The sequence below is a fragment of the Bos grunniens genome, chromosome 8 (genome assembly GCF_055505025.1).
Source record: "Bos grunniens cultivar Pamir isolate PY7600 chromosome 8, Bosgru_T2T1.0, whole genome shotgun sequence".
NCBI lineage: Eukaryota > Metazoa > Chordata > Mammalia > Artiodactyla > Bovidae > Bos > Bos grunniens.
The window spans coordinates 38,379,914-38,524,092 of record NC_141172.1 but is presented as its reverse complement, the minus strand read 5'-3'; the positions used below and the strand labels follow the sequence as shown (position 1 = coordinate 38,524,092).

Below are 144,179 nucleotides of genomic sequence, written 5' to 3'. Positions count from 1 at the left end.
ACTCTGCCTTACCAGGGGTCTCCTGCCTTTCTCTTCATTTGACAACCCTAATCCTGGTGCTGCTGCTGCTGCTACGTCACTTCAGTCGTCTCCGACTCTGTGCGACCCCATAGACGGCAGCCCACCAGGCTCCCCCGTCCCTGGGATTGTCCAGGCAAGAACACTGGAGTGGGTTGCCATTTCCTTCTCCAATGAGTGAAAGTGAAAAGTGAAAGTGAAGTCGCCCAGTCGTGTCTGACTCTTCATGACCCCATGGACTGCAGCCTACCAGGCTCCTCCGTCCATTGGATTTTCCAGGCAAGAATAATACTGGAGTGGGTTGCCACTGCCTTCTCCTCTGGAGCAGCCTGGCAGGTTCCATGTACATACCACCTCTAGGCAGGCACGGTGGCCCTCAGGGCTGCCACCTCAGAGCTCCTGGAATTGAGAGGAGCCTTCCACACACACAAAGCAAACCCTACCAGAGAATATGTTGTATTCCTTCTGCCCAAAGGATCTTGGAGAGGCAAAGCTGTGGTCACCACAGAGAGCAAATGAATTAATCCCAGTAGGTGATCCTCACGGCAAATGACAAGGAGGGCTGAAACTACACAATGTGCTACAGGGTACTTTTAAAATAAAATTAGGACAAAAGAAAGAGAAATATATAAATGTATATCTATCAATATAAAAATGGACTTACAGGGGTGCTGCAGGATCACTCTAAAGATAAAGAATCCCAAGGGTGAGATTTCAGACTGCTGAAGAAACTCCAACAATCCAGCCATCCATGTGCACCAGAGAAAAGCTCCTGTCCTAGACTTGACCCTGCTTTTGCCAGATTTCCTGGTTTTGAGGGTGAAGTAAAGCACAGACTCTCTCCTTTGATGACCAAACTACTGCTACCCCGAGACCCTGTGTGGAAGAGCGAGGGGAGCAGACCTGAGGAGCCTGAGGGCTGCAGCTCTGCTCACTGTCTGCAGAGTTCCCAGTCCTTGGGAAGGGGGAGGGAGTTCTCTCCAAGACCTGCATGTCCCCCAGGAGTGCTGGAATGGGCCCCCCATTCAGGAAAGGACAGCAGTACCGTCAGGTGGTATTAGAGGTTCACTGGTCAAACATGGACTGGTGGCCATGTCCTTTCTTCCTGCTGCTCTGAGAGATCAGAGGGCTTCCTTAAGGGAACTAACTGAGAACAGCGTTGAATATTAGTAAGTATGGCCAGGCATTCAGGGGTTAGGTGAACTTGCATACATAATTCATCAGTCCTCCCCAGTTATACATTTAAAATTGACTGACTTCTTTTATGTTAGACTACCATGTACACTCTCCATTTTAAAAATCTTACTTATAGTTCAGGGCCTATAGGCTTCAGCTAACTTTGGGTCAGTCAGGCGACTATGGGGAGATGGCCTCATTGTACAGCAGCTTCTGCTTGGAGGGCCCAGGCTCTGCCAAGGAGATTTTCCCAGGAACCTCTTTAAACCCAGACCCTGTGAAACAAGCTTGCAAAATATGGCCCAGGCTCTGACAGATCTGCAACTGTGAAAGTCAAGAAAGGAATAATAAACTGAAGCAAGACAGCTGGAGATTTTTATTACATTTAGTGACACAAATCTTCCCAAAGTAATCTGAACCCTAATGTATCACAAGATTATTCATATTATTATATATTCCAAAAGCAAAATCCTGCTGCAATCCTGGCCCTAACATGACTCCTCAAAACTGAAATAACTCCTTGAGAAACAAAAAGATAAAATAGGAATGACTTAAATGATGGAGTTAGCAGATCAGAAAGTAAGCAAAAGGCAGATTGATTTGTTAAAGGTAACAAAAAGACTCTAAATAAGAATGGGCATTTAAGATCTTACTCCTAAATTGAGTTAAGGAGCTATGCTCAAACCATTAAAAAAAAAAAACTGAACAAGTGTTACAGTGTATACCTAAACAATAACTGCTACGGAATACCGACTCATTAGAACTGATTTCCTTCAGCTGCTTATGGCCTTCCCAAGCGGCCCTTTTCTGAGAACTGTACCATAGTCTTAATGTAATATAGTATTTTTTTTATTACTGATGACTAACTAGACCTCAAAATAATAAATTGACAACTATAGTTTCAGACACACTGAGAACACACAAGCAGGTGTAATTTACGCATATCTCTCTTTTCCAAGGGTGAAGTGTTTGTTGTTGCTTCCCAGTGGCTCAGTGGGTAAAGAATACATCTGCAATACAGGAGATGCAGGAGGCGTGGGTTCAATCCCTGGGTCAGAAAGATCCCATAGAGGAAGGCATAGCAACCCACTTCAGTATTCTTACCTAGAGAATCCCATGGACAGAGGAGCCTGGCAGGCTATAGTCCATAGGGTGGCAAAGAGTCAGACACGACTTAAGTGACTGAGCATGCATGCATGCATACTTTTACTAGGCTGAAATTCTGAGAAGGGGATAAATGAATTTAGTTTTATTTCTGCTTTTGGACTTTTTTCTCCTTTAATTTTTAATTTCATTTTCCTAATTTTCATAATGAACAAATTCCTGTGGTCCTAATGAGAGAAGAAAACTTGATTTTCATTGAATCTTGTAAAAGTTGAAAGGGTTTTGGGACATGGGAGAGGAAAACACTCAGATTACAGTATGATGGGAATACAAAGCTTTCTGCTTTCAGGCCCTCTCTTCTCTGGGTCTGCAGACCCACAAAGATAAACCTCTACTTCAGTTCATCTCCATCCTCTTCTTGCTCCTCAAGTTGGGTAAGCATTTCATAAAGGTTTTTGCAGTCATTTCTGCCAAAGCAGAAATGTAATTTAGTGTAGCTCTTTCAAAGAAATATTTGAAGGAGGTTATTTTCCTCTTATAAATTTATTAAGAATTGCTAGAAAAAAAGGAGGGGTAGGTGACAGAAAAGTGAAAGTGAAGTCACTCAGTCATGTCCAACTATTTGTGACTCCATGGACTGTAGCCTACCAGGCTCCTCTGTCCATGGAATTTTCCAAGAATACTGGAGTGGGTTGCCATTTCCTTCTCCAGGGACCTTCCCAACCCAAGGATTGAACCGGGGTCTCCTGCATTGCAGGCAGACCCTTTACCATCTGAGCTACCAGGGAAGCCAGGTAACAGAAGGAGTAGTTTAAAATACAATCTAAAGAAAGTAGCCTCATCTTATAAATGTATCCTAGAAACTAAACCTTTAAAGCAAGACTTGAATTCTCCAAAAACAATGCTCCCTCTTCCAAGGTTTTCAGGATCTTATGTTAATAAATAAATGAAGCCTAATGCTAAAAAGCAAACAACCACACACACATACACAGAAAATGGATTTACCAAACATGGAAAATCAGAATGATAGTCTTTTTTTCTGGAGGATATATCAGATTATTCCTCTAAATAGCAGCTTCCTCGAGCTCATGGAAAATGTAAGAGGAAAGGGAAGGAATGGGGAAAGGACAGGACGGGAAGTCAAGAGAAGGGAAACAGAGGTGGGGGAGAGCTGAGGGCAAGAGGGGAGAAGGGAAAAAGGAGGAAGGAGGGGGGAAAAAAAGAACATTTCAAGAACATATCCACTGCCAAAAATAAGGAACATCTGAAAAGGCATCTTGACATTTTCATCAGAATTTTAAGAAGTGCTTTCCAAATGGAAAAGAACCTGCCACCCAACTATTGCTACTTTCTATTTCAAGCTCAAAACAAACATACAAACTGAAACACAAATAGTCCAGCTTGACAAGAAAACATGAGCCCCAAACACTTTAATCAGTGACTCTTACCTGGTTACAAGAGACTGGGTACAGGTTTGATTTAAAGGGGGTCAGACACTGGTGGTTTGATACACAGAACAAAAACGGTTGTTCAGTTGGCTCATTCAGTGAGCTCTTCATGATACTCCTGCAGCTTTCATTCAGTCTCCCCTGTGAAATGTGAAGACACTTGACACACTCTATGTGGCACTAAGAAGAAGGCAATCAACCAACACAAGCAAGGAGAAGAAAATGACTTCACTCAATCCCAACCTTGCTGTGCAGCCTCTTCTCCCACACTCCCAGAATGAGGTGATATTAGGTTAGCAAGACAAATACCTGTGTGACCTTGGGCAAGTTACCTGGGCTCTTTCTAGAATATCAGGATGATGACAAGCAGAGTATCTACTTCTTAGTGTTATTCTGAATAATATAGTCCTTAGTAGTGTAGTGAAGTTGCTTAGTTGTGTCCGACTCTTTGTGACCCCATGGACTGTAGCCTACCAGGCTCCTCCATCCATGGGATTTTCCAAGCAAGAGTACTGGAGTGGGCTGCCATTTCCTTCTCCAAGTATAGTCCTTGGCATATAGTGGATGTGTAGAAACTGCTAGATGTTAATGAGCAGAACTGTTAAATATGCCCAAATTAATTCTATTCCATGGAACAATTATTTTTGAGCGTGGAGGGGGCCAGTATAAAATCTGAGGGTGTTCCAAATCCCCCCATCCTCAAAGCTCTTGCAGCCTACTGTGGAGATTCTTAGTCCTAAAATGTGTATTACCCCTGAAGAACCTTATAAAGAAAACTGATGCCAGGCACCACCCACAGAGATTCCAGCTAAGTGGTCTGGAGTCGGGCCTGGGCATCAGCATTTTTCAAAGCCCCCAGATGACTCTATTGCTCACTAAGGACTGCCAACCCAGAAATCTGCCATGGGATTTGTGTGCAAGGCCACTGCCTGTGTGGTCTGTTAGACTCTGACAGGACCAGGAGCCCCTGGAATGAAGGGAAGTGTGTTGTTTTCTGTTGTGTGAATCCCCACAAGCCATCAAATGAAAAATCCCTTTGAAGTTGGTGACCAAATCAGAGAGGGCGGGCCCCCAAGGTTGGAGCCTGGCATCTGTAGGCTGGTTTGTTTTGTTGCTTTGATTGTAACAGAGGTGAAAGGACCCTTGTGGGAGGAAGTAAAGTGGGTCCTGCCTGCCAGCAGAGAGGGTGAGGTTAGAAGAAGCCATTCCAGCCATACCATTTAGAGCTGGAGGCCTAACGAACTATGACAGAATCAGAAAGCAGCATTTTAATTCACTGTTGTCCCTTCCTCACCCACTTTTCTTGGTTTATTTCCTTTTTGCTCTGTAATTTTAGAGAGCTCTTTGTGCTGCAATTCTTATCTGTGTCTGAGGACTCCAGGGCCTGAGTTCCTTGCCCTCCTTTGAGTTGGGATCATTGTAAGTGGACTGGCTCCTGCTTCAGGCCGGCCATAGTGGTGGCAGCTGGGATCATGGGAGCCACTCACAGGGATGGGACACTCGGCAGGCAGAGTTGGTACCATTGCTCAGTCTCCCCTCCAGCCCTCTGTCTCCTTCTTGGGAGAGTTTTCATAAGGAAAACAAACCAATAAATCACAATACAAGGCTGAAGGAAACCTATTTCCTAAGACAGAATTTACTAATTCTTTTCTTACCTTCTCTTTATCCCCTCACATCAGGGTCCACATACTAGCTAGTTCAGGGCTTTAGGTAACTTGATGTTAGCATGATGAAATTCAACACAATTTGACATTTGGTAATTACATGGGCCATGTTTCCTAAGTGGTAATTATGTGGGTTGTCTTCTGTATAAATGCCTAGATGACTATTTTAGAAATGGGAGATTAAGTGGACCAGAAGCCATCTTTAATCTACCAAGCAGAACGTTCTAAGGCAAAGCCTACAAAAATGGGAAATTACCAAGCTGTCCTCACATTCCTCTGTGCCAAAGGCAGGGAGTCCTGGCCAGCTCTAGGCAAGGCAACATGTGCCTTCAAGCATGAATGCCCATAAATCAGAATTTTAGGAGCCTGATGACAGTGAAACCCTAGCATGTCATCCCACACATCTTTATTTTTTAAAAAGATCTGTAATTATCTTGATCTTGCTAGACTGAAGGACTACATGATACAACACCATAGGACCCTCTGGGGGATGCTCAAAGGCAATGTCCACCAACTCTGCTTGGGTTCCACTATCTTTTTCTCCAGGGTTCTCCTATTACAAGCTCCAGGTCTGGAGGACAATGGAATTTAATGGGTAAAAGCATGGTCACTGAAGCCATATCCCTTGGGTTCAGATCACAGCTAAGGTCATTCACTAGCCATGTTACCCTGAGCAAGGCATTTAACATCTCCTTGCCCCAGTTTCCCTACCTGTAAAATGGTACTGGTGATAGTACCTACTTCTTAAGGGCTGTTGTGATCATGGAATAGCAACTCACTTAATACAACTGAAGTATTTAGGTCAGTTCCTGGCACTTAGGAAGCACTTAATAAGGAAAAACTATTCTTATGCTGGGCCTGGGTAGGAAGGGAAAGAAGAAAAAATGTGAAAAATGATGACAGCCCACAAAAATGACCAACTTCTTACCACACAACTGACTTTGAGGATTGCCTCATCACTTGAATTTCAACAGTCACTCACAGAAAATATTTACTGAGCACCAACCACAGCGGAAGGTCATCTAACGCAAGGGTGGTGACAGAGTGGTAGAGGAAGGCGGGCTCCTGCTCAGGGCACACACCTGGCAGGTGCAGTTGAGTTCACCCAAGTTAAATGGGACCCCACTGTAACTCTGGCTATAAAGTAGTGGGTCAGAAAACAAGAGTCCCTGGCCCAAGGAAGGTGTCACTCAAGTAGAAGGGGCAGACTTTTAAGCAATCGGCCCAAAGAAATAGAACAACAATGAGAGAAAACTGCAGGAGGCTACAAAGGTGTGCCTCAGAGGGGGAGGGGGTGCCATGGAAAGCCATGAGACCTGAAAGGCAAATAGAAGTGAGCCAAAGTCAGGAAGAAGTAGTCTAGACGAGAGCGTGTGCAAAGGGCCCATAGCAGGAAAGAGCTCGTGTCTGAGGAGCTGGAAGCGGGACCATTAGGTAAGGAGTGGGGAGCGAGAATAAAGAGGAGATAAGACTGCTGGCGGCCCCGCACACATGCTGTCTCACGACACTGTGAGGGGAGAACGTAGTTCTGCTCTCCTCCTGGACTCCTGTTCACCACATTTTCCAGGTGCTTTGTACTGAAAGCAGGAAACTGGAATTGTTTTAGCACATCAAGAAGAAGCACTTAAGCTGCTTACTTACATAGGACAGCAGCTTAAAAATATTTCTGTTCATGTGCACGGTATTTCTTCAGAGGGTAGCCTGGTCTGTCGAGGATATTCTTTATTTCAGAGATGGATTCTTCCTATAACACAAACAAATCCAGCAACTGCATTACTCATAATGTAATATAGGTCAATGATATTGCATGCGTAGTTTTGCATTTAGGAGATCTATGAATCCCGTGTATGCCATATATATTGTGTTCATGATACATGTATATATGTAGATACTATTTTTTTCCCTCTCTCCCTTTCTTTTTCTTCCCTCTTCCCTCCCACTTTCCCTCCCTCCTCCCTTTCTTTCTTCCTCTTTTACATTTTAAAGGGATTCCCCTACTTGAAAAGATTTGGAATTAACAAAGCAAAACAAATGACTCTGCAGACAGGCAATAAAATAATTCACCACCCAGGTAATTAGGGTAACAAATATTCATTTATAAGTATGATCCTATAAATCTAGGATATGTCAGCATTTAAATAAGTCAAGATGACCAATTCAACTACATGTTATAATTAAACCCAACTAAGGGGTGCACTGTCAACCTTCCATCTGAATTGGTTTAAACTGGTGACAGGCCACAGCTAATGGCTGTACACCTGCTGTAGAGGAGTACTGAGTATATCTGTCTATGGATCGGAAACACTCCCCTCAACCCCAGAAAAGTCCAATAGTCAAAAACACCTGATTAACTTTGAGGAAAACTTTCTTCCTTGTTGTGGGCTCACATAGACCACACATGTTCCCAGATTCTTCCCTGCACTGGGATTCCTGCCCAGAGTGGAAGTGAATGTGCTCCAGGCAAACACTGTCTTCTCTAAGTCCTCTCACATGACCATGCTCCCCCTCACTTCAGGACCTCTGCCTGATGCACCCTGTGCTCCGAAGTATTAATAGCTGCTACTCATCGCTCAGACTGCAGCTCCACTGTCTCTTCCTCAGGAAAGCCTGCCCTGAGTGCCAAACAAGTCAAGCACTCCCTTTCATACGCTCTCAGGATACCATGTACCTCCTTGGTGAGCATCACAATTTTATACTTGTTTCTGCAGTTACCTGATTAATGTCTATCTCCCCTGCTAGACTGTGAGACCCAGTTCCTATATTATTTTGTCAGCAAAGATGTCATTTCATCAGAAGTCCTGACCTTGTTTAGGTGTTGCTGAGCTCTGTGGGATGTCAGAAGACTGCAGACCCTTTCATGGATCTTCTTCCATGTGGACTGGAACCCGGGGTGGGGCCTGCTCAACAGAGTAAACAGGGTGGAGTATCATGTAGCTGATAAAAGGATACTTATAACTTAGAAGTGAGAAAAAAGCAGCAATATACAAAAGTGTGCACAGTGTAGTTTCAATGTCTTTATTAAACCTACACCTAAGAAAAGCACCAGGAATAAAAACAGCCAAGATGTTAAAAATGGTCTGTGTCTGGGGTGTATTCCTTTTCTTCTCTGTACTTTACTATTTTAGATATTTCTCCAAAGAACAAACCCTGCTTTTATATTTTTAAAATGTAATCCAAAAATTTTTAATACAAAATTTAATCCCTACTGTTTCCACCATAAGGATCTTATTTTATGTTATTTCCTTTAGGCCCTCCAGACATAAATTTAACCACAGGTCTTAACAGTGTCTTCTGGTTACTCAAACATGAAGCATTTTCTCCCTTTCACAGGCACTTTCCAGGACTTTTCCCTTGGATAGAATGTAAGGGAACTCACAACCCCCACCCCACTTGTGTGAGTCCATACCACCCATCAGAGCTCAGTTCAGTTATTGATTTCTCAGGAAAAGTCCCTTCCTGTAGAGGAGGTCAGCTTCCCCGTTTCATGCACTTAAGAGCCAATTCATCCCTCATTCATAGCACTTTCCCCAGTAGATATTTTGTCATTATTTGGTTAATGTCTGTCTTTCCTCCTAGGATGAAATTGGGAGTGAGACTCCTAGGCTAATAGCTCATCTCAGGGCTCTGTGGGTCCCGTATGAACACCATATGGGAATTTACTACAGATTACTTGAATGATGAATTCATTCATTCATTTTTGGGAGGCGAATGAGTGCTAATTCTTAAACTGAGGCAGAATTTGCAATGTGATTATGAAAAGCACACTGAAAAGATATTGTGTTTAAGTGCCAAAAATTTTGCAATTTGGATAAAATCATTCTCTTTAATTAATATATAATGAACACTGGAAATGACAGAGACATGTGGGAATCAATCCAGTTGTTACACCACCACACTAATGATTCCCTCTGCAGTTGCCCCTCCGCTCTGTCTGGGATCCATACCCAGGCCACCCATCCTGGCTCCATGTAATGAGCATAAACCCTCTGGTTTCCAGGAAGACAAGACTAAGAGAATGACTGATGTACACAAATCCATTACCAACCCAGGAAAGTGACTCACAGCAAATGAAAGCACCACCTATAGCACTGACCATACTTAAAGGCAAGGCACATCATTCCTATAGTCCTCTAAGAGTTTTTAAGATGAAGGAATAGAAATATTTAGAAGCTATAAATGAAGCTAGCATTTAAAAATAAGCACCAGCTGGACACTGTAAATGCTTTTTCATTGGTCTTGAGTAACCAGTACCAGAATGATCCCTATACTTGTTACTATATGCATTCAGCACTAAATTTGAAGATCTCTGAGAATGATGAGTCAATAGGCAAGGGTAGTGCTATGCCTTGATTATAGCCTTCTCCTAGTGCAGTGGGAAGAATGAGGATAGGGGTTGAAGGGATGTGCCACTATCCAGTCACTGGAGCTAGGAAACAGGCTCAAGAGTGTTCCTCCCACGTTTAGGACTACCATTTCACCCACAGCTAGTTAAAAGGGTTTTCCATTTCCTCCCTTAAAACCCTGGGCTGATTCTCACTCCAAAACTCACCTTCCAACTCATCCCTGCAAACTTGGCCCTTGCTGATTTCAGTATTGTCAGCAGAAACTCAAAAGGTACTTCTCGTGTGCTTCTATGGTCTGAGCAGGAGGAGACTGGCCCCAGTGGCTCACACAAAAAGAATAGTGAAGGAGGCAGAGGCTAAGCACTGGGAGCGAAACCAAGACCCATACGGTTGACTCCCAGGAATCCCTGAGCATGTCTTACAAAACAGAAGATAAGGAAATTGCTTGTTAAAAATCCCTCTGTTTCCAACCTGCCTTTATTGATTAAGCTTGCTTTAGTTTTTTTGTTGTTGTTGTTCTTTTTCCCTTCCTTAATTGCATACCCTCCAAGCTTCACATAGCCTACGAAATATATCACAAGACTCCTTAACATCCCTACAGATAAAGCCTCTGACATTATGGGTCACTATAGTAATCACTGCAGATGGTGACTGCCGCCATGAAATTAAAAGACGCTTACTCCTTGGAAAAAAAGTTATGACCAACCTAGATAGCATATTCAAAAGCAGAGACATTACTCTGCCAACAAAGGTCAATCTAGTCAAGGCTATGGTTTTTCCAGTGATCATGTATGGATGCAAGAGTTGGACTGTGAAGAAAGCTGAGTGCTGAAGAATTGATGCTTTTGAACTGTGGTGTTGGAGAAGACTCTTGAGAGTCCCTTGCACTGCAAGGAGATCCAACCAGTCCATTCTAAAGGAGATCAGCCCTGGGATTTCTTTGGAAGGAATGATGCTAAAGCTGAAACTCCAGTACTTTGGCCACCTCATGCGAAGAGTTGACTCATTGGAAAAGACTCTGATGTTGGGAGGGATTGGGGGCAGGAGGAGAAGGGGACAACAGAGGATGAGATGGCTGGAGGACGTCACCGACTCGATGGACGTGAGTCTGAGTGAACTCTGGGAGTTGGTGATGGACAGGGAGGCCTGGCATGCTGCGATTCATGGGGTTGCAAAGAGTCGGACACGACTGAGCGACTGAACTGAACTGATAGTAATGGTGGGCTTAAGTTATTCTCCAAGAACATGGAGTTGGATCCTGTTTGATTCAAGCTGGCTAAGACTGGTTGGGATCACTGATCCTAAAACTGTGTCCGCACAGACATCTGATGAATAATTCTTTTACATCAGAGGGCCAAAAACTCCACCCTCACATCATGCCAGGCACCTCCACTTTTGAACACACACCCTATGAAGAAGCATGTAACCTAGATATGCCTGGGTAAAGCACTGATTACTTCACCTTTTCTCAACCTCCAATGGCATTTCCTTGACCTCCAACCACCTTTCCTCATGCCTAAGACCTCATTGCTTCTTTATCCTATAAATATCTCCGCCCCATGCCTTCAGGGAAGTGGATCTGAGACTTGTTCTCCCATCTCCTTACTTGACTGCCTTGTGAATAAATACTTTTCTGCTACAAACCTCAGCACCCCCACGTTGGGCTTGCTGTACACAGAGCAAACGAATCTGGAAAAAAACCCAGTGTTTAGGGCTACCTCTGTGATCACATTAAGGTCAATGGGGAATGGATTCTTCACCAAGAATACAAAGGGATATCCTTTACTCAGAACAGCTGTCTTAAAAATATTATTTTCAGTGCCACTTCCCTGGAGGTTAAGGTGACAAACTATCCTGGTTGGCCCAGAACCGAGAGGTTTCCCAGAATGCAGGACTTTCAGGGTTAAAGCCAGGATGGTCTTAGGCAAACCAGATGACCTTTGTGTGATTATGCTATGTTTTCCCTGATCAAGGCCTTATTTACAAATTCACAGTCTGATTAGATCCAAATTTAACAGTTTAGAGTGACTTTGGACGCACAGAATTTGCTGACTCATCAGAGATAAGTGATTGATAAGAGATAAGTGATTGTCATCATTCTACAGTTCAACTGTGCTAATTCCTGTCACTGACTTGCAAAAGCTGCCACTTGCCATTTCCTCCTCCAGGGCAACTTCCCAACCCAGGGATCGAACTCGTGTCTCTTACGTCTCCTGCATTTGCAGGTGGGTTCTTCACCACTAGCACTACCTGGGAAGCCCCACTGCCTTCCAACGGAGCCCCAGTTCCTTAGCTTGGTTTCCACAGCCCCCCTCTGACTATCAGCCTTGGCACCCACTCATCCCTCAGGCTGCTCTAACTTCTAGAAGCTGATAGCACTCCTTGCCTTCTCACCTTCCATTCCTCTCCTCCATTAACTATCATAATCCAATCCCCTCCCCTCCAGCCCTCATGAAAATGCCACCTCCTCCATGAAATATTCCAGAATACCATCCTTCTCCTTTATACTCTGATAGCATTTTGTCTGTACTTTTCTCAAAATTCTGCCCTGTAGAAAGTTCTCTGTGTACATTAAAAAAAAAAAAAAATTCTCTGCTAGGTTGGAAGTTCTCAGAGATGAGAAGAAATGTCTTAAATGTTAACATTTCCATCTGAGGCCTAACAGGTCGACTATCTGTTTTCCTTCTGAGGCATTATATTTTTCCCGTGTCAGCAAATATTTATTAAATGTCTACTAAGTACCATGAATTAGTAACTGATTCTTCATGTGTCTTTTTTTTTTTTTTTTGGCCACATCACACAACATGCAGGATCTTAAATTTCCCAACCAGGGACTGTGATTGAACCCATGCCCCCAGCAGTGGAAACTCAAAGTCTTAAGCCCTGGACCACCAGGAATGTCTCCAACTGTATTATTTAGATGGAAATTATTCTCAAAACTTAATGCAGAGTAAAACAGACTGGCCTACCCTTCATTCAAACCAACTATCTTGAAAATATTATCTTTGCTGCTACTTCCTTGGAGCTATGACCAACTGTCCTGGTTTGCCTGGGACCAAGAAGTTTCCCAGAATGCGTGACTGTCATGGTTAAAATCAGGACAGTCTGGGGCAAAACTAGATAGTTAATCACATTAGTAGGGAATGCAGATTGGAAAATAAAGGTTCCTGTTCTCAATCTCTGGTCTGCCCTCCAGACACATGCAATCAAGGTTTGGTGTGTGTGTGATGATGATATAAATAAGCCAATAAACCATGTCTAGAAAAATAGAAAGAAACTATACCCACATATTGGAGAAAGCAATGGCACCCCACTCCAGTACTCTTGCCTGGAAAATCCCATGGACGGAGGAGCCTGGTAGGCTGCAGTCCATGGGGTAGCTAAGAGTCAGACACGACTGAGCAACTTCACTTTCACTTTTTACTTTCATGCATTGGAGAAGGAAATGGCAACCCACTCCAGTATTCTTGCCTGGAGAATCCCAGGGACAGGGGAGCCTGGTGGGCTGCCGTCTATGGGGTTGCAGAGTCGGACACGACTGAAGTGACTTAGCGGCAGCATACCTACGTATTAATCATGCTTGTCTTTGGGTGGTAGGACTGATAGGTTATTTTTTTTCACTTCTTTTCATTTTTCTATAATTTCCAAACTTTCTATAGTGAGTTCTTTTATACTAGTGAAATCAAAAGCTGGGGTTCTAATATTCAGTTCAGTTCAGTCGCTCAGTCGTGTTCGACTCTTTGCAATCCCATGAACCGCAGCACGCCAGGCCTCCCTGTCCATCACCAACTCCCAGAGTTTACCCAAACTCATGTCCATTGAGTCAGTGATGCCATCCAACCATCTCATCCTATGTCGTCCCCTTCACCTCCTGCCTTCAATCTTTCCCAACATCAGGGTCTTTTCAAATGAGTCAGCTCTTTGCATCAGGTGGCCAAAGTATTGGAGTTTCAGCTTCAACATCACTCCTTCCAATGAACACCCAGGACTGATCTCCTTTAGGATGGACTTGTTGGATCTCCTTGCAGTCCAAGGGACTCTCAAGAGTCTTCTCCAACACCACAGTTCAAAAGCGTCAATTCTTCTGTGCTCAGCTTTCCTTATAGTCCAACTCTCACATCCATACACAACCACTGGAAAAACCATAGCCTTGACTAGACAGACCTTTGTTGGCAAAGTAATGTCTCTGCTTTTTAATATGCTGTCTAGGTTGGTCATTGGAGAAGGCAATGGCAACCCACTCCAGTACTCTTGCCTGGAAAATCCCATGGATGGAGGAGCCTGGTAGGCTGCAGTCCAAGGGGTCGCTAAGAGTTGGACACGACTGAGCAACTTCACTCTCACTTTTCACTTTCCTGCATTGGAGAAGGAAATGGCAACCCACTCCAGTGTTCTTGCATGGAGAATCCCAGGGACGGGGGAGCCTTGTGGGCTGCCATCTATGGGGTCGCACAGAGTCGAACACAACTGAAGTGACTTAACAGCATGTTGGTCATAACTTTCCTTCCAAGCTGTAAGCGTCTTTTAATTTCATGGCTGCAATCACCATCCACAGTGATTTGGGGGCCCCAAAAAATAAAGTCAGCCACTGTTTCTACTGCTTCCCCATCCATTTGCCATGAAGTGATAGGACTGGATGCCTTGATCTTAGTTTTCTGAATGCTGAGCTTTAAGCCAACTTTTAATGACAGATAATAATGAAGAAATAAATAGTATCTATGCCAACTGAGCTGCCTATCCCATTTTCAACAAACATTCTGAGATATGCTTTCCAGAGGTAAGAGAAAAATCTCAATTCTTACTTCTGGGATTATTTTTCAAGGAATAATAATCTTTCATGTCAAGCTGCCCCTAAGGAAGCAAACTGATAAAATGACCTGACTTTTATTCCTGTCAGACCACAGGTCACTCTTCTAGCAAAGAGATGGGTGCTGGCTGCTGACCTTTCTCGGAGAAGGGGCTGATCCAGAAGAGGGCTGGGAGATCTGGAGTTCTGGGAGGTGTCAAATGAAGTTTCCTGGTGAAAATCAGCATCCCCTTGGTTACTGTAACTGGGCGAGGGCTTTCCAAACTTACTTGAATCTAAAGATGATGGTGATTCATTCCTTAAAACAATCCGTTCATCTGGCTCTTTGATAACCTGAGTGACAATGTGCATTCATCTTTAGTTATAGCTTTTGCTTTTGTTTGCTTAATTTAGAGCTGGGGGTTGGGTGGGACAAGGAAGAGAACCGGGGGCAAGAAGACAGAATACCTGCCTCCAGGATCTCCTGCAAATACAAGAGGAGTGGGAGCAGAGAAGACTAGAGACAAAATGCTCAGGAGTCAAGGGCAAGGAAAGATAACCAAATTCGTTTGGTATATATTAACGAGCCAAAATAAACTCCTGCTCTGAATTTTGATTTGTGAGGACTAGGGATTATTGCGTTGGGAAAGAAAAAATTTTAGACAAAATATTTAAAGGCTATGTCAAAGGAAACTGAGAGTACTTCATTTTCTTTGTGTATGTCCATTGTCATGCTGTAACAGGGAAGCTTGCACCTTCACCTGAACAAGCCAATCAGACTTTAAGAACAAGTGATTGACCACCTCTCTATATTCAATTCGAGAAAAAGTAATGAAAATTACTACTGATAAAGTAGGTATTGAACCTACATACACTTTCACTAGTGACTCATCCTACAAATGAAAGGAGTTTATATGAGGGGAAAAAACCAACTAAAGCAAAGAAACTCAAGTTAAACTACAGCAATTTCACAAGCAACATGAGCTAGAAATGTATTTTCAACTGCTCATGGGAGAAAGTACAATAATTGACATTATATAGCTGGTAATAAATCATTTTACAAATGCTACTTCTAAAATTACCTTCACGTTAGCTCCAAGGCTGTCAAGAGAAGACACTAGAAGAAAGAGGAACAGGTGTTTCAATGACTCATTATTACCAGTTACTCCTAAAACTGCTATTACATTTATTGCACAGCAGTACAAAAACATTACACAATGAATGAATTATTAGAGAACTTAAATGATCCCTTGTAAATCATACCATCACTTTTAATTCTCCCTGAAGTCACAGAAATTCTATGAGTTTTTTTCTGTCCTCTTGAGGTAAACAATAATGTTATATTAATGGCAGCACATATGGATATAGGAAGGGTAAAAGTGAGTCTAATGTGAAGCAACAAGTTCAGTAGCCCTTGGGCAGCTTGGAAAACACATTTGCCCAGATGTCCACAGCCTAAAAGAAAACCATGTGGCTTAATATAAAATTCAAAGCCTCTGCCTCTTTGGCATTCCCTTTATATTAGGTTTACATAAAATCCTATTTACACAGAAACTCTGAGTATACTTGTCCGAGACAGACAAAAACGAATACATGAGAGCTTGAAAAAAACAACACAGCGAAAGTGAAAATCATTATGATTACATTAAGTAGATCTAATACCAGAGAATGATAAGAATTACTAGAAGTAATAAATACACAGACAAAACCAAGACTAAATGAGATTGTTCCAGATTGAAAATAAAATACTTTTGAAATGAGTATTTGCAAGGCTATGCTAAGACCACCATGGCTTCCCTCAGCTGGCTGGGACTGAGGCAGCGACAAGGGACTGCTGATTCCCCTATGCCACTGGCAATAAGAAGGAAGATATAAAAAGGGATTTTTTTTAAACATGTGAATTGTCATATTCTCTGAGCATGGATGTATGTGTGTGGCCATCTTGTCCCAAAAGCTCTCTTCTACCACACTCCCAGCTGAGCAGGGAATCAGTAGTGCTAAAAAGGCCCTTTTTAGCTATAGCCACAAACTTGCCCTTTTGCCTAGGAACCCCCTTGCTACTGATCCCAGGGGGCTTGCCCTTGTTCCCTTGCTTCTCAAAGTGTTGTCCATGGACCAGCAGCATCGGTATCACCTGGAAGCTTGTTAGATAAGGATTCCAGGTCCCACCTCAGCCCTATGGAATCAGAATCTGCAGTTTAACGAGACACCCAGGTGATTCTAATGCACATTGAAGTTTGAGAAGCACTGCTTTATTCTACCTTAGGCCCGGATGAATGAGCTGACAGGTGACCTAAGGAAAGGTCTGGCTTGGAAGCTACAGGGATTCCAAGGATCTGAGCCCAGAGGTCTGAACGTCTTCTCTAAATGTAGGTGTGCCAAAAACTTGATGTGTGACCTGTACACACTCTGTAACCTCTCTGGAACCTTAGTTCTCCACCTGCCAGGATTAAGAAGAGACAAAGGCCGAGACAATGTGATACATGACCCTGTTGTTATTTAGCTAGCATTAAGCCCAGCTGTCCTCCCCAGGAAAGGACATTTTCTGTTGCTTGATTTCACGGTAATGGGGAAGACAGTGCTGTATTTATGGGCTACATGGGTGATTTTCAATCTAAATATCAGAGAAGATGAAGCATTTTCTGCCTCAAATTCTGTCACCTGTCTTTGACTTGTTGCTATAGAACAGTCACCGTCATCCAAGAGAATACTGGCTTGAGTTATCACAAGAGACTTTTAAGAGACTTCCCCTTAAAAGTAGAAACCTTTCAGGCTAAGATAGGAAACTTGTTGTCAGGGATGGTATAAGTCCAGGTCAGGAGAATGGGCCATGACCTTCCCTTTCTAGCCTAAGAATTAATTCAGGAATGGTTGAAATTCACTGCCATGACATTCAGTACTGACACAGGTTCATGTATTTCACTCATAAAGTTCAGTTCAGTCACTTAGTCCAACGCTTGCAACCACAAGAACTACAGCATGCTAGGCTTCCCTGTCCATTACCAACACCAGGAGCTTGCTCAAACTCATGTCCAATGAGTCGGTGATGCCATCCAACCATCTTACCCTCTGTCGTCCTCTTCTCCTCCTGCCTTCAACCCTTCTCATCATCAGGGTCTTTTCCAATGAGTCAGTTCTTCACATCAGGTGGCAAAAGGATTGGAGCTTCAGCATCAGTCCTTCCAATGAATATCCAGGGCTGATTTCCTTTAGAATTGATTGGTTTGATCTCCCTGCTGTCCAAGGGACTCTCAAGAGTCTTCTCCAACACCACAGTTCAAAAGCATCAATTCTTTGGTGCTCAGCTTTCCTTATGGTCCAACTCTCACATCCATACATGACTACTGGAAAAACCATAGCTTTAACTAGACAATCTTTGTCAGCAAAATATGTCTCTACTTTTTAATATGCTGTCTAGGTTTGTCATAGCTTTTCTTCCAAGGAACAAGTGTCTTTTAACTTCATGGCTGTAATTACCATCTGCAGTGATTTTGGAGCCCAGAAAAGAAAATATGTCACTGTTTCCATTGTTTCCCCATCTATTTGCCATCAAGTGATGGGATTGGATGCCCTGATCTTAGTTTTCTGAATGTTGAGCTTTAAGCCAACTTTTTCACTCTCCTCTTTCACTTTCATCAAGAGGCTCTTTAGTTCCTCTTAACTTTCTGCCATAAGGGTGGTGTCATCTGCATATCTGAGATTATTGATATTTCTCCCAACAATCTTGATTCCAGCTTGTGCTTCTTCCAGCCCAGTATTTCACATGATGTACTCTGAATATAAATTAACAAGTAGGGTGACAATTTACAGCTTTGACGTACTCCCTTCCCAATTTGGAACCAGTCCATTGTTTCATGTACGGTTCTAACAGTTGCTTCTTGACGGGCATAACAGATTTCTCAGGAGGCAGGTCAGGTGGTCTGGTATTCTCATCTCTTGAAGAATTTTCCACAGTTTGTTGTAATCCACACAAAGGCTTTGCAGTAGTCAATGAAGCAGAGGTAGATGTTTTTCTGGAATTCTCTTGCTTTTTCTATGATCCAACAGATGCTGGCAATTTAATCTCTGGTTCCTCTGCCTTTTATAAATCCTGCTTGAATATCTGGAAGTTCTCGATTCATGTACTGTTGAAGCCTGGCTTGGAGATTTTTGAGCATTACTTTGCTAGCGTGTGAGATGAGTGCAATTGTGTGGTAGTTTAAACATTCTTTGGCACTGCCTTTCTTGGGATTGGAATGAAAACCGACATTTTCCCGTCCTGTGGCCACTGCTGAGTTTTCCAAATTTGCTAGCTATTGAGTGCAGCACTTTCAAAGCATCATCTTTTAGGATTTGAAATAGCTCAGCTGGAATTCCATCACCTCCACTGGCTTTGTTCATAGTGATGCTACTGAAGGCCCACTTGACTTTGCACTCTAGGATGTCTGGCTCTAGGTGAATGATCACATCATTGTGGTTATCTGAGTCATTAAGATCTTTTTGCTTAGTTCTTCTGTGTATTTGCCATCTCTTCTTAATATCTTCTGCTTCTGTTAAATCCATACCATTTCTGTTCTTTATTGTGTCCATCTTTGTATGAAATGCTCCCTTGGTATCTCTGATTTTCTTGAAGAGATCTTTAGTCTTTCCCATTCTATTGTTTTCCTCTATTTCTTTGCATTGATCACTGAGGAAGGCTTTCTTATCTCTCCTTGCTATTCTTTGGAACTCTGCATTCAGATGGGTATATCTTTCCTTTTCTCCTTTGCCTTTAGCTTCTCTTCTTTTCATAGATATCTGTAAGGCCTCCTCATTTTGTCTTTTTGTAATTCTTCTTGGGGATGGTTTTGATCGCTGCTTCCTGTACAATGTTACAAACCTCCATCCATAGTGCTTCAGCACTCTATCAGATCTAATCTTTTGAATCTATTTGTCACGTCCACTGTATAATCCTAAGGGATTTGATTTAGGTCATACTGAGTGGTCTAGTGGTTTTCACTACTTTCTTCAATATAAGTCTGAATTTGGCAATAAGGAGTTCATGGTCTGAGCCACAGTCAGCTCCTGGCCTTGTTTTTGCTGACTGTATAGAGCTTCTCCATCTTCAGCTGCAAAGAATCAATCTGATTTCTGTATTGACCATTTGGTGATGTCCATGTGTAGAGTCGTCTCTTGTGTTGTTGGAAGAGAGTGTTTGCTATGACCAGTGCATTCTCTTGTTGTAACTGTTAGCCTTTGCCTTGCTTCATTTCCTACTCCAAAACCAAACTTGCTTGCTACTTGCCTGTTACAGGTATCTCTTCCTGCTTTTGCATTCCAGTCCCCTATGATGAAAAGGATATCTGTTTTGGTGTTAGTCTAGAAGGTCTTGTAGGTCTTCATAGAACCGTTCAACTCCAGCTTCTTTGGCATTAGTGGTTGGGGCATAGGCATGGATTACTGTGATACTGAATGGTTTGCCTTGGAAATGAACAGACCACCAAGGGGATGTCTTAACCCAGCAATTCTTGATATATGATCCAGGGCCTCCCCATGGGTCCCCAAGACCTTTTAGGAACTCTGCAAGGTCAAAACTATTCTCCTAATAGTAAAACATACTCTGTCTTTTTCATTCTCATTCTCTTATGACTATATAACAGAGTTCTCCAAAAGCTATATGATATGTCATGATGACACCACTCTGATGGCTAATGTGTGCTGTATATTCTTGTGTTTTTAAATTCCTCAAGTTTAATGTCTAATGCTAATTGTTGATAGATATCATTCACATACAGAAAAGCTCAGTGTGGCTCTCAATAATACTTAGCACAAAAGGGTCCTGGAATCTAAATGTCTGAGATCCCCTGCCTTAACCTCACTGTTTCAGAGAGAACTGGCTCTCCTCCTTGCTGACATGCAATCTTGTAAAGAAGTGTTGCCTCTCCTGATCTCCATCAATTCTCTGCTGTATCCTATCCTGAAAAATGGCGAGTCTTATTTGTTAGCTATCTGTGGTGCCTTTTCAAGGAGATCCCACCAAGACAAGATGTTCTCTGCTTTTCCAACAGCCACAGCCAGAACACACTCAATGGTGACACTCCTTGGGGGAAGTCTCCCCAGTTCCTCCTAGGGAAACTCTGAAACAGAAGGCATCTCTGCTAATGACTCTGCTCGTGGGAAACCCCTCTCTGGAAACTCCCAGTGACAGGGCACCCGAGAATTAGGCCCTGAGTTTCCAGACAAACGTGTGATTCCTCAGAATGAAAGAAGACTTAGAGGTAGGATGCATTCTTTCCCATGGGTAAACTACACAGGAGGAACAAGAAAATCGAATACCTCTTCTCACTGGAAATGGAAAGTTTGAAAAGTTAGGTTTTCTTCTAGACTTCTGGGAATGATGCTGTGAACTGTTCTCACCAAAGGGCTTTGCACTGTCCACCTGAAAGGAAAGGAATGAGACCTGAACCCACTGTAGCTTGTATTACTCTCTCCTCATTCCCTGTAATACCTTTCTCCCCTTCAATCACAGTCATGCAGGTGAGAAAAGAGAAGGTTGGGAACAGATTAAATCACAGCCTCCAAGTATATAAAATGTTATAACCAACAGGGAAACCTGTTTGTCCCTACTTTCACTGAGGTTAGAACACAAAGATATGGGATATGGGCTAATATGACACAGATCATATTCTAACCACTGGTAAGGCCAGTAAAGAGCAAGTAGAGTTTGTTTAATCTTCTTTTAAAACAGGATATCTTCACATTCCTAAACACTTCAGAGTACTTCAGGCAGTACTGGCCTAGGTGGGGTCCTCCCTGAAGACAAGGAATTTTCACAATGTGATCTTTCAGCCTTCCACATCCCCCTTCAGTCTGAGTGTCAATATCCTTGTAAAAAAGAATAGCGGAGACTGTATTATTTTAGTTAAGGTGACCACATTTTCCTACATTCAACAACGTGATCTGCTAACAGGTCAAAATACTTGAAATAGAGACTCTTCCAGAATGTCTATGACATACAGTTGCTTAATTTTCTTTGTAAAAAACCTTGTTTTTTATTTTTTTAATGTCAAGAAGTCATGTTATACTATTATTCTTCATTCTACTTCAAGAAATAATTTTACTAGAATTTACAATCTTGACAACATCAGGTCCTCTACATTTTAATTTTTCTACTTAAACATCAGATATCATCAGGAAATCTGGCTAAATAAAAGAGTTAATATCTATAAGCCCTTAGGAAAGAGCTTGGCACATAGTAAAGACTGTATATGAATTTGTTAAATAAAAGTATCATGTAAATTTTAATTCCCTAAGAAAACTTCCAACATTTTAAGGTTATTTAGTTCATAATGGTGTACACTAAAGTTGTGTATTTTATTAAAATATATGTCAAATGGAATAAATCAGACCCAATATACTCAATTTAACTATATTTGTATGAAACTATGTTTACAGTGCTAGATTTTGCCAGACACTTTTATAGGTTACCTGAAGAAAACAGCTATCCTGTATTTTCTAGCCAAACAACATCTCTGTTCTACCTGCAAACCAATGCTATAACCAGTCATCTAAAAAGCACCTTGACTTTGGGATTTACCATGCTTCATTTCTGTGTCTAATATACAAACATCACACAGGTAATCCTGAATCAAATTATCAACTTGACAATAATATCAATCGTTAACATTCTGGAGAATAAGTCATGAACTACAATGTGGAACAGAGTTCATGAAAAACAGGAACTATATTCATTGAAAAGTTGCAGGATATAAAATTAACACACAGAAATCCCTTGCATTCCTATACACTAACAATGAAAGAACAGAAAGAGAAATTAAGGAAACAATTCCATTCACCATTGCAATGAAAAGAATAAAATATGTAGGAATAGATCTACCTAAAGAAATAAAAGACCTATATATAGAAAACTATAAAACACTGATGAAAGAAATCAAAGATGACACAAATAGATGGAGAAATATACCATGTTCGTGGATCAGAAGAATCAATATAGTGAAAATGAGTATACTATCCAAAGCAACCTATAGATTCAATGCAATCCCTATCAAGCTACCAACAGTGTTTTTCAGAGAACTAGAACAAATAATTTCACAATTTGTATGGAAATGCAAAAAACCTCATATAGACAAAGTAATCTTGAGAAAGAAGAATGGAACTGGAGCAATCAACCTGCCTGACTTCAGACTATACTGTCTGCCTGTAGACTATACTACAAAGCTACAGTCATCAAGACAGTATGGTACTGGCACAAAGACAGAAAAATAGATCAATGGAACAAAATAGAAAGCCCAGAGATAAATCCATGCACCTATGGATACCTTATCTTTGACAAAGGAGGCAAGAATATACAATGGAGAAAAGACAATCTCTTTAACAAGTGGTGCTGGGAAAACTGGTCAACCACCCATAAAAGAATGAAACTAGTTCACTTTCTAACACCATACACAAAAATAAACTCAAAATGGATTAAAGATCTAAATGTAAGATCAGAAACTATAAAACTCCTAGAGGAAAACATAGGCAAAACACTCCGACATAAATCACAGCAGGATCCTCTATGACCCATCTCCCAGAGCAACGGAAATAAAAGCAAAAATAAACATATGGGACCTAATTAAACTTAAAGGCTTTTGCACAACAAAGGAAACTATAAGCAAGGTGAAAAGACAGCCTTCAGAACAAGAGAAAATAATAGCAAACGAAGCAACTGACAAAGAATTAATCTCAAATATATACAAGCAGCTCCTGCAGCTCAATTCCACAAAAATAAATGACCCTATCAAAATATGTTCCAAAGAATTAAACAGAAATTTCTCCAGAGAAGACATACAGATGGTTAACAAACACATGAAAAGATGCTCAACATCACTCATTATCAGAGAAATGCAAATCAAAACCACTATGAGGTACCATCTCACGCCGGTCAGAATGGCTACTATCAAAAAGTCTGCAAACAATGCTGCAGAGAGCAAGGAAAAAAGAAAATCCTCTTACACTGTTGGTGGGAATGCAAACTAGTACAGCCACTATGGAGAAGTGTGGAGATTCCTTAAAAAACTGGAAATAGAACTGCCATATGACCCAGCAATCCCACTGCTGGGGCATACACACTGAGTAAACCAGAATTGAAAGAGACACATGTACCTCAATGTTCATTGCAGCACTGTTTACAATAGCCAGGGCATGGAAGCAACCTAGATGTCCACTGGCAGACGAATGGATAAGAAAGCTGTGGTACATATACACAATGCAATATTACTCAGCTATTAAAAAGAATGCATTTGAATCAGTCCTAATGAGGTGGATGAAACTGGAGTCTATTATACAGAGTGAAGTAAGCCAGAAAGAAAAACACCAATACAGTATACTAACATATATATATGGAATTTAGAAAGAAGGTAACAATAACCCTATATGCGAGACAGCAAAAGAAACACAGATGTACTGAACAGTGTTTTGGACTCTGTGGGAGAGGGCAAGGGAGGGATGATATGGGAGAATGGCATTGAAACATGTAAAATATCATATGTGAAATGAATCGCCAGTCCAGGTTTGATGCATGATACAGGGTGCTCGGGGCTGATGCACTGAGATGACCCAGAGGGATGGGATGGGGAGGGAGGAGAGAGCGGGGTTCAGGATGGGGAACACATGTACACTCATGGCGGATTCAAGTCAATGTATGGCAAAACCAATACAATATTGTAAAGTAAAATAAATTAATTAATTTAAAAAAAGAAAAAGAAAAACATCAGTACAATATATTAACACATATATATGGAATTTAGAAAGATGGTAACGATGACCCTATATGCAAGATAGCAAACGAGACAGATGTAAAGAAAAGACTTTTGGACTCTGTGGGAGAAGGCAAGGGTGGGATGATTTGAGAGAATAGCACTGAAACATGTATATTATCATATGTGAAATAGATAGCCAGTCTAGGTTCTATGCATAATATAGGGTGCTCAGGGCTGGTGCACTGGGATGACCCTGAGGGGTAGGATGGGGAGGGAGGCAGGACGGGGGTTCAGGATGGGGAACACATGTACACCTACAGCTGATTCATGTCAATGTATGGCAAAAACCACTACAATATTGTGAAGTAATTAGCCTCCAATTAAAATAAATAAATCAAAAAAAGAAAAATAGGAACTAATACTAGAAGTGTTTTTAACATGATAAAAACATATGTAACTGTAAAGAAATGAATCTGTATATACAGTATAAGTACAACTTTGTGGGAAAAAATAAGGCCTTATGAATATCAAAAAAAGTCAAAAGAAAATGTATCAAATTAAACAATGATTTTATTATTCTAGTGAACCTATGGGTAATTTTTTTTCTTGAACTTTTCTGTATTTTCCTTTACTTTTATAGTAGTCAAAAAAAAGACTATGAAAACAAGTGTGGTTAAATTTGCCCACTACTTCCTGATGGCTAAATCTAATATAACTTTAATTAAGGACTTTTGACTATGGCATATCATTGCTTCTTCCTGCAGCCATATGTTTCCTACTTTTAAAGTGCGGCCTGGTGAATTCTCTAATGGTCCAGTGGTAAAGAATCCGCCCTGCAGTGCAGGGGACACAGGTTTGATTCCTGGTCAGGGAACTAAGATCCCACATGCCATGGAGCAACTAAGCCCGTGCACTGCAGCTAGAGAGTCCATGCACCACAGTGAAAAGATCCCTCATGACTCAACAAAGAGCTCGCATGCCACAACCAAGACTGGAGGCAGCCAAATAAATAAATATATATTTTAAAAAGCTGGCCACTGAACAATGATCTTACTATGAAAACTCAAGTAGTTTTCTTAAAACTGACGAGGCTTTAGTTTCAGATTTGTACAGAGAATGTGCCAGTCTTTGATATGAATCTTCTACTACTGTCAGTTCATTGATCTTCCTGGATAGTGGCAGGTTGTCCTATGCAGATAACACTATTAATAATTAAATTTATTTTTAATTCTAAAATTAAAAATAGGGATAGTAGACATTTACTCAGCAAGTCCTCTGTACAAGACATCTTTATAGGAGTTTCCTGACAATAACTCTAGGAAATGAACATAATTTAATCATAATTATTATTAAATTTGAATTTCCTCTATTTATTTACTTACACATCTGTTATCATGGTCCAACCTTCCTTTATTCCACCCTCATTCACACCCTACCATTCCAAAGGACTCTGAAAAATAATTTTAGGCTCACGTGTCTTACTACAAACGGAGGTTTGCTTTCTCCAGGTATTTTGAAAGTATATCCAAGGTTCAGCTGAGCTGGTTGGTCCTGGAAGAAACGCCTGGTGCAATACGGAGAGAGTGGCCGGGACTGCATGCCTGGGGGCACTCTGTCGAGATTACTCTCCCTTGGTTTCATCTTTACACAACTCAAGGGGAATTTTGGTCCATTTGGTGTACATAAAGGCCTTTGTGACTTACGTCTTTCTTCCTGAAACCCAAAGAAGAGACAATATTTTTAAAGAAAGCTCAACCAGAATATAACTGTATTTAACTGAACTAAGGTAGAAGATTTAACATCTCAGATTTATAAAACGTGAACTCAGGGAAGGGCATTTAAAAATTTTTCTTCAGGTCAGCTTAGTATCACTAGTAGATTTAAGCTACTAACAGTGAGATTTGTGATTTCCCTGGTTGCCCAGTGGTTGAGAATCCAGCTGCCAATGCAGGGGACATGGGTTTGACCCCTGGTCCAGGAAGATCCCACATGCTACGAAACAACTAAGCCCATGTGCAACTACTGAGCCCAGATGCCCCAGAGCCCATGCTCTACAGCAAGAGAAGCCACCACAATGAGAATCCGACATGTACCAACCAAGACTCAGTGCAGCCAAAATGTAATAAAATTTTTTTTTACAAAATTAATGAAATTTAAACAGTGAGTTTTACGCAATCCCTATCAAGCTACCAACAGTATTCTTCACAGAGCTAGAACAAATAATTTCACAATTTGTATGGAAATACAAAAAACCTCGAATAGCCAAAGCGATCTTGAGAAAGAAGAATGGAACTGGAGGAATCAACCTACCTGACTTCAGGCTCTACTACAAAGCCACAGTTATCAAGACAGTATGGTACTGGCACAAAGACAGAAATATTGATCAATGGAATAAAATAGAAAGCCCAGAGATAAATCCACGCACATATGGACACCTTATCTTCGACAAAGGAGGCAAGAATATACAATGGATTAAAGACAATCTCTTTAACAAGTGGTGCTGGGAAATCTGGTCAACCACTTGTAAAAGAATGAAACTGGACCACTTTCTAACACCATACACAAAAATAAACTCAAAATGGATTAAAGATCTAAACGTAAGACCAGAAACTATAAAACTCCTAGAGGAGAACATAGGCAAAACACTCTCCGACATACATCACAGCAGGATCCTCTATGACCCACCTCCCAGAATATTGGAAATAAAAGCAAAAATAAACAAATGGGACCTAATTAACCTTAAAAGCTTCTGCACATCAAAGGAAACTATTAGCAAGGTGAAAAGACAGCCTTCAGAATGGGAGAAAATAATAGCAAATGAAGCAACCGACAAACAACTAATCTCAAAAATATACAAGCAACTCCTACAGCTCAACTCCAGAAAAATAAACGACCCAATCAAAAAATGGGCCAAAGAACTAAATAGACATTTCTCCAAAAAAGACATACAGATGGCTAACAAACACATGAAAAGATGCTCAACATCACTCATTATCAGAGAAATGCAAATCAAAACCACTATGAGGTACCATTTCACACCAGTCAGAATGGCTGCGATCCAAAAGTCTACAAATAATAAATGCTGGAGAGGGTGTGGAGAAAAGGGAACCCTCTTACACTGTTGGTGGGAATGCAAACTAGTACAGCCACTATGGAGAACAGTGTGGAGATTCCTTAAAAAACTGGAAATAGAACTGCCTTATGATCCAGCAACCCCACTGCTGGGCATACACACTGAGGAAACCAGAAGGGAAAGAGACATGTGTACCCCAATGTTCATCGCAGCACTGTTTATAATAGCCAAGACATGGAAGCAACCTAGATGTCCATCAGCAGATGAATGGATAAGAAAGCTGTGGTACATATACACAATGGAGTATTACTCAGCCATTAAAAAGAATACATTTGAATCAGTTCTAATGAGGTGGATGAAACTGGAGCCTATTATACAGAGTGAAGTAAGCCAGAAGGAAAAACATAAATACAGTATACTAACGCACATATATGGAATTTAGAAAGATGGTAACAATAACCCGGTGTACGAGACAGCAAAAGAGACACTGATGTATAGAACAGTCTTATGGACTCTGTGGGAGAGGGAGAGGGTGGGAAGATTTGGGAGAATGGCAATGAAACATGTAAAATATCATGTAGGAAACGAGTTGCCAGTCCAGGTTCAATGCATGATGCTGGATGCTTGGGGCTGGTGCACTGGGACGGCCCAGAGGGATGGTATGGGGAGGGAGGAGGGAGGAGGGTTCGGGATGGGGAACACATGTATACCTGTGGCGGATTCATTTTGATATTTGGCAAAACTAATACAATTATGTAAAGTTTAAAAATAAAATAAAATTGGAAGAATAAAAAAAAAAAAAAAACAGTGAGTTTTATTTGTATTATGAGAAAGCTGGAAAGTATCAGACACCTCCATGCCCCATCAGATGATTGACAGATACACAAATACAGCGAGGGAGGGAGACAGAGAGAGAATTTGGCATATACTTGGGTTCAGCGATTTCACCTCAAGCAATTTATTTTAAGGAAAAAGTATGGTTGTATGTATAGCTATGGAAATTTTTAGAGCAATTAAAAAATTAGAAGCCAACTATACTGGTGAGTAAGCACTTTTCTCTCAGCTCCAAACCCACCTTTCAATTTTATGATACTGAACCAGCCACTGCAAATCCCCTTCTGCTTTCCTAGCTGTTCTGCTAGGCTTCACCACTAGACGGTGCTAGAGAAAGACTGCAAGACTAGAGAAGGAGGAAGGGACCGGGAAGTTCGCACAGGAAGATCTCTACATTACGAGATTAAAACAAGATTAACAAAATGGAATGGAAGAAAAAGAGCAATAAACTGAAAAGTCACTGTGCACATTTAAACAGACTGGAGAAAACAGTGAGTAAATAAGGAGAGACTAAAAAGCAGCTATTGCCTTCCTGAAAATTAATCACTGGTTTTCCATTGATGAATTACAGTGCCCAGGGGATTGATGTATTTGCACAGATTAATGACCCTGCTTCTTCAGTACCCCTAAATCCAAAGCCCACATTTTCAAGGTTTATTCTAGGACCCGTGTGAGATCTACAAACTATATTCATTAATTCTCTGTATCATTTTAGAAAGGATTTTGGATGCTTGCAAAATTATGGGCAATGGGGTAAAATAAAAATAGAAAGAAAAGAGTGTGAAGGGGAAATCATGGCTGAAAAAGCAAAATGAAGGTAGTGCTCAAGAATGCCCCAAGACCCTCACTGTTACCAAAAAAAAAAGAACCCTCACTGTTACTAAAGGGGTGGCCCCAAATACAACTCTGACCTTCAGCCTCAGCACAAGAAAGAAGGAAACACTACTGTTGATAAACTCAAGAGTAGATGTCATGAAACAACAACAACAAAAACTAACTAGACTACACGTCAAGCCTGTGATTGTAGCTTCTGGATCACGCTGTTCCACCAACTATGCCATGATGAACACATGCCACACATCATCACTCTAATGTGACAGGCTGAACAAGAAATTTGACTATGTAAATTCAAACCTAGCAATAAGTCTCAGGTTTCTGTCTGTCCAGTTGCATCTGAACTTGGTAAACCAAGCTGAGGTTGAAATTCTTTAAATTTGTAGAGAAATCCCCGACATTTCTATCTCTGGATTCTTTATTATACTTACAAAAAATCTGTTTCTATGCAGAAACACACGTTCTCTGATGGCTGTCCTTGTAGAAAACTCTATTTTAGGAGCAATGCCCTGAAAATAAAAGAAACAAATAAAATTATTGGAAAGAAGGTCTTTACTTATCCTATCCTAACATGAAATTATCCAAGAACCTAAATGCTCTTTTGTGTAGCCAGCATAATCTACACACATTGTCTAAAATATATACATAACAAATATATATATATGTATATATATATATATATATATAATGGAACATTATTCAGCCTTTAAAGAGAAGGAAATCCTGCCATTCATGACAACAGAGAATAAACTTGAGGACACTATACTAAATGAAATAAGCCAGACACAAAAAGATAAACACTGCATATTTCACTTATATGCAGAATCTGAAATAGTCAAACTCAAAGAATAGCTAATTAGCTAAAAAACCAGCTAATAGAATGCTGGTTGCCAAGAGCTGGAGGATGAGAGGAAAAGGGAAAAGCTAAGTCAAAGGATATAAAATTTTAGTTAGGCAAAATGAATATGTTCTAGAAATGGAATGTACAACAATGTGACATAGTTAACAATACCATTTTAAAAACACTTGTATTGGGGTATAGTTGCTTTGGGCTTCCCTGGTTGCTCAGTGGTAAAGAATCCATCTGCGATGCCAAAGATGCAGGATACCGGGTTCAGTCTCTGGGTGGGGAAGATCCCCTAGAGAAGGAATTTGCAACCTACTCCAGTATTCTTGCCTAGAGAATCCTATGGACAGAGGAGCCTAGAGGGCTACAAGTCCATGGGATTGCAAAGAGTCGGAGACCACTGAGTGACTAACACACACACACATACATATACTACCTCATTCAACCTTCATAATAACCCTATAAAGGAAGAACTATTATCAATCCCATTTTACAGAGGAGGAAACTAAGGTACATGGAGATAAGCAATTTACCCAAAATCACACAGCCATTGAGTGACAAAACCGGGCTTGAACCCAGATAACCTGAGTCTATACTTAGCCACTCTACATGAAGCTCCACTTAGCCCACAGAGGAGGAGGGGCCCTACCAGTAAGGAATCCACAGTCTGTAATGCAATCTTGTTCACCTATTTAACCTCAACTCACGGCAGTGACTTACAGACAATAAGGAGGAATGTATTTTCTTTTTCATATAAGTACTCATTTTAGCATAACAGTTTAGAGCTGAAATTTACAGGCTATATCCTATGCAATCCCCTTAGCAATGAGATGGTGGTAACGATGGTTAGGTCAATAATTGGATTTAACAGTAGGAATTTTTAGAATAAACATCTATTTCTGCTTTATTGACTATGCCAAGGCCTTTGACTGTGTGGATCACAATAAACTGTGGAAAATTCTGAAAGAGATGGGAATACCAGACCACCTGACCTGCCTCTTGAGAAACCTATATGCAGGTCAGGAAGCAACAGTTAGAACTGGACATGGAACAACAGACTGGTTCCAAATAGGAAAAGGAGTACATCAAGGCTGTATATTGTCACTCCGCTTGTTTAACTTATATGCATAGTACATCATGAGAAACGCTGGGCTGGAAGAAGCACAAGCTGGAATCAAGACTGCTGGGAGAAATATCAATAACCTCAGATATGCAGATGACACCACTCTCGTGGCAGAAAGTGAAGAGGAACTAAAAAGCCTCTTGATGAAAGTGAAAGAGGAGAGTGAAAAAGTTGGCTTAAAGCTCAACATTCAGAAAACGAAGATCATGGCATCTGGTCCCATCACTTCATGGGAAATAGATGGGGAAACAGTGGAAACAGTGTCAGACTTTATTTTTGGGGGCTCCAAAATCACTGCAGATGGTGACTGCAGCCATGAAATTAAAAGATGCTTACTCCTTGGAAGGAAAGTTATGACCAACCTAGATAGCATATTCAAAAGCAGAGACATTACTTTGCCAACAAAGGTCCATCTAGTCAAGGCTATGGTTTTTCCAGTCGTCATGTACGGATGTGAGAGTTGGACTGTGAAGAAAGCTGAGCGCTGAAGAATTGATGCTTTTGAACTGTGGTGTTGGAGAAGACTCTTGAGAGTCCTTTGGACTGCAAGGAGATCCAACCAGTCCATTCTGAAGGAGATCAGCCCTGGGATTTCTTTGGAAGGAATGATGCTAAAGCTGAAACTCCAATACTTTGGCCACCTCATGTGAAGAGTTGACTCATTGGAAAAGACTCTGATGCTGGGAGGGATTGGGGGCAGGAGAAGAAGGGGACAACAGAGGATGAGATGGCTGGATGGCATCACTGACTCGATGGACGTGAGTCTGAGTGAACTCCGGGAGTTGGTGATGGACAGGGAGGCCTGGCGTGCTGCGATTCATGGGGTTGCAAAGAGTTGGACACGACTGAGAGACTGAACTGAACTGAAGGAAAAATTTATAAAGGGTACTCAGAGTACCTAAACACTAAGGAAAAACTAAAATTATTAATTAAAAATTAATAATTAAAAACAATATTCTTTCTGCCTAATTTACAAATTCAGTCTTTACCTAACAACAACAACCAAAAAACACAGATTATAATCTCCCCTCAATATTCTTGACCTCAGCAGGAAAAGGAGGAAAAAAGGCTGTTAGGGTAACAAGTGAAATGAAAAAAAATATGAAAGTACGAAGAAAATGTCACATTGTACTGGAGAAAATAAATCTAATTCTTGATGAACTAATAACAGAAAATAAATGAACTGAATAATTTGTCTGACCTTCGCGTGTCATTTATTCTCATGTCCTATAACATTAATGAAAAGAAATTGGACCCTGGGCTGAAATAAAAATGAGAGAATTAGCATAATGCAGTGATTGAGTGCAAACTTCAAAGCACAAAAGACCAGTGTGAGAATCCTAGATCCACTGGTCACCAGTTCTGTGACTCTGGGTACCCTTTATAAATTCGCCATACCAGCTTCCCCATGCCTAAAATGAGGAAACTAATAGTAGCCAGCTTGCAGGGTTAAAAAGGATTGAATAAAACAATACATGTAAGGAACTCAACACAGGGCCTGGCATCTAGTGAGAACGCAATGAATATCAGCCATTAGTAAAACTTCAGCAATTTGTTTATTTTTCCTTATAGAATACTTGAGAGAAATTGAGCTCTCTATCTCTTCACAAATTATTTAAAATATACTTTAACTTCATTGAAAGAACTGATACTTTACCTCTAATGCATGAAGATCTTCCTGACAGTGTTAAAGCTCTTTCTCTTATGATGACCTGCATTTATGAATAACTACAAATAAAACTTCCTGTAGATTCTTCTTCCTAATTATGCCTATACAGTTAAACAGAGATAACATCTGGGAAAATATGAGAAAGTGTCTTTCTTCTTGTCTTGATACTTAGCTGGATACCAGCCCAATGTTTGCAAATGGAATTTATTTAATAGAAAACTTGGGCAAATCAAAGTTAATGTAAAGAGTATCTCCCACCTAATTCTCACCAGTTTTTAATCCCCTTTCTGCTTCTGAAGAGCAAAATCTCAGTAATTCACAATAATAAAGGCAAGCATCTCACAAGTACCATGGATATAAGTGATACACAAAAAACATTTCTGAGAAAAAAAAAATGATATCAGTGATATTCACCAGATCTTCAAAGATTATGGAGGGCTTAAAGTTATGGCCATCGGGAATTCCGATTAGGAGAACTTTTTTCTTTTGACCATGCAGCACAGCTTGCAGGATCTTAGTTCCCAGGGAGAACTGTTGATGAATGCTTGGTGTTTGAAGTATCAGAACTAGAAGTCCTGTCATCATAAACATCATAGAAACAGGGGTTCTGCATGCCATCTATTCCGCACAGAACGCTCAAATGGAGACAATAACACCTCACTAAATTAAAATAATAGCAACTCATGGAGCAGTAACAGAAAAGTTTATGCTTTTTATAATTTACAAAGATGTAGCCCTTAAAACAGAGGTCATTCAAGTGACATAAAAGTAGAGAAAACTTTCAGAGTTTCTGCAATGTTAAAAATCATCCCAGATAATAACAAAATTAATATTTTGAACTTGGGTTCAGATAATGCCCCCGAAACAGTAACTGCTGTACTAGTAACTGCCATATCTTTTAAGATCCCTCAATAATATCAGTCTGTCACATGTACCACAATGTTCACTGCAGCATTGTTTACAGTAGCCAGGACATGGAAGCACCCTAGATGTCCATCAACAGATGAACGGATAAAGCAGCTGTGGTACATTTATACAATGGAATATTACTCAGCCATAGAAAGAAATGAATTTGAGACAGTTCTTGCGGTGGATGAACCTAGAGCCTGTTATACAGAATGAAGTAAATCAGAAAGAAAAAAACAAATATCATATATCAACGAATATATACAGAATCTGGAAAAATGGTACTGATGAACCTATTTGCAGGGCAGAAATAGAGACACAGACATAGAGAAGAGATTTGTGGACACAGCAGGGGAAAGAAAGGGTGGGACGAACTGAGAAAGTAGCATTGGAACATATACTTTACCATATAGAAAATAGATAGCCAGTGGGAATTTGCTGTATGACATAGGAGCTCAACCTAGTGTTCCGTGACAGTCTAGAAGGGCGGAATGGAGTGGGAGGTGGGACAGAGGTTCAAGAGGGAGGGGACAAATGTATACCTATGGCTGATTCATGTTGATGTATGGCAGAAACCAACACAACACTGTAAAGCAATTATCCTTCAATTAAAAATAAATAAATTTTTAAAATATCAGCCTGTGAACCTCTTGTCAGTTTCCCCTCCATTAAGTGGAGATCATAATACCTGCCTTGGCTGACTTAAGAACTGTTATGAAGAAAATAAGATATCACATGAAAAAAACCAAAGCAAGTTCACCTGCCAATGCAGGAGATGCAGGTTTGATCCCTGAGTTGAGAAGATCTCCCAGAGAAGGAAATGGCAACTCACTCTAGTATTCCTGCCTGAATAATCTCATGTACAGAGGAGCCCTACAGTCCACAGCATCACAGAGAGCTGGACACAACTGAGCAACGGAGCACACACACAGGCAGCACTACTCTATTTTACTGTTATTGTTACTAAAACAATAGCTATGATTAAATAAAATGATGCTATGTCTTTCAGTTAGTCTGCATTAAGAGCAGATGACAAAACAGATAAATGGTTACCAAACTTATGATTACCACAGAGAAACAGAGGTGAGGGGGGAGATAAATTAACAGTTTGGGATTAGCAGATACAAACTACTGTACATAAAATAAACAACAAGGTCCTAGTATAGCACAGGGAACTATATTCAATATTCTGTAATAAGCCATAATGGAAAAGAAGGTGAAAAAGAATATATATTATAATAGTGTATATTATTACATATATATAACTGAATAATAATATATATCATATATACATAACTGAATCACTTTGTTGTACACAAGAAACTAACACATTATAAAGCAACTATACTTTAAAAATATTTAACTTAAAAAAAAAAAGGAGGTGGAAGAAGTAAGCCTTTTATAACTATGTGATAATGTGAATATGGCAGTGACTTAGCCTGGTTAGACAAGACTCCCACGTCTCAGACCAATAGTGGGAATCAGCATTATTTAGCACTTTGAGTGGGCATCTCATCAGGGCTGCTAAAGAGAATAAAGGGGCACCAACCAAGATGAAGTGATCCGCCCACAAACAGGTGAGCGGATCACCTTATTTATTTATTATCAATAAAACATTCAGGTTCCAAGAATCCCTTTCCCAACAGAAGCCCAGCTAGGCACTGGTAACTTACTGGAAAGCCTTCAACTGTCTTCATGAGCACCTCCCTACACATCCCAGGGTGCGAAGGTGTCAGCCGTGGCTCAGGGAAGAGAAAGTCCCGTGTGTTTTCTTCATAGTAGGCCAACTCTTGCCACACTACAAATAAAGGAGAAAATGCATGAGTAGATATATTCTGAAAATTATGTATCTACATCATTTAAACTAAATAAAAGTTGGACCGTTGATGGCAGAGATGACACTCAGATAAAAACAGATATTTTGATCACAGCACCTGGTACTCAAGAGGCGATGTCTTCTACTACTTTTTATCTCATGCATGATTTTCAAAAGCCTTCCCAATCATTGATCTGAAGGGTTGCTCCCCAAAATAAAATAAAAAAGAACATCTCTTTCCATCCATCCATCCTTCCATTCTTCACTTTGACAAATGTTTTCTAAGGACATATCATGGGCCAGGTCCTAGGGATAGAACAGGAACAAGGTAGACAATGCTCTGTTCACCCAAAGGTTACAGTGTAGACTAGGGTTCAATAGATTCTGTGGTGCAGGAATGTCAGTGTCCCAGTGGCCTAGAGAAGAGCCAGAGCTGCCGCTCTCAGCAGTACTGATACCAACCCCAGGAATGTTTTGTAAATCTGTGGGGAAATTTCAAGGGCAGGAACCAGAGGTCAGAGTGTCTTGCAATGCCCAAGACACTCCTGCATAACTTTCTAACATCGTACAGACATTCTTTCAGGCAAGAAACCTTTTTACAATTATCTGAGCCTGGAACCTAACTGCTACATATAAACACAAAGCATTTTTTTTTTTTTTTGCACAATTTAAAAATACACTGAATTTTCAGGAATGCAGGTACCATGAAAACTAAGGAACAACTGTATTGTGCTTTGTCTAAATCTTTACCAAGATCCTTTCGGCACTGTGAATACTACAAATACTACAAAATTGAATACTATAAATACTATATACCAAATACCATACCTTTCTCAACATTTACATGTTAGCATACATCTCATTTTATTTTAAATCACTTTTCTTTGTACTTCTCCTTTATATTATGGCTGAATATTACACAAATTATTTGCAGTGAGCTATATAAAGTTGGTTGGTTATATTATCTGTGGGGCTTCCCAGGTGGTGAAGAACCTGCCTGCCAATGCAGGAGACATAAGAAATATAGATTTGATCTCTAGGTGGGGAAGATCCCCTGGAGGAAGCAATATACTCCAGTATTCTTGCCTAGAAAATCCCAAGGACAGAGGACCCTGTTGGGCTACAGTCTATGGGACTGCAGTCAAACACAACTGAAGAGACTTAGCATAGCACATATTACCTATGAATATTACTTCAATATGGTCAAAAGGATAATACAAAATACTCATCACCAAAAGATCATTTCAGGTGCAATATGATTAAGAATCACTGAGCTAAAGGACAGAAAAGCTAACATCTTAGACCCCCTTGCCTACAAAGAAGGTGCTATGCAGTGGTTTGGACCAAGAACACCATCAAAAAAGTAATTGTAGTCAGTGAGGAAGCTTTACTGTTTAGTGACTCTTACTTTACTTGTGAGATGAACTTGAATGAGGGTACTTTTTGTTATCTCGAATGTACAAAATAATCAACCTTACATCAAATAATCTGATGGCTTAATGTCTTCCTACTTATTCCATTTAATATGAATGTTAGATTCTAACAAGGATCAAAGTGCAAAAAGAATGTATTCTACATTTTTCATATTTTTCTACTCCTCCCTTCAAAAACATGCTCCAGCCACAATGAACTGATATGTCTTTCCCTCCTCTGCTATGTACTTCCTCAGCTTATGCTATTTCTTATAAAACATTCTTTCTTCCTTCCCATCCTGTTGAGATATTATTTATCTTTCAAGTTAATGTCTTACAGTATCTCTAACATACTACAGACTATATAGCCCACCAGGCTTCTTTGTCCATGGGATTCTCCAGGCAAGAACACTGGAGTGGGTTGCCGTTGTCTCTTCCAGGGGATATTCCTGATTCAGGGAACGAACTTGCGTCTGTCTTCTGCATTGGCAGGTTCTTTACCACTAGCGCCACTAGCGCCACCCGGGGAAGCCCATCTCCAACAAAACAGGTCCAAAAGAGAACTTGATTTTTTCCACAAATAAGCTCTCCTCTACCTTCCTATTAGAGGAACCAGATCTAGTTAATCAACCCAATACTCCAGGCTCTATCCTTTGTTCCACTCTTTCACTCCTTATAGATATGCATTAGTAAGTCCTGTTGACTACATCTGTTGACTACACCTTTGACTATATGGACCTAGGTTGGCAAAGTAATGTCTCGCTTTTTAATATGCTGTTTAGGTTGGTCATAACTTTTCTTACAAGGAGCAAGCCTCTTTTAATTTCATGGCTGAAGGCACCATTTGCAGTGATTTTGGAGCCCCAAAAAATAAAGTCTGAGACTGTTTCCACTGTTTCCCCATCTATTTCCCATGAAGTGATGGGACAAGACACTATGATCTTAGTTTTCTGAATGCTGAGCTTTAAGCCAACTTTTTCACTCTCCTCTTTCACTTTCATCAAAAAGTTCTTTAGTTCTTCTACACTTTCTGCCATAAGGGTGATATCATCTGAGGTTGGTGATATTTCTCCTGGCGATCTTGATTCTAGCTTGTGCTTCATCCAGCCCAGCATTTCTCAAGATGTACTCTGCATATAAGTTAAATAAGCAGGGTGAAAACATACAGCCTTGACGTACTCCTCTCCCGATTTCAAAAGTCTGTTGTTCCATATCCAGTTCTGTTGCTTCCTAACCTACATACAGATTTCTCAAGAGGCAGGTCAGGTGGTCTGTATTTCCATTTCTTTAAGAATTTTCCACAGTTTGTGGTAATCCACACAGTCAAAGGCTTTGGCATAGTCAATAAAGCAGAAGTCTTTCTGGAACTCTCTTGCTCTTTCGATGATACAACGGATGTTGGCAATTTGATCTCTAGTTCCTCTGCCTTTTATAAATCCAACTTGAACATCTCGAAGTCCACAGTTCACGTACTGTTGAAGCCTGGCTTGGAGAATTCTGAGCATTACTTTGCTAGCATGTGAGATGAGTGCAATTGTGCGGTAGTTTGAGCACTCTTTGGCATTGCCTTTCTTTGGGATTGGAATGAAAACAGACCTTTTCCAGTCCTGTGGCCACTGCTGAGTTTTCCAAATTTGCTGGCATATTGAGTGCAGCACTTTCACAGCATCATCCTTTAGGATTTGAAATAGCTCAACTGGAATTCCATCACCTCCATTAGTTTTGTTCATAGTGATGCTACTGAAGGCCTACTTGACTTCCCATTCCAGGATGTCTGGCTCTAGGTGAGTGATCATGCCATCATGATTATCTGGGTCATGAAGATCTTTTTTGTATAGTTCTTCTGTGTATCCTTGCCACCTCTTCTTAATATCTTCTGCTAGGTCCATACCATTTCTGTCCTTTATTGAGCCCATTTTTGCATGAAATGTTCCCAGTATCTCTAATTTTCTTGAAGAGATCTCTAGTCTTTCCCATTCTATTGTTTTCCTTTATTTTTCCTCCACCATAGTTTGGTCTCAGGTCAAAAAGGGAGGGAATATAGCCCTGCCTTTCAACAGAAAATTGGATTAAAGATTTACTGAGCATGGACCCAGTGATCAGAATAAGACCCAGTTTCCCCCTCAGTCAGTCTCTCCCATCAGGAAGCTCCTATAAGCCTCTTATCCTTCTCCATCAGAGGGCTGAAAACCACAATCACAGGAAACTAACCAATCTGATCACATGGACCACAGCCTTGTCTAACTCAATGAAACTATGAGCCATGCCATGTAAGGCCACCCAAGATGGATGGGTCATGGTGGAGAGTTCTGACAAAATGTGGTCTACTGGAGAAGGGAATGGCAAACCACTTCAGTATTCTTGCCTTAAGAACCCCATGAACAGTATGAAAAGGCAAAAAGATACAACACTGAAAGATGAACTCCCTAGGTCGGTAGGTGCCCAATATGCTACTGGAGATCAGTGGAGAAATAACTCCAGAAAGAATGAAAAGAAAGAGCCAAAGCAAAAACACTACCCAGTTGTGGAAGTGACTGGTGATGGAAGTAAAAGTCTGATGCTGTAAAGAGCAATATTGAATAGGAACCTGGAATGTTAGGTCCATGATTCAAGGCAAATTGCAAATGGTCAAACAGGAAATGGCAAGAGTGAACATTGACACTTTATGAATCAGTGAACTAAGATGGACTGGAACGGGTGAATTTAACTCAGATGACCATTATATCTACTACTGTGGGCAAGAATCCCTTAGAAGAACTGGAGTACCCCTCATAGTCAACAAAAGAGCCCGAAATGCAGTACTTGGATGCAATCTCAAAAACAACAGAATGATCTCTGTTCATTTTCAAGGCAAACCATTCAATATCACAATAATCCAAGTCCATGCTCCGACCAGAGACTGAAATTAAATGGTTCTATGAAGACCTACAAGACCTTTTAGAACTAACATCCAAAAAAAATGTCCTTTTCATTATAGGGGATGGGAATGTAAAAGTAGGAAGTCAAGAAATACCTGCAGTAACAGGCAAATTTGTCCTAGGAGTACAGAATGAAGCAGGACAAAGGCTAATAGAGTTTTGCCAAGAGAACACACTGGTCATAGAAAACACCCTCTTCCAACAACACAAGAGACAACTCTACACATGGACATCACCAGATGGTCAGTACTGAAATCAGACTGATTATATTCTTTGCAGCCAAAGATGGAGAAGCTTGACACAGTCAGCAAAAACAAGACCAGAAGATGACTGGCTCAGATAATGAACTCCTTATTGCCAAACTCAGACTTAAATTGAGTAGGGAAAACCACTAGACCATTCAGGTATGACCTAAATAAAATCCCTTAGGATTATACAGTGGAAGTGACAATTAGATTCAAGGGATTAGATCTGATAGAGTGCCTGAAGAACCATGGGTGGAGGTTCGTGACATTGTACAAGAGGTAGTGATCAAGACCATCCCCAAGGGAAAGAAATGCAAAAAGGCAAAATGGTTGTTTGAGGAGACCTTACAAATAGCTATGAAAAGAAGAGAAGCTAAAGGCAAAGGAGAAAAGGAAAGATATACCCATCTGAATGCAGAGTTCCAAAGAATAGCAAGGAGAGATAAGATAGCCTTCCTCAGTGATCAATGCAAAGAAATAGAGGAAAACAATAGAATGGGAAAAACTAGAGATCTCTTCAAGAAAATTAGAGATACTGGGAACATTTCATGCAAAAATGGGCTCAATAAAGGACAGAAATGGTATGGACCTAGCAGAAGCAGAAGAGGTGGCAAGAATACACAGAAGATACACAGAAGAACTAACAAAAAAGATCTTCATGACCCAGATAATCACGATGGCATGATCACTCACCTAGAGCCAGACATCCTGGAATGGGAAGTCAAGTAGGCCTTCAGTAGCATCACTATGAACAAAACTAATGGAGGTGATGGAATTCCAGTTGAGCTATTTCAAATCCTAAAGGATGATGCTGTGAAAGTGCTGCACTCAATATGCCAGCAAATTTGGAAAACTCAGCAGTGGCCACAGGACTGGAAAAGGTCCATTTTCATTCCTATCCCAAAGAAAGGTAATGCCAAAGAGTGCTCAGACTACCGCACAATTGCACTCATCTCACATGCTAGCAAAGTAATGCTCAAAATTCTCCAAGCCAGGCTTCAACAGTACGTGAACTGTGGACTTCGAGATGTTCAAGTTGGATTTATAAAAGGCAGAGGAACTAGAGATCAAATTGCCAACATCCATTTTATCAACGAAAAAGCAAGAGAGTTCCAAAAAAACTTTCTACTTCTGCTTTATTGACTATGCCAAAACGTTTTGACTGTGTGGATCACAAGAAACTGTTCATATTAGATGCCCAAAATACTGGAGTTTCAACTTCAGCATCAGTCCTTTCAGTGAGGATTCAGGGTTGATTTCCGTTAAGATTGACTTAAGGTTGACTTAAGATTAATCTCCCTGTTGTCCAAGGGACTCTGAGGAGTCTTCTCCAGCACCACAGTCTGAAGGCATCAATTCTTCAGCACTCTGCCTTCTTTAAGGTCCAGCTCTCATAATCATATTTGACCACTGGGAAGACCATAGTCTTGACTATACAGACTTTTGTTGGCAGAGTAATGTCTCTACTTTTCAACACACTGTCTAGGTTTATCAGTGAATGACAGATCTTGGTTTAAATGTCACCTCATTAGAAAGGGAGCAACCCAACCTACAGGAGCCTGTCACTCCCTACCATATCCCCCTATATTATTTTCAACCTAATAGTTATCACGAACTGCTATTTTTGTTCAGGCATTCATTCATCATCTGCTACCATGAACGCTCCATGAAAGCAGTAACCCTTCCATTCATCATTAAATTCGTGCCAAGATTGTCCCTAGAAAGGTGTGAGCTTAGGTGTCAGTTACTAGTACAGGGCTCAGCCAAAACAATCTTGCCTGAAAAGGAATCATACTGTCAGCATCTTTCATAGGTCCCTTGAGATATCATTCAAGACAGACATATTAAAACTGAATCACAATGTCCAGAAATGAGTGGAAACCTAGATGAGTGGGATGGGGGGAAGGGTGAGAGGGAGGTTCAAGAGGGAGGGGATATATATATACTCTTAGCTAATTCATGTTCTTGTACAGCAGAAAACAATACAACACTGTAAAGCAATTATCCTCCAATTAAAAATAAAATTTACAAAAAGAAAGAAAGGAGTGGTAAAGTGCAGCAACCCTGTCCCAAGCCTATGAAATGTGCCTGGGCATAGTGAGTACTATTTTATAACTGCTTCTTGAATGAATGAACGTAATGATTAATACATTAACCACTCAGTAGGTACTAGTTCCGCTCTGTAAGACTGAGTTTCCACAACTGTAAAAAAAAGAAAAAAAAGAGGGAGACACAGACTAAATGTTCTCTAAAATCTCTGCCAATCTTATCATACATTCATTTTTTAATAATTTCTTTTCATTCATACATTCAAGAAATATGCATTGAGAACATACTATGTGCCAGGAGTTCTAGACACTGGATGGATGATACTGAACAAGATGGATACAAGACCTGTCCTCCTGACACTTACAGTCTGTAATTATTAAACAATTATTCAAATAAGCATACAATTTAAAATGATGATAAAGGGAATTCTGTGGCAGTCCAGTGGTTAGGACTCAGCATTTCCACTGCAGGAGGGCACGGGTTCAATCCTTGGTCATAGAACTAAGATCCCGCATTCTATACGCCACGCAACTTGGCCAAAATAAATAAAATAAAATGATGATTCAGAGGAAGATAGGGAGAGAGGTGGGAAAGTGGGTGGAATTCTAAAATCAATCTTCTACTTCACTAGTTTCATCCAGGCCTTGTTTTGTCAATGCGCCTTTTAAAACACTTTCTGTGATGGGTATGACCTCCTACCTTTGTTGGCCAGAAATAGACTTCCTCATATCAGGGCTCAAAAGTGCCACCTGAAAACGGGAAGTGAAGTAACAATTTCCTCACCCATTATTAGCAACAAAACACAACTTTTTAATGAAGCTCAGACCACAGTGGTAAAAAACTATTTCTAGGTTCAGACAGAGCTGGTTCAAATCGTTGTTTCAGCAATTACCAGCTATGTGACTTTGAGTAAATCATGTATATTTCTTAACTTCCTTTTCCTCTTCAGGGAAATGCAGAACTCATAACAGCACTTGTCCCTTAGGTCTACTGTGAGGACAAATGACAAACATGTGAAGCAGAGCACAGAGAGTGGCTTTACCTCCCATGATCACAAATGCTCTGTGACAGCAGCCCAGCAGTGTTCCCAGCACTACTGGCCTCCATGAACATCGTGTGTTTTCAGCCATATGTTCCTACCAAGAATATGTGGATGCATGGTGTGATGCTCTATCACGGGCTTTTCCTTTTTTCTTTCATATGTTTTGGCTAGTTCTTATCACTGTATTCAAAGTGATAGTTACTGCTTATTATTCCTACATTTAGCAGGAATTAAGATAAAAATGGGAGGTCCAAGAATTGAAAGTGAGTTCTGCTATCTTTGGAATCACAGAAATAAAAAGAAACTGAAAAAAAATAAGTGAGACTGAAATAGGGTTATAAAAACAGAAGGCGGTAAAGCTTTTCAATTCTGTCTCTCTGGTTTGCTCATCTTCTAAAGATCCAAACTGCCACCCAGTGTGAAAATGACAGAACACCAAGGGGATGTTACAGCAAGAGCCAAGGTTAAAAGTAATAAATAAACATATGTACAGGCTGAGCAAGTCTAATAGGCCAAGTGAAATGTCTGAAAGAGCTCAGTGTTCTTAATAATCTGATGGCACAGATAGGGAGGTCATCAATGCCATCAGTGAGAAAGATCTCCCCAGAAAATGAAACAAATGAGACTTCAAGAGAAATAATAACTTTAATAATAATACTGGTTCTAGAAATAGCTAACATTTATAGAGCACATCAGAACTGACAGCTTGTTTCCCAGTATGGAGTCTCATTTGATTACCTCTTTACAGGTAACTGAGGCTCTGAGAGTTGAAGACACTTGTCCTAATGCCACATGGCAAAGTAAGAATTCAAAACCAGATCACTGGACTTCCCTGGTGGCACAGTGGATGAGAATCCACCTGCCAAAACAGGAGACATAGGTTCAATCCCTGGTCCAGGAAGATTCCACATGCTGTGGAGCAACTAAGCCTGTGCACCACAACTACTGAGCCCACCTGTGTGCTGCAGCTCCTGAAACCCACGTGCCTAGAGCCAATGCTCTGCAGCAAGAGAAACCACTGCAATGAGAAGCCCGTGCAACACAACAAAGACCAATATATATATATATATATATATATATATATATATATATATATATAAAAATTCTTAAAAAACCAAACAAACAGATCATCTGAGGCAGGAGTTCTTTCCTTGCTAATGCCTAGTAAACATCACTGCTGCTGCTGCTGCTGCTGCTAAGTCGCTTCAGTCGTGTCCGACTCTGTGCAACGCCATAGATGGCAGCCCACCAGGCTCCCCCGTCCCTGGGATTCTCCAGGCAAGAACACTGGAGTGGGTTGCCATTTAAAATCAAGCTCTGATTCAGGGAATGGGTGCCCATTAAAAGAGTATGTTAAAAGCTGGACTGAATATACATGACTTATCCCAAAGTAGAAGTTTTTATTTAAGAGGTCAATAAAAGAAAGCACCAAGCTCACTGTCAAATAGGATTATGCTGCCCCACCCGTGTCTATTTGCTTTTTCCCATCTTTGTAAACTGAAGACCCAGGAGTTTTTATTGCTTCTAAGCCGAATTACTAGATTTCTTCATTCTTTAGCAGTACAGTCCTATGCAAATCTGAGGTACTTATCTCAGAAACTTAACGGTCAGAATATGTCTTAGTACTATGAAAAAGTATCAGACACAGTAATACTGACAACAAAATTAAAAAGTAACAATTCAGCCAATGAAGAATTGATCCCTGAGAACCTAAATGTGGCCCATGTGACCCCACAGCACAGTCCACTTGAGACTTAAAGCAAGTCATTTTTACTTAATTACCTAGTATCAAGAACCAGCAGATCTAGAGGGCTCACATATCACCACTCTATGCCTGGTGCCACCAGCATAATACCAAGAAGTGGCACAGGGTAGAGCATTTTCTGAGTATACGTCCAATAAACAGATGTTGCACAAATTAATGGATCAACCTATATTTATTTGAAGCCGAACAAAATTAATTCTATTGAACGATTCAAGTTTAATCTCACTAAAATTACAATCTGAAATTGAAGGATAATAAAGAAAAAGAAGACAAGTGTAATAAAGCCTTCACTTTGTATCTTTTATATCTGATTAATTCTAAGTTATAACCCATAACCATGCATTCAGTTTTAACACTCTCCAGTCATTACAGTTTTGAACTATTCTTGCAACATTCTCACAGATGGATTTCTAGTCAAGTAAAAAACAAATGGCAGTCAAAAATATATCTGAAGTTTCAGGAAATACATATTCAACCTATATATATTATATATATATATATAATATATATATGCATAGATATGTGTATATATACATATACTAAATATTAGATATATTTAATATTTATGTACTCATATGTGAGTGTGTGTTTGTCTATATATCTATATATTTTAGGATTGGTTGAATATACTAAATACATTATATATATTAAATGCATTATAAAAGGCATAAAAAAACAACAAATTGTTAATAGCAATTATTTCAATGAATATTGTTGATGAATATGGTCTTTTACTATTTTATATAATTTAGTTAGTTAAAATTTTTACCATAAGAATATTTAGCTATTGGGTAACTTTTTTAACTCACAAAAAATTAAATAAGACCTGGTCCTGCTTCTATTTCATTAGCAAACTACAATATAACTTGCCACTTATGATATGTTTGAACACAAAACTAGGTCAAATTAAAAACTCAATGCCCTGATTTTAGCCTGTCACTTTCTTCGCTCTGTTCTGCCTACCTAAGAAACAACAGACATATATAAGAGTGTCCATCCCCAGACCCACTGAGATCTTAGGGTTCTTGTCTGTTTAGGACCTGCCTTGGCCAATAAACCAAGAAGAAGAAGAAAGAACGTCAGACTCTGGGTCCACTCCATTGGGGCCCTTGATCTGCTTCAAAACCACCACAGTGAGCAGCGCCACAGTCTTCAGAAAAGCCTCCACAGCCACCTCTGCTTTAGCTGAGGTATCTGCCAGGCTCACCTCCTTCTCCCATGCTTTCTTAAGAAAAAGAAAATTTCACACAATGAAATATTAAAATGATGCAAACATATGTATTAAGTATCTGCTGCTGCTGCTGCTGCTGCTGCTAAGTCACTTCAGTCGTATCCAACTCTGTGGGACCACATAGACGGCAGCCCACCAGGCTCCCCCGTCCCTGGGATCCTCCAGGCAAGAACACTGGAGTGGGTTGCCATTTCCTTCTCCAAGGCATGAAAGTGAAAAGTGAAAATGAAGTCGCTCAGTCGTGTCTGACTCTTAGCGACCCCATGGACTGCAGCCTACCAGGCTCCTCCGTCAATGGGATTTTCCAGGCAAGAGGACTGGAGTGGTGTGCCATTGCCTTCTCCAGTGCGTGAAAGTGAAAAGTGAAAGTGAAGTCGCTCAGTCATGTCTGACTTTTAAGTATAACGGATTTAAAACTTTCAGGAATTTACACCAAAATGCAATGTTTATATCCAGACATTGCTCCAGAGGTAATCAAAGGACACTGACTATCACGTTATACAGAAGGAAACAAAACAAACTATAATATAGGAAAGTGGAAACTTTTAAGAAATAAATTTAAAATGTTAAGGTTGTCACAAATCATATCTAAAAAGAAGAGACCAAAAATATGGTAAAATATATTTTAAAGAAATTATTACATACTTTTTAAACACAAAAAAATCCAAATGATAGTATCCAGCATTAGCCAGGGTATGGGGAGCAAGCACACTATATAATGTTAAATGCAGTAAAAATAATGGAAACTTGCCGGGGATCAGTTTACTCCCAGGTTTTTATAAGATATGGTTCAATCTAGCAATTCTATTCTTTACAAATATATCAAGAGAAAAAATTGTTATAAATATAAAGACAAACAAAGACAAAGAAATCCTAATGTTCAACAATATGACTTTAAGGTTCATAGTAATGCTATGGAAAATACATAGCTATTGAAAATGACAAATAAGTTACCTATATGTAACAATTTAGAGTGAAAAAGTAAAACAAAAAATATTATTTACATACTTCTTATAGACCTATAAAAGCACAAATAAATTCATGAAATTATTTTATGATATAAAAAATAATGCTTTTTGGCCTGTTTTTAAAAATTACAATATAAGGACTTCCCTGGTAAGATTCAATGGTAAAGAATCTGCCTGCCAATGCAGGAGACACAGGTTTGATCCCTGATCTGGGAAGATTCCACATGCCATGGGAGCAACTAAGCCTATGCACCACAGCTATTGAGCCTGTGCTCTAGAGCCTGGGAACCACAACTACGAAGCCCATGTGTTGCAACTACTGAAGCCTGTGCACCCTAGATCCTGTGCTCAGCAACAAGAGGAGAAAGCGCAATGAGAAGCCCACACACTGCAATGAAGAGTAGCCACTGCTCGCCACAGTTAGAGAAAGGCCACACAGCTTCAAAGACCCAGCACTGCCAAAAACAAAATAAATAAATACATAAAAGTTAGTTTTAAAAAAGTACAATATAACAGTGACATACAGTTGGGGAAGCTAGTAAAAGACAGTATATATGACCTTATTTACTTAAAAAATCCATATCCATATGTTCTAACCACAGAAAAGTATCAAGAAACATGACCACCAAGTATCACCAAAACATAAATAAAGGTTCCTTCATAATTTGGGAGTGCTTTTTACAAGTCAAAACTGGGAAGTTGGTAAGGGAAAAGGTAAAATGTATGGTAGCAAAGACCAGAAGCGTATGTGAAATGTTTCTGAGTTTTAGGTATCCTCTCTCTTTCTCACATACACACACAGACTTTAAAATCACCAGATAATCAGCCACACTGAGAAACTCTGAGAATTGGTGTCACCAGGTGGCAGTTACTACTTGCTCTCATTAGCTCAGGTCTCTTGCATAACACAAAACAAAGGCATTACAGAATGCTTTCCTCCTCAAGTCCCATGATTCTTGCACAGAGGTCACAAACTTTTTCGGCAAAGGGCCAGAGAGTAAAGTATTTTAAGCTTTGAAAGCCATATAGTCACAACTAGTCAACTCTCACTGTAACTAACACAAAAGCAGCCATAAACACTTCTATGAAGGAGTGTGGATAAAAACATCACAGATGATGAAATTTGAATTTCATATAATTTCCATTGATCAATAAAACTCTTTCTTTAAAAAAATCTTTTTCCAGCCATTTAAAAATGTAAAAACCACAGACAGTTTGGCTGGCAGTTCCTTAAAAAGCTAAACATGGAATTACCATATGATCTATCAATTCCACACCTAGGTATATAACCAAATATAAGAGAACTAAAAACACATACCTACACAACTTGTACAGGAATGTTCACAGAAGTGCTACTCATAATATCCAAACATTGGAAACAACTCTAATGTCCATTAATTGATGAGTAGATAAACAAAATATGGCATATTCATATAAAAGATCATTAGTCATAAAAAGGAATGAAGTACTGATATATGCTACAAGGATGAACTTTGAAAACATTTTGCTAACTGAAAGAAGTCAGACATAAAGGGCACAAATTGCCTAATTCCATTTACATGAAAAGTCCAGTATGAGAAAATCAACTAGAGACAGAAATTAGATTAGTGGTGGCCAGGGGTTGGGAGGAAGAAAGAATGAAGAGTGAGTGCTAATGAGTACAAGGTTTCTTTGGAGGGAATAAAAATTCTAAAACTAGATAAGTGGTGATGGCTACACAATCTTGTGAACATACTAAAAATAACTGAATATACTTGAAAATGGTGAATTTTATAGTATATGAGTAAATCTCAGTTCTTTAAAATGTGGAAGCCAATCCCAGCTCATGGGTCATACAAAAACAAACCACAGCTAGATTTGGCCTGGGGGCTGTAGTTTGTCAACCCTGTTCTAGCATCAACAGAGAAGATGGCTTTGGGCTAAACTCAGACACACACACACACACACACTCACTCACTCACTCCACAAATTACAACACTGTCAAAAGCAAATATTTGAAAGAAGCTGAGTTGGGACTAAAAAAATTACTTGATAATTATTACATAAAACTGTGAAAAAGTGGAAAGTCAAAGAACCAGTTCAAGTTATGATTACTAATATATCAAAGCCATAAAGTTACTCTTCTGAAAGTGGGAAAAATTCAATAGACCAGTTGGGGAGAGGGAGCATGTGTTACAGAAAGCACAACTTTTAAATGCAAGTCACAATTGTGTCATGCCAAAATCCTTTTAAAATTGTTAGATAGCATCACCAATTCAATGGGTATGAATTTGAGCAAACTCTGGGAGACAGTGGAGGAGAGAGGAGCCTGGTGTGCTACAATCCATAGGGTCGCAAAAAGTCGGACATGACTTAGCGACTCAATGACAAAAACAACAACAAAACTAATTTAGAAATTCATTTATTGGCACATTACCTGGAGACACTAGCTGTATTAACTCAAATCTGGTTAGAAAGCCTAAAAAGAAAAAATTAGATTTTAATACTTCAGAATATTGTCAGAGTTTTTCATTAATTACTAAGTGTAAAACTGCCATAACACCCTATTTATATTACTAAAATAATAATAAGTGGCATACCACCAATGAATCAGGTATTTCTAGACCCAACATATTGGGACATGTGGTAAGAATAACTGAGTTATAAAAATAGATTTTGTCCCCTGAAAAGTATCGACAAAATGTGATATTTTCTCTCTCAAAAATGTATTCATAAATCACCAAAATAACAATATATTTTTCATTTTAAAAGTCAAAATACTGTTATCCATTAACCCATAAAAACTTACCTTGCTTAAAAGAGTATGCTATTTGACTATATAAATAAAACAACAATTTTTTATCTTTCCTGAGTTCAAAATATATTTAGAAATAGTGTCTATACTCAATATGTTAGCAAGTTTGGAAAACCCAGGAGTGGCCACAGGACTGGAAAAGGTCAACCTTCACCCCAATTCCCAAGAAGGGGAGTACTAAAGAATATTTAAACTACTGGACAATTGTGCTCACTTCCCATGCTAGTAAGGTTATAGTCAAAATCCATCAAGCTAGGTTCAGCAGTACTTGAATGAGAACTTCCAGATGTACAAGTTGGGTTTAGAAAAGGCAGAGGAACAAAAGTTTAAATTGCCAACATTCACTGGATCATAGAGAAAGCAAGGGAATTCCAGAAAAACAACTACTGCTGTTTCATTGACTACGCTAAAGCCTGTGACTGTGTGAACCATAACAAACTGTGGAAAACTCTTGAAGAGATGGGAATACCAGACCATCTTACTGTCTCCTCAGAAACCTGTATGCAGGTCAAGAAGCAACAGTTAGAACCTTATACGAAACAACTGACTGGTTCAAAATTGAGAAAGGAGTATGAAAAGGCTGTTTATTATTGTCACCCTGTTTATTTAACTTATATGCAGAGCACATCACTCAAAATGCCAGGCTGGATGAGTTACAAGCTGGAATCAAGACTGCCGAGAGAAATATCAACAACCTCAGATATGCAGATGATACCACTTCTAATGGCAGAAACTGAAGAGGAACTAAAGAGCCTCTTGATGAGGGTGAAAGAGGAGTATGAAAAGGCTGCCTTAAAATTCAGTATTAAAAAAACTAACACCATGGCATCCAGTCCTATTGCTTCATGGCAAATAGAACGGGAAAAGGTGGAAGCAGTAAGAGATTTCCTTTTCTTGGGCCCAAAATCACTGCAGATGGTGACTATAGCCATGAAATTGGAAGACGCTTGGTTCTTGAAAGGAAAACTATGACAAACCTAGATAGTATATTAAAAAGCAAAGACATCATTTTTCCAACAAAGGTCCATACAGTCAAAGTTATGGTCTTTCCAGCAGTCATGTACAGATGTGAGAGGCAGACCATAAAGAAGGCAGAGTGCCAAAGAATTGATGCTTTCAAATTGTGGTGCTGGAGAAGACTCTTGAGAGTCCCTTGGACTGCAAGGAGATCAAACCAGTCAATCCTAAAGGAAATCAACCCTAAATGCTCTTTGGAAGGACTGATGCTGAAGCTCCAATACTTTGGCCACCTGATGCCAACAGCTGACTCATTGGAAAAGACCCTGATGCTGGAAAGATTTAAGGCAGAAGGAGAAGAGGGCAACAGAGGATTGAGATGGTTGGATGGCATCACCAATTCAATGAACATGAACTTGGACAAACTCCAGTGACGGACAGGGAGGCCTGGCTTGCTCTGGTCCATTGGGTTGCAAAGAGTCAGACACGACTTGGCAACTGAACAACAAGGATATGTTTTATAAGGATAAGGTCTATAAGGATAAGAATAAAATTCAAATATTAAAAGTAATTTAAAATACAAATGATATAACAATAAAAATCAGTAAAAATAATTCCCACAAAATATTAGAAGTGAAAACATTTTAATATAGACAATAATGGTGATTACACTTAATAATACTGTATTATATACCTGAAAGTTACTGAGAGTAGATCTTAAATGTTCTCACCACAAAAAAAAAAGGTAATTATGTGATGTGATAGAGGTATAACCTAGCACTACTGTAGTAATCATTTTGCAAAATACCTGAGTATCAAATCCACATGTTGTACACCTTAAACTTACACAATGTTGTATATCAGTTACATCTCAAAAAAGCTAAAAAAAAAAAAAAAAGCTAAAAAATACATACCATAAAAGTAAAATTCTTCCTTTGTAGACTTAAGAAAAACATGAATATGTAAGAACAAAATTTTAAATGCCAAGAAAATTAAAAGCCAAGACAGCCCATAATTTTGTTTTCCAAACAGGAGGGAGGATTATATTCTTTTCAACCATCACCCCAAAGGTAATGTGTTGCACTTCATCTATCTCAGTTTCTAAATTCCTTATATTCAATTAATTATCACCACAAGCCATGCCATGATTGGAAGACTTAATATTGTTAAGATGCCAATATTCTCCAAGATGATCTACAGGTTCAATGCAGTCTATCAATGCCTATCAACTTTCCAGTTGGCTTCTTTGCAAACTGACAAGCTGATCCTAAAGTTCATATGGCAAACTAAGGGAACCCAAATAGGAAAAACAATCTTGAAAAAGAACTTCCTGGTTTTAAAACTAACCATAAAGCTATAATAAACAAAATAGTGTGGCACCAGCATAATGACAGATACATCAATCAATGAAATAGAATTGAGACCCTCCAAAAAAACCCTCACACTTATAGTCAGTTGATTTTCAACAAGAGTGTTAAGACTATTCAATGGGGAAAAAATACTCTTGGTAATAATGGTGTGAAGACAACTGGCTATCCAGATGGGAGAGACTGAAGTTGGACCCTTCAGTTCAGTTCAGTCACTCAGTCGTGTCCTACTCTTTGGGACCCCATGAATTGCAGCATACCAGGCCTCCCTGTCCATCACCAACTCCCGGAGTTCACCCAGACCCACGTCCCATTGAGTCAGTGATGCCATCCAGCCATCTCATCCTCTGTTGTCCCCCTCTCCTCCTGCCTCCAATCCCTCCCAGCATCAGAGTCTTTTCCAATGAGTCAACTCTTTGCATGAGGTGGCCAAAGTACTGGAGTTTCACCCTTAGCATCATTCCTTCCAAAGAACTTGCCATTTATAACAATCAACTCAATATGTACTATAGACCTAAATGTAACAGCTAAAATGATAAAACTCTTAGAAAAAACCAAAGATCTTTGAGTTAGTGCTTCCCTGGTGGCACAGTGGTAAAGAATCCACCTGCCAATGCAGGAGACACATGTTTGATCCCTGATCCATGAAGATATAAAAAGAAGTCAAATATTGACACATGTTGTAGCAGGAAGAATCTTAGAAATGTTATGCTAAGTTAAAGAAGCCAGTTACAAATGACCACATATTATATAATTCCATTTATATGAAATATATCCAGAATAAGCAAATCTATAGAGGCATGTAGTTTAGTTAGTAGTTGTCTAGGGCTGGAAGGGATGAGGAAGAATGGGTATATAGCTTCTTTTTATGGTGATGAAAATGTAAAATTGATTATGGTGATGGTTACATAACTATGTTAAGATATAAAAATCATTTAATTGCAATAAAATAAAAAACAGAATCATACCATCTAGTAAATCCCATCTATATCTAGAAAATGGTTTGCGATTCAATTAACATGATTCAAATTTTACAGACTATCATGAACATAAATATGGGTTAAATATGGAAGTATCACAACTTAGAATACAACAGAATTTTATATCTATGAATTACATATACACAATAGTCTCTCACTCTCTTTTGGGGCAGGGGGTGTAGAGGGGAGTACCTACTTTCTAAAATGTCTGCTACAGCTCCAGGATCTATTGCATTTTCAAATACCTATAGGGGAAAAAAATGGGGGAAATAAATCTTCCAAGTTTTATTAATATATACTTATATAAAATTTAGATCATTTTCTTCAAAATTATTAACACATATCAAATCCAGCCATATGACACTTTAGGATTCAAAAGGAGTGCCTATAACAGCTATGTGGTTAAAAGTTCAACAAGTGACTACAGAGGAAATGAATAAGAATTAACACAATACAAACAACAAGGAAAATTTGAGTTGGCTGAAACTACCACATGTTCAAAATGTCATCCACTTGACCTGGCCCCACAGTCTGTTCCTAAAAGCACATCTGATATCAACCTCAAACAGTCTTGTTTGAGTATCTAGAAAAACATCCTGAATACAACAGATATTCACTATATGTTAACTGAATGAATGACTTCTCTTCCCAAACAACTGGTTGTGCTAAAAAGGAACATACATAAAAATTCTATGTGTAACACAAAACAAAAGCTAAATACTCATAGCTAGACTCCCACAGAATCCAAAAATAACAAAAGAGAGAGAGCCTCATGAGTTTTAGGTATATCATGAACCACAAGAAAAACACCGTGATACCTGTCTCAGTTCAGTTCAGTTCAGTCGCTCAGTCGTGTCTGACTCTTTGCAGCCCCATGAATTGCAACACGCCAGGCCTCCCTGTCCATCACCAACTCCCGGAGTACACTCAAACTCAGGCCATTGAGTCAGTGATGCTATCCAGCCATCTCATCCTCTGTCGTCCCCTTTTCCTCCTGCCCCCAATCCCTCCCAGCATCAGAGTCTTTTCCAATGAGTTAGCTCTTTGCATCAGGTGGCCAAAGTATTGGAGTTTCAGCTTTAGCATCATTCCTTCCAAAGAACACCCAGGACTGATCTCCTTTAGAATGGACTGGTTGGATCTCCTTGCAGTCCAAGGGACTCTCAAGAGTCTTCTCCAACACCACCGTTCAAAAGCATCAATTCTTCGGCGCTCAGCCTTCTTCACAGTCCAACTCTCACATCCATACGTGACTACTGGAAAAACCATAGCCTTGACTAGATGGACCTTTGTTGGCAAAGTAATGTCTCTGCTTTGAATATGTTATCTAGGTTGGTCATAACTTTCCTTCCAAGGAGTAAGCATCTTTTAATTTCATGGCTGCAATCACCATCTGCAGTGATTTTTGAGCCCCCAAAAAATAAAATCTGACACTGTTTCCACTATTTCCCCATCTATTTCCCATGAAGTGAGGGGACCAGATACCTGTCTAGACATAGCCAAATGTGTTCATTCTGTCCTTCATATAAAAGGGCCTAGGACTGAAATAAAAGCATACCATGCCCCTCTTTCTGAACTTTAGAATCTTGTTTTTAAAAAAAGTTTTCAGTAGACTTTGATTTCAGGTATCAAATTTCTGATTTAAATGGTGCTTAGCCTTAAGCATGATTAAAATCTACTCTTGACCCAAAACCAGGTCTGCTTTAATGACAAAAGTAGAAGCTGTCCCCTGTAATCCATTTTTGTCTCACTGACTTGGATATAACAAGTAAATGTGGGTGAGCTGTGATTTTTTCCAAAACTGTTTCAGTAATATTTCATCCTTTCTCTTCATGTCTAAGAATTATTCAAGGATGATTATGGGAAATAAATGATCAACATGAGCTGCTTAAACACAATGGCTCTTACATTCTTTATGAATAATTTCTTATTTACCTGGCTGCTTTAGAACACTGAATTCTGAATTACTCAGAAGGTCCAATGTTTTCATTACTCACTGCCAAGTATTTGCAGCTAAAGAACAGAACAGAAGAAAGCTGGAAAGCTGGAAAACTAGTAGAAAATCTGAATATGAACCCAAAGAGCTCACACAAGAGGGCAATTTTTCAAAATTTAAAATAAAGCATTTACGGATAACCAACAAGGATAACCTACTGTATAGCACATGGAACTTTTCTCAATGTTGAGGCAGCCTGGATGGGAGGACAGTTTGGGGGAATATGGATACATGTACATGGCCTGAGTCCCTTCACTGTTCACCTAAAACGATCACAGTATTGTTAATTGGATATATCCCAATATAAAATAAAAAGTTTTTTAAAAAATTAAGCATCTTATGTAATTGCACTTTATAAAATGAAAAATGGTCCATAATGTTTTTTACTAGTAATCTCAAATACACAGTTTTGTGACATCAGTAATGGCATCTACAGTGACTCTGAGACTCATTCTCCTCTTTTGCAAGTCAGGGAGGTGGGACTGGATGACCTCCAAGGTCATTTATAGATTGATTTACAGCTTTTACAATTTTACATTCTAGAGTTTCTTATAAAAACATTTTTAAAGTCTTCTAAATAAGCACATTTAAAGTTGATAAAACTAATAAGGAAATTCTTGGAGGAAAAAATACACTGAATTTTCTCCACCCACTTTTTACCATGACCAATATCAAAATGGCAGTAGATTGCTTTGTATACTGACTGTATATCCTAAGATAATATCCATTTATTCCTTTCTTACCCAGCCAGTTAGGAAGACTCTATTTAAATTAACAGACTGTGATTTATAAAAATATTACACACAGCCCTAGACCTTTCAAAAACATCAATAGTCATCTTCTCTGTTGTTGTTGTTGTTTTTCTGGCTGTGCCACACAACTTGGAGGATCTTAGTTCCCCGATTAGGGATTGAACTTGGGCCTCCTGCAGTAGAAACCTAACCACTGGACTGTCAAGGAACTCCCTCCTTTCCTACTCTCAGTTTGAAACATACATGTCATTTTCTGGGCACCACCAACCAGATCTTTTAAAGTGATAGGCCCTATCCTGGAGCCTTCCCACATTCATACCCTTCCCCAAAGAAGCACCTCAGTGATACTGTTTGGGACAAAATCATAGACTTATCAAAGTTAAAACTGATTCAATCTCTAAATTCCAAAGAAAAACCTTAAGAGATTGTCAGTGATTGGATGGTAACAAAATTAATATTTCATGAAAGTGGGAAGAGGGTTAGTAACATTTGGCTATTTATATATTTGACATTCATTGGAATGGAATCTAGTCTTTATCACTGTAGCTAAATAAACCAGATATGACCTAAGGAGACTCAGAAAATGTAAAGAACCTTCTTGTTTTGTTACAGGATTTCAGATACAGGGTTTAACTAATTTGGTTAGTTTGGGGTATTTTTCTGGGCCTAAAAAGTTTGTTTTTGAGGTCTGCTAGTTTACTGATAATCTCTATAAGAAATTTGTCTCAGTTGCCTCTAACATCTCCAAAAACATTCAGAAAATGCTCTCTGCTCCAGTTAGAAAATGCCATGGGAGTTCCAAGAATAGAAAACAACCACCAGGGTACTTAGCACTAGTTTGACAGAACTTGGCTCAGATCTGGGATTCAAAACAAGTCCTCCAACTATGGTTCTGCACTGTGCTGAGGTGCCTTCATGTAATTTTTTAAAACAAAATTTACAAATAACTTTATAAAAGCTGTGTTCTTTATAAAAACCAGTAAATGATCTTCAAACAACAGAATTTGAATTTCTCTATTTAGCAAGGAGAAAGTCAAGATCACCTTTTCAAACCTCATGCTTCGCTGAACCATAATAGGGAACATAGAAGGAAAGCAGTCTGTCTCCAGGTACTGATTCAGGAGGTAAACTCCAAGGAACACATCATGCTTGTCAGGAAGGAACACCCCTGGGCAAGAAATCTTTAAAAAAAAAAAAAAAAAAATAGAGAAAATGGATTTGTTTTGTTTTGTTCTGTAAAGGCTCTATTTTCCCTAACCTCCCACGTCAAATCCTCCCCACCTCCCCACCACCACCAACTCTTACCTTCTCTCATAACACCACCCTCCCCTCCCCTCCCCTTGCGCAAACTGGAAAATCCACTTTCCTCCCACATCTCCGCCAGGTGTCACAATCGTTCTCTCCCTGGCTCCTCTCCCCGCCCCTCCAGGATGGCAGTGCGGAAGCGGAAGAGGCTGCAAGGCTGGGAATCTTCTTAGGCCGGCCAGGTACTGTGGTCCGGGCCGCTCGCCGCGATGCAGAGCCCACGAAGGAACGCCGAGGGACGCCCGCTGGGCACCTGCGACCCCAGCAGCAGCGGCAGTCCGGCCCATGGCGGCGGCAGCAGGTTCGAGTTCCAGTCTCTGCTCAGCAGCCGCATGCCGGGCGCCGACCCCACCAGCGCCCGTCTCCGCGCGTCTGAGAGCCCAGTGCACCGCCGCGGTTCGTTCCCCTTGGCTGGGGCGGGCTCCTCTCAGGCGCTCCCGCCCCAGCTGCCCGAGGAGGACCGCATAGATCTGAACCCGTCCTTCCTGGACATCGCCCTGCGCTCCCTACTGGCCATCGACCTGTGGCTGTCCAAGAAGCTGGGGGTGTGCGCGGGGGAGAGCTCGTCCTGGGGCAGCATGAGGCCCCTTATGAAATTGCTGGAGATCTCAGGACACGGCATCCCCTGGCTGCTCGGCACCCTCTACTGCCTGTCCAGGAGCGACAGCTGGGCCGGGCGCGAGGTGCTGATGAACCTGCTCTTCGCCCTGCTGTTGGACCTGCTACTGGTGTCCCTCATCAAGGGGCTGGTCCGCAGGCGCCGCCCAGCCCACAACCAGATGGACATGTTTTTCACTATTTCGGTGGACAAGTACTCCTTCCCTTCAGGCCATACCACCAGGGCCGCCCTTGTGTCGCGCTTCATCCTGAACCACCTGGTGCTGGCCATCCCGCTGAGGGTGCTGGTGGTACTCTGGGCCTTCATCTTGGGTCTCTCCAGAGTCATGCTGGGGCGGCACAATGTCACCGACGTGGCTTTTGGCTTTTTTCTTGGCTACATGCAGTACAGCATCGTGGACTATTGCTGGCTTTCACCGCGCACTGCTCCGGTCCTCTTTGTACTGTGGAACCAACCGTGACACCATCTCTTTCACTGTGGCACCAGGACATCTGAAGGTTTCCACCCGTGATGATACTGACATAAACCAGCAGTCATCATGTTTGCCCCTCTAAGGACATTTCAGGTTTCCTTTTGGGATTTCAAGTGACCTATCTTCTTAATTGGAGAAGGCAATGGCAATGGGTTGCTAGGCTAGAGCACAGTGGTGACCATTACTGATCACAGCCATATTACAGAAAGCAAAAAAAAAAAAATCCCTCTATTATATACTTATTAAATAACTCTTTATCGCTCCAGGAAAACTTTAAAGAAACCAAGTTGGAGTGATTATAATGTTGCTGCTTCTTAAAAGTTGACATCAGAAAATTTTGTAATCCTGCAAGTCAAGATATCACCTGTAAATTGAACTTTGAAAAAAGGAAAGCAACTTCATTCTGTAAATATATACATGCAAATGAGCCACATCCTTATCCTTTTCCTGAGGCAGATTTTAAACAGTATTTTAAGAGTCTATGACATAGCATTAATCACTCAGCTGAGTCTGACTCTTTGTGACCCCATGGGCTGTAGCTCAGCAGGCTCCTCGGTCCATGAGATTCTTCAGGCAAGAATACTGGAGTGGGTTGCCTTTTCCTACTCCAGGGTATCTTCCTGACACAGGGATGAAACCTGCGTCCCCTGCATGGATAGGCGGATTCTTTACCACTGCGCCACATGGGAAGCAGAGGTAGATTTTAAGAGCCTATGACATAGGTTTTTCTAATTTACTCTCTGACAATATGTTACTATAGTTGGGGAGATTTCTTCTTAATCCTGATTTTCTTGGCAAGCTTTTTTAGTTTTGTGTCTTCCATCTTCACAGATTGAGTAGTGGAAATGAGAGATTACAGTACATATATTTCTCTCCTTTTCCTCTACCTCCTCGAAGATCTTTAAATAGGTATTTCCCACTACCCTAATATTATCCTTCTGCATTCAGAGAACAAGCCAAGAACTTACCTGAAGAAGAAATACTTAAAAGTGGGCATATCAACAGTGCTCATAGAAAGTAAAGATGGGCTTACTGCCTCAGGCTTAATTCTGTTGACAGCAAATAGCATGACAGGACAGGACAGAAAAGCGAAGTCACTGAGGAGGTCAGAGGAACCGAGTCTTGGAGGCAGGATCACCACATACTTTATCAGTGGACCAACATGGAAGGAGATGGGCCCTGCTGCCTACCATCTCTACTGAATAAAGAATAATGCTTCTTTATTGAGGTAAAAAAATGGAGAAATAACTTCTTTGCAATGTAAGAGCATAAGCTTTCAAATATATACCACAAGGATGACCTTGTATATTAAAGCTTTTCATGTGGAATTCCATTTCTCTATATAAGCACACTTTAGGTAATAGTATTTAACTTGAAATTCATCAAGCAGAGCATACTGCTATACCAGGCATAAAGTATAACTCCAAGATTTTCTGTTTATATTGACTCTCACAGTTAAAGTAGTTTATCCATGGTGCCTCCCCAGTTCACAAAACCAAAGACCACCAAACACAGGGTGGACTCTGCTTATTATTCCTTGACTGGGAAAGACTGATGAGGGTGTATGCTTTAAATGCTGCTATGCCTGAAAATGTGAATCTTTAAATTACCTATGGAATTGATGTCTTTAGATAATCTTAATAACCAATTATTTCATATTTAAAAATAGGATGATGGCATTTGATCTATCATATAGACATACATATAGGAATCTGGAGAATGGCTGTGACAGGTAGGTTCTGACTGGGTGGAAGTGTGAATTTTCCAGTGTTTGAGGAACACTGAAAAAGGAATAGCTACTCTTCAATATAGAAATTATGTGCATTCTCACAACATCCTGAACACAGACTACCTCTTCACTTCTTGAATCAGCCAAACTCTGACACTCTAGGTGGTTTCTTCTATTTTTAGCCTTAACAGAGATACTTTAACTGCAGCAATCTTCAGCCCAGATATTTGGAAAAAAATATTTCCTCTTGCAGGATCCACAGGTCTGAATAATGGGAGGTCAAAGTTAGGCTCACCTTATTCCTGATTATTTTTTTGTAATTCCCTATCTTGATTGCCAGGGCCTGAGTTTGCTGGTTTTTAAAGCACAGATCAATTCATTTGATTTTTTTTGGGGGGTGGGGAGGTGGCGAGTATACTAAGTACTGCAGAGGAAAAAAAAAAAAAAAAAACCTGATTCTACTGTTAATTAACTGTACATTGATGAATTCCTTTTAAAAGTCAAAATAAAATTAACCAGTAATGTTGAATGAAGTGAGATGAAAACTTAATTTTTTTGCCTTGATGAGGAGCAAGACTGATTTACCACTCAACTTCTCATGAATTCCTTCATCTTACTGAACAATTGTGAGAATTCACAACTGATATAGCACACTTGATATAGTCAGTCCTATTTGCTGTCAGCAGAGTGGGTCAAATCCAGGAAATTTCCATCTTTGTTTCAGAGCGGCACATAAGAGGAAATCACAGCACTTGTCACTTACATGGAGATCAGTCCTGGGTATTCATTGGTAGGACTGATTTTGAAGCTGAAACTCCAATACTTTGGCCACCTGATGCGAAAAGCTGACTCATTTGAAAAGACCCTGATGCTGGGAAAGATCGAGGGCAGGAGGAGAAGGGGACGACAGAGGATGAGATGGTTGGACGGCATTACCGGCTCAATGGACATGGGTTTGGGTGAAACTCCGGGAGTTGGTGATGGACAGGGAGGCCTGGCCTGCTGTGGTTCATGGGGTCGCAAAGAGTCGGACACAACTGAGCGACTGAACTGAACTGAACCAGATTTTCCATGGTTGTAAACTGTTGATCTTGGGCTTATAATCATATCCAGTAGAATAGTCCCTTATAGCTTTCAGGGAAAACCACATGACAGTCTGTCACCAACTACAGGATTGGAAAATGGAAGCGTCGTGTCTGACTCTTTTCAACCCCATGGACAGCAGCATGCCAGGCTTCCCTATCCATCACGAACTCCCGGAGCCTGCTCAAACTCATGTCCATCGAGTTGGTGATGCCATCTAACCATCTCATCCTCTGTCGTACCCTTCTCCTGCTTTCAAGTTTTCCCAACATCAAGGTCTTTTCCGATGAGTCAGTTCTTCGTATCAGGTGGCCAAAGTATTGGAGTTTCAGCTTCAGCATCAGTCCTTCTAATGAATATTCAGGACTTATTTCCTTTAGGACGGACTGATTGGATCTCCTTGCAGTCCAAGGGACTCTCAAGAGTCTTCTCCAGGGGCCTGTAACATCGTACTGAACGAGGGGACGCGACGGAGGCAGGCCGGAGCCGTTGCCGTCGCCATGACCCGCGGTAACCAGCGGGAGCTCGCCCGCCAGAAGAATATGAAAAAGCAGAGCGACTCCGTTAAGGGAAAGCGCCGAGATGATGGGCTTTCTGCTGCCGCCCGCAAGCAGAGGGACTCGGAGATCATGCAGCAGAAGCAGAAAAAGGCAAACGAGAAGAAGGAGGAACCCAAGTAGCTTTGTGGCTTCGTGTCCAACCCTCTTGCCCTTCGCCTGTGTGCCTGGAGCCAGTCCCATCACGCTCGCGTTTTCTCCTGTAGTGCTCACAGGTCCCAGCACCGATGGCATTCCCTTTGCCCTGAGTCTGCAGCGGGTCCCTTTTGTGCTTCCTACCCCTCAGGTAGCCTCTCTCCCCCTGGGCCACTCCTGGGGGTGAGAGGGTTACCCCTTCGCAGTGTTTTTTATTCCTGTGGGGCTCACCCCAAAGTATTAAAAGTAGCTTTGTAATTCAAAAAAAAAAAAAGGAGTCTTCTCCAACACAGTTCAAAAGCATCAGTTCTTCGGTGCTCAGCTTTCTTTATAGTCCAACTCTCACATCCACACATGACTACTAAAAAAACCATAGCTTTGAGTATATGGACCTTTATCAGGAAAGTAATGTCTCTGCTTTTTAATATGCTGTCTAGGTTGACCATAGCTTTTCTTCCAAGGAGCAAGTGTCTTTTAATTTCATAGCTGCAGACACCATCTGCAGTGATTTTGGAGCCCAAGAAAAGAAAGTCTCTCACTGTTTCCATTGTTTCTCCATCTATTTGCCATGGAATGATGGGACCGGATGCCATGATCTTAGTTTTCTGAATGTTGAGTTTTAAGCCAAGTTCTTCACTTTCCTCTATCACTTTCATCAAGAGACTTTTTAGTTCCTCTTCACTTTCTGCCATAAGGGTGGTGTTATCTGCATATCTGAGGTTATTGATATTTCTCCCGGCAATCTTGATTCCAGCTTGTGTTTCATCCAGCCCGGCATTTCTCATGATGTACTCTGCACAGAAGTTAAATAAGCAGGGTGACAATATACAGTCTTGACGTACTCCTTTCCCAATTTGGAACCAGTCTGTTGTTCCATGTCCGGTTCTAATTGTTGCTTATTGACCTGCATATAGATTTCTCAGGAGGCAGGTAAAGTGGTCCGGTATTTCCACCTCTTGAAGAATTTTCCACTGTTTGTTGTCATCTACACAGTCAAAGGCTTTGGCGTAATCAATAAAGCAGTAGATGTTTTTCTGGAACTCGCTTGCTTTTTCTATGATCCAATGGATGTTGGCAATTTGATAATAAAGAATGACTTATTTGATAGTAAGGAATGGTAATAACGCAATAAGGAATGACTGGCCCCAAAGAGGAAAAATGAAGTCACTCTGCCAGAGCACCTCACTTAAGCAGGATTCAGTGGATAATTATTAAACAGTTATTGATTTATTTCCTTTTTGGAATTAGCAAGCCAGAACTATCTGTAGGGGAAGTAGCTTAGAAAAATTTTGACTGGTTTATAGAGGTGGCAAATTATCAGGACATGATGGGGCTTTGTGAGAGTAAAATCTTCCCTGGTTATTTAAAGGAGGGGCTTTTTAATCTTCTCAGAAATCTGTATCCCAGAAAATAAAACCCTTCTTGGGACTTAATGCAAGGTTGTTTTAAATGAACAGAAAAATTTCACATAAAGCTAACACAGAAGTTAGCTTGGAGTGGGGAAGGGAGGGCAGTGGAAAGAGGCTGATCCGAATTAAAGGTTAGAAAGCCAGAAAGACCAATGTAAAAAATCTTAGGGACAGAGATTCAATTAATGGTGTGTGTGTGGCGAGGAGTGGTGAAAAAGACCGGGAGAAGGAACCCCGAGGAAAGAGTATGATTTGGGGCAAAGAGGGGACGTTCGTCGATCTCTCTTACCGCCCGGATCTGAAGTTCCACCACCACCTCCAAAGGCATAGTTCCCTACGTGGGTGAAAGGGCAGGAATGAAAAGATCCTTTTGTGCTGAGCCTTGGAGCGATTTTCTTAGTTTAACTCAATCCCTGGAGCAAATGTTCCCAGCAGTTTCCAAAGACCCCCACCCCCTTGTAACCCCATCAGTCCCCCGCCCCCAGCCCAGGTCCCTCCCACCAGGACGGATCTTACACAGCAGGAGCTGTAGCCAAGGCTTCCAGAAGGCTGAAGTGTCGCGTTGCCATGGACACTCAAACGCGCACCCTTCCGCCCTGGAATGCTCCAGAGGTCCCCGCGCAGGCGCGCGAGCCTCCAGAGCTCTACTTGGAAGTCCGTGTCCCAACATCAGCTTCCCAGACTGCACGCCGGCGGGAGGGCACCTCCCTGTGTACTGCCCCGGTCGCCTGATCAAGAGATGCCAAGAGTCGTAGTTTCCTTTCCGCCACTCTTTCATCAACTCTTTAGGGCCCCAATCACTAGGTTAAAATATTTACAGTGTCCATTCTAAAAGTTGAATGTGATCATAGTTCCCTTATGATTTAAAGCGCTGCCTGTTTTTAGTAGCTACACGACTGAGCGACTTCACTTTCACTTTTCACTTTCATGCATTGGAGAAGGAAATGGCAACCCACTCCAGTATTCTTGCCTGGAGAATCCCAGGGACGAGGGAGCCTGGTGGGCTGCCGTCTATGGGGTCGCACAGAGTCGGACACGACTGAAGCAACTTAGAAGCAGCAGCAGCAGCATGACCCCCAAGCCCTGGAAATTCTGTAACAATTCCAATTAATATAGATTGGGCTTCCCTGGTGGCTCAGTGGTGAAGAATCTACCTGCAGTGCAAGAGAGGCAAGAGACGTGGGTTCGATCCCTAGGTTAGAACTATCCCCTGGCAAAGGAAGTAGCAACCCACTCCAATATTCTTCCCTAGAGAATCCCACAGACAGAGGAGCTCGGTGGGCTACAGTTCATGGGGTCACAGAGAGTCTGACACAACCAAGCACAGCATACAGCACACCAGAGGTACTCTCTTGCTTATGAAATGTTACCTCCTCATGTTTGGTTCAGAAAACATGGCCACCCACTATCAATAAGAAATGAAACCCATGTTAACTGAAAATGCAAGGACAATTCTTAGAGAAGTTTAAAAGTTAGGTATCCTGTTTTAGTCACAATAGAAATATTTTTTCAGTCTCTCCGCTGTGGTTTAGTTAACTTAAAGCAAGCACTGAATTACATTATCTCCCAATCAGTAGTTACCATAGTTGCCAAAGCCAGGGTTACACTGTAAAAACCATCAGAGGTAGAAGGCAAGGCAAAGTTCTTAACCAGAAGAGGAAAAAGCATTTTTTTCCTATTCACTGTATTTAAGACAAAAAAAGAAGGAAAAGAGGAGGGAGTGGCTGCTTCTAGCCAGTCAAAAAAAAATCTGGGAGGGTCAATACTCTCTCTAAAAAGCAAACAACAAAATGTATTGGAATCAGTCATTTATTACTAATATCTTACATTAGAGATTTACACAAATAGTAGAAATTTGAGTGTATAAAGATAACCTCAGACAAGAATTCAGTATTCATTTTGGTAACCAGAATGCCTTTCCCTAGGGAAAAACTCACAAAAATGTATTGTGTCCGTATCCAGTCCTCAATGATCTGTCTGTCTGCATATGGAGAGGCACACCAGGGGGTACTTACAATATCTAGAGCACTGATTTGTCAGCTCACAACAGCTTGCTAGCACCCTTACTAATGCAGTTATATACAGGGGACAGGACCTGCCTTGACCCTCACAAGTACATCATCAACACCAATGCTAAGATATCAAGGAGACTGACAAACAAAACCTGAATATTAAATACATACACGGCTAGACATATTAGAAGGGAGGAATCAATCTTTCTTTCTTGAGAAAAATGCTAGGGTTGTGTATGGTAATTAAATTCACCCCCACAATAACTTTTTGAAGGAAGTATTATCCTTATTTACAGATGCAGAATCTGAGGCCAGACAGCCATTTGTCCAACATCACACAGTTGAAGGGAGGGAGGCACCCTTGAACCCAGGCGTGCCCTACCATGTCACTGCCCTTGCAACAATCTATTGATCCCAAGACACAATGTTCCATTCTATGCTCTTCCTAGCCCTTAACTGGACTCTTCTCGCTTAACTGAACTCTCCTTGATAAAACTGAAACCTCCTTGCTTGGCTCCTCCTTGCACAGCCCTTTTCTGGTTTCCCTCCAACTCTGTGGCCATTTTTCCTGTGTCTCTATTCATCCTTCTCTCCCAAGCTAAGCAGTGTTTCTGGTTCTTTCTTTTCCTCACTCTGTATTCTTTACCAAGGGTATCATCCGATGTAGGTATGGATTACCAAATGTACACAGATTTATACATCCCACCCAAGCTTCTCTTATGTTCTTCCAGACAAGGTGGAATCTATTACATATATATATGTGTGTAATACATATTACACATACTACATGTAACACATATTACATATATATGTATGTGTGTATATGTATGTGTATGTATGTGTGTATATATATATGTTTTTGTTTCTCAGTCGCTAAGTCGTCTCCGACTCTTTGCAATCCCATGGACTGCAGCACACTAAGCTACCCTGTCCTTCACAATGTTTTAGAGTTTGCTCTTCCTTTTTGTGTGTGTATGTGTGTATATATAAGGAAATGGCAACCCACTCCAGTATTCTTGCCTGGAGAATCCCATGGACAGAGGAGCCTAGCAGGCTACAGTCCAGAGGATCTCAAGAGTTGGACACAATTTATCAACTAAACCACCTTTTTGGCAACTGCACCAACAGCAATTTTCATTTGTTCCTGTGATTGTTGATTACTATTTGTCTCTGTGAACTGTCAGCTCTGCATGGCTAAGAGTTTATATCCTAAATACCTAACATAGTAGATGCTCAATAATGATCCTGATCAGATGTTAAGTACAGAGACGGTCAAGCCAGTCTATAGGGTTGAAAGTACATGTATAACAGGAGAGCCCACCACTACAGTGCAAACTAAATATGCAAAATGGGAAAGGACTGAGCACAGCTTCTTGTGCTAATCTGCCACAGGGGTATTTAATGAACTGACAGGAAATATTTATACTCTGTTCATTTTCCCCACCACAGTTACTTGAGGCACTCAGCTGCCAGAGAGATGCGTAAGTTGCTACATACACAATGCCTCTGGCACATATGGCCACCTCCACTTGGAGACCAGGCAAAACCATTGGATTGTCACCACTTACAGAGACTGGCTTTTACTAGCTGCGTAGGCACCTGTGTAGGTGGCAGAACTGAACAACTCTTATTCCCAGAGTGTTTCTGCAGTGCATTCTGGTCAGCAGTGAAAACAGCATTGCAGAAATGACACATCAGTAATACATCCTACTCATATCATGGCCACTGCCAAGAAAATGGTGCATGCCCCAGAGGGGAATTTTCCAAAGAGTTCATTTCAATGATCAAGGAAGAAAAGTATGAGAGAGAATTATAGCTGAGATTTTCCTTTTATCTAAAATAATTTAACTATAGGACACTAAATTGTAAATATTTCTTTTCAAATAGTGTAGGAAGGAGAATTAATATGAGGGAAGGAAACCGGTTTTTAAAAAGGTAAATACTAATGGCAGGAATGTCTGAAAATACATTCATATATTGTTACTGCTGCTGCTGCTGTAGGATTGTAAATACATAAAGTGTATTAATTTCCTATGACTACTAAAAGAAACCACCACAACCTCATGACTTACAACAAGAAAAATGTATACTTTTTCATTTCATGTGTCAGAAATCCAACACAGAGCTTTAAAAGCAAAATGTGAGGGCTTCATTCCTTGCCTTTTCAAGGCGGCTGCCTTCATTCCTTGACTCATAGCTCCCTTCCTTCATCTTCAAAGTGAGCAACATTGAACCAAGTCCTTTTTATCCTACCATCTTTCTGGTTCCACTTTTAAGGACCTTTGCAACAATACAGGACCCACTATATAATCAAGGTCAATTTCCAAATTTTGAGGTCAGCATATTAGAAATCTTAATTCCATCTGCAAGTTGATCTGTCATGGAAGGTAACAATATTCCCAGGTTTCAGGGATTAGGACATGGATATCTTTGGGGCCATTATTCTATCACATATAACTTCTCTGGAAAGCAATTTGTTAATATCTATCAAAATATTTTACTTGACTCAGGAATCCTACTGCTATTAATAGGAATACATATATATGGGTATACATTCACAAGTATACAAAACATATGCTGCAACACTATTTGTAGTTAAAAAATACTGGAAACCATATAGAGGTTCATTAAGTATGGTCAATTAAATCAACTGTGGTTAAGCCTCAGTGGTGGCAGCACGGCACAGGAGCAGCTGAGAGGAGATACCCCATGTGCAAGGTCATGAGCGGCAGCCGAGAGGAGATACCCCACATCCAAATTCAGGAGCGGAGGCCATCAGGAGATACCCTGCCGGGGTCCAGCCCTGGCTGATCCAGGGTATTCGAAGGAGAGACGGCATAGGCGAGGATCAGGAAACAATTGCTTAATTAAATGTTAATTAAGGATATAAAGAGTAATAGAATGAGGATAGCTCAGTGAGGAAATTCAGTGGAGAAAAGAGGCTGAATAATTCAGCCAGAAGGTAAGAGAAAGAACGACATGGTGAGACCAAGTTTCGGTGAACAAGGCCCACGTTTATTTTCCAAAGTAGTTTTTATACCTTAAGTTATGCATAGAGGATAATGGGGGAAGGGGTAGAGTCATGCAGCAAGCCAGGCTTTCTTCCTGCAAACTTATCATATGCAAAAGCTTAGGTGATTTGCATCATCTTCTGGCCCGGGGGCCTGTTAACATTTTAAGACCCTTTCTTCAGAAAACTTATTTTTCTCTAAAGGTGATTGGTCAGGAGCCACCCTCCAAAAGCATTAGATAAAGTTGCATTCGTACAGAGCAAAAGTGTGGTGCGCTATAACAAGAAAAAGAATTAACTCAAGGGTCCCAGGTTACAAACATTAAAGCTACTACTTACACCAATTATATTAATCAATACACTGCCAGGGACACAGCAGGTAAGGGATATGGAAACTTGGCAGCAAACATTGGCCCAACAAGTGAAAATCCCTTCACCAACACAATTTCTAATCAATCTTTTAACTACTCAAAAGAATCTGTGTTTAGACAGTTTAGAACATCTCCTGCCTCTCACAGTTGGGAGGCTCTGAACAATCACATGTGGCCAGAAAAACCTATTCAGGCAGGCTAGAGGATTTCCAAAGGAGTTTGTAGGTTGAAACACTGTCACACCCAGGAATTATTAACTGGAACTTTAAGCTAACTCTTTTTTCAGAGAGAGGTAGTGGGGGACAGCCCCCCGTAAAGTCAGAGGTGTAGGTGAAAGCACAAAGCAGAAAGTAGGCAGACTCTGGTTTTGGGGCTAGATGCTCGAGAATTTCCAGGGGGACTCCTGAAGCTCGATCCCACCTTTGCGTATGCCGAGCCTCCTTCCTCATGACCTTTGTCATGGGCGGAGTTCCTCACACTGGCTCCCGGCAGTGATAGAATTCCAGTTGAGTTATTCCAGATCCTGAAAGATGATGCTGTGGAAAGTGCTGCACTCAATATGCAATATGCAATATGCACTCAATATGCAATATGCCGGCTTCCGGCAATACCCCAAGTCCAAGGTCAGGAGCAGCGGCTTGCTGGAGCAGCCATGAAGAGAAACCCCATGTCCAAGGTAAGAGAAACCCAAGTAAGACAGTAGGCGCTGAGAGAGGGCATCAGAGGGCAGACAGACTGAAACCACAATCACAGCCAACTAGCCATCTGATCACACGGACCACAGCCTTGTCTAATTCAGTGAAACTAAGCCATGCTGTGTGGGGCCACCCAAGACCGACGGGTCATGGTAGAGAGGTCTGACAGAATGTGGTCCACTGGAGAAGGGAATGGCAAGTCACTTCAGTATTCTTGCCTTGACAACCCCATGAACAGTATGAAAAGGCAAAAAGATACAACACTGAAAGATGAACTCCCCAGGTCGGTAGGTGCCCAATATGCTACTGGAGATCAGTGGAGAAATAACTCCAGAAAGAATGAAAAGAAAGAGCCAAAGCAAAAACAGCACCCAGTTGTGGATGTGACTGGTGATAAAAGCAAGGTCCGATGCTGTAAAGAGCAATATTGCATAGGAACCTGGAATGTTAGGTCCATGAATCAAGGCAAATTGGAAGTGGTCAAACAGGAGATGGCAAGAGTGAACATCAACATTCTAGGAATCAGAGAACTAAGATGGACTGGAATGGGTGAATTTAACTCAGATGACCGTTATATCTACTACTGTGGGCAAGAATCCCTTAGAAGAAATGGAGTAGCCATCATAGTCAACAAAAGAGTCCAAAATGCAGTACTTGGATACAATCTCAAAAACGACAGAATGATCTCTGTTCATTTTCAAGGAAAACCATTCAATATCACAGTAATCCAAGTCTATGTCCTGACCAGTAACGCTGAAGAAGCTGAAGTTGAACAGTTCTATGAAGACCTACAAGACCTTTTAGAACTAACACCCAAAAAAGATGTCCCTTTCATTATAGGGGCTGCTGCTGCTGTTAAGTCACTTCAGTCATGTCCGACTCTGTGCGACCCCACAGTCGGAAGCCCACCAGGCTCTGCCATCCCTGGGATTCTCCAGGCAAGAACACTGGAGTGGGTTGTCAATTTTCTTCTCCAATGCATGAAAGTGAAAAGTGAAAGCGAAGTCGCTCAGTGTGTCAGTCACAGTCAGTCACGAAGTGTCTGACTCTTCGTGACCCCATGGACTACAGCCTACCAGGCTTCTCCATCCATGGAATTTTCCAGGCAAGAGTACTGGAGTGGGTTACCATTGCCTTCTCCGTCATTATAGGGGATTGGAATGCAAAAGTAGGAAGTCAAGAAACACCTGGAGTAACAGGCAAATTGGGCCTTGGAGTATGGAATGAAGCAGGGCAAAGGCTAATAGAGTTTTGCAAAGAGAACGCTCTGGTCATAGCAAACACCCTCTTCCAACAACAGAAGAGAAGACTCTATACATGGACATCACCAGATGGTCAACACCGAAATCACATTGATTATATTCTTTGCAGCCAAAGATGGAGAAGCTCTATACAGTCAGCAAAAACAAGACCAGGAGCTGACTGTGGCTCAGACCATGAACTCCTTATTGCCAAATTCAGACTTAAATTGAAGAAAGTAGGGAAAACCACTAGACCATTCAGGTATGACCTAAATCAAATCCCTTATGATTATACAGTGGAAGTGAGAAATAGATTTAAGGGACTAGATCTGATAGATAGAGTGCCTGATGAACTATGGACAGAGGTTCATGACAGTACAGGAGACAAGGATCAAGACCATCCCCAAGAAAAAGAAATGCAGAAAAGCAAAATGGCTGTCTGAGGAGGCCTTACAAATAGCTGTGAAAACACGAGAAGCGAAAAGCAAAGGAGAAAAGGAAAGATATAAACATCTGAATGCAGAGTTCCAAAGAATAGCAAGGAGAGATAAGAAAGCCTTCCTCAGCGATCAATGCAAAGAAACAGAGGAAAACAATAGAATGGGAAAGACTAGAGATCTCATCAGAAAATTAGAGATACCAAGGGAATATTTCATGCAAATATGGGCACAATAAAGGACACAAATGGTATGGACCTAACAGAAGCAGAAGATATTAAGAAGAGGTGGCAAGGATACATAGAAGAACTGTACAAAAAGATCTTCATGACCCAGATAATCACGGTGGTATGATCACTCACCTAGAGCCAGACATCCTGGAATGGGAAGCCAAGTGGGCCTTAGGAAGCACCACTACAAACAAAGCTAGTGGAGGTGATGGAATTCCAGTTGAGCTATTTCAAATCTTAAAAGATGATGCTGTGAAAGTGCTGCACTCAATATGCCAGCAAATTTGGAAAATTCAGCAGGGGCCACAGGACTGGAAAAGGTCAGTTTTCATTCCAATCCCAAAGAAAGGCAATGCCAAAGAATGCTCAAACTACTGCATAGTTGCACTCATCTCACATGCTAGTGAAGTAATGCTCAAAATTCTCCAAGCCAGGCTTCAGCAATACATGAACCGTGAACTTCCAGACGTTCAAGTTGGTTTTAGAAAAGGCAGAGGAACCAGATATCAAATTGCCAACATCCGCTGGATCATGGAAAAAGCAAGAGAGTTCCAGAAAAACATATTATTTCTGCTTTATTAACTATCCCAAAGCCTTTGACTGTGTGGATCACAGTAAACTGTGGAAAATTCTGAAAGAGATGGGAATACCAGACCACCTGACCTGTCTCTTGAAAAACCTGTATGCAGGTCAGGAAGCAACAGTTAGAAATGGACATGGAACAATAGACTGGTTCCAAATAGGAAAAGGAGTACATCAAGGCTGTATATTGTCACCCCGCTTGTTTAACTTATATGCAGAGTACATCATGAGAAACACTGGGCTGGAAGAAGCACAAACTGGAATCAAGTCTGCTGGGAGAAATATCAATAACCTCAGATATGCAGATGACACCACCCTTATGGCAGAAAGTGAAGAAGGACTAAAGAGCTCTTGATGAGAGTGAAAGAGGAGAGTGAAAAAGTTGGCTTAAAGCTCAACATTCAGAAAACGAAGATCATGGCATCTGGTCCCATCACTTCATGGGAAATAGATGGGGAAACAGTGGAAACAGTGGCTGACTTTATTTTTCTAGGCTCCAAAATCACTGCAGATGATGATTGAAGCCTTGAAATTAAAAGACACTTACTCCTTGGAAGGAAAGTTATGACCAATTTAGACAGCATATTAAAAAGCAGAGACATTACTTTGTCAACAAAGGTCTGTCTAGTCAAGGCCTATGGTTTTTCCAGTGGTCATGTATGGATGTGAGAGTTGGACTATAAAGAGGGCTGAGCGCAGAAAAACTGATGCTTTCGAACTGTGGTGTTGGAGAAGACTCTTGAGAGTCACTTGGACTGCAAGGAGATCCAACCAGTCCATCCTAAAGGAGATCAGTCCTGGGTGTTCATTGGAAGGACTGATGTTGAAGCTGAATCCAATACTTTGGCCACTTGATGCAAAGAGCTGACTCATTAGAAAAGACCCTAATGCTGGGAAAGATTGAGGGCAGGAGAAGAAGGGGACAACAGAGGATGAGATGGTTGGATGGCATCACCGACTCAATGGACATGAGTTTGGGTAAACTCTGGGAGTTGGTGATGGACAGGGAGGCCTGGCATGATGTGGTTCATGGGGTCGCAAAGAGTCAGACACGACTGTGTGACTGAACTGACTGATGGTTAAGCGTCAAGATGGAACAGTGTGTATGTGAAAATAATAAAGCAAACCTGCAAGTCCCAGCAGTAAAAACTCTAACATATAAGACTAAGAGGGGGGAAAAAAAAGCATGGAACAAAAATGTGTAAAGTGTGCTGCCATTTGGAAGACATAGAGAATATGATGTGTACATATGTGTTAAGAATATTTCTGAAAGGAAAATCTAGCAACTACTAATGGTGGTTGTCTCTGGGAAAGAACCTAGAATATAGAGATAGAAAATTCACTTTTCATTGAATAGCCTAAGGTACTTTTCAAATAATTTTGCAAAATATTTGCATTATCTAGTCTGAAAAGGAAACAAAGTAAAACAAGTAGAGGGCCCTCTCTGGTGGATCAATGGTAAAGAATCCGCCTGCCAAAGCAGGAGACAGGGGTTGAACCCCAGGTCGGGGAAGATCCCGCATGCCATGCAGCAACTAATACGCCCATGTGCCACAATTACTGAGCCTGTGCTCTAGAGCCCAGGAGCTGCAACTACTGAAGCCTGCGTACTCCAGAGCTTGTGCTCTGCAACGAGAAGCTACTGCAGTGAGAAGCCCACACCCTGAAACAGAATAGCCCCTACTTACCACAACTAGAGAAAAGTTCACGCAGCAACAAAGACCCAGCATAGCCATAATAAATAAATAAACAAGTAGAAAATATAAAGCAACAGAAAGGATAAATATGGGATAATAGGAAGGACCAGGAGCTGGCTTCTTCAGCACTGGGGCTCCATCTTGTATACTGCATGCTGTGAGAATACACACGCAAGTGTGTCTGCTTTTGCTTCCAGGGTACCTTACCCTGTGATCCCTGGCTGTCTCAGGGATTCTAAAGCCCCTGAAATGATAAGCAACTTTTTATGTACATGCATAGTTGCATTTTCTGGGAAATGACCCTGTAATTGTCACTGGGCCACCCATGTTATCTGATAAACAGCAGATAAGGAAAGTGGAGCTCTTCTCTCCATCACATTCATGCCCACTTATTAGAGCCAGTTGTCTCTACAAGGGCAGTGTATTTAATAAAAAGTGAGAAAGACCTTCAGTGTCCTGTCCTAGGCCATTAGTTTATGTCTGGACTCAGACAACATTTGTTAGACTCTAGAATCTTTTATTGGAGAAAGCAATGGCAACCCATTCCAGTGTTCTTGTCTAGAGAATCCCAGGGATGGCAAGCCTGGTGGGCTGCCATCTCTGGGGTCGCACAGAGTCGACACAACTGAAGCGACTTAGCAGCAGTAGCATCAGAATCTTTTATGCCAGTGAATTCTTCATTAGCCAATGTGAATAATACCAGCAAATTGAGTTTCCAAAGTGAGTTGTTCATTAGGATTTGTGAGAAATGCCTTCAAGGCAGGGGGTGGGAGAGGGGAGGAACCTCAAGAACCTAAAACAATCTGGATTATTTCAGCAATAACACAATGCCAGATTACTGATTTTTTTTTTTTTTAAGTGCAGGCCCAGCTTCAAGATTCAGGAAATAATTTTTGTTTTAATGTTGCTCCTTCTTCAAGGAATTTCTCTGAAATATTTTTAACAGTTTCTTACAGTCTGATATATACATGAGAAAAGTTTACCTTTCTGGCTTTTACTATAAATATATAAAAGAGCTCAATGAGCTATGTTGGGCTCTTTCCTTGGTTCTCATAAACTGCATAAAGATGAAGCTTATACATACATATATTATAAAAATCTTAAAATCACATCCTTTGGGGGAACTTCATATTAAGAGGGATCAGGCTGTCACCATATGAACCCAATGATCAATCTTAACCTCACTAAAGGTGACATCACATGTCTTCTTCCTATGTGATTCATAGGAAGCACTTTTGACAAGAAAGGTGAAGTTGAATACAATTAAGACTCCAGAGCTGCAGGACATAGTAAGGTAGCCACATATGGCTATTTAAATTAACTAAAACTAAATAAAAATTAAAATTCATTTCCTTACTCACACTAGTCCCCTCTAAAGTGCTCAATAGCCACAATGGCGAGTGGCTACTATATTGGATAGTGCAAGTAGAATATTCCTATAATCACAGAAACTTCTATTGAGCAGTGTTGCTCTAGAGCTAACTTCACTTCACAGAGGATAGAGAATCATGTTAATGACATCACAAGAAAGCAAAACATGTATCCAGTATGTGAAACATCCCATAAGACAACTAACCCAGTTAACCTGCAACAAGTCAACAATATTAAAAAAAGAAAAAAAGAAGAAGAAGTTGGGAGGAGAAATGCTCTAGATTAAAAGATACAAGCTCTGACAACCAAATGCAATATGTGGACTCTGTTGGAACACTGTTTAGACAAATCAACTTAAATCGAATATTTAACACTTTGGGGGAAATTTAACTATGGCTATAATACCAAGAAATTAATTAATCAAAATTAATTTTTATAGGTATGATAATGTCCCTTTGTTTATGGAAGCCAAATATCAACACTTTTTAGACATGAATATTAAAGTATGTAGCAGAAAAGATCTCATGTCTAAGGCTTTGTTTCCAACTGCTACTGCTGCTAAGTCGCTTCAGTCGTGTCCGACTCTTAGCGACCCCATGGACTGCAGCCTACCAGGCTCCTCTGTCCATGGGATTTTCCAGGCAAGAGTACTGGAGTGGGGTGCCATTGCCTTCTCCTTTGTTTCCAAATACTCCCACAAATGAATAAAATGAACAAAGGAAATGTAGCAAAATATTGATAATTGTTAACCCAGTGAAGGATATAAGGAATATACTATAATTCTATACTTTTGTGTACTTAAAAATATTCTTAGTAACAATTTAAAAATCTTTAACACATACTTAAATAGGAAAAGTAATCATATCTTTATGTAACTTTCATTGTCTTAATATAGCCCATGTAACTTTCACTGTCTTAATATAGCCCATCAAAAGAGGATTCTTGGTGGCATCACTATGAATTCCCTTCAACAGAAGTCTTGCTGTTGGTCACTAAATCTGTCTGACTCTTTTGCAACCCCATGGACTGCAGCCCACCAGGCTCCTCTGTCCATGGCATTTCTCAGGCTAGAATACTGGGGAGTGGGTTGCCATTTCCTTCTCCAGGGAGATCTTCCCAATTCAGGGATCAAACCTGTGTCTCCTGCACTGCCAGGCAGATTATTTACCAATAAGCCACCAGGGAAGCCCAACAGAAGTCTTACATAAACTCAAAGAGAAAACATGGTGGATCTGTTTGCCTTAATTTCAGATAACATAAGAAAATTATTGTGGTGTGTAGTACTTTATAAGTGATTTAAAACAGAAGTAATGCATTAAAAAGAACCATAGTCTCTGCATGAATTGCCAAAAGAGAGGGTGGCAATTTGAGCAGTTCTTTAAGCATCAGTTCAGTTCACTTCAGTTCAGTCGCTCAGTCGTGTCCGACTCTTTGCAACCCCATGAATCGCAGAACACCAGGCCTCCCTGTCCATCACCATCTCCCAGAGTTCACCCAGACCCACGTCCATCAAGTCAGTGATGCCATCCAGCCATCTCATCCTCTGTCGTCCCCTCTCCTCCTGCCCCCAATCCCTCCCAGCATCAGAGTCTTTTCCAATGAGTCAACTCTTCACATGAGGTGGCCAAAGTACTGCAGTTTCAGCTTTAGCACCATTCCTTCCAAAGAAATCCCAGGGCTGATCTCCTTCAGAATGGACTGGTTGGATCTCCTTGCAGTCCAAGGGACTCTCAAGAGTCTTCTCCAACACCACAGTTCAAACGTATCAATTCTTCAGCGCTCAGCCTTCTTCACAGTCCAACTCTCACATCCATACATGACCACAGGAAAAACCATAGCCTTGACTAGACGGACCTTTGTTGGCAAAGTAATGTCTCTGCTTTTCAATATGCTATCTAGGTTGGTCATAACTTTCCTTCCAAGGAGTAAGAGTCTTTTAATTTCATGGCTGCAGTCACCATCTGCAGTGATTTTGGAGCCCAAAAAAATAAAGTCTGACACTGTTTCCACTGTTTCCCCATTTATTTCTCATGAAGTGATGGGACCGGATGATCTTAGTTTTCTGAATGTTGAGCTTTAAGCCAACTTTTTCACTCTCCACTTTCACTTTCATCAAGAGGCTTTTTAGTTCCTCTTCACTATCTGCCATAAGGGTGGTGTCATCTACATATCTGAGGTTATTGATATTTCTCCCAGCAATCTTTAAGCATACATACTTCTTAAGAATTTCTCCCAAGAATCAGGAATGCTTCTAGAGAAGGAACTAAATTGCAGTTGAACAGCTTTTAACAATCTTGAAGTTATTTGGGATCTGGACTTACATGAGCTCTACTTCACAAACTTTTATCAGAGTTCATGAGTCAAAGTCATATTACTCTCGGCTTCTGCTTTGACTGACTGGAATTTGTAGGCTCAATACTTACTTAATGATACCATACAAAACCTTCCACAAGGACTGCCCTTGGGCATTCTGGACTACATATATAATCTATATTTTTCCATTGTAAAGTAATTTCTATTCAGGAAAAATTAATTTGCTCCTTTGAGTTTCATCTGGATAGTTCTATGTCCATGGAAGTAACAGGCTAATTATGACCAAAAGCAATTTCCAAGGAATTATATTATCCAATATAAGAAAGCAGAAAAGAGTCTGGTTTAGTTCCAAGAATTGTAAAAAGTATCCGCTGTACTTCAGCACAAGATTTAGGCCCCAAATTCAGCCATGGCTAAGATGAGGCTACTTATATCCACCCTATCTTCTCCTATCAAAACATAATTCTTCCCATTCTACCCTCTTTTACCTGTGTGTAATCCTACACCTTTCTTTTCATACTTGTTTCATTTGTTCCCTATTCATCCATCCCGCACACATTATTGAGTACCTATTATGTGCTAGGTACCATTCTGGACAATGGAGGTACAAGAGTGAACAAGAAACAATCTATGCCCTTGAGGACCTAACTTTCTAGTCAGGTACAAAGTGAAAGTGAAAGTCATTTAGTCATATTCAACTCTTTTTGGCCCCATGGACTATACAGTCCATGGAATTCTACAGGCCAGAATACTGGAGTGGGTAGCCTTTCCCATCTCCAGCGGATCTTCCCAACCAAGAGATTGAACCCAGGTCTCCCATATTGCAGGCAGATTCTTTACCAGCTGAGCCACCAGGGAAGCCCAAGAATACTGGAGTAGGTAGCCTATCCCTTCTCCAGCAGATCTTTCCAACCCAGGAATCGAACCAGGGTCTCCTGCATTGCAGGCAGATTCTTTACCAGCTGAGCTACTAGTCGGGTAAGAAATAAAATAGATATGTGAATACAGGTAAGATAATAACAGTGTGATAAATACTAGGGAGGAAATGCCAAGTTAGGGGTAAGATAAAAAGTTACAGGTTAGAGGGAATAAAAACCTAATTGCAACTCAGTGGACAGGTCAGCCTAAGGGTATGACAATTGATCTAAGATCTAAAAAGAAAAGCACACTAACAAGACTTTTAAAGAGCAAAGATACTCCAGCAAAGGGAACACCACATGTGGAAGGCCAGGAGTCAGGAAAGAAATTGATACATTTGAGGAACTGAAAGGCCAGTGAGCATACTAAGAGAAACTTGGACAAGGGGTTCAGTTCAGTTGCTCAATCGTGTCGGACTCTTTGCGACCCCATGAATTGCAAGCCAGGCCTCCCTGTCCATCACCAACTCCCAGAGTTCACCCAAACTCATGTCCATCAAGTCAGTGATGCCATCCAGCCATCCCATCCTCTGTCGTCCCCTTCTCCTCCTGCCCCCAATCCCTCCCAGCATCAGAGTCTTTTCCAATGAGTCAACTCTTCGCATGAGGTGGCCAAACTATTGGAGTTTCAGCTAGGCAGGGGATAGAGGAAGTTAAGAAATGACACTCAAGAGTTAGGCTAGCACTAAACAGGGTTAGTGTTGTGGAAGACAATGTGAATGCCTCCCTAAGAGCCATAAGCTCTTTTTATTTGCCAATGGAACCCCAGTTTTTCATGGGTGGTGATGCATCTAGCACCAGGGAATGAATCACAATTTATTTAAGCCAGTTCTGGCCAATGATATATAAGGGTAAGTCACTGAAAGTTTTTCCAGTAATAAAAAGTCACAAGTGAGTGAAGCTGTTTTCTTCTCTCCCTTTGTACTTTAGGTGCTATAATGTTTTTTCCTAGGCGTTCACTCCTAAACTCGAAAGGTTTAGTCACAGTGCTCCTCAACTTTCATTCGTAATTATTAAGGTATAACATATATTCATTGGAAAATACTGGAGCAGCATAGTACAGGAAAGCTAAAAGTAGAAAGCAAAGATGCTCAGTGACTTCCTTGGCAGTCCACTGGATAAAACTCCTAAGGCAAGTTTCCCCAGGTGAGATCCTTGGTCTGAGAACTAAGATCCCACATATTGCTGAAGCAATATTTTGGCCCTGCCAAAAATTTTTAACTTTTTTTTAAAAAGTAAAGATTCTCAGAAACTTTCCTCCCCACCCCTACCCACCAGGAGCAATCATTAATAACTCTTGTTTATCCTCTAGGAACTTTCTATCACACATGTACACACAAATTGTTTTTACACAAACTGAATTATTGTGTCTTGACAGATACGTATAGCTATATACATCTAAGAAAGTTGCCTTTTGTACTCACATTTTGGAGCTATTTCTATACCAGCACATTTATATATACTTCCTTTTGTTCCTTGCCACCAAAAAAAAGAAAAAAGCTATAATAAACACCTTTGTGGATATATCACTGGTTACTGGTACAAAAATAATTGTTGGATAGTTTCCCGGTAATTAAACTGCCAAATCAAAGCATTTAAACCTCTGATACTGTCAAATTACCCCTCAGAAAGGTTACACACGTGATATTCTAACATTTCCTCACATCTTGTCTACATCCAGTGTTAACAAACTTCAAAAGATTGAAAACATGGCGTCTGGTTATTTTTATTTGGGTCTTCAATTATTTTGGGGGTCTCTAATTATTATTAAGTAGGACAACAATGCTTGATTGTTAAACCCGCAAAAGTTTTTCAAGTAATATATGCTGAGGTGACCCCACCTCTTGCCCTTAAAATTTAATTGTGACCTTAGGCATGCAGGGTCTAAGGGGACCCATGCCTCAAAAAAGGGGATAATGGGAGCACAAAGCTTTACGATTAAACGGAATCTAGAAATAAAACGAATCCCTCTCTACACATTCGTTATTAGTGGTACTCATTATTAGCGGTATTTTTTAAGCCCCTCAGTATTTTATCTTTGGCATACTCCTCCTCCCTGCCAAGCTTCGCAGAATCCTCGTTGCTTGTAACTCGAAATGAGAGGAAAATTGGCTGGTTTTCAAAATTTTCTTCCCTTCAACCGCCCCTTATGGCCAACCCGGCTTCAGACACTGGTTTACATATCCTTAATGAGTATGGGAATGAGTTGCAGGTTTTAAACAATACTCTCTATGGACTTCTAGGACCCACTGTTTACTGCGTAAGAAACTCCAGATAACCAGTATTTAATACGACATGACCCTCAGAGCCAGGGAGGGTAAATCAGTACCGCGGAAAGGATTCATAAAAAGAAGTTTTAAACTAGTGAGCAGTCCAAACCCAACCCCTACTTCTAAGCCCCGGGACCCACCTCCCGCGGCCCCGCCTTCCAATCCGGAAGTGATGTACAAAGCGGAGTCCGTCTTTTTCCGCCGTCCGCCAGCTGCGCGGCCGGGACTAACGCGGCACGTACGTCGGCGTCGGGGCTAGCAGAGGGATTCTGGGTAACGGCCCCAGCCGGCTGGGGCTGCTGGCTCGGTGCAGCGGGTTCTACTCGCGCCAGGTCCGTTGGCTGTGGGGGTTATAAAGCCGCGGGCAGCCGGACATGGAGCAGCCGTGGCCGCCGCCAGGACCTTGGAGCCTCCCTCGGGCAGAGGGCGAGGCTGAGGAAGAGAGTGACTTGGACTTGTCCCCTGGTTCTCCCCGCTGCCCGCAGCTGCCGAGAGGCGGCACCCAGGTGAGAAGGGAGCCCGTATTCTGCGGGGTGGGGGGTTGGGGGAATGGGAGGTGTCGTCACCAGGCCCCCAGAGATCGCTGTCTCTGCGACCCTGTTTTGAGCCCCCACCTCCCCCTTTTACCCACCCCCGACCCCGGGCGTCGGGGGCCTGATGTCATCCCATCGCTTTGTAACATCTACTGAGCTCTTCGAAGAGGAGCTGGCCATATATTCCCAACCTCCACCTCCATACACACCTTTTTCACCTTGGCTAATTTCTCACCCTTGAAGAAGTTCCTCTCCCCCACCCCTCTTCTGATGGCACCCAGATTTAAGACCCCTCAGTCTATAATGTTGACCCTTTGTCCTCTTGTGCCTGCTCTTATCCGAGCACTTTATTCTCTTGAAGGTTCTAATATTTGTGCACAGTTGATGGGAACAGTGAATGGTTGTATTTCAATAATTCTCTGAGCCCCTGACTAAAGACATTAGGTCCAATTTATTTTACTGACTTTTGACATCTTAGCAAATTCTGTAAACCTTGCTTTTCATGCTGGCGTAAATCTCGGCCATTCCGCGTGACCATTTCCCCCTTAGGTTTATGATTTTAGTTTTGCTTCATAGCATTTTTCAGTTAAAAACATAGGCACGCGTTTGCCTTTTCCTTCAGACTTTTTATTCAGATTCCTGCCGCTTCCTGTGGTTTTCAGCCAAGCCTTTTTTCCTCTGAAACTTATCCAGAAATGATATACTACCACTTAGGATTTTCTGGGTCCCACCTTAGGGAGTGCTTATATAGTGCTCATATCACTTAGTCCTGGTGTTTCTCGTAATCTGTTTTCGGAGTATATTTCAGGATCACTGACTAAACACTAACAAGTGAAATAAAATGGAGTTTAGGTATCTGCCTTCTAGCCTTCTTACAAAATGGGATCCCTGAAGGCTTAACTGAGTTAATAGTTTTTCTCTAGACTTATCTTGCTGTTAATGAGAATGAGTGATTTAAATTGTTTTCCAGTAAGTGTAGGGTTGTTGCTCTTAAGCCCAGCTCACAGGGTTAGTTGGCTGCAAAGAGAAAAATGCTGTTTCATAACCACAGACTGTTCTTCATCCAGCCAGTCACTGGGAAAGTACAAGACATTTTTTAGGAGGACAGAATGACAGTTGATAAGTCGATAGTCACTCAGTAATAATGGATCGCTGGTAGTCATCTTTATATACAAAATATGTTATATAAGCATGTAATGAATGTGGTACAAAGCTAGAGACAAAGAATGAACAGCAGCTGCCATTGTCAATTTTGAAGGCTTAAAGAGAGAATAGAAAGGTCTCAATTTCATTGCATAGTGGTTGAATCTAAAGAGTAACCTAAAAGAAACCAAATTCTAAAAATAGCTGTGTATTAATTTATCACCTTATATAGCTGACAAGAATTTTAGAAATGATTAGGCTTATCTCCTTCATTAAAAGTGATTTCCTTGAGACTGGATGGCATCACTGACTCGATGGACATGAGTCTCAGTGAACTCCAGGAGTTGGTGATGGACAGAGAGGCCTGGCGTGCTGTGATTCATGGAGTCTCAAAGAGTCGGACACGACTGAGCGACTGATCTGATCTGATCTGAGACCATGTAGCTAGTCAGTGGCAGAATTAGATCCTGCCACATCCTGGTTTAGAACCCACTTCTGGAACCTGGTACAGTGTTTTTTCCCACCTACTGCACTGCCCATCCTATGATGTAAAACTTTATTTGGCTGAAACTAACTTTGGTGCTAAAATTTACAGAATGATTTCTAATCCTAAATTAGTTCATGTGTTTACAACAAACCTACTTATTTGTCTTGCTGGCTTTAAGTATTACGACTTAAGTTTTTCTTTTTGGAATATTTAGAATAAAATGTTTAATTTCATTTATAAACATTTTATAATCTCTATAAAAACAGCCTTGGTGTAATTTTACCTAATATAGGGAACCTAGACATCTTTATGTCATATGTATAGTTCTGAGATCCAGTTAAATGCAATTTGGAACTTAGAGATCCTGTTTGGAAATTTTTTTATGTCAAGTTATATTAGTAGGCCTTAATGCTAACAGTTCCTTTTTCAAATCTGTGTTTATTAAATATAATCAATCATCTCAATACATGTGGGATAGTTAACTCAAATGCCCAAACATAGTCTTTGGAGAAGAATTTAAACATTAATCAGTTTTAGAATTTGGAAATAAGATTTCTATGTTTGACTTGAAAAATGATTTGAGAATTTGCTCTTGGATAATTTGACCATGCAGGATATTTCCATTTGTCCTCATCTTTGTTAGTATTTGTCTTTTTTTACAAAATAAATTTAACAGGTTCATTTGTCTCCTCTTCCTAGTTCCTTCTTAAGCATCGACAATTATTCTTAATCCTATTTTAGAATAACAAAAAGTGAAAATAAATACTTGGTTGACTAGGACCATGTGTAAATGAGTAACTAAAACATTTGAATACCAAGTGTCCACATTTGCCCAATAAGTCTACGTTTGCCTGAAGACTCAGCCAGGAAGGAGGAACCTTGCATGCTACTTGCCTTAGAATTCCTTACCACCACTAGTCTGTTCCAAGAAGTCAGGAGTCATTTATTCATCTAAGATTTATTGAATTCTAACCCCTCAAGAAGCTTATAGTTGAGTAAATAAGCACAATATTGTGTGAAAGCACTCAAATGCATAAAGAAGTATGCATAACTTTGGTGGAGAGGGACAGGATAAGAGGGAAGGGAAATGATGCTAGAATCTAGGATAAAGATGGGAGTTTAGGGATGGTGGAGTGCCACATTGAAGTGGTGGGGGTGAGAAGGAAAGAATAAGCAAAGGAGTAGAAGAGTAACTACAGCTGAGTTGAGAGAGATAATAGGAAGTGAGATCATGAGGCACCATGCCATGCTACAAAGTTTGCACTTTAAAAGTTCTCAAGACTCTGTGAATAAGTAAAATTATCATTTTTATTGGAGAGATCACGCCAAGTCTAGTAGAGAATGGCTTGAGATTAGAAAGGCTATACTTATTTAATGAAAGTGAGAAATTATAAGGGCTTGAATAGTGATGCAGGTAAGGGAATGGATTGGAGTATTATTCTGAATACCTACCTTGAAATTGGTCTACATTTTGGCTAAGAAATCATGAAGAATGTGCCTTTAGCTTTTGTTCTATGGAGCCGAGGATTAGAAGGAATTAAATATCCGTCTTGGTGCTTTACATGTGGAGGTTGAATAATTGTTAAAACTAAGTACTTTGCATCTGAGCAGAACAGAATCACCAGGGTGGACCTAGTGACTTTTTTTCTTTTTAATTAAAAAAATAGCCTATTTTTATTAGGATTAAGTTAAAGGTTATGTATTTGATATAGTCAGTTATAAATAGAAATTTCCAATAAGAACTTCTCAGATTACCAAGGATTGGGGTAATACAGAAAGAAAATAAAAACCAAGAAGTGATTACTTCTAAATAAGCAGTTCTTTGCAGTGAAGAACTTGCAGAGCAAAAGTCTAAAGGTCTGGTTTTCAGTATGTTGAATGATAAGATGATGAACTATATTTAAACTTTTGTTCTCATTATTTTGTTCCAGGATTATAAAGGCTATGAATCAAATGTTTGTTGAGGCTGTATGCAGGACACTGTGCTAGTTGCCAGGCTTTTTGTTGCTGTTAGTTGTCCAGGGAGAGACACAGATTAACGAAGAAGCTTAGAGTCTAGGTGATGAAACAAGACTTGTAATATAAAATTGTAACTGCAGACACAGAAGGCTGGATACCTATATGCCAAAAACATTGTACAGAAATCCTTGACTGATAGAAAATTGAACTGTTCTACATAAGCATACCTGTTCTGTTGCCTTCTTCATTTCTTAAAAATACTGTTTTTTATCCAGATGTATAGCCATGGAATCGAAATGGCTTGCCAGAAGCAGAAAGAGTTTGTGAAGAGCTCTGTGGCGTGTAAATGGAATCTTGCTGAAGCTCAGCAGAAACTTGGTAGCTTAGCACTGCATAACTCTGAGTCCTTGGATCAGGAACATGCCAAAGCACAAACAGCAATATCAGAACTGAGGCAACGGGAAGAAGAATGGCGGCAGAAAGAAGAGGCTCTAGTACAAAGAGAGAGAATGTGTCTGTGGAACATGGATGCCATTAGCAAGGATGTTTTTAATAAGGTATTATCTTTTATTGGGCCTACTGAAATAAGGAAAGCCTGAAATGTTTTTGCAAACCAGTTGTGCATATATGATAACAAGCAACAGAATCCTGTAAACAGTATTCAATTTTGACAGTTTAGGAAAAGTGATTGTTATAGAAACATGTATCCCAAGTAGTGTCTAATGTTGGTAGTCCACGTAATTGGTAGTCCCAATTATGTGGCTGCAGCATAGCACACTGAATATAAATGTGGGTTCTAGAGTCAGACTGTCTCAAATGTCAACTTTGTCATAGCCTGGCATTGTAACCTTGGGCAGATCACTTCCCTAAGCCTCAGTTTCCTCAAATATAAAGAGCAGGTATAAAGATTAAGCAAGGTAACATCATAGAAGCAGGTAGCACGGGGCCTGGCATGTGGTAAAGCTCATATGTTACCAGAGATTTCTGATGTTGCTGTGCTTATCAGCTTGCTTTCAGTTTTTTTGTTGTGTAGTTGCTAAGTCGTGTCCAGCTCTTTTGAGGTCCTATGGACTGTAACTCGCCAGGCTTCTCTGTCCATGGGTTTTTCCAGGCAAGAATACTGGAGTGGGTTACCATTTCCTTCTCCACGTGTTCTTCCTGACCAAAGGATAAAACCCATGTCTCTTTCTTGGCAGGCAGATTCTTTACCACTGAGCCACCTGGGAAGCCCAACTCTAATGTAGTTATTGGTTTTATCAAGTAAAACAAAGTTTCTCACTGTTACTTACCAGTACGTATTTAGTAACCCTCAGATAGTAATCTGGACTTAGTGTTACAGGCATTACTGCTGAAAGGAGTAGTAAAATATTTATGCCAAGTTAGTAGTTTATTAGGAGAAGGCAATGGCACCCCACTCCAGTACTCTTGCCTGGAAAATCCCACGGACGGAGGAGCCTGGTAGGCTGCAGTCCATGGGGTCTCGAAGAGTTGGACACGACTGAGCGACTTCACTTTCACTTTTCACTTTCATGCATTGGAGAAGGAAATGGTAACCCACTCCAGTGTTCTTGCCTGGAGAATCCCAGGGACAGGGGAGCCTGGTGGGCTGCCGTCTATGGGGTCGCACAGAGTCGGACACTACTGAAGTGACTTAGCAGGAGCAGTAGTTTATTAAGAGCAGTCTTAATGTTTCTCACTGATTACACAGACCTTATTCTTTGACTTTTGTATCTGAAGAAGAAGTGGGCAATGAAATAGTCATTTTCATCTAAATGTGTAAAGTAGTACTTCTTTCTGTTTGTACTAAACTCTCAAGCCTCAGGTGTAGACTGCTCGTTCTTGTCTAAGTCCACATTCATTTTATCTTTAACCTTCATTATTCTCTAGACGTAGTGTGTAACACTACTTGTTTCTGCTCTGGCATCCACTCTAAAAGCCCCTTCTTCCCCAGGCTTCTTTAATTTCTTTCCTCTGGACTAGCTCTAGTCCTGCTGCAGGAATAAGTAATACACATAGGTAAATGTCCTGTACTACTAGCCTTATCAGTACTTTACTCTGTAGTGAAGGTAAATTATAAGAGTATAACATGCTTCTTGTAAAAAAAAAACAACATAGGCCTGTAAAATAAGAGTTGAAAGGCTTCCTTCATTTCCCATTTTTCAGAGATAACTGCTGTTAACAATGAGTCATATCTTTCTAGACCTTCTGTGCTTGTACCAAATTATATATTTTTCTTTCCCCTCAATAGAATCATTCTTTAACAGAATGATTCACTATCTCTGTGTATATTGTTCTATGGTTTTGCCTTCTTAAGTGTTACTTTATGTTTTGCATTTATACTCCAAAACTATTTAAAATGATTTTTTATGATAGAGGGAATGGTCAAAACAGTGTTCTTTTGTTTATACAGTTATTGTCTCTTAACACAGTGGTCACAAAGAAAATATTTTTGTTTCTGCTTTTAATTATTTTTTTTCTTAAGTTAGATTCTCATGTAGCCTACATTTATACCAGAATTAATTAGGACTATCATTATGTTCCAATCATTTGCTGAAAATCATGCATTCATTTTGTTGGGGAGCTTGAGATTTGAGAGGACAGGTCTAGATCCGCGCTGTCTGACAACTTGATAGCTGCTAGCCATATGTGTTGTTGAACACTTGAAATGTAGCTAGTCCAAACTGAGATGTGCTGGAAGTGTAAAATACACACCAGATTCCGATGACTTAGTACCAAAAAAGTAAAATATTTCATTAATAATTTTTATATTGTTTACATGTGGAAATAATAATATGTTGGGTTAAATAGATACCTTATTTCATCTGTTTCTTTTTTTAATATGGCTGATAGAAAACTTTACAGTTGTGACTTGGATTGTATTTCTGTTGGACAGTTGCTGGTCTAGATGGCAGGATATACAAAGAGGAAAAAAAATGCTTTTATTTTGAAATATATAAACTTAATGTGTTTCCTGACTATAAACTGGCAGAGAGCTAGTTTTTGATTTCCATTTTTGGCAGTGATGATCTCAAGGTTTAAATGTGATCACATAATGTTCTGAGAAACTTTTTGCCAGTTTTTGTGGCCAAATAAAAACTTCATCTTGTTCTGTTTTATGACTTTAACTGAAAATAAGCACTTCCTTAATAGAAATTTATACGTGATTTCAGAATCAAACTGTTTACCTCTCCTAAGAAAAGTTTACAACAAAGGTCTATTTTAGGTTTATGTGTTAATCAAAAATTTTGTAGTAAATATAATCTCTAATCTTTGAATTTCTGAGTTTGTTTCCAGCAAGAACTCCAAAGATTAGACTAGAGTTGCAAATATTTAATGGAAATGAATAATGCAAAAATAAATTATGCATGTAAAGGATCTTTCTATACCTGCCTTTGATAGGCATATTTGGTTTTACAAAAAAGTTAATTCATTTGTTTTTCTCTGTGATTTCTAAAATAGTTCTACAGATGAATTTAATGAAACAATATCATTTTATTGTATCACCTTTTTATAATGTCTATAAGAAGGATTGCTGGGCATTCAATACCTGAGAAAGAAGATCCAATTAGAATATATTAGATTTTAAAATATATTCAATTTTAACTTCAAAATTTTTTCTTAGAGTTTTATTAATCAAGATAAAAGAAAAGAAACAGAAGATGAAGATAAATCAAAATCATTTATGCAGAAACATGAACAGAAAATTAGACATTTTGGTAAGTCTACTACTTGAGTTTCCTTCTTTTGTAATGTTTGATATTCTAAATATATGTACAGAAAGTGAATTTATAAAATAGAGACAAACTCCAGTTGTATAGCTACTTCTGGCACAGTTCTATGGCTTGTTTTAGAGCTATACATAAAAAAATAGAGTGACAGAGTAAACTGAATTGTGAAAAAAAGCAAAATTCAACCTGTTTATATAATGCTACCCTCTAAGACCTGGTTGTCGTTTTTGTTTTTTGTTTTTACTACCTAGATTCTGCATGTCCCAACTAGTCCCTGCTTTTGTCTTTTTTTATCTTTGCTTTCTTGGTATCTTATTATCTTACGGTTGTAAGATTACATTTTTCAGATTTTGGATATGATGCTGTACAATTCATGCAGATCCTTCAACTGTTATTCAGATAAATAACAAAAGAATACAGTCTATAATAAGTAAGAGAAATACATATACAAAGAACTGAAAAATAGTTTTCTCTATTGGAGAAAAACGATAGGATTGGGATTGATGAAAGTAAAGACTTCTCAGAGGAGGGAACATCTGAGTTAGATTTTGAGGACCATATAGGAGCTTTCCTGTAGATAAAGGGAGGCAAGGCAGCAGCCACAGCATGTACGAAGCCAGAGTCGGGAAGTAGTGTGATATGTCCTAAGAATTATAAGCAGTGACAATACTGCTGGAGTGAAAATGCTACTGGGGAGTATAATGTGTCAATTTAGTAAATGTATGTTAAGCTTTTTAAGTGACATTTTGAGACTTTTTTCTATTGGTGTTTTTCTCCCAAAGTATTTAGAATATCATTCATCCTTGTGTCAGTATAATGGATACTACTATAGTTTTTGTTTTTCTTTTTTGTAGTTTACTCATACATTAATTTTTCTCATACTATTTTAAAAAATGAAATAAGCTTGTTATTCTGTTTAATTCAAGAATAGTTTCTGAAGAAGTAAAGTTTATTTTTGCACATATTATCATTCCAGCATTATTTATTATAGAAACAAATAGAAAAACTATGGTCATCCTCAAGAGTTGATTTTGTCTCCATTATTAAATACGTAGTTTAAAATCTTTAACATTTAGTGACACCCTTTTTCACAGCCCTTACAAGTGTCACTAACCCTTTCATATATTCTCTTTCCTTTAAAAGAGACCAAAATGGATAGGAATTTTGTGCCTGAGTAAGTCACAGTGCTGCCATGGAGAAGTAAACAGGAGAAGCAGTGATCTCTCTGAATAGTTGATAGAGTTGAAAATATTCCCTCTTCAGAAGTGTAACAAAGCTAAGGCAAAATTGCTGTGTAGGATTTATTTTATGACATCAGGTATAAGAAATAAGGATTATACTTTCTTTACATCTGACCCCTAGAAGTTATTAAATTCTTTAACTTTAGTTTGAGAAGAAGTTTAAAGTCACTTAAATAATCATCATGTTTCTCAGAATTTAAAATGACCTAGTCACTGTATCCAAAGTGTTGGGGAAATATCTATAAAGCTTGTAAAACTCTATGAGAAAATGCTAAAATGCTATTTTCCAATTTTTTTAATGAGGAAAATCATTTATTTTTAATTGATTTCCTTGTGTTACTGTGTATTTCTCAGTAAGACATTTGTCCTCAGTTTTGTTTTTACTTATGTTCTGATGTGGAACTTTAACATACAGAAGTTCATTTTGTGTCTAGAGAAAGGATTTATTGCTGAACTATTGAGGTAGCCTTGTAAAATTTCTATGATGATTCTCGGATAACATTCTTGGTTGGATGAGTCTAAATAAAGCTCAGCACTTTGCTGGTTCTGTGATTACTTGAGTGGTATCAACTTTTTGACCAAATTTCTTACTAATTTAGGTAAAGATGACAGTACACCTTTAGTAGCATTTGGATTAGTTTGGTATTTTGAAGCAAAATGGCAGCATTTCCAAATATACTTAACCAACTTTAAAAAGAGTTTATTTTCTGTGTCTAAACAGTGATCATGATTAGATGGTTAACATAACTAAAATGGTTAAACTATATTTACTTTTATAACACTGACTGGATTGGTTTTGCATGCAGTATTTTACTATATCAGACATATTTTAGTAAATTAGAGAAAATGTAATTTTTCTAAATCTAAGTCTTTGTTGGCTCAGTGTAGTTTACTTTTGAAAAGTAAAGGTTTGAAAAGAAAGGTTTTGCTTTCTTTTCCATCTTTCCAAAAGAAAAATTTATAGTCTATGAATAAATAATACTGAATCTCCTGAAATTATCTGTACTTAACTTGAGCCTAGAATGACCGACCAGACATGTCTATTTGCCTGGGACTTTGGGCTTTCCCTAGATACAGGGCTTTTATAGCTTTAAACCAATCACTCTACTTTATCCTGACAAATTATTTGAAATAAAATTTACTGTGAATTCTAAAAGCTATTTCCAATATGCTGGTGTTGCCTTATTATCTATCTTCATTTGCTCTTTTACCATAACATTTCTATGGTAATACGAGCTGTCTTTAAAGAGAATCATTTTAAAATACCATTTCTTTGCTTACAGGAGGGAAGTATTTGACATTCATGGCTTAATTCTTGTTTTACAGGTATGTTAAGTCGATGGGATGATAGTCAGAGATTTTTGTCTGACCATCCATACCTTGTATGTGAAGAAACTGCTAAATATCTTATTTTATGGTGTTTTCATCTAGAAGCTGAACAGGTATCATGTGAAACTTGAATTTCTGAGAACCTTAGTGGAATGCTGATTTGCTTTTTGTTTTTGTTTTTCCCATTACTTTAAACGTAAGCAGGAATGTCATTAAATGGAATTCCAATTTTGTTTTGTTTTCAAGATCTGCTTGAGCTTACTGTTGGCATCTTTTTTTTAGTTATTTCAGTTAGCATAGGGAAACTTTTTTCCAATGTGCTTTCCCTACCTTCCTGTCCCCTCATCTCTCTTGTTCCCATATACTATAAACCTTTTTCTTTTTTAACCTATTAAAAACTCATGTTTTAAAAATCCAAATAGTGATCACAATATTAAGTATATTCCTTATAATTTTAATATGTTTATTTTCAGAAAGGGGCTCTAATGGAACAAATAGCACATCAAGCAGTTGTAATGCAGTTTATTATGGAAATGGCCAAAAACTGTAATGTGGATCCAAGAGGATGTTTTCGCTTATTTTTCCAGAAAGCCAAAGTAAGTAGCTATTTGGTATTATTATTTTATTTTTTTTATTGAAGGATAATTGCTGTTTGGTATTATTAAATGGGAAAGTTAGGGTTTAGCTGAAATGTCTTTTTGTCCGTACACATCAAAGGAGGCCATCCAACCAGGATGCCACAGGCTAGATTCTGTAGATTTTATAATGAAAAGAAAAGTTATATTGCTGTTTTTATGCTAATTTAGATTATAAGAGGCTGTACTATATAGCATTATGTGAACTTGAGACCCGTTTACATGAATGTATACAGGAAAATTAGAGGAATGGTTTGAGAAAATAAAAAACCTATAGTTCAAAGAATATTATGCAGCTTTCAAGATTATATGAAAATTACATGAAGTATTTTTAATCTGAGAAAATGCTTTGCTATAAAGTGAAAAGACACAACACATTTATATATATAGGATGTCAGCTATATTAAAGAAAAATAGATATGTTTAGAAAGATCAACATTTCATACTCAATAAATTAGTAATGATTTAAAAGTTGTACAAGAAGTAGAGCAATAGTAATTCATATTAACTGCCTGCTGCTGCTGCTGCTAAGTCGCCTTAGTTGTGTCCAACTCTGTGCAACCCCATAGACAGCAGCCCACCAGGCTCCCCCGTCCATGGGATTCTCCAGGCAAGAACACTGGAGTGGGTTGCCATTTCCTTCTCCAATGCATGAAAGTGAAAAGTGAAAGTGAAGTCGCTCAGTTGTGCCCGACTCTTAGTGACCCCATGGACTGCAGCCTACCAGGCTCCTCCGTCCATGGGATTTTCCAGGCAAGAGTACTGGAATGGGGTGCCATTGCCTTCTCCGCTATAGGAGTCTAAATTGGTGTAACCACTTTGGAAGATTTTCTTGTAAAATTGAACAAGGCAAGTACCAACAGCCAGAAATTCTCCTAGATACATACCCTCAAAAAAAATTTCTCAACATGTCCAAGGATAGTCAAGGGTCTTCAAGACCCTTTCCAGAGGCCCTGAGTCAAAATTATTTTTATAATAATACTAAGATGTTATTTGTCATTTTCGCTCTCTTTCTTGCATGAGTGTGCAGCTTGGATTGATACAGAAGCAGATGTATGAGTACAGCTATCTTCTTTTAAGCCCAGACTTTTCACTAAATTGTTTGTTTTGGAAATATAGTTTAAAGATATATATATATGTTATATGTTTAAAATGTTAACATGTAATGAGTTTGTTAGTATATTTCAGTTAATATTTAAATTCCTCAGTTTAATTTCTAACGTAATTATTAATAGATACAGCCCACATAAACAGGAGCTCTTTAGGTTCCTCAACAATTTTCAAGAGCGTGAAGCAGTCCTGAGACCATAAAGTTTGAGAATTGATGGCCTAGAAAAACTCCTATGTATGTGCTTCATAGAAGTGTTCATAATAGCAAGAAGTCTGGGAACAACCCAAGTATCTGTTAACAGTAGAATGAATAAATTGTGGTATATTCATTTAGTAATATACTAATCAGCATTGGCATGGATAAAAAAACAAGAAACTGAAAAAAGTCTCAGAATGAAATATCTGCTATTATTTTTAAAGTATTTTATATTTGAACAAGCAGAACTAAGTAAATATGTTGTTGAGGGATATATAAATAAGCTGTAAACTTGAAGAGACAAAGGAGTGATGACAAGTCACAGTTGTAACCTCAGAGAGATGAAATGCTCATTATTGAAACTGATCTCTAAAATACTAGTATTGATCTGTTTCCTAATTTTTGTGGGTATGTAGTAGGATTTTTGCCCTGTAAGTTGTACATACATATTTTACGTGATTTTTTGCATATTTGATACATTTTAGCATACACAATTAGAAGTTAGAAGAAAATGTACCAGAAGTTTAATTTTGATTAGACTTGAGTGGTAGAATTACAAATGGTTTCCATTTTCTTTTTCATATACTACAAGGAACATATTTCCTTTTATAAATAGAGAAAAACATTGTATTTTTAAATTATAAAAATTTTTTAATGTGGCAGAAGTTGTACCTTCCACTTCTACTGTTAAAATAGGAAAATTTCCCAAAACAGTAGTTTTAATGAGTAAATGATTGAGTTGGTATTTTAGGCTTCTGATGACTGTTTTCAATTTTGACACACAGGCAGTAAAAAAAAAAGTTTCTTTTTCATCTTAAAGGATATGTTTGAACTAGTGTTTAATAGCATAATGGAACATAGTCATAAAATATGTATTTTTTGACATTTATAATACTTTGATAATAGAGAATATTTTATTCTTAAATCTGACACTTCAGAGTTTTATTTATTTATTTTTTCTTTAATAGAAAATTATTTAATTAGTATACATGTGTTCCCCATCCTGAACCCTCCTCCCTCCTCCCTCCCCACACCATCCCCCTGGGTCGTCCCAGTGCACCAGCCCCAAGCATCCAGCATCGTGCATCGAACCTGGACTGGCATCTCGTTTCATACATGACGTTTCACATGTTTCAATGCCATTCTCCCAAATCTTCCCACCCTCTCCCTCTCCCACAGAGTCCATAAGCCTGTTCTATACATCAGTGTCTCTTTTGCTGTCTCGTATACAGGGTTATCGTTACCATCTACAAAATAGAACTGAACAACTCTGAAGCCACAGATGTTAACATTTTGTTCTTAATATTTTTTTTTTAATTAAGGAATAACTTTCATGAACTATTTGCTTTGTGAAAGGTATTCTAAGCACTTCACATGGATTAACTCATTAAACATTCATAACATTTTATAAGGATAATTACTTTTTTTTTTTTTTTTTACAAATGAGGAAGTTAGCATAGAGAAATTGAGCAAGTGACCCATAGGTTGCTTAATAAAACAAAAATCAATCAGGTCTCTCTAGATCTAAATACCTAGGGTTTAGGCATGCAGTAAGGTCAGCAGTTGTGTCACTTGATTCCTTTAATGGTTTGTTACATAACCATTTCAGAAGGATTACTTTTGGATATGAAGGCTAACATTGCATGTGTCTCCCTAAGTACCATTGACTATAAAGTGAAGTGTTATAAAGAAATGACTTCTAAATTCATTTTAAAAAATACAGAATAGCAGCACGGAACATTGTGTGTATTATTTGTATAGATATTGATGCTAATAGCTAATCCGTAGGTTTTAATGGAGTTACACAACCTAAACTACATTAAAGAGAAAAATCACACTGCAGACAAATGGACCGTGATAATTCAGGAATGAGACTTTGACAAAATCTTGTCCACCACTTGAACTTAAAACCTATGGTCTATTGTGTAGGATGTGCTCTGTGTCATTTTTTTAATCTGCAAAGGAAATATTTATAAATGGAGGCTACTGCCAAAAGGATATTTTGCATTAAGAATTTTCTTTATATTATATACATTATGGAGAGATTTCCCCTCCCTCAACATAACTCACTGTACTTTTTTTTCCCATAATCTTGAAAAGAAGGTACTTGCGTAACTAAAACAGTAAGATATTTTCATACCAAAGTTAAATGTTGACTTTAATTGGTTTTCAGCTTTTAACAAAGAGAGATTTTAGGGTCAGAGAATTACTAACAACAGGTAGTAAGTGTTTCTGCATTAACTGACAGAGAATTAGAAGGTTTAAAGAATATCCCTTGGCTGTTGCTTGGCAGTGGGACGAGAAGAGAAGACTGTGAGCGATTAAATGAGGACTGTTTTGGATCCTATCAAGAATACAGATAAATCAAGAGAAATACAGAGGAAGCCTACTTTCTTTCATTACATTTGTGTGTATGTGTGAAGAAGGGTTGTTTCTTATTAGTTTGTTTTATTTTGCTGAAGCAGAGGGAAATGAAACAGACCAATCTATAATATTCATATAAAACAGGCAGTTTTCAGAAATTTGACAGATCTTGGTGGTTTCTACATTTAAACTGTTCACCTCATCTTTACTTCTTCCACTTCAGGCTTGGTATATGCTTTGTTAGAGTTTACTGTGTGGTCTGGAAATCTTGAAAATCAGTCTGTTTGTTTGTTTTTTCAAGGCAGAGGAGGAAGGTTATTTTGAAGCATTCAAAAATGAACTTGAAGCTTTCAAGTCAAGAGTCAGACTTTATTCTCAATCACCAAATTTTCAGCCTGTGACAGTTCAGAATCATGTTCCCCATTCTGGTGTTGGATCTATAGGTTTATTAGAGTCCTTACCACAGGTAAGTTGAAAAAGTAAATATTTTATAAATGTATTCACATAATATTTGTTCTTTTGGACTTCTGTTTCTTCTTGTATGTGTGGTCATTTTAAATATTCTTGCCTCAAAAGAGAACTCCGAGTTTCATCTCATGCCATGTTTTGGCATTAAGTTTTATCCATCACTTAGGTATTTTAGAGAGACACCAAATTCTACTCCTTTAAATATAGAAGAGATGAGGACTATCTAAGCATTCTTAAGGGCACATGTTACCTATTGATCATCTAAGTCATAAACTTCTTAAGATGACTCCAATATCCCATCTTGAGTAGAACTATTAAGAATTGAAGATGGATTAGCTCCAAGCATATACCCAAGTAGCAACTGAGGTGATTTATTGCATGAGTTTATTAGTATTATCTTTTTAAATGTTGGTGTTGCCTACCAGACAAATTTTAGTACAAATTAATGTAACTTACACTGAACTGTTGTTTCTGGTAATATTGGCCAACTGTTTAAGCATCTTAGAAGTCTGCGATTAGATTAACATAAAATTATCTCACTAGCATGAAAGAATTTATGTTAAAAAGAGGAAGTTGGACCACTGGGTCTGCCTGATTCTACTTAGAATTACAATTTTAAGTTATCACTAGGAAGTTACTGCCCATTTTGGTTTTAGTAGCATTTAAATTGAACCAGTCATATCTCATTTTCAGACCAGCTTTAGCATTCTAGCCTGTTGCCTACATAGTGAAAGGGAAGTCTCACTCAGAAGACAGTATGAAGAGAGACCTGTATTTATTTTTAATTTTCAAAGAGTTGTAGGAATTGAGATTTTCAATGCCTTGACTTTATAGCTATAATTTCACTAGTCCAGTTATTTGTAGGCCAAAGAGACAATTTAAGGAAAGCAATTGATCATATTTAACTCAGCCAAAAATATAATTCTCAAGAATAAGAAAGAAAATCGGATTTTTAAATAATTAGTCATGTTACCCCTTAGACATGTAAGCGATATTCTCCCTCAGTTTGTCCCCAGATTACCTCTTAATGCTGTTTTAATAAAGTGATGATTTTCTCTGCAGTTCTGTGAGAAATAGCCCAACAGGAACACAGTCTTTAAGAAATTTTATGACTAAGTCACTGTCAAGTCCAACATATAAATCTCCTAAAACTAAGGTGTCACATAATGAATGCAGAGGAAAAAAAGACTTTTGAGGATGCTGCTGATTCTAAACATAAGAGGGGAAAGAGAAGATTTCAGCTAGAGACACAGAAACACAGTCACCTGCTTGAGGGAAGGGTAAGATGGAAAACAACCTGAGGGATCAAGTTGTCAACTGAGAGGAGATTTGGAAGAAGAGCTTAAAATAACAACTTATTTTTATTATATATCAATTTATAGATTACAAAACACTTGTATGTGGTATCTCATTTAATCTCAAAAAAACTGATTTCGTTTTATGGATGAATAAAGTGAAGCTCTTGTAGGTTAAGTAGCTTGCTTGAAGTCAATACAGTAAGTGATGGAGCTATTATTCTAATCCTGGATTTCTGTCCTACTCCACTGCTCATTCACCTACATCATAAACTGTTGTTGAATCATATCCTAGAAATATGACAAGATGCTTAGTTGTGTGCTCTTGGGAAGAACTGGTCTCTGAGACAATAAATGTGTGGAGAATGTTACTGGATGAGAATATGGGGTAATCAGTGGGATTTACAGAGAAGGCAGTGGCACCCCACTCCAGTACTCTTGCCTGGAAAATCCCATGGACGGAGGAGCCTGGTAGGCTCCAGTCCATGGGGTCGCCAAGAGTCGGATATGACTGAGCGACTTCACTTTCACTTTCATGTACTGAAGAAGGAAATGGCAACCCACTCCAGTGTTCTTGCCTGGAGAATCCCATGGACGGGGGAGCCTGGTGGGCTGCCGTCTATGGGGTCGCACAGAGTCGGACACGACTGAAGTGACTTAGCAGCAGTGGGATTTAAGTGTACATTAGGTTAGGTATATTGAGTGCTTTTTGTTTTTTTAAGTCTCTTCAGTTCTTAGGGCTTCACTAGTGGCTCAGCAGTCAAGAACCCACCTGGAATTCAGAAGATGCAGGTTTGATCCCTGGGTTGGGAAGATCCCCTGGAGAAGGGAATGGCAACCCGCTCCAGTATTCTTGCCTAGGAAATCCCATGGACAGAGGAGCCTGGCAGACTACGGCCCGTGGGGTCACAAGAGTCAGACATGAAACCACCATCACTGCCACCTTCAGTTCTTAAGGAGATGGGTAGATGAATTTTAAAGAATCTCTTTAGCTACTTCTAATAGTCAAAATTCTCTCATAAAAAAACTGGAACCTAGTCTTAATAGAGAGTAACTGTAAGCTCTGTTGGACCTGGATGGTCAGAAAAGGTCTTAGCAGCCTCTCTCTTTGGAGAATGGGATAACAATCTATTAATAATTTTTGTAAAACTTAAATTTGGATAACAGTTTAGCTTTTAATCTCTTTTTTTAAATTGACAACAATCTTATGAGATAGACCAAATACCAGTATCCTTAATTTTGAGAGAAGTGAACCAAGGCCCCCTGAACAGATAAGTAAGTAAGAGTTACCTTAGGCTTATCCTATATACTAGCTTTTACTGTTACTAAATTTTGATGAATTATTTTCTCTGAGGATGGCATTATACTAAGTGAGAGAGTCAGGGTTAGAACTTAGGTCCAAGGTTACTTTAATGTACCAGACTTGAGTCAGTTATTTGTGCCAATCCCTTCATAAACCTTATTGACAATAATCCAACTAACTTCTTGTTCATTTTTTTACTACTACAATAAAAGAATCAAAAAGATTCTTTAAAAAAGAAGAAAGATTAAAAAGATTATTGAGAACACTTCCTCCCTTTGGGATGGAGAGTTCCGATATCTAATGCCCTGTATGGACTGTTTTCCTCATTGATGTATATTAAATAAACAGATGAAAGTAGGTGATTCATGATAAAACTAAATAGCTGGGAGATATTCAGAACTGAGTAGACAAAATTGAATTATTGGAAGAATTTCCTTAAAGTCCTGGATCTTAAGGGCTTATGTCTCTATTCATGGTGCTTTATTAATAGTGGTTTTATTTTTCAATTTATTGAATAAGGTTTTCTGTTCCTAGTTTTAGAGATGTTCAAAATTAGAACATTTTTTAGTTTTTCTGTGTAAAAAAATGAAACCTAAATTACACTGTTCTTTTGTTTTCAACTTTTTAAATACAAGTCTCTTTCAAAAGATTTCTCACTTGAGTTTAACCTTTGAGAAACCGAAATAGATTCTGAAGGTATAACTTTCACTTAGTAAATAGTTTTTTACCTTATTCTAGTGTTTTTTTTATTTTAATATTTACTATTATAATTAGATAGTAATCATCATAATACCTTGCTGGCTTAAAGCCATTTATTTTTTAAATTGTCAATAGCTATATACATATAATCACATAGATATAGCCTTATGATTAAAATTATAGTTTTCTTAAATGGAGGGAAGAGGTAGTGTTTATTACATTTCTTTTTTATATATATCATTCTGTCTTTGCCACATCTCTTTGGATTAAGTGGTAGTAATCTATTATTTTTTCTTTATCGTCTTGGGTTTCAACCAAAGTCTGACTTCAACTTTTTTTCTATTCTGCTATACTGCAGAGAGAGAGAATGTGAAACTGAATATGCAGTTTCATGTACTGACACCTAACTGATGATCATCCATTCTTTCCTCTCTATACTTTTCAGAATCCAGATTATCTTCAATATTCTATCAACACAGCTCTCTGCAGTTTAAACTCAGTGGTACATAAAGAAGATGATGAACCGAAAATGATGGACACTGTATAATTTGGTTAAGACTGCTGAAGCCAAGTACTATTTTGTTACAAGAAAGGAAGAACTTGGCTATTTTCTTGACACTTTTATGGGTGCTGCACTTTATTTTTGTTTGGTTTTTGATGGGAGGGAAAACAGAGTACTGAAACGTTTTGTAAAATTTTTTTTATGTGCTGCTAGGTTTTTTTTTTTTTGTTTTATTTTTTCCTGAAGAGAGGAGTGGTACCATATGTTGCAAGAAGTCAAACTGGACTTTTTTTGGGTTTTTTGGCTACTAAATTTGCCTTTAATCTTACTGTTCTCAATTTTGGAATCAAAGTATGAAAATCTGCACAAATGCAATGTTTACAAGAACTGGTTGATTCTAGGAGGCATCTGCTACAGTCTTTTTATATGGATATGTACATGTCCTACTCTACAAAAATGATTAAAGATTAAAATGTATCCTATTGCTAATTTAGCTGTCAAATCTGGTGTTTCATCATATTAAAAGCAATAAATCAGTAGTTGGTAATCTGCTTTACTAAATAAGCTGGGTAGTACAAATTAAAACAGTCTTTCCCCTTAAAATAATATTACATTTGTTTCTTCAGCACCATCGGTTAAATCCTTAACTACAGTATCAATGTTATATGGATACTAAATTAACCCCCAAGTATTCTCAGACGTATTTCCCTTAGAAGTTGATTTTACCCTATTGACATTTTAGTATTAGGGTTATATAGTGATATAAAAAGTGATAAAGCTCATAACATTTTTTTTTTCTTAGTAAGATCCAACTTAAAGTTCACTCTTAATTTCTTGACATAGTCTGGGATCTCTCAGGGAGCAAGTTTTAAAAGAACTAAAGGCCTATAAGAATAAATAGGAAAAGTAATCTGATTTTTTAAGTTACAGTTATTGTTTTACTCTAATGTGGCCCAAAGACTTTTTTAAAAGGCAAGAGAAATCTTTTGACACGAACTACTTATTTCTAAGAATTTGGTGATCCTTACTGGTAATGATGGCTTTTACTACATTTGTCATTCCTCTCTTTAGCTCAGTTACCATAGAATGCTTCTGAGCTTTAATACTTACATATATAATTCACTTTAAATATGCCAGGATATTTGATGGTTCATTTTACTAGGAATGAGATGACAATGTTAATTATGCTGTCCTTATTATTTGAGGATTAACCTTCTGACTTATAGGAACATGAGCTTTGATTTGTATCAGATGTAGTCTTTGGTGGCTCAGTCCCATTGGGACTAGTAGTAAACATGTAGAAGATGATTAAATGGGATTTGGACTACATGTCTCAATTTGAGAAGCCACCCCCATGGTGATCAGATCTGTGATGGTGGCTTCATTTGCACCTTGTTTTAAACTAACCTGAGGTGATAAGGCAGTTAGTACTCATAGAAACAGATTGGAGTTATTGAATCATACATATGTAACATCACAATCTTCCTGGTTTTCAGAATAAAACTTGTTTTTGTGCTTTTAATATATACTCTATAATAAAATGTTCGACTAATTTATGTGGTAGCATTCATCAGCCTGTAGTTTTTTTTTTTTTTTTTAACCAGTGACCTAGTTATAGAAGTTTTCTGCTTCTGCTTTTTTTTTTTTTTTTTCCTATTTTGGAGCAAGCTCTTGTTTTTTCTGTCCTATCAAATGGAGAATGAGTATAGGAATAAAATTCCCAGCTTCATAGAAAAGTAACTTGAACCATTACTTTCTATTTCTCAACCTCACTTTTCCCCAGGATTTGCCTGTAAGCTCTAAATTGTTTTTAATTTCATTTTGCCTTAGAGATAACTAAAAACTGAAGATTGGAAGGAGAGAAATTATCAACAAACTGAGTATACTGTTCCTGGAGGATATTTTTGGTTTCTATTTTATAAAATATGAATTATTTAAGAACTATTTAAAATTTGGTTATGTATATGCTTTTACTTAGGAAAGTGTTGTATGTTTGCAGTGTGAAAGTGATTGGATTTATTTTGGTAACTACTGACTGATGCCATAATTTGCACCTAAAGACTATAACTTACAGTTTAGCAGTACTCAATACTCAGAACAATAAATTGACATCCTTTTTATTTTTCTTTATTTTGCTAAGAATGAATTCCTATTAGGAGAAATGTCTTCTGTTTCTTAAGTAATAAGGGTATACTAAGCAAAGGAATAATTTATTTTTCAGGTTGCACAATTTTCTCCAAACAAATTACACAAACCATGGAAAATCTAAACAAATGAAGCATCTTTGATATCAGAGTGTCTATCAGAGATTCTTACTTCATTTGATAAATTAGTCTTCTAATGAAAGATGTTTTTAAAATAGCTATCACTACATTCCTTGTTAGTTCAGTTTTATCAATGGTGGTAGATATAACACTGGTTTAAATCAAAGATTCTTCTCTAGGAGAGATGAGTAATATTCTCATCCAGTTATACCATGGGTTCTTTCAAATTTTGCCTAGTGAGCTCACATTCTCCTGTAATTTCTCTCTAGGAAAATTGGGACTTCTGTCAGACTGGCATTCCTGTTACCCTTTTAAAAGTAAACTAAAATGGTGCCCAAGAACATAAATATAGTTTAGTAGTGGCTTTACAAGATTAAAATATTGATTGTGAGTTTAGGCAAAGTGATTTTGAAGTTAATCTTGGGATATTTTCAGAGACAAATAAAAAGATGTCAGTTTACTGTTCTCAAAGTTGGTCATGTATTTCAGTTCTTAAACTGATACAGGACAGAAATGTACTTATCTCAATTGAGGGTCAGGCTTTTCATTTCAGTTTTGCTTCTATATCCTATGCATTTTAAAAGTCTGCACATTCATTTCCCATCTGTAATGGACATGTATGTGCTATTTCACAGGTCTTCTGAGAAGCTGACTCATCTAATAAGTATGTGCTTGCTTACTATGTAAGCCGATGGCGGGAAGAGGTACAATGATGAATAAAAGTTGATTATGAATTGCTTAAAATCTAATAATGAAGTTGAAACCATTGTCATAAACCTCAGAGAATAAGACTTAAAGTTTTTGTCTTTTCTAAGTATGAAATTGATTTTTTTAAAATTCCCACATATTTCACTTTGTTGAATGACATTTGTCATGCTACTTACTCTTCAAACACTTTTATAGAGTCCTTTCGTAAAATATGACACATCACCAAACTGATTCACACTTTGGTGACATTCTTCTACCATGCAATTTTACATGCATAGCAATTTTAACTTTTTACTCAGTGCTAAATGTAGTTATTAGTGAGCTGAAAGGAAAGAAAAAGAAAAAGCTATAGCTGGATGTGGACTCTTAAGTATATTGGCTTTTACCAACACAGATTATTTTGTGTTTAAAAACTTTAAACTATTAACTTCTAAAATCAGAATCTTGAATTGCAAAGATAGGAAGGGTGCTTTTGCAGTTGACCAGTGTCTTTTTTTTCTTTTGTCAATGAAAAGACAACTTATAAACATCTTTTAAAATTTATTGCTGTTGAATATTATAGCAGTTTAATATAATGAGGTCTTCAATTACTGTGATTTGTTAGGTAAGTTTTGTCACAAACTATGAATGTCCAAAATATTTTGCTCAAAATAGCTGGAGGGACGTAGCTGTCGGGCAGGGTTTAGAAATCTAAACTATTTCAATAAGAAATAGAAATAAATAGAAAAAGAAATAAATGGAATTAATAAATACAATTTCTGGATGGTACTAACTGCCAATTTGCATTTCCCACAACACACTCTGCTTATGAAAGGTGTACCGAAATAACTGTGGTGCTGTAGAAAACAGGGTAATGGTTTGAAGCCTTACTAGCTTTTCACTAAGGCACAGTAGCTTCTGGCCATGGCAGTCAGCTCTGGACACATTTCCATGTGGCACACAGATCATGATAGGTATTACAGCAGAAAACAAGTTCTTTTTGTAATAGCACAGGTGTGTCCCAAGGTCATGGTTGCATGCAAAACTTCAGTTTTGGGAGTGGAGAGGAAATGATCACAGGAAGGACAGGTCTTGATTTTCATAGCCATGTTCTTCTATCCCTCTTCTTGATTCCCAAATCTGACAGTGTCAAGAAGGCCAGTATGGCTGCAATACTGCAGCAGGAAATAAAGGGTAAAATGAAACCAACCTATATATGTAAAAGTGTTCTAAGACAATTATTAGAAAGCAGAGACTAACTCAGAAGCCAATGAGACATGAGGGCAATAAAGGGAAGGTGAGTTAGAGTGGGCCCTGTGTGTTACCAAAGACCAAGTAATAGTCACAGTTCTGAATTTTCATTTAATGCTAATTCATTGATAAACTGGATAATTAGTACCCAACATTTTTAGAATGTACATACTAACATTGAAATAAGGCAGTTATATGAATGTTTACCATAATCCTTTTTAAAAGCCTCAGTACATTTTTGAAAGATCAATACTGAACTTTTAAAAATCAAAGAAAAGTCAGCTTTTTTCCCCCACAAGATACATAAGAATCACTTGCTAGCATTTGTATTTTCAGTGCCTGGAATAAAATGGGCCAAATTTTCAAAGGCAGTTAATAACAGCTTATACAATGACTCGTTTCATTTAATCTAGCACCAAGTAAGAGAATTGAAGATATTGTCAGATTTCTCCTTCACCTCTCATATTGCCCCACTCTTCCTACCACTGTACATAAGCATGCATCCTGTTGCCCCTCTAAGGAATCAAATCATTTTCATTTTAAAATGGCTGCACAGATTACATTCACTGGCAGAGTTCTTCCTCATTAAGGAAGGATAGCAGTGAACATGAGCAGGTGTGAACTTCTTTGATTAGGAATAAAGAACTCTTCTAAGCCAAATCAATGAGTTCCTTATTTCTTTTTAATATGTTGTGTAAATCCTTTTAATTTCTACACCTGTTTACTAATTATGATTGTTATTCATGTCAAGGGAGTTTCCCCCAGGCAAACCTGATCTATTTCCTAATGACAAAGTATTCTTACTTAACCTAATGCCATGAGTCTCCTTTCCTTCTTCCCTCCTTCCCTGTCTTCCTTCCTTCCTTCAATTTGCTACTCATCAAGGCACATCATACATTGGGATCAAAAAACAAACTGGCAAGCAGGTCCTAAAGTACACATTTTTCAACCTGAGTAACTTCTGAAAACATGAGAGTTTAATTACATATTCTGTTGGAAATTCAACTTTGGTGCTTTTACAAGAATTTACAATGTCAATTTCTAACAAGTCATATCCCTCAGTACACAGGATTTTCAAAAGAAAAGTGATAGGAAAATACATTTTGCTATGTGCTAATCGATACATTTTTATTGCAAACTGAAAATCTGGAGTAGAGTGAAAGTTGTGTTTTAAAACAACAAAATACAGGATATATGGCTATCAAAAGGCTGCTAGTATAAAGTGTAAAAAAACCCAGAAACCTCAATAGTCAGGAGACCACGAGGGGGAGCTCTCATGCCTTGTGAAGATAGCATAGCCCAAAAGGAAGAAGGCAAGACTTCTGGCAAGGACTCAGCCAACGAAAAGCCACGGACTTGTTTACTACAGCCCTCCCAACTTCGTTTTCTCCTCTATAAAAGTACTGTCATTCCCATGCTGTGGGGAGGACTTGCACCTGGCTCACCATGGTTGAGACTCCAAATTGCAATTATCTGCTGATTCCGAATAAAGCCATTTTGCTGGAGAAATATCTGACAATCTGTTTGAGGTCAATAAAAGGCAGCAGTGAATCTGCATCCTGCAACTAATCTATAAATTTAGTTGCTTCCCACCCCCAGGAATTCCATAGACAGTGGCCCATAGTCTGTGTGTATCACAGTGCTAGAGGTCTCTTTTTTTTGCATCACTATCCACAAGCCTCTGATAAGATACTTTCCACAAGTGATATGGAAGTTTTTTCTTGTTCTACTTCTCCAGAAAAATAAGGAAACTTTATCCACCACTTCTTTTCTGAACAAAACTTAGACTACCAATTGCCCTTTCAGTTACACTCAACAATTTTCAAAGGTCTAGTTAGACATTTATAATGTTTTATAATTGTGCTAATTAAATTCTAATTTTATCTAGTTAGAAGGTAACTAGATAAAACACACTGAACATTTAAGAAGATGAATCTTCATAATTGACTCTTTTGGCACATCCTTAATTTCCAGGTTAAAAGCAGCAGAAATGAAACTAACATAATTTTCAAACAATTTATACAGGCCAGAGTCTTAGGACAAGGAACCTGTAAATGCACAAGACAAGGAGCTTCTGCTCATCTTCCTAGTTACATGCACATTTCCTCATGGAGTAACTGATGTTTCCTGGCTTCTTTGTGGAAGTTTTGTTTGTAGGAAAGCATATACGTGTGGCCAGATCTTGTTGGTTTCTGTTCCAGAGAATGTTTCCAACACCCCTTTTTTCCTAAGGATAAAAAACAAGACAGGTCTGACAATAAAAAAAGAAGATCACAGGCCAGTATCACGAATGAACATAGATGCAAAAATCCTCAGCAAAATACTAACAAACCAAATTCAACAGTTAAGGATCATACACCACGATCAAGTGGCATTTGTCCCAGTCAGTGAGTCAGTTCAGTCACTCAGTCGTGTCCGACTCTTTGCAATGCCATGAATCACAGCATGCCAGGCCTCCCTATCCATCACCAACTCCCGGAGTTCACTCAGACTCACGTCCATCGAGTCAGTGATGCTATCCAGCCATCTCATCCTCTGTCGTCCCCTTCTCCTGCCCCCAATCCCTCCCAGCATCAGGGTCTTAAGGATGGTTCAATACATTCAAATCAATGTGATACACCACATTAACAAATTGAATAAAGATCATATGATCATCTCAAAAGATAGAGAATAGCTTTTGACAAAATTTGACATCCATTTTTTACAAAACTTTCAACAAAGTGGGTATAGAGGTAACATACCTCAGTGTAATAAAAGTCATATATGACAAACCTAAAGCCAATATAATAGTGAAAAGCTGAAGGCATTTCCTCTAAAATCAGAAACAAAAGATTCCACTCTCAGCACTTTTGTTTTGGAATTCCTAGCCATAGCAATCAGAAGGGGGTGGGGAAGGACCCAAATAGGAAAGGAAGAACTAAAACTGTCACTTCAGCAGATGACATGATACTGTATATAGAAAAGCCTAAAGATGCCACCAAAAAACTATTAGAACTAATAAATGAATTTAGTAAAGCTGCAGGATACAAAATTATAGAAATCTGTTGCATTTTTATGCACTAATAACACACTATCAGAGAAAACAATCCCACTTACAACTGCATTTAAAAAAAATCTAATCAAGCAGGTAAAGAACCTATACTTGGAAAACTATAAGGCACTGATGAAAGAAACTGAAAAAGACATTAAAAAATGGAAAGATATATCCTGTTCATGGATTGGAACAATTAGTGTTGTTAAAATGACCATACTATGCAAGACAATCTACAGATTCAATGCAATTCCTAACAAAATACCAACAGCATTTTCTTTTTTAATGTTTATTTTTGGCTGTGTTGGGTTTTCTTTGCTATGCTGGCTTTCTCTAGGTGCAGCAAGTGAGGGCTACTCGTGGTGCGAGGGCTCCTCATTGCAGTGGTTCTGTTGCAGAGCACAGGCTCTAAGGCATATGGACTCAGTAGCTGCAGCTCACAGGCTCATTAGTTGTGGCAGGTGAGCTCAGCTGCCCCGTGTCATGTGGGATCTTCCTGGACCAGGGATCAAACCAGCATCCCTTGCATTGCAAACTGGATTCCTAACCACTGGACCACCAGGGAAGTGCCCAGTGGCATTTTTCATGGCACTAGAACAAAAATTCTAACATCTGGATACACAAAAGACCCCGGATGGCCAAAACAATTTTGAGAAACAACAGAGCTGGAGACATCATGCTCCCTGACTTCAGACTATACTACATAGCTACAGTAACCAAAATAGTAATGGCACTAGCACAAAACCAGATACACAGATCAGTGGAACCGAATAGGCAGCCCAGAAATAACCTGCAGTATGGTCAGGGTAATCTGTGACAAAGAAGGCAAGAATATACAAGGGAGAAAATGCAGCCTCTTCAATAAATGGTGTCTGAAAAACTGGACAGCTACACACAAAAGAATAAAACTAGATTACTTTCTCACACAATATAAAGAAAGTCAAGAAGGATCAAAGACCTAAATGTAAGATCTTAAGTCATAAAACTTGTAGAAGAAAACACAGGCAGTACACTCTTTGAAATCAGCCTTAATATATATATAACATGTATATACATTGTATATATATATATGATATATATTGTGTGTGTATGTGTATATTATATGATCTGTCTCCTCAGGCAAGGGAAACAAAAGCAAAAATGAACAAATGGGACTACATCAAACTTAAAAGACTTTGTATAGCCAAGGAAGATCAACAAAATGAAAAGGCAGCCTACTGAATGGGAGAAGATATTTGCAAATGATATATCTGATGAGAGGTTAATATCCAAAATATACAAAACCCAACATCAAAAAAAATGAATAAACAACCTGATTTAAAAATGGGCAGAGGACCTTAACATCTTTTTCCAAAGACATACAGATGGCAAACAGACACATGAAAAGATGTTCACCATCACTAGTCATCAAGGAAATACAAATCAAAACCAAAGTCAGATCAACTCACACCTATCAAAATGGCTTTTATCATAAAAATTTTTTTAAAATGGATAGGTTGAGTACTTCCCAATTTGGGTTCAATCCCTGAATAGAGAACTAAGATTCCACATGCCACTTGGCATAGCCAAAAATAAATAAATAATTTCTTTCTTTTTTTTTTTAAAGATAATAGTGTGGATTTAATGGTCTCAGTAAGTACAGATCTGTGTGATCAAGAATGAAAGGCGCTTGGCTGGGTGCTGGAAAACCTAGATTTTGGTTTCAGTTGTGCCCTCTGGCTAACAGAAATGGTCACTTAAGATGCATCTATCATTTTCTGATATGCTAAGTGCTTTACATATAATAATTTAATGCTATTTAAAACTCAAGTTTCATTATTTTACTGATGAAACTGTGTTAGGGATGTAAAGTAATAACCTGAATCACCAAAATGGTAGTAGGCTTCAAAATGGGTCTTGTCAGACACTAGAACACCCCTGGCTTTCTTTTGTCTGCTTACCTCTTTGCAAGACAGCTTCCTAATACTTGATGAGCCTTCCTTCTTTCACCTAGGTTTTTTTTCCTCTGTGCCCTCCTTCTGAATTTTAAAGGAAAGGGGAATTCTAGAATGTTGTTTTTATCATGTTTCCTACTGGGTTTGTCCATTCTTCCCAGGCAGATTTGTCTGGCTTTTTACCAGGCCAGCAATCAAAGTCTGTACTCACTAGTTCTTGAGGTTCGATGGTGAGAAGGATCAAAATCCAGGGGTTGTTTTTCAAAACGGAAAAATTCCTGCCAGAGATTGTGGCATTCCTATTATTTATCCTCCTCCTCCAACTACTCATATACACACTGGCTTTAAAGGCTGCAGAAGAGCAAGAACTCTGGTTTATCACTTTCTAAAAACAGGATCAGTCATACCTCTGCAAGTTTTTAAGATGTTTCACTGGGAACAAAAACATTCCTTTATGCATTCCTCATAAGATTTGCCACAGTTAAAGACGAACTTAAATAATTCCCACTGTTTCCTGGGTTAAGAAACATCTGCTAAGGCCCTCCTGCTTCTAAGTTCACAAGCATCTTATAAAGTTTTCAATAGAACAAGCTTCTTAACTGTTGTAAGCCTCTTGAAGAGCCACCTTAAAATCAAACCTATGTCACAAGTGGGTTAACAGGTTGCTTCCAAGGGAACAACTATACACACCTATTCAGTCCTAAGGCTGAACCTTGGACGAACATTTGTCACCTTCATTTCTATGTAATAAAATGGAACCGGCTTAAGCTATTGGTCCTCTAAAAAGAGCATTATGTTGCTTGTAAACAGAGACCTAGTTATACTATCAAATGTCCCACAGCTGAGAAGAGTTTTAAAAGCAACAATGTAACTGTCAGCATTTTAAAATAACAATGCTGATTCTCACTAAGGTTACTGCAAATACCATTTTAAACTGTTGGTTAAGTTCAGTCCTAGATCTATATACAGGAGCTTAGAAGTTAAAGTTTCAATTAAGGGCAAGAAGTAGCAAAAGCCAGAAGCTCAGAAAGACTAGGGTATCTCCTGAGATAGGAACCCAGGACATACACTTCATCTCTACAGCCTTCCCCAACTTCCCCTCCCACATTTTACAGAACTAATGCTTACAGCCACTGTACTTCCACTGCATTCAGTCATGACTTCTGTTAATAGCCTCACAGTGTTGTTACCAGCTCAGCGACAACGTGCTCTCCCTTCTTCTGGTTACTTTTGAATGAATAACAACCCCCTTTTGGGAAACAACCTTTTCACTAAATTCAGTCCATGAGACTCAGACGGGATAGTCCCCACCTCCCAGCTTCAAGGATGGACATGATCAGAGCTAGTTAGTGACTTTTGAGATCAAAGAGACTCTCTTTTTCTGGGGTAGATGAACTGGAAGGAAGTGAGCTGGAATGCTGAGGGGCTCACACAGGTAGAGCCCACCTGAGATTGATGCCAACACAGGAAAACAAAGCTAAGTGTGACAGAGGCCTGATGACTCTGAACACCTGGACCCAAACCATCTACCTTTGGACTCTTCAGTTACATAAATTTCCCTTTTGCTAAAGCTTGTGTGAATTGGGTTCCTGATTGATATAAGCACCTATCACACTGTATGATAAATACTGTTTACCCAGCACTTTGCCTCACAAAGAAAGCTGAGTTTCTTTGGGGCTTGGCAAAGACTGGGTCTAGTTATCTGTGTGGATCACTGGCCTAGCAGTGTCCACAGGGTAAACAATATTCATCAATACTGAGTGATTCAACAGTGCCAGGACTGTTTTTAAGTCTTTGTATGGATTCTCTCATTTAATTCCCTTAACAACCCTATAAAGAAGGTACTACATAATAATTGCTCTGATTTTACAAATGAAGAATTCATGGCACAGATGTTCAAACACATTGCCCAGGGCCACACAGCTGGTAATCTGCAGGAGCCAGGCTCATTATATAATCACAAAATTATACTAACAGTGAAGAAAGTGAATTGCCAAATTCCTTGTAATTTCATCCTCCAGAAATAACTCTTAAAATAATTTGGAGACTGCTACTTCAGAATTCACTGCGTAGTTACACAATTACAACAACAATAGTAATAGCTAATAATCTAATAGCTAATAATAATAGTAATAGCTAATAATAGCTAATATAATATAGCACTATAATAAGTATAGTGCTTAATGTGTGTCAGACACAATTCTAAGAATTACACATGTTAACTCCACCTTTCAACCCTCCAGTCTCAATCCCATTTTGCTTGGAAAAAAACAGAGGTTAAGCAAGAAGTTAAGGCCAAGTTAATAAATGGTGAGCTGGGATTTGAGCTTAGGCACTCTGGCTCCAGAGTCAGTGCTCTACCACAGCACTGTCCTGTCTTAATGCTGAGTCATTATTCAGTGAGTGAATACAGGAAAGTGAATGTAATCAACCCTCTGTTAGGAGAGGGGAAGGCTGAATAAAGAAACAGAATTGTTTCTTGGCCCGAGCCAAACATTAATTCACTAGAGTTCCTGTATTCATGGTGGGATATGAATTCATTGAGGAGTCAACAAACCTATGTAAAAATGAAAACTTTTAAACACTATTTGCCAAATAAATGATCTGAGGATTAGTTGCCCTTTAAGAAGCTTTTGTGCTATAGTGTCCTCTACTGTCACAGGGAGTGGCACCGTTAGGTTTGCCTTCCTGGCATTCATGCCAGCCCTCCCTCCACCAGACAGCAGAGTTTGGGTGAGACTGACCCACTGCCTGCTCTGGGTGTGGACCAATCAGTATAATCTCTCCCATCCCAGTGACTGGCTGGGACTAGCCAGTCCCAGCAGTGGCTAGCACTTCTGTTCACTGGGGAAAAGGTGGCCCCTCACCCTTTCATAAATAGGATGCTGTGCCTGCCCCTAGCAACCGTCAGCAACTATGCAAGAAGTATAAGGACAGAGCCAATACAAACCGGAGATGAGCAAAATTCTGATCAAACCTGGGGGCAGCTGAAGCCCAAACTACCCAAACTACCTTCTGAATTTGTTTCACAAATAAATTTCCTTTTATTATTTAAACTAATTCAGGTTGGATTATCTGGTATTTTAGCATTTTGGCTGGAAAGCATGAAAGATCAGAAAATGATTTAGTAATTCATCATATAAGAGAAATTCTGAAAAGCGACCAACTCACCGGTAGTACTCCAGGACAGGCTCTGTTTGGGCTTCATAAGCTTTCAGTCTCTTGACAACTGTCTCTGGTCTATCATCCTCACGCTGAACAAGAGGCTCCCCAGTCAGATCATCAATTCCCTAAATGGGAGTTAGAAGGGCTGGCATCAAGTATCATAGTTTTGAAGGATATTTTTATAGGTAATTAACTGATTTGTAAACAGACATCTATGTAAGCACCAAACACAAAAATGTGCTTTTTAAATAAATGGAATCAAATTCAAATCCAGGTCATTGCAACACAGAGCCATGAGACCCCAGGATGTTTCCACGGTGGCAATCACCTTCTCTTTACAGAAAAAGGGTCTTTAAGCAGCCTCTAAATAATTTGGTATTATATATTACATGTATATTATATATATTATATTATGAAAAAAAGTGAAAGTGTTAGTTGCTCAGTTGTGTCCAGCTCTTTGCAACTGTAGACTTCCAGGCTCCTCTGTCCATGGAATTCTCCAGGCAAGAATGCTGGAGTGGATAGCCATTCCCTTCTCTAGGGGATCTTCCTGACGCAAGGGTCAAACCCAGGTCTCCTGCATTGCAGGCAGATTCTTTACCATCTGAACCACCAGGGAAGCCTGTGATATTACACATATACGAAAAGGATTCAGCTACAGATTGAGAATCTGAACTGTAAACCCTAAATAACCCAAGGTGTCATTAATCCCTACTGCCCCAATTCTTAACACACCACCTGGCAGAGTAGAAAATCAACACATGCTTTTGAAGGAACAACAAACCCCTGTTGCCTCTGGGGATGTCTTTACCACCAAGTTGACTGGACTAAACCAGCAGAGTACAAAAGTAATCTGAGAGCATGCCCTCTGGAGTTCTGGTCATCCAGGAGTATCAACGTAATCTTTGAGGGCAACTGAGGGCAACTGTCTCCAGATGACAGAAGTCATCTGTCATCTGGAGAAAGCTGGCTACGCAGAAGGCAGAGTCAGTTCTACCCCAACTACTCACCATGGTTTTGGGAGGGTTGAACTCGATGTTGTAGACACGGCCGCTGCCTGGATGGATCCAGCGAGCAGTAAGGCGTTGCTTGATGACCTCAAAGGGCACGTTCAGGTTAATCACTGTGTCTATCTGATAGGCTCTATCCAGGGCTTCTGCCTGCGGAAGTGTCCTTGGAAAGCCTTTACAAATTAAGTTAAAAATGAACAAAGAAAGGAAGGACCGAGGGGAGAGGGGAGAAGGAAGAAAATTAATGTTGAGCAACTTGAACAAAAGCAATACCACCAGGAAGGCTGATGACACTTGTAGGGCAACCCTGATTGTTAATATTTTATATGTTACCTTGTCCAGACCACAGGTTGCTCAAATAAGTGGGGGAGATTTACATTTAAATCAGTTGACCGAGTAAAGCAGACTATTATCCCTAATGTGGGTGGGCCCCATCTAATCCACTGAGGGCTTGGACAGAACAAAGGGCTGGCCCTGTCCAGAAGATAAGGGGGAATTCCTCCTACCTGACTGCCTTGGAGTGGGATATGGCTTTTTCCTGCCTTTGGACTCAAACTCAAACATAGGGTCTTCCTAGGTTTCACCAGCCTTCAGACTCGAACTACACCATCACACTACCAGCTCTCCTGGGTCCCCAGCTTCCTAACCCACATTGAATATCTTGAGACTTGTCCGCCTCATAACTGCATGAGCAAATTCCTTGTAATAAAGACCTCCCTCTAAAAACTAAAAATCAACCTATCCTCAAGGACCCCACGGCACCCCTGGCTGGGGAGAGTTTACATCTTACTGTAAGTTACCCTCTGTCCTTCCTTCCTCCTCCTGGGATCCTCCCTCATCCTAAATATTCTCAAAAAGGGGAGCAGGACCAAAAGTCATATCTGAAGAAGCTTAGAAATAATGCAGTGCACTTCCCTCTTTGCATTTAAAAAAAGCAGCAGGACAGAGAAGAAGACTGGCCCCCGAATCCCCAGGGTCAGGAGTGGCGGCACACAGTCCTCCCGCCCACCATCTGTTTCTGTAGCATATGCAATGCTCACTCTCCAGTCTGCATGCATCCTTTAGGGCAGCTGAAATATTCTCAACGCTCCACCTACCATCCAACAGCCAGTTATATTGGGTGAGATTTTTCAGCTCATGAAGGACCAACCGAGTCATGACATCGTCCGGGATGAGCTTCCCTTGGTCAATGAAAGTCTTGGCTAAAACACCAATTTCTACATTAGAGGCAGGAAAAAAAGGCAAGTCAGCAAGTGCTTTTATTCTATCCCATTCTAAGCCTCTAGGAAACTGGCTGCCTAAAGAAACCCCCTAGATAACACACTCATTTGAAAATGTGCATCATCAACTTTTGTGATAAAAAGAGATTGTGAAATAATCAATGCCTATTTCAAAATTTCCATCATATAAAAACAGATAAGTGTAAAAATAATGAAAAGATATAAAACAATATGTTAGTAGTAGTCATCTCTGTGATAGAATTATGTGATTTAACATATTTGTACTTTTTTGTAATTTTTCTAAATTTTCTATCAGAAAAATATATACACTAAAATTATTTTCTTTTTAATAAGAAATTGAAATAGTCATTATTTTTAAGTGGCTCAGCTTAAGTACCTGAGATCTTGTTACTGTAGACATTTTTCTAATCCTCTAAAGTAGATGCTGTTGTCACAATTCAGTTTTTGACCAGATCAACACTGTGATTGTTACATTTTTATAAATAAAATACACTGAAAAGCATTTATGAACACTTTAAAATATTACCTACAATTATATGTTATTCTTGTGCAACGGTATTTTAATTTTCTCATCATCTGTTAGCAAATTATTTACGCCCATATAGAATTTGTAATGCCACTGTAATAATCTGTGCACTTAAAATTTTGTGTTTGTTCACTTAAACATCATTTTGTAGATACTTTTCAGTGATTTTATACAGTCATTCAGTCATCTTTGGAAAATATATCTATATTTGATAAAAATACACTCTATCATGGCAGTATATACTGTTGGACATTTAAAATTTTAAATTAGTCTTGATTTTTCCCTACCACTTCTGCTTTTAAAGATCTTAACATTCCTTTTCCTTTTTCTTTTTTTTTTGGGGGGGGGTGGGTTTATGAGTTATTTCTGATGGATAAATTCTCAGGAATCAGAGATTAAAGAGTCAATGCTTATGACTGTTTTCATAATTCTTGGTATGAACTGACATACTGACTTCAGAAAAGATCCTAAATTGTCAAATTCATGAAACTTCAGATTTCTAACTAAGCACATTAACTACACGGAAATTGGCTGCCATTTGACAGGTGCACTGCTTGGATTTACAAACAACATCTGGAACTGGGCCTGAGAGCACCCTGGACTCACTAAAACACCCTACTGGAAAGGTCTACAAACTTAATATGTGTGCACCACAATGAGACATCACTTCACATTCGCCAGGATGGCTGTAATCAAAAAGATCTAACAAGTGTTGCCAAGAATGTTGAGAAATTGAAACCCTCATACATTGCTGGTGTGCAACATCTCTGTTGTCAGGCTTTTGACCACCGCGCTGGGGGACATAAAGCTCAAACTCACCAAGAGTACTGAGGAAAACCACAGTTCTCCAGGGCTGAGTCCCTAACACTGATGTAGGCAATTTAGAAAACAGTCTGGCAGTTTTTCAAGAGTTTAAACAGAGTTACCATATGACGCAGCAATTCAACTCTTAGGTATATTTTCTCAAAAGAAATAAAAACATTAGCTCACAGAAAAACTTATATATGAATGTCCATAGCAACATTATTCACAATAGCCAAAAATTGGAAACAACCCAAATGTTCATCAAGTGACAAGTGGGTAAATAAAATGTGGAATATCCATACAAATTCTATTATTTAGCCATAAAACGAAGTACTGATACATGTTACACAGTATATGAAATGTTAAAACATGTGAAGTGGAAGAAGCCACACACAAAAGAGCACATCTTTCATCAGTCCATTTATATGAAATGTTCAGAGTAGGCAAGTCTAGAGAGAGAGAAGAAAAATCAGTGGTTGTCCAGGGCTGGCAATATTGGGGGAAAATGGAAAGTGACTGCTAATGGGAACAAGGTGGCTTTTAGGGGGTGATAAAAAATGTTTTAAAATTGACTGTGGTGATGGTTGCACAATTCTGAATGTAATTAAAAAAAAAAAACACACTGATTCAGAAATATAGACCAATGGAACAAGATAGAAAGCCCAGAAATAAACCCATGCACCTATGCGTACTTTATTTTTGACAAATGAGGCAAGAATGGGGCAAAGACAGCCTCTTCGATAAATGGTGCTGGAAAAACTGGACAGCCACAGGTAAAAGAATGAAATTAGAACACTTCCTAGCACCATACACAAAGATAAACTGAAAATGGATTAAAGACCTAAATGTAAGACCAGAAACTATAAAACTCTTAGAGAAAAACACAGGCAGAACATTCAATCACATAAATCAAGCAAGATCCTGTATGACTCACCTCCTAGAAAAACAGAAATAAAAACAAAAGTAAACAAGTGGGACCTGATTAAACTTAAAAGCTTTTGCACAGCAAAGGAAACTGTAAGTAATGCGAAAAGACAACCCTCAGAATGGGAGAAAATAATAGCAAATTACTACAACTAAGGATTAATTTCCAAAATATACAAGCAGCTCATACAACTCAATGCCAGAAAAATAAACAACCCAATCAAAAAGTGGAAAAAAGACTTAAACAGACATTTCTCCATAGAATACAGATGGCTAACAAACACATGAAAAGATGCTCAACATTGCTCATTATCAGAGAAATGCAAATCAAAACTACAATGAGATATTACCTCACACTGGTCAGAATGGCCGTCATCAAAAAGTCTACAAACAATAAATGCTGGAGAGGGTGTGGAGAAAAGGGAATGCTCTTGCACTGTTGGTGGGAATGTAAATTGATACAGCCACTATGGAAGACAGTACGGAGATTCCTTAAAAAACTAGGAATAAAACCACCGTATGACCCAGTAATCCCACTCCTAGGCATATACCCTGAGGAAACCAAAATTGAAAAAGACACATGTATCCCATTGTTCATTGCAGCACTATTTACAATAGCTAGAACATGGAAGCAATTTAGATGTCCATCGGCAGATGATTGGATAAAGAAGCTGTGGTACATGTACACAGTGGAATATTACTCAGCCATAAAAAGGAATGCATTGAGTCAGTTCTGATGAGGTGGATGAACCTAGAACCTATTATACAGAGTGAGGTGAGTCAGGAAGAGAAAGATAAATATTGTATTCTAACACATATATATGGAATCTTGAAGAATGGTACTGATGAACTTATTTATAGGGCAGCAGTGGAGAAACAGAGAGAATAGACTTATAGACATCGGGAGAGGGGAGGAGAGGGTGAGATGTATGGAAAGAGTAACGTGGAAACTTACATTACCATATGTAAAATAGATAGCTAATGGGAATTTGCTGTATGGCTCAGGAAACTCAAACAGGGGCTCTGTATCAACCTAGAGAGGTGGAATGGGGAGGAAGATGGGAGGGAGGTTCAAAAGGGAGAGGACATATGTATACCTATGGCTGATTCATGTTGAGGTTTGACAGAAAACAACAAAATTCTGTAAAGCAATTATCCTTCAACAAAAAAAACAATAAAAAAAATACTGATTCATAACTTAAGAGTTAATTTTATGGTATGTGAATTATATCTTTAAAAAGATTTTTTTAAAAAAAGAAAGTAAAGACAAAAAATACCTGGTAAGCAAAACAAGAGGGAAAAAAAGCCACTCATATAACCTATATAACTCAGCACTACTTAGATAATTATCATCAAAACTGTTAACATTAAAACCTACAGACACTTTGTTTTGTGAACAGATAGTTCCATGCATAGTCTAACAATCTTTTTCACTATTACTAACAACTTTCTATAACACGAAACACTTAAAATAGTTTTTAAAATCTGAAGTCTATAATGCTTTCATTTAAAAGAATAAAAATGATTCAACTCTCTATATCAAGATATAAGCAGTTTGTTTATTACATTTCAGGTTTTCATCCCCTGTTAAAAGTATGCAAGGACTCTTGTCCAGCATATTCTTTGGACAGTCAGTAAATTTTTATTCCCTTGATTGCCTATAATTTAATGCTGTATCTAAATAGACTCATTAAAAAGACTATTTCTTTTTTTATTCCAAAAATTAACAAATATGTGAGCTTCCACACCTACAAAACCCAAAAGGTAGTTTAAAAGTAAATCATTTAAAACAAGCTAATTTTCTATAAAGTTGTATACAAAAATAGAAAAGGAAGGTTATATGAAAATAGGAAGGGTTAAAACCAGCTTTTGATTTTTAAGGATAATAATGAGAAATTCTAAAACACAGAAACATTAATCTGAGAGATGATATTTGTATTATACAAAAAAAATTGTTAATTCTATGTCTCCTTTTAACATCTGGTCATTCTTACAACACTCCTCAAGCCAATCACACCTCATATCTGAATGATCTAGAAACAACTTATGTTTGAGCATTTATGAGGTACAAAAGAGGGCCTGACCAACTGTAAATACAGTTCTCTTTTACATATGCCAAGAGGAGCTAGAGAATTAATCTAGTTTCTGAAAAAAAATGCTTTTAGCTTTTTTATGATGTATATACATCTTTACTTTAAAAACATGTTGGAACAAAACAAAACTACAAGAGGGAATGCATCAAATGATGGCTTTACACCCAATCAAGGGTTTAGAAAAAATGACTTTCTCAAATAATAAAGACTCTGAGTCAACCTAGTGGTTACCTCTGGCAGGGTGGGAAGATGTGATGGGTTGGCACATGTGGTGACCCTAAAGGTACTGGTTCTCTGCCTGATGGTGGGCAATATCCATGGGTAATATCCATGCAAGTATCAGTACTTCTTTTTATGGCTAAATAATAGAATTTTGCATGGATATTCCACATTTTGGTGTTCATTTTATTCTTCTAACCATCATAGAAATCATAATACTTTCATGCATGGGATACCTCACAAGAATAATACTGAAAATCGAAACATCCCTTGACAGTTGTTCTCCCTCCAACCATCACTCAGGCTGAAACCTTTTCAGCGAAGCACTTAGAAGAAACTCCCATTCCAGGTCTATATTTCTCCCTGCTTCAGGACAGAATCTCAACTCAAGGCCCAAGTAGGTCTGGCCTCATCTCTCTCCTCTACTGACCTCCCCACCATCCCCACACAACCCTCAAACCATGGCCCCAACAAGGAGTTGCACATACTTTATGTCCCCCGAGCCTTTGCATAAGCCTCTTTCTCCTCTCTGTTACCTGATAAGCTCTTGCTCATCTTTCAAGACACATCTTAAAAGGTTAAGAGGTCCCTTAACCTCTGAGGCAATCAAAAGTTCCTGCTCTGGACTTCCCTAATGTCACAGACTTATCTCTGTTGGAGCACTTATCACACTGTTGAAATTACCTGTTCACATGTTGGTATGAACAGAAGTGTGCCCCTTAAAATCTGTATGTTGAAGCCCTGCCCCTCAATGTGGCTGTATTTAGAAATGGAGCCTTTAAGTAGGTAATCAAGGCTAAATGAGGTCATAAAGGGGGACTTTAATCCAGTATGACTGGTGTCCTTACACGAAGAGGAAGAGACATCAAGAATGTACACAACAGAGGAAAGCCCACATGAGGATCCAGTGAGGAGGCCATGTGTATGCCAGCAAGAGAGGCCACACCAGAAAACCAACCCTGCTGGCACTTTGATCTTGAACTTCTGGCTTCCAGAACTATGAGAAAATAAACTTCTATTGTTTAAGCTACCTGGTCTGTGCTATTCTATATGGCAGCCCAAGCAGACTAATGGCCACCTGCCTGCCCATGTTCTGACTTGAGCACCTCCAGTGAAATATATTTGTCTCTGTTGTTGTCAGTACCCAGCTTGACAAACCCATAGACGAATGACTGGATAGATGAAGAGAGGAGCTGCCTGGATTATCCTGGATTCCAGCCATGGAATTTTAAAAAGGCCTACCTTACTTTGTTAGAAAAAAAGAAATGGAGCAATCCTCATGGAAAGCAATATTGTTAAAGGTAGAAAACTGCATGTACAGTTTATTGTGATTTGTGTAAAAAAGGAAAAAAAAAGGAAGAGATAATCAATGGATTGCATGTGCATGAAATAGCTCTGGAAGAATCTTTTCACTAAATGTCCTTTTATATTTTTTAGAGTTCAAAACCAAGTAAATGTATTGCCTATTACAAATAAAAAATTTTGCCATTACAAAAATAATTTGCTCTACCATCAATACCATTCTGATGAGGCACATCTTTGCTGTCTGGGTGTACAAACTAGAAGTTTTGTTAGATATACAGAAACTTGGGAGCTGACAAATGCTTTGAGGATTACCTACTGAGTTCAGTTTTCCCAATTTACAAATGAGAACAAATGAGATTCAAAAGGGGTTCATTTAGTCCAGGATTATGTTTTTGAGAAGCACCAAGCTGCAGTGCAGTTTCTCAAACTTTGGACAATCACAGGGCAACAGTACAATTTCTGCCATAGCAGATCTATCATGTACCATGTAATTTCTTTAAAATGACTGTTTTTTTAGGAATAAAACTGCCATATGACCCAGGAATCCCACTACTGAGAATATACCCTGGGCTTCCCTGGTGGCTCAGAGGTTAAAGCATCTGCCTGCAATGCGGGAGACTCGGCTTTGATCTCTGGGTTGGGAAGATCCCCTGGAGAAGAAAATGGCAACCCACGCCAATATTCTTGCCTGGAGAATCCCATGGAGGGAGAAGCCTGGTAGACTACAGTCCACAGAGTTGCAAAGAGTTGGACACGACTGAGCTAATACCCTAAGAACACCATAATTCAAAAAGACATATGTACCCAAATGTTCACTACAGCACTATTTACAATGGCTGGGACATGAAAGCAACCTACATGTCCACTGACAGATGAATGGATAAAGAAGATGTGGGGCATATAAACAATGGAATATTACTTAGCCATAAAAAGGAATACATTTGAGTCAGTTCTAGTGAGGTGAATGAACCTAGAGCCTGTTACACAGAATGATGTAAGTCAGAAAGAGAAAAACAAATATCATACATTAACACACACATATATATGGAATCTAGAAAAATAGTACTTTTGAACCTACTCGAAGGGCAGGAATAGAGACACAACCATAGAGAATTTGGACACAGTGGGAAGAAGATGGTAGGACAAATTGAGATAGTAGTGTTGAAATATATACATTACCATATGTAAAACAGATAGCCAGTGGAAATTTGCTATATTATACAGGCTCTTGTAGCTCAGCTGGTAAAGAATCCGCCTGCAATGCAGGAGACCCGTGTTTGATTCCTGGGTCGGGAAGATCCACTTCCCAAGAAGGAAATGGCAACCCACTCCAGTATTCTTGCCTGGAGAATCCCATGGACAGAGAGGAGCCTGGTGGGCTACAGTCCATGAGGTCACAAGAGTCGAACACAACTTAGCAACTAAACCACCACCACAGGGTGCTCAACATAGTACTGTGTGACAGTCTGGAGGGATGAGATGGAGTGGGGGGTGGGAGGGAGTTTCAAGAGGGAGGGGACATATGTATCGTTATGGCTGATTCAGATTGTTTTTTAGAAGAAGCCAACACAACACTGTAAAACAATTATCCTCCAATTAAAAATAACTTTAAAAAAACAATGGGAAAAGAGATTTTTTTAGAAGATTCTTTTAATTTAATAAGCTATGTTGTTCAAGAAATTAAAGGGTTGTGTGCTAGTTATCATTTTTTCAAATAAAAGTTGAAATAAAATCTTTTATTGATTTTATTAACTTGAATTTTATTTTTATTTTAGAGAAAATTTTTTGTCTACCTAAAATTATCTCATGAATCTCAATTTGGGAAATACTGCATAATGGAAAGAGTAATTTAACTGGCATACAAGAGACCTGGGTGTTCACACTTGTTTACCAGTGACTGCTTTTTATTATTGAGCAAGGTCTTTAACCTCTCATGAACTCTGCTTCCTCATCTCTAAACGAGAAGGCGAGACTGAAGACAAAGGGGCAGACACTGAAGTTTTCTGACTCCAGGGTTCAGTGGTGTCTACAGTTACTCAAGGTTTGCTTCTGTCAGCAGGCTGCCTTTTATTTCCAGGGTCTTTATCACATCTGCTGGGATGACTTTAAACTTTAGCTATAAAATACAGACATGGATTAATCATTGTGAAATGGTGGTTGGAAGGTAAATTGGCACCATCCTCCCTTAGCAGTATTTGATGATACAGTATTTATAGAAATTCCACAGTATGGAATTTATTTGAAGGAAGTAAGTGGAGATGCTGCCAAATATTCATGTACCAGCATAACCATAACAATATTAATTACAGCAAAGAATGGTTAACCACATAAGGGTATAATAATAGGAAAACGTTTCAATTAATAATTGTGCAATCTTGATAAAATTAAATATCATTTTAAATACTACTTAGTGATGTGTGAACATAATCACAATAAGTGTAAAAGAAGGTATCCAAGCAATCATTTTGACTATAATAATTTTTCAAACACATGTAAATACAATAGAGAAAAAAAGAGAAAAAACAGAATAGAAGAAAAAGCACAAAAGAGTTAATTATAGTTGTGTCTGGATGGTAGAATTATAAAGGACTTTAATTTTCTTTATACTCTCATGTTTTTCTTGCTTTATAATAAATATGTTTTTCTTAGCATCAAAAAAACATTAAACAGTATTTTTTATATAAAAGGTTATACCTCTCCTTTGTTGCTGACCCTGTGTGAAATATCCAATCTGTTCACAAATATTTATTGAGGATGTATTCTTAGACCTGAGATACAGATCATCTGTAATAACAATCTCATGACACCTCCCTCAACTCCATCTTCTGCTTTTTTTGTTAAAAGAACTGCCTGTAGAGACTCCAGAAAGAGCAGGTGTCTGAGGCAGACTGAACATCTTTCCCAGAGATCCTCTCCTGCCTCCCTCTAGTCTCTCTTTTCACGTTGTGGAGTCAGAAAGAGGATGATGAGGCTTGTCAAAGGATGTTATAGATAAACAAAGAGGTTTGTTTCTTAATTTTAAAAGTTCAGTTAATTTTCTTTAAGTTTAATTTTTTTAAGTTTTCTGTTTTCACAAGTTAACGTATCTTTAACTCCACTGAAGGTGGTCTCTAACCATGCAGTTACGCCTCACTACTGAGTTATTTTTCAGAGATTCGCTTTCGGATCCCTTACTCCTCTCCAGTTTGGATAATCTTACCCCAACGGGTTACCTAACAACATCAATGCACAGCATCAAGAACACTTAGCAAGTGAGCCAAACAGTTTAATCTTCTGAAGCTTAATTAACTACAAAATACTTTATGATTTTTTTTTTTTGAAGATCAATGTTAGAAGAGACAAATAAAGCTAGTAATTCACCAGATTAGGTGATGAACCACAGAACTCCAAGAAACAAAAAACAGTGGGGTGATTCTTCTTTTCATTTAAATGTCAAGTGTTTTCAAACAAAGGGAAACTCATCTGAAAATAACCTACATGACCCATCAGTAGGGAATTAGTTAAACAAACCATAGCAGATCCAGCAAATAGGCACCTACACAAATAATAAATAATGAAATGGATTTCTGGGTTTTCAGATGGAAAGATATCCCAGATATAAGGTGAAAACACGCTGGTGCAGAACACATTTTAGTAGGATTATGTATTGCATAAAACAAAGGATACAGAGATACATGCTTGAACATAAATACAGATTCCTAAAACACATGACACGGCTCCCCTCTGAAGAATGAGACTGAGGTAGGGAATGAGAGGACTTTCCTTTTAATATTATGTACTTCCATTCAAAATTGTTTCCAATTCTTTTTTAACTTGTGTAAAGGGATTAGTTGTACTTTCTAAAAGGAGCGTCAAAATGACTTTGTTTTGGAAAATAAAGGTCAACGCTTTTGAGAGAAAAAAAAAAAAAACTCACCTTGCTGTTGACTTTTTGAAAACAGCTTTAAGATAGAATTTACATAAGATAAAGTCCACCCATTGTACAGTGTACAGTTTGTTGACTAGATTTTGTGCTGAGTTATAAGAATTTATTTGGAAGGAGAAACAAAACAATCTTTCAGATAACAAGGCACAAGAATAGCTTTCGTGTCTAAAGAGTTAAGCCAATTTTGCGACAGCAATGAGGATAAGCAATACTCGGTCATCAGAGTATGGGGGAAAGGTCAGAAGCAGAAAGTTCCATAGCGTTTAACAAACAAAAAGTAAAAAGAGAAAGAGCTAACAGTTCTCCAAGCGCAAGGCACGAGGGGAATAAGCCATACACAGCTCGGTGGCCCCTTAGGAGCAGCTGCGACTGGGGCTGGACAAACTTCTCAAAGCCATGTGGTTTCCTCTCATCTTTGAACTTCGAACGTGTCCTAACTTTATAGTGCCTTCTCTCAGTAACCCTCCTGAAGCTGTGCATTGACGTCAGAGGTTTCGGGGAGCAGTCGCTCAGCAGTCCGAAGGACTCCTCACTGGGCGGCAATTGAGAGAGGTTGCGCCCGCACCCCTGAACCTGCATTCGCCGGACCGACTTCCCGCGCCCCGGCCCCTCCGCCCACAAAGCCCCACCCGGTGACAGCACGCGGCCACCCCTCATGTCCAGGCTCCCAACCTGTGCCCCGAAGCATATTATCTCTGAGCAGGTCCCCGCTGGAGAGGTGCTTCAGCTCGAAATGTTTGGTGATGCGCGAGGACACGGTGCCTTTGCCAGAGCCCGGCGCCCCCATGATCGCTGCGCGCAGTAGCCGCGCAGACGCCCCCATAGCTGCAGAAAGAGGCTGGGCCCGCGCGGACAGTGGAGCTTCCTTCGGCCTGATTCGGCTCTTAACTGCGCGCTCACTCACTTCGCCGCCCGTGCCGGCCGGCTGGCTGCGCGGTGAGCAGGGGGCGGCCTAGTCGCCCAGGCGTTCCCGGAAGTGAGGAGACAGCCACTGGGCAACCGCGCCCGCGCCCCGCCGCTGCAGCGCCCGCCCCCCGCGACCCGCGCACCCCGGCTCCTGGCCCCACCTCGCTCCGCCCCCTCCGCGCAAGCCGCGCACCCTCGGCGACCCCTGCGAGCGCGACGACTTCCCCGCGCGATCTGCGGCCCTCCGCGCCTCGTCCCCATCCGCTCGCTCCCCTCGGTACAGCCTTTGTTTTTCTCCGCCTCCGGGGGCCCTCCTCGGTGACCCCCGAATGTCCGCCACTTCCCTCAGGCCCGCACCTCACACCTGTCAGGGCCCCGCCCTGTCCTGCCCAGTCCCAGCAGGAGAGACCTCGCCGGGTTCCTTGACACTTGGCCACTCCTGCCGCGCCCCCTACTGACCTCTGACCGCCGCTTGCGCCTCTGGACTACAGGATATCACCCTTCCCCCCAACCCTCCTTCACCCTTCACCGCTCATGCACTCCAGGACCTATCTTGCTCAGTCCCGGAGGATTGACCGCGCTAGCTCTCGCTTCCTCAAGACCCCGGCGCGCTTCTCTGCGCGTCCCCCACTTGCTGCCCCCTCACTCTTGCCCCTCGGTCCCCAGGGTTAACAGAGGTTCCCCCTCCCTCCTCCTAAACCCGCAGTCCCTTCCACTCCCTTCTCTGCTGCTGAGACTCTTCCTCCTCATTAGCTTTCTAAAGGCGGTTTTTGAGGTACGTTTATCTGAGTAGAGTCACAGTGGGTGGCAGTGAACCCAAAGGGCTCTGCTCATTTCACAGAAGAGGAATCCCAGTCGAAATTGAGCACAGGGTTCTAAGTCACAAGTCTGTGGAGGGCTGTCTCTTAATTCCCAGAATCACACTTTCAGATTCAAAAGTAACTGTTGCTTTTACTCGGCAGAGCCTGAAAATACTGACTCCTCCTCAGATTCTATTGTTTGCCTTCGGCCGGCCCAAGCATATTGTCTCACTTACTGATTCTATAAATACTCAGTTAAATTCCCACTCCTGCAGTTGAAAGTCTAGTGGAGGCAGATGAATGTGCAAGGTAATTTAAGATAAGTACTATGAACAAAATAGGGGGCTTCCCAGGTGGCTCAGATGGTAAAGAATCTTCCTGCAATGCGGGAGACCTGGGTTCTATCCCCAGGTGGGGAAGATTCCCCTGGAGAAAGAAATGGCAACCCACTCCAGTATTCTTGCCTGGGAAATCCCATGGACATAGGAGCCTGGCGGGCTACAGTCCATAGGGTCGCACAGAGTCGGACAGGACTGAGCAACTAAAACACAAACCTGAACAAAATAAAATAGAATGTGCGGAGGAAGGCTGTTTTATATCTAGTGGTCAGTTAAGCTTTAAAGAAATGGCATTTGTTTGCTCTTGAGTACTGAATGGGAAGGTGGAGGGAGAGGGACAAAGTCAAGGAGAAAAGGCCCTAAAATGGCATGTTTTTCATGTTCCAGGAATAGAAACACAAGACAAAAAGACCTATTTCCTCTGTAAAATGGGCATGGAAGATTAGTTTGGAGTTGTTCAAATTATGGGTATAAAGTAAAATGCCAGCCACAGGGTAAGTGTTCAGTATTACATTAGAGTCATCGATTATTATTAACAATTTTTGTAGAAGGTCACTGTGCTAAGGCAGAGAGAAGGTTTTGTGAAAATAAACAGTGCCATCCTTCACAGAAGTTGCCAAATGAGTGGCCCCAAACTGCTTTCAATTTAAAAGATAGAAATTATATCAGAGAGAGATGGTAAGAGAAAGCTTGCTCCCCAGTGAATCTGAGCTGGGAGAATGGGTGGGGGAATTCAATATGTAGACAGCTCTGTATGTGGAAAGAAATTTAGTAGCTCATTCATATTTCTTACTAAGAAAGCAAGAATAAAAATAATTAAATATTCAGCTATGTAGTTAGAAAAAAACATCAAAATAATCCATTGAAAGGATTATATAAAGAATGCAAGTAAAAGGATCAGAAAACTTAAGAACAGAACTAACAAATTAAAAAGTTTGGACAAGTACAAGTTACAGAACACTGGAGAACTAGGTGCATAGAGACTCCTTCTGATCTCCAAAGCTGGGAACATTTGAGGGTTTAGAATGCAAAAGAGACCTCAAAGAAAATCCCGGGGTTATTTGGCTTAGAAAGAAAACAAACAAAATAGCTGAGAAACTATCCTATCAGTGGGGAGGGAAAGCTGAATGTTGTGTTCACATCACCAGGACCCACAAAACACCAACTAACTGCAGCTTTGCAAAAGTTTGTTGATTATGAATGAGGAATGATAAGTAACTGTCAAACTGAGAAATCTCCTGGCATCTGGGCTTAGCGCAGTCATTTGTCCATGGGCACGCACATTTGTATGGGTTGGTTCTTCTCCCTTGAACTTGCCCCAGTAGTAAAAACACTGAGCTCAAATAATACATTAAGACACCAAGAAAGTCAAAAAGAGATTTAAGAAGTGCTTGTATGTCAGGGCTTGCTCTCTAGGATTCTTGAAAAGGCCAGATCTGAAGAAGTTTGAGTGAAGGTTATCCACATAAGCCCAGCAATCTGAGTGGGTTCAGCCATTCCAGCTGAGCTCCTAGTTGTAGCCACAGGATTGAACCTGTGGATAGGTGGATTAGAGAGTGGAAGAAGAATTTCTCCCTGAGTACTAGAAAAATAGAACTGTCATTAACTGAGATTGGAAAGACTATAGGAGAAACAGGTTTGAGGAAAATCTTAATGCTGTTTTGGGTAAGTGAATTTGGAGATGCCTTTGGGACATCTACAGAAATTGATAAGGTAGCAGTTAGATGTACAAATTTTGGGTGCATAATAGAGGTCCAGGCTGGAGGTATAAAACCGGGGAGTTGTTGATACATTTAAATCCATGAGCCAATACAAAGTCACTTAGGGGATGGGTTTAGATGAGAGGAGAAGAGGTTTGAAATCTGAGTTTTAGGGTTCTCCAGCATTTAGGGGATGAAGAGGAAACACTGAAGGAGCCCGAGGGGAACGGCGAGTTAATTAGGAAGAAAACAGGTGTGTTTGGTATCTTGGAAGTTGATGGAATGTATTTCAAGAAGGAGTGACAGCCATAAAAAAGAACAAAATTGAATCATTTGTAGAAGCATGGGTGGACCTAGAGACTGCCATACAGAGTGAAGTAAATCAGAAAGAGAAAAACAAATACTCCTTTAAGGCATATATTAAGGTATATATGTGGTATCTGAAAAATTTGGTATAGACAATCTTATTTACAAAGCAGAAATAGAGACACAGATACAGAGAACAACAGTATGGATACCAAGAGGGAAAGAGAGGAATGAGATGAAATGGGAGATTGGAATTGACATGTATACACTATTGATATTATGTATAAAATAGATAACTAATGAGAACCTACTGTATAGCACAGGGATCTACTTAATGGTCTGTAGTGACCTAAATGGGAAGGAAATCCAAAAAAGAGGGGATATATATATGTATGCTGCTGCTGCTGCTGCTGCTAAGTCGCTTCAGTTGTGTCCGACTCTGTGCAACCCCATAGACGGCAGCCCACCAGGCTCCGCCGTCCCTGGGATTTTCCAGGCAAGAACACTGGAGTGGGTTGCCATTTCCTTCTCCAATGCATGACAGTGAAAAGTGAAAGTTATACACAGAGCTGATTCACTTTGCTGTACAGTAGAAAATAACACAATATTGTAAAGCAACTACAATAAAAAGTATTTTTTTAAAAAAGGAGGGAGAGATTAAATGAGCCAGACTCCGTTGATAGAACTAAGAACCAACTGAAATTATTTCTAACTGTAAAAAAAAAAAAAGATTATTTTTCATTTGCAATGCATCGGTAAAAATAGCAAAGGATAGTGTTGCCCAAAATCCCATAGCTAATCAACGACTGAATTAGTAATTTCAAAAAATGCTGGATTGGAGAAGGAAATGGCAACCCACTCCAGTGTTCCTGCCTGTAGAATCCCAGGGACAGGGGAGCCTGGTGGGCTGCCATCTATGGGGTCTCACAGAGTCGGACACGACTGAAGTGACTTAGCAGCAGCAGCACCACTGCATTTTGGACTCTTTTGTTGACTATGATAGCTACTCCATTTCTTTAAAGGGATTCTTGCCCACAGTAGTAAATATAATGGTCATCTGAATTAAATTCACCCATTCTGGTCCGTTTTAGGTCACTGATTCCTAGAAAGTTGATGTTCACTCTTTGCCATCTCCTGTTTGACCACTTCCAATTTACCTTGATTCATGGACCTAACATTCCAGGTTCCTACACAATACTGTTACTTACAGCTTCGGACTTTACTTCCACCACCAGAGACATCCATAACTGGGCGTTGATTTTTCTTTGGCTTAGCCTCTTCACACCTTTGGGAGCTATTTCTCTGCTTTCCTCCAGTAACACACTGGGCATCTACCAACCTGGGGAGTTCATCTTTCAGTGTCATATCTTTTTGCCTTTTCATAGTGTTGATGCTAGCAAAGTAATGCTCAAAATTCTCCAAGCTAGGCTTCAACAGTACATGAACCAAGAACTTCCAGACATTCAAGCTGGATTTAGAAAGGGCAGAGGAACCAGAGATTCCTCCTGCCACTTAAGAGAGATAAAAGTGTCTAACACTTGCAGCCTATTTCCTCCATTTGGAGACCCCTGGCCTTCCTGCCTGTTACCCTCTCACTGCCTCAGTATTTTCTTAATGGAATAAAATAATAAATTTTGGGGAAAAAATGCTGGATGAAATATAAAAAATGCTTTCTCTGAGAGGGAACTTCTGAGAATAGAATTCAAACTAACAAGGATGTTAGAGGAAGAAGGAAGAGAAAATCTAGACAAAAGTAGAAGAGAACAGAGGAAACAGAAGTCAGAAAATACAAGGAAATATTTTTTAACACTGCAAAAGCAACAGAAGAGGGAGCCTCAGCACTAAGACAGTTTTATTATAACATTCATTCAAAAGTATAAATAAGCAAGAATATATGAGAAAACCCTGAAAAGGAAGAAAATGAGAGTTGAACCTTGCCAGTTATTAAAACATTATGAAACCTGTATAATAAGGTGGTATTGAAACATGAATACATAGATCAATAAAACAATTAAAAATCCAAAAATAAACCTAAATTCATCTGGAAGCTTAATATATAATAAAGGAGGTATCTCAAATCTTGGAGAAAAAGATCTTCAGGACTTCCCTGGTGGTCCAGTGGTTAAGAATTTGCCTTCCAATGCAGGGAGTACGGATTTGATCCCTGGTCAGGGAACTACAAGGGATCAAATGGGTCAAAAGTGATGGGTCGAAAAGAGTCGGACACGACTGAGTGACTGAATTGAACTGAACTGAACTGACAGGGAACTACAGTACTCTTGCCTGGAAAAATCCCATGGACAGAGGAGCCTGGTAGGCTGCAGTCCATAAGGTCGCTAGGAGTCTGACACAACTGAGCAACTTCACTTTCACTTTTCACTTTCATGCACTGGAGGAGGAAATGGCAACCCACTCCGGTATTCTTGCCTGAAGAATCCCAGGGACAGAGGAGCCTAGTGGGCTTCCGTCTATGGGGTCGCACAGAGTCGGACACGACTGAAGTAACTTAGGAGCAGCAGCAGCAGGGAACTAAGATCCCAGTTTTTTCATGGCCAGAAAAAACCCCAAAACATGAAAACAACATTGTAACAAATTCAATAAAGACTATGCTATGCTAAGTCACTTCAGTCGTGTCTGACTCTGTGTGACCCCATAGACGCCAGCCCACCAGGCTCCCCCGTCCCTGGGATTCTCCAGGCAATAACACTGGAGTGGGTTGCCATTTCCTTCTCCAATGCAGAAAGTGAAAAGTGAAAGTGAAGTTGCTCAGTCAGGTCCGACTCTTAGTAACCCCATGGACTGCAGCCTACCAGGCTCCTCCGTCCATGGGATTTTCCAGGCAAGAGTACTGGAGTGGGGTGCCATTGCCTTCTCCAAATAAAGACTATGGTACATACCAAAAAAATCTTTAAAAAAAACGAAAAAGATCTTCTTCATAAATAGTGTGAAGGTGAAGAGATAGCCAGTGGGAAAAACACAAACCTATCTCTTTCTTCATCAAGATGAATTCCAAACAGATCAAAAATTTACAATTTTTTAAAGAAATAAAACTATATTAATACTAGTAGAAAGTATGGGTGAATTTCTGTATAATCAAGAAGTTGGGGACTTTTTTTTCATTTATTTTTAATTGAAGGATAATTGCTTTATAGTATTGTGTTGGTTTCTACCAGAGTCAACATGAATCAGCCATATGTCCCCTCCCACTTGAACAGCCTTCCCACCTCCCTCCCAATCCCACCTCTCTAGGTTGTTACTGAGCCCTGGTTTGAGTTCCCTGATTTATACAGCAAATCCCCATTGGCTATCTATCTTTACATATGGTAATGTATGTTTCCATGTTACTCTAACTGGCAAAATGTGGAGGCAATAAAGAAAAAGACTGAAATTTGGAATGTACAAAACAACAACAGTGTAGCAAAATACATCATAAGCAAGATAAAAAAGAAAAATTGCAAACCAGGAAAAATATTTCCAACTTATAGACAAAGGAATAATGTCCAGTGGTGTGTTCTGGAGGGGAGGGCTAGAAGGAGCCCTGACTCGTGGCATTTGCCCATGGCGTAAATACTTCCACCATAGCAGATTTTTAAGTTGCCAAGATGACATCAGCTGTACCAACATGATGTCACCTGACTAACTAAATTCCTGAAAATTAAGCCATCTGCACTTATAGGGCAACACCCATCAGCTCCTGCATGCCATTGTAAATATCCCTACTATAGAAAGGATTTCAACAAATAGAGAAAAGAAAAACCATTCTGTGGAAAATAGGCAAGTGATATAAACACACAGTACACACACACACACAAACACAAAGAAATGAAAATAAAAGTTCTATTTAACAGCCCTTAAATGAGCCATATGAAAAGATGTTTAATCATACCTATGATAAAGGAAATGCAAATTAAAACTATAGTGGGATACTATTTCTCAACTATCAGATCAGCAAAAACCTAAGTTTGGCAATGTAATGTGTTGACAAGGTAGTGAGGAAACGGGCATTCATATTTTGCTAGTGGGAATGAAAAAATGGTACAATCCATAGAAAGAGAAATTTGGCAGTCTCTAGCAAAATTTCATGTATGTGCACTTGTCAATCCAAAAATTCCACATCTAGGAATCTAACCTAAAGATACACTGGCAGGGGACTTACCTGGTAACCCAGTGATAAAGAATCTGCCTTGCAGTGCAGGGGACTTGGGTTTGATTCTGGTCAGGGAACTAAGATCCCACATGCCGTGGAGCAGCTAAGCCTAAGCACCACAACAGGCATGGCCTGTATGCCAAAACTGGAGAGTCCATACACTGCGTCAAAAGATCCCGAGTGACACGATGAAGATTACATCCTGCAGCTAAGGCCTGACAAACCAAATAAATAAAAGAAAAGCTCTGGGTTCTCGGAGCCTATTTAGAGTCTCATAAATACATATTTTTTAAGATACCCTGACTTTAATACAAAAAGATGTATACATAGAGTTGTTCACTGAACACTATTTGTATTAGCAAAAGAGTGAAAACAATCCCAGTGTCCATCAGAATGGTCAAATAGACAAGGATCTGCTCACATACTGGAATACTACACAGCTGTAAAAACATGAGAAATATTCCACAAAGCTATGGCATGATTGCTAGTGAAAAATGGACAAGGAGGCAAAGCAGAACCATTTAACAGGATGGGGGCGAGAGTGGGAGGGATATGAATATATCTTTATGTTTTAGAAAAATAGGATAAAATAAAAATAAAATTTAAAAAACCACAAATTAAAATTTTTGTTTTATTTAAACAAATGAAGACTGATTACCTCCAGGGAAAGGAAGGAACAGAAGAACAGGGAAGCATGTCAAATCTCTCGTTGCACTTTGGTTTATACAAATGACTTTGCTAAGTATGTAACAAGGTCTAATTTTTTTTTAATGTTTCCAAAAGCAAGTCTTAAAAGTCAAAAGCAAAATGAAACAAATGAACTTGGTTGTGTAATGACCTGGTTCTGTCTATTTTTATAAATTGCTGCTGCTCTTTGAATAGTTGTATAAATCTGAGTTGTTTCCTTTGCTACTGAGGTAACGCATGTTCTGAAGTTTTGCTTTGGAATTTTCCATACCATCTCACGTATCTCGCTTTGGCATTCCTGCCAGGTGACAAATACCGTAACCATGGCAGTGGAACATACTTCCTCACCAATTTTGTTCTAGCCTAAGGCATTGTTTGTAATTTGAGACAAAACTTCTCCTATCAGAGCACTGACTTCTGTCCAGAGAGGAGACACTGTTATTCCCCTAATAATGCCTCATGAGTTGTGTCCATCCAGGACATTTCTGTCCCAGGACCCAGGGTAAGACAGTCATATATCCATGAGGGTAATCCTCCTCCCTGAAATTCAAGAGTTTGCTGGGTCACAGGATTTGGTATTGCACCTTAGCTAAATTTGACTCTCACAAACTGACCTTGAGCAAAATAATTAACATCTCTGCTTCAGTCGCCTCATTTATGAAATAGGGGGAGGGCAATAGCATGGGGTGGCTGTGAAATTTAAATAGGATCCTGTATGTAAAATGCCAGGCATATGCTGGGTGCTGCTTCTCTTCCCCTTGCTCTGCTTCCCCCATCTTTTCTTTCCAACCTTCTTTTCATTAAATCTTCCCTCTACCCCCTTTCTTCATTGAGCAAAATGAGTTAGACCAGGGAACTTTTAAGGGTCTTCTCAAACCCTGAGGTCCTTAGAAATATTGATAAAGTGCAGTGCATTCAAATGGAGACTTGGCCACTAGAATTTGAAATTCAAAGATAAATACAGTAGAAATGTGGGTGTAGAGGTCAATGATGATTTTAAGTGAAGAGGCGTTTAGGGGTTAAAAGCCCAGAGGAATGGGTTTCTTGGTTAGTTTTAATAATATTCTGCCAATTTGTCCAAGGGAGGAGAAGTAGGGAAATGAGAGAAGGACAGAAGGAAAGAGAAAATTGGAAAGAAAGGAGGAGATTAAAATTTTAAAGTTAGATAACAAGTGTGGGTGAAAATATGGAAAAATTAGAGTTTTCATTCACTGTTAGTAGAAATGGAAAATGATACAGTCACTTTGGAATTATGACTGACAGTTTCTCAAACAACTAAAGGTAGAGTTATCATATAATTCCAATTTCACTCTTAGGTATACACTCAAGAAAGTGGAAGACATATGTCCACGCAAAAACTTGTACATGAATGTTCATAGCAGCATTGTGCATAATAACCAAAAGGTGGAAACAACTCATATGTCTGTCGATAGATGAATGGATAAATGAAATTAATATATTCATATAAGGAAACTTTATTTGACCACAAAAAGGAGTAAAGTACCAATACATGCTATAACATAGATGAAACTTGAAAACATTATGCTAAGTGAAAGAAGTCACATATTATGTAATTCTATTCATATGTAAGTCCAGAATAGGGAAATCTATAGAAACAAACAGTAGATTAATTGTTGGTTGGGGCTGGGGAATGTGGAGAACAAGGAGGATAGGGTGGTAATCACTAAAAGGTACAGAGTTTCTTTTTGAGATATGAAAATATTATAGAGTGGACTGTAGTGATGATTGCACACATTTGGGACTCTCCTAAAAACCGCTGAATTGTACACTTTAAATGAGGGAATTATATGATGTGTGAAATATATCTCAATAAAGCCATTTTAAAAATCAATCAATACAATTCACCATATTAACAGATTAGTAAGAAAAAAGCTTGCTGCTAAGTCACTTCAGTCGTGTCCGACTCTGTGCAACCCCATAGACGGCAGCCCACCAGGATGCCCCGTCCCTGGAATTCTCCAGGCAAGAACACTGGAGTGGGTTGCCATTTCCTTCTCCAAGGCATGAAAGTGAAAAGTGAAAGTGAAGTCGCTCAGTCGTGCCTGACCCTCAGCGATCCCATGGACTGCAGCCTTCCAGGCTCCTCCATCCATGGGATTTTCCAGGCAAGAGTACTGGAGTGGGGTGCCATTGCCTTCTCTAAGAAAAAAGCTTATGATTATCTTAATAGGTGTTAAAAATCATTTTATAAAATTCAACACCCATTTATGATTAAAAGCTCAGAAAACTAAGAATAGATGGAAAAAACCATCTGTAAAAAACCTAAGTTAACATCATAGTTAATGGTGAATATATTGCCCCAAATGTGGGGGACAAGACAAAGATATCAATTCTCATGATATTTCTTTAACAGTGTGCTGGAGGGCCTAGACTGTGCAGTAAAGGAAGGAAGATTGGAAAGAAAACTGTCTTATTCATAAGTGAGCATGTATGTAGAAAGTCCTAAAGAATCTATTCAAAAGCAACTAGAATTAATGAGTTCTAGATTCAAAGTCAGATAGAAAGTAACATGGGTATCTCTTTGCACTGGAAACAGACAATTGCAAAACAAAGTTTTAAAGATGCCATTTGTAATAATGTAAAAAATATTTGGGGGTATCTAACAAATTGAATACCAGAACTTGATATATTTTTAAGAACTCAATATTGAAAGCTACTCATTTCAGAGAGAAATAATAGAAGATCTAAATAAATGGAAAGAAATACTATGTTTATACAGCAAAACTGTCAGTTTTCTTACAATCTCAGTTCTCTCCCAAATCATCTATAAATACAACATAGTCTCAATCACAAATATCAGCAGTATTTTTTTAATAAAAATTGACATTGATTTAAAAAATTTTAGAAGTAAAAGGAACCTAGATTAGCCAAAACAATTTTGAGAAAGAACAAAAATGGAGAACTTTACTTGATTTCAAGACTTTCTACAAGACTGCAGTATTTAAGACAGTATGGTATTGATGTAAAAACGGGTATATGGATCAGTGGAACAGAATAGAGTCCAGAAATAGAATCATACATAAGGTCAATTCATTTTTGACAAAAGATAAAAAGATAGCCTTTTTAACAATGTTGCTGGAATAATAGGATATCCATGTGGAAAAACATAACCTCAATTCTTACCTCTTGCCATATGCTATAATTAACTCACAATGGATCCACAGACCTCCACATGAAAGTTTAAAATGATAAAAGTTCTATAAGAAACCTCACAGAAAATCTTTGTGACTTTTGTTCAGGGAAAGATTTCTTAGGCCACAAAAAGCATGAATCATAAAAGAAAAAATTATAAATTGAAATTTACCAAAATTAAAAACATATACTCTTTGAAAAACCAATGTTTAGAGAATGTAAAGACAAAGCATACACTGGGAGAAAATCTTTGAAAAATATATATCTAATAAAAGGTTTGTATTCAATAATAACAGAACACACAACCTGGTAACAAAACAGGCAAAAAACATTGGATAAATATTTCATCAAAGAAGATATATAATTAAAAAACAGGCACATGAAAAGATCCTTAATATCACTGCTCACCAGTAAAATGTAAAATAAATATAAAAAACTAGGATTAAAACTATCATATGACCCAGCAATCCCACAACTGGACATACATTCTGAGGAAACCGGAATTGAAAAAGATACATGTACCCCAGTGTTCACTGCAGGACTATTTAAAATAGGTAGGACATGGAAGCAACCTAGATGTCCATAGGCAGATGAATGGATAAGGAAGTTGTGGTACATATACACAATGGAATATTACTGAGCTATAAAAAGGAACACATTTGAGTCAGATGTAATGAGGTGGATGAACCTAGAGCCTGTTACACAGGGTGAAGTAATTCAGAAAGAGAAAAACAAATATCATGCATTAACACATATATATGGAATCTAGAAAGATGATATTGATGATCCTACACGCAGGGGAGCAAAGGAGACATGTAAAGAGAAGGCTTTTGAACTTAATGGGAAAAAGAATGGGTGGGATGATTTGAGAGAATAGCATTGAAACATATATACTACCATATGTAAAATAGGTAACAAGAGTTTGCTGTATGACACAGGACACATAAAGCTGGTGCTCTGTGACAGCCTGGAGGGATAAGGTGGGGAGGGAGGTGGGAAGGGGGTTCAGGATGGAGGGGACACATGTATGCCTATGGCTGACTCATATTGATGTATGGCAAAAACCATCACAATATTGTGAAGAAGTTATCCTCTGATTAAAATTAATTAATTAAATAACTACAATGAGAAATTGAAAGTGGTCAAACAGGAGATGGCAAGAGTGAATATTGACATTTAAGTAATCAGTAAACTAAAGTGGACAGGAATGGGCGAATTTAATCTAGATGAGCATTATATCTACTACTGTGGGCAACAATCTCTTAGAATAAATGGAATAACCCTCATAGTCAACGAGAGAGTACAAAATGCAGCATTTGGGTATAATCTCAAAAACGACAGAATGATCTCAGTTCGTTTCCAAGGCAAACCATTCAGTATCACAGTAATCCAAATCTATGCCCCAACCGCTAATGCCAAAGAAGGTGAAGTTGAACGGTTCTATGAAGACCTATAAGACCTTATAGAACTAACACCAAAAAAAGATGTCCTTTTCATCATAGGGGATTGGAATTCAAAAGTAGGAAGTCAAGAGATACCTGGAGTAACAGGCAGGTTTGGCTTTGGAATACAAAACGAAGCAGGGCAAAGGCTAACAGATTTTTGCCAAGAGAATGCACTGGGCATAGCAAACACCCTCTTCCAACAGCCCAAGAGATGACTGTACACATGGACATCATCAGATGGTTAATACCAAAATAAGATTGAGTATATTCTTTGTGGCCAAAGAGGGAGAAGCTCTATACAGTCAGCAAAAATAAGACCAGAAGCTGACTGTGGCTCAGATCAAGAGCTCATTATTGCAAAATTCAGACTTAAATTGAAGAACATAGGGAAAACCACTAGACCATTCAGGTATGACCTAAATCAAATCCCTTATGATTATACAGTGGAAGTGACAAATAGATTCAAGAGATTAGATCTGATAGACAGAGTGCCTGAAGAACTATGAATGGAGGTTCAAAACATTGTACAGGAGGTGGTGATCAAAACCATCCCCCAAAAAAAGAAATGCCAAAAGGCAAAATGATTGTCTGGGGAGGTCTTACAAAAGCTGAGAAAAGAAGAGAAGTGAAAGGTAAAGGAGAAAAGGAAAGATTATACCCATCTGAATGCAGAGTTACAGAGAATAGTAAGGGGAGGTAAGAAAGCCTTTTTAAGTGGACAATGCAAAGAAATAGAGGAAAACAGTAGAATGAGAAACAAAATAAGAGATACCAAGGGAACATGTCATGCAAAGATGAGCACAGTAAAGGGTAGAAATGGTATGCACCTAAGAGAAGCAGAAGATATTAAGAAATGGTGGCAAGAATACACAGAGGAACTATACAAAACAGATCTTAATGACCTGGATAACAATGATGGTGTGATCACTCACCTAGAGCCAGACATCCTGGAGTGGGAAGTCAAGTGGGTCTTAGGAAGCATCACTATGAACAAAGCTAGTGGAAGTGATGGAATTCCAGCTGAGCTATTTCAAATCCTAAAAGATAATGTGTTTAAGTGCTGTACTCAATATGCCAGCAAATATGAAAAACTCAGCAGTGGCCACTGAACTTGAAAAGGTCAGTTTTCATTCCAATCACAAAGAAGGGCAATGCCAAAGAATGTTCAAACTACCATACAATTGCACTCATTTCACATACTAGCAAGGTCATGCTCAAAATCTTTCAAGTTAGGCTTCAACAGTATGTGAACCAAGAACTTCCAGATGTACACGCTGGATTTAGAAAAAGCAGAGGAACCAGAGATCAAATTGCCAACATCCATTAATCATAGAAAAAGCAAGAGGATTCCAGAAAAACATCTACTTCTGCTTCATTGACTATGTCAAAGCCTTTGACTGTGTGGATCACAACAAACTGTGGAAAATTCTTAAAGAGATGGGGATACCAGACCACCTTACCTGCCTCTTGTGAAACCTGTATGCAAGTCAAGAAAGAACAATTAGAACTGGACATGGAACTGGTTCCACACTGGGAAAGAAGTATGTCAAGGCTATATATTGTCACCCTGCTTATTTAACTTTTATGCAGAGTACATTGTGCAAAATGCCAGACTGGATGAAGCACAAGCCTGAATCAAGTTTGCTGGGAGAAATATCAATACCCTCAGATATGCAGATGACACCACTGTAATGACAGAAAGCAAAGAGGAATAAAGAGCCTCTTGATGAAAGTGAAAGAGGAGAGTGAAAAAGCTGGCTTAATACTCAACATTCAAAAACGGAGGATCATGTCATCCGGTCCATCACTTCATGGCAAATAGATGGGGAAACAATGGAAACAGTGACAGACTTTTTTTTCTTGGGCTCCAAAATCACTGCGGATAGTGACTGCAGCCATGAAGTTAAAAGACGCTTGCTCCTTGGAATAAAAGCTATGACAAAGCTATGACAAACCTAGACAGCATATTAAAAAGCAGAGATATTATTTGCTGAGAAAGGTCCATACAGTCAAGGGTATGGTTTTTCTAGAAGTCATGTACAGATGTGAGAGCTGAACAATGAAAAAGGCTGAGCACCGAAGGATTTATACTTTTGAACTGGTTCTGAAGAAGACTCTTGAGAGTCCCTTTCGCAGCAAGATCAAAGCATTCAATCCTAAAGGAAATCAACCCTGAATATTCATTGGAAGGATTGATGCTAAAGCTGAAGCTCCAGTACTTTGGCCACCTGATGTGAAGAGCTGATTCAGTGGAAACGACCCTGTTGCTGGGAAAGATTGAAGGCAGAAGGAGAAGGGGACAACAGAGGACAAGATGGTTGAACAGCATCACGGACTCAAGGGACATGAGTTTGAGCAAACTCCAGGAAATAGTTAAGGACAGGGAAGCCTAGTATGCTGCAGATCATGGGGTAGCAAAGAGTTGAACACAACTGAGTGACTGAACAACAAATAATGAGATACCAGTGTATACTACCAGAACAGCTAAAATTTAAAACCAGATCATACCAAATATTGAAGAGGATATAGGATGACTACAACTCTTATACATTGCTGATGTGAATACAAAATGATACAGTCACTTTGGAAAAGGTTGTCAGTTTCTTGTAAAGTTAAATGCCCACCTACCAAAAAAACAAGCAGTCTCTCTCCTAGGTTTTTACAGACATGTAAACATATTTCCGATATTAACCTGCCTGGGTATTGTAACAAATACCATAGACTGAGTGGCTTAAACATTTACTTTCTTACAGCTCTGAAGGCTGAAAGTCCAAGATTAAGGTGTCATCAGGATTGGTATCTGGTGATAGCCCTCTCCCTGGCTTGCAGATGGCTACTTTCTCACTGTGTCCTCACATGTCCTCTTTTCTGTGTGTGCCTGTCCTCATAATGGGTGTAACATGTTGATTTTTTTTTTCTTTTACTTTTCTGTTTCATTTGAAAAAATGCTTAATGGGCTCATATAATTTTTACCCCCAAAATCACCTTAAAAAGAACCAAATCTCATTTAATACAGCATCACCTATCAAAAAAAAAAGTGAATTTTCTTCAGCTTTTTTTAGCTTTATTGAAGTATAGTTAATAACATCACCTTTTTATTATTCATGTTGATTGATTTATTTTGATTCAATTAACATTTACTAATATTCTAGGAATATAGCAGTGAGCACAATAAAGCCCCTATTCTCACAGAGTTTCCCTTCCATTATGTGGAAGGGAGAGAGGCTAGTAATGATTACTGTGGGAGAAAAAAGAAGAAGAAAGCAACTGCTGCTGCTGCTAAGTCGCATCAGTCGTGTTCACCAGGCTCCCCCATCCCTGGGATTCTCCAGGCAAGAACACTGGAGTGGGTTGCCATTTCCTTCTCCAATGCATGCAAGTGAAAAGTGAAAGTGAAGTTGCTCAGTCGTGTCTGACTCTTCGAGACCCCATGGACTGCAGCCTACCAGGCTCCTCCGTCCATGGGATTTTCCAGACAAGAGTACTGGAGTGGGGTGCCGTTGCCTTCTCCGGAAGAAAGCGAAGGAGAATTTAAATCTGCAGGCAATTCTTATAAAAATAACTGTCTTTTCAGTGAATATTTGCAGTATCTGCCTCATCAAATACTCTCTACAACAGAATAAAGTGACAAAGCCTGAAGAGCTGGGTCTTCAAATTAGAAGAGCTGGGTCTTCAAATTAGAAGAGCTGGGTCCTAGCCCTGCCTCATTTATTAATTAGCTCTGGAAACTTGGTCAAGTAGTTCACCATTCTGAGCCTTGCTCTGTGCATCTGTGCTCAGTTGCTCAGTCATGTGTAACTATTTGCAACCCTATGACTGTAGCCCACCAGGCTCCTCTGTCCATGGGATTTTCCCAGCAAGAATACTGAAGTGGGTTTCCATTTCCTCCTCCAGGGGATTTTCCCAACTCAGGGATTGAACCCAAATTGGGTCTCTAGAATTGGCAAGCAGATTCTTTACCACTGAGCCACTTTGCTCTCTCAACAGTAAAATGGAAATCACGCCCGTCCCAGAGGGTGGTGAGACTCTAAAGGATGTGGCACGCTTTATTACTATGTAAATGAAGGCTCTGTTTTCAAATAATCTTATTAATCAAAGGTTGTGATTTGAAATGGAAATTCTCTTTTTCATCATTCCCTCTTTTTTTAACTCAAGGTTTTAAAGATTGCTATTAAAAGACAAACATCTGTTAAGATAGCACATTAAGATACTATCACCTAAAACATATTTATTTAAAAATACCTTTCCAAAGTTATTCAAGTCAGTCTAAGTAGCAGAACTGTGATGCCTTGGGGCACAGTGAAATTGGGGTTCAGATATGGTGGGACGTCTTCAAGAACAACCTGGTTCCTGGCTCTTGGTGCTTTTAAAGAAGACCACTAGACAGAAAAGTGAATGGAAGGACCCTCAAACCTTGCCCATCTTTGCAGTTTTGCCTTGGGCTTGCGATTTGCTTGTCTGGAGAACAACACAGAATAGGTGGATAAGCAGATGAAGACTATTTCTCAGCAAGCACTAATTGACAAGCTAAAAAGATATAAGATTAACTGTTAGAACTGAAGCTGTGCTGTACATCTCACAAGTTTCTTCCAGGAAAGGTCCCCAGTGATACACAGAACCCTGCGGTTGAGTATGAAATTATCACAGGGCAGTTAGAGAATTCTAACTGCTAAGTCACTTCAGTCGTGTCCGACTCTGTGCGACCCCATAGACGGCAGCCCACCAGGCTCCCCCGTCCCTGGGATTCTCCAGGCAAGAACACTGGAGTGGGTTGCCATTTCCTTCTCCAATGCAGGAAAGTGAAAGTGAAGTCCCTCAGTCATGTCCAACTCTTAGCGACCCCATGGACTGCAGCCTACCAGGCTCCTCCGCCCATGGGATTTTCCAGGCAAGAGTACTGGAATGGGGTGCCATTGCCTTCTCCAGAGAATTCTAAACTGTTCGGAAAAGTTGATGCCCAGACTGAAGCCAAATTGAGGAATGGGAGAGTGGTACCAAGGAAACCAGGAGGAAAGTTGTAAAGCAACTGATGATGGGAACCTGAGATAGGGAAACCTGTAATGCCTGAGGCTAGGAATCCCCACTCTGGATGAAGACTGCCACCTCAGTGATGTGTTGAAGTTCCAGAGATGCACAGAAGGAGGCAACATTCGTGTATTATTCCTCCTGCTCCAACCCCCCCAGTATTGAAACTCCCAGCAATAGGACTTGTCACTTGTATTTCACTTTACAGTTTTGAAGCACTTTCTCATTTGGTTCTTACAACTAGGCAATGATTAGGGGCTGCTCCTATTATCCTCATTTTACAGATAGAAAGCTGAGAGTGGCCAGTTTAACTGAATATTCAGTGTCAGACAATGAGGAGGCAGAGCTGGTCTTCCAACTTCTGACACAGTGCCCTTCCCACTCTCCTGTCTAGAATAAAACAGGATTGTCAAGTACAGCTGAGAAATGAACAAAGACCCAAAAGCTCCTGACAGAGAGAAAGAAGACCCATTCCAGTAGCCATTCTATGCAGAGAATTAACTTTAGAAACAGCACTGCTGTTAGAGGAGGGTCGGAGGTCAAGTTGTGCTCACTCCCAGGTTTCAAATAAACAATTAAATTTAGCTTTGTTGGGTCATTCTGTGGTCAGAGCCATGAGTTGAGCTTGGTCAAAGGGAAGGAAGGGTATAAACTGAAGTGGGTTGGGCACCTGATGCTTTTCTGACTCAGTGCCTCTCTTCTCATAGACATGAAGACACTCAGCATAACTCTTTGGTAGCTACAACTTGGGAAGCCTCTAAAATGATTACTTTTGGGAATTCCCTGTGGTTAAGACTCTATGCTTTCACTACTAAGTGCCCGGGTTCAGTTCCTGGTCAGGGAACTAAGATCAAATACGTTGTGTGGCCAAAAAATAAATTTCAACCTAAAAAAAAGAAAAGATTACTCCTGACAAAGGCTGAGAAAGCCTGGTATATTGTCAGAGATCTAGGATGCCTAGGCAGCCTTTACTTTTGAGGAACCTAATGTAGAGATACAAGAATCACTGAAACAGTGTAAAAATTTGGTCAGAGAATGTTTTCCCATATCAGCGTATTAGTTCACAATTGTTACAGTAATGCTCTGTAACAACAACACTTGTATCTTAGTGACACACAACAGCAAACATTTATTTTCTTGCTCATAAGTGTACGGTTCGGCTTGGTCCCTTGGGACTGAGGCTGCTCCTTGGTCTTCATCACTCCAGGCCCAGTGGCTAACAAGGTCATGGCTGATGAATAGCATAAGCTCAAAAGAACAAGCCAAACCTCACGAGCACATTTAAAGCCTCTCCTTGTGTCACAGTGCCACTACTCCTGCACTGGCCAGAGCAAGTCATGGATGCCAAATGGGGATGTACTTTATCCTAGTGCAAAGTCCTTTAGCAAAGGACATGGATGTAAAATTCTAAAACATGGAGGGAATGAAACATTGGGGGCAATGATCCAATGTTACCACAGTTAGTAATCTGGCAATGAACATTATTACGAATAATATATAAAGATAATAAAATAATATTTATCATCTACTGGGCTTCCCTGGTGGCTCAGACAGTAAAGAATCTGCTGCAATGCTGGAGACCCAGGTTCAATCCCTGGGTTGAGAAGATCCTCTGGAGAAGAGAATGGCTACCCACTCCAATATTCTTGGCCAGAGCGGACAGAGGAGGCTGGCGGGCTATAGTCTATAAGGATCACAAAGGGTCAGACACGACTGAGCGACTAACACAACACTAAGTCTTATTAAGTGTTAGGCACTTTTGTTAAGTATCTTGCATGTATTAACTCATTTAATCCTCACAACAACCCTATGAGGTAGATACTAATATGGTGTATATTTTACAGATGAACAGCCAAGGCACAGTAGGATGAAGGAAGAATTAAGATCATATAGTAAATGTCAGAGTAGGGTGCTGCTGCTGCTGCTGCTAAGTCGCTTCAGTCGTGTCCGACTCTGTGCGACCCGAGATGGCAGCCCACCAGGTTCCCCCGTCCCTGGGATTCTCCAGGC

The 144,179-nt window shown here is 39.4% G+C and overlaps 5 protein-coding genes across 58 annotated transcripts in view; 3 read left to right on the top strand and 2 right to left on the bottom strand.

The window, feature by feature from the left end:
* The window catches only part of SPATA6L (spermatogenesis associated 6 like), a 70,103-nt gene extending 6,230 nt beyond the window's left edge, over nucleotides 1-63,873 (bottom strand). For 2 of the 50 annotated variants that reach the window (XR_015169591.1, XR_015169590.1), the window contains exons 1-14: nucleotides 63,662-63,873; nucleotides 63,435-63,479; nucleotides 56,880-57,017; nucleotides 53,285-53,333; nucleotides 49,407-49,448; nucleotides 35,218-35,342; nucleotides 29,431-29,508; nucleotides 25,732-25,971; nucleotides 20,834-20,936; nucleotides 15,622-15,656; nucleotides 14,697-14,893; nucleotides 8,214-8,307; nucleotides 7,052-7,154; nucleotides 3,747-3,887 (exon numbers count right to left, since the gene is read on the bottom strand). Coding sequence is in view for 29 of the 50 variants with exons in the window: in XM_086415268.1 (XP_086271394.1) it covers nucleotides 7,065-7,154; nucleotides 8,214-8,307; nucleotides 14,697-14,893; nucleotides 15,622-15,656; nucleotides 20,834-20,936; nucleotides 25,732-25,971; nucleotides 29,431-29,508; nucleotides 35,218-35,342; nucleotides 49,407-49,448; nucleotides 53,285-53,333; nucleotides 56,880-57,017; nucleotides 63,435-63,473 (1,230 nt within the window). In the remaining 21 variants the exon portion in view is untranslated. Of the gene's footprint in view, nucleotides 1-3,713; nucleotides 3,888-7,051; nucleotides 7,155-8,213; nucleotides 8,308-14,696; nucleotides 14,894-15,621; nucleotides 15,657-20,833; nucleotides 20,937-25,731; nucleotides 25,972-29,430; nucleotides 29,509-35,217; nucleotides 35,343-35,478; nucleotides 35,667-49,406; nucleotides 49,449-53,284; nucleotides 53,334-56,879; nucleotides 57,018-57,141; nucleotides 57,629-63,434 lie in introns of those variants that run through there. The other 48 variants (XR_015169595.1, XR_015169594.1, XR_015169597.1 and 45 more) reach the window with 47 other exon arrangements.
* PLPP6 (phospholipid phosphatase 6) lies at nucleotides 57,351-60,490 on the top strand. Its single transcript, XM_086415298.1, has one exon. It carries the CDS (start codon nucleotides 57,351-57,353, stop codon nucleotides 58,218-58,220), a length of 870 nt encoding a protein of 289 aa, XP_086271424.1. The 3' UTR covers nucleotides 58,221-60,490.
* Nucleotides 61,516-62,010, top strand: LOC147366942 (small EDRK-rich factor 2). The gene has a single exon (XM_086415299.1). The coding sequence runs from the start codon at nucleotides 61,545-61,547 to the stop codon at nucleotides 61,722-61,724; it is 180 nt and encodes a 59-aa protein (XP_086271425.1). The 5' UTR covers nucleotides 61,516-61,544; the 3' UTR covers nucleotides 61,725-62,010.
* Nucleotides 63,874-80,579: 16,706 nt separating the features above from the next.
* On the top strand, nucleotides 80,580-102,338 carry CDC37L1 (cell division cycle 37 like 1, HSP90 cochaperone). 2 transcript variants are annotated; one of them, XM_086415257.1, is made up of 7 exons: nucleotides 80,580-80,797; nucleotides 84,689-84,970; nucleotides 88,036-88,129; nucleotides 90,709-90,824; nucleotides 91,185-91,307; nucleotides 95,318-95,482; nucleotides 102,183-102,338. In XM_086415257.1, the coding sequence occupies exons 1-7, from the start codon at nucleotides 80,666-80,668 to the stop codon at nucleotides 102,189-102,191; spliced, it is 921 nt and encodes a 306-aa protein (XP_086271383.1). In that variant the 5' UTR covers nucleotides 80,580-80,665; the 3' UTR covers nucleotides 102,192-102,338. The 2 variants fall into 2 exon arrangements, with proteins under 2 accessions (XP_086271383.1, XP_086271382.1); XM_086415256.1 differs by lacking the exon at nucleotides 102,183-102,338 and adding an exon at nucleotides 99,227-99,772.
* Nucleotides 102,339-103,576: 1,238 nt separating this feature from the next.
* AK3 (adenylate kinase 3) lies at nucleotides 103,577-125,108 on the bottom strand. Of its 4 annotated transcripts, none has more exons than XM_086415260.1 (5): nucleotides 125,028-125,108; nucleotides 113,723-113,842; nucleotides 112,626-112,798; nucleotides 111,622-111,740; nucleotides 103,577-105,712 (listed from the first exon to the last, which is right to left on the bottom strand). In XM_086415260.1, exons 2-5 carry the CDS (start codon nucleotides 113,781-113,783, stop codon nucleotides 105,592-105,594), a joined length of 474 nt encoding a protein of 157 aa, XP_086271386.1. In that variant the 5' UTR covers nucleotides 113,784-113,842; nucleotides 125,028-125,108; the 3' UTR covers nucleotides 103,577-105,591. The 4 variants fall into 4 exon arrangements, with proteins under 4 accessions (XP_086271386.1, XP_086271385.1, XP_086271387.1 ...); XM_086415259.1 differs by lacking the exon at nucleotides 125,028-125,108 and adding an exon at nucleotides 124,926-125,024; XM_086415261.1 differs by lacking the exon at nucleotides 125,028-125,108 and adding an exon at nucleotides 124,933-125,024.
* Nucleotides 125,109-144,179: the final 19,071 nt, after the last annotated feature.

Excerpts from the sequence above, each read along its gene's own strand:
- PLPP6 (XM_086415298.1), top strand. The coding sequence starts at position 57,351 with ATGCAGAGCCCACGAAGGAACGCCGAGGGACGCCCGCTGGGCACCTGC.
- LOC147366942 (XM_086415299.1), top strand. The coding sequence starts at position 61,545 with ATGACCCGCGGTAACCAGCGGGAGCTCGCCCGCCAGAAGAATATGAAA.
- CDC37L1 (XM_086415256.1), top strand. The coding sequence starts at position 80,666 with ATGGAGCAGCCGTGGCCGCCGCCAGGACCTTGGAGCCTCCCTCGGGCA. Across the intron at positions 88,130-90,708 it reads ACAGAAAATTAGACATTTTG|GTATGTTAAGTCGATGGGAT; the intron begins GTAAGTCTACTA and ends CTTGTTTTACAG. Across the intron at positions 91,308-95,317 it reads TATTTTTCCAGAAAGCCAAA|GCAGAGGAGGAAGGTTATTT; the intron begins GTAAGTAGCTAT and ends TGTTTTTTCAAG.
- AK3 (XM_086415258.1), bottom strand. The coding sequence starts at position 124,485 with ATGGGGGCGTCTGCGCGGCTACTGCGCGCAGCGATCATGGGGGCGCCG. Across the intron at positions 113,843-124,334 it reads TAATATGCTTCGGGGCACAG|AAATTGGTGTTTTAGCCAAG; the intron begins GTTGGGAGCCTG and ends CCTCTAATGTAG. Across the intron at positions 111,741-112,625 it reads TCAACCCTCCCAAAACCATG|GGAATTGATGATCTGACTGG; the intron begins GTGAGTAGTTGG and ends ACTCCCATTTAG.